At 39.8% G+C, this 144,179-nt stretch overlaps 5 long non-coding RNA genes across 10 annotated transcripts; 1 reads left to right on the top strand and 4 right to left on the bottom strand.

Annotated features, from left to right (window-relative positions):
* The first annotated feature begins 25,897 nt into the window (after positions 1–25,897).
* On the top strand, positions 25,898–84,642 carry LOC135186259 (uncharacterized). Of its 5 annotated transcripts, XR_010306796.1 has the most exons (7): positions 25,898–26,018; positions 27,293–27,357; positions 29,257–29,361; positions 47,043–47,143; positions 51,660–51,810; positions 62,933–63,006; positions 83,959–84,642. It is a non-coding gene; the product is annotated as an uncharacterized LOC135186259 (long non-coding RNA). The 5 variants fall into 5 exon arrangements; XR_010306792.1 differs by lacking the exons at positions 62,933–63,006; positions 83,959–84,642 and adding an exon at positions 53,125–55,231; XR_010306794.1 differs by lacking the exons at positions 27,293–27,357; positions 62,933–63,006; positions 83,959–84,642 and adding an exon at positions 53,125–55,231.
* Positions 26,763–42,366, bottom strand: LOC135186263 (uncharacterized). The gene is made up of 3 exons (XR_010306801.1): positions 41,429–42,366; positions 39,316–39,494; positions 26,763–26,927 (listed from the first exon to the last, which is right to left on the bottom strand). It is a non-coding gene; the product is annotated as an uncharacterized LOC135186263 (long non-coding RNA).
* On the bottom strand, positions 43,421–52,486 carry LOC135186261 (uncharacterized). The gene is made up of 2 exons (XR_010306799.1): positions 52,402–52,486; positions 43,421–44,320 (listed from the first exon to the last, which is right to left on the bottom strand). It is a non-coding gene; the product is annotated as an uncharacterized LOC135186261 (long non-coding RNA).
* Positions 57,528–70,891, bottom strand: LOC135186262 (uncharacterized). Its single transcript, XR_010306800.1, has 3 exons — positions 70,809–70,891; positions 68,953–70,250; positions 57,528–57,712 (listed from the first exon to the last, which is right to left on the bottom strand). It is a non-coding gene; the product is annotated as an uncharacterized LOC135186262 (long non-coding RNA).
* Positions 75,987–140,107, bottom strand: LOC135186260 (uncharacterized). 2 transcript variants are annotated; one of them, XR_010306797.1, is made up of 4 exons: positions 139,848–140,107; positions 87,174–87,329; positions 86,708–86,785; positions 75,987–76,028 (listed from the first exon to the last, which is right to left on the bottom strand). It is a non-coding gene; the product is annotated as an uncharacterized LOC135186260 (long non-coding RNA). The 2 variants fall into 2 exon arrangements; XR_010306798.1 differs by having other exon boundaries at positions 87,189–87,329.
* Between the last annotated feature and the right edge of the window lie 4,072 nt (positions 140,108–144,179).

The raw sequence follows: 144,179 nt of genomic DNA, 5'->3' as shown, positions 1-144,179 counted from the left end.
CAACGTGAAGAAAAACATAACTGAATAAAAGCATTTCTAGCCTGTGCTAGAATTTCTACCATTTCCTAATGGCATTTGCTCTGTGCCACTTCAAATCCATTTTCTCTAAAGAATTGTGAAAAAAAAAAACTCTGAGGTACACAGGACAAAGTAATATTGCAAAACAGAAACTTTCAGAAACATGGCAAACGTTGCCTATCTCCATTAATAGACCTTTTCACTGCCAGTTTCCCAAAATAGCAGGCAACTTAAATTCAGTTATTATTATTTCTGCCCTTTGCAGAATTCTATGGTCTTCACAACATGCAACAGGAAAACATTGCCATGTTCCCCCTGGTGGCTTAGAACGCTAGTGTGCAAATTACTCGCCTGTGTCTTGAGGGAATTTTGATGCAAGCCATGAAATAGAGGGTGAACCTGCATGTGTTTCTTTCCTCTAAGAGTGGATGTTTTACTTGATTAGCATTTGTATTTAGAGAGAGTATATGCGTGCATGGAAGATACTGCTTCATTTAATTAGCTCAGAAGAGTTACCCTAAAGGCAACAAGGAGTTATATCAGAGTCTGTCTTTGAATTTCACTATTAGATTTTTATGACAGTTTGTTCATGTGAAGCTTTCAGTTCAAATATCAGAGAAGCTGAAATGAGTGAAATGTAGACCTAGTCCAGGGTCCTCTCTTCTCAGGTTGTTGAAAGAAGTGTGAGTGGCAAGGTAATTCTCCTCTTATAGGTATGGGAAACTGTCCTTACTTACTTAAAGAGAGACAAAAGCACCCCAACCCCAAAATGATAAGCCAGAAAGCATCTGGGGCAAAATCATTTTCCTGAGAAAACGTTGCCCTGTGATAATTGTGATCTTTTGAGAATGGGGATTTGTAAAAGAATTGTTGACAGATCTTTTGTAGTTGGGTACTTCAGTTCTTCCTTTTATTCTGTTCCTAGATGTGAAAAGTATCTGTTTCAAGAACTTAATTCACAAATTGGCCTGCTTTGAAATGCTGAAATCTCAAAAAAAGAGATGCTATCACAAACTCTCCTTTGTTTGTAGAATCAGATAAGGAGTGTTAATAATAGAGTGGCTTCAAACTCCACATTAAACACAAATCAGAAGCTATAAACTCCTTTTCTCAGACATTTGTTTGTTTTTTTTTGGGGAGGGGGGGGGGGTTGAGTGTGTGGTACTTTCTTGTGAAAAAGGGTTATCCTAAAAAAGACTCTGTATGTATATACATTGAGCCAGCAGTGTGCCCAGGTGGCCAATAGAGCCAGTGCCATCCTGGCCTGCATCAAGAATGGTGTGGTCAGCAGGAGCAGGGAGGTCATTCTGCCCCTGTGCTCTGCACTGGTTAGACCACACCTTGAGTACTGTGTCCAGTTCTGGGACCCCCAGTTTAGGAAGGACATTGAGATGCTTGAGCGTGTCCAGAGAAGGGCAACGAGGCTGGGGAGAGGCCTTGAGCACAGCCCTACGAGGAGAGGCTGAGGGAGCTGGGATTGGTTAGCCTGGAGAAGAGGAGGCTCAGGGGTGACCTTATTGCTGTCTGCAACTACCTGAGGGGTGGTTGTAGCCAGGAGGAGGTTGCTCTCTTCTCTCAGGTGGCCAGCACCAGAACAAGAGGACGCAGCCTCAGGCTGCGCCAGGGGAAATTTAGGCTGGAGGTGAGGAGAAAGTTCTTCCCTGAGAGAGTCATTGGACACTGGAATGGGCTGCCCGGGGAGGTGGTGGAGTCGCCGTCCCTGGGACAGTTCAAGGCAGGATTGGACGTGGCACTTGGTGCCATGGTCTGGCCTTGAGCTCTGTGGTAAAGGGTTGGACTTGATGATCTGTGAGGTCTCTTCCAACCCTGATGATACTGTGATACTGTGATACATTTAGATGACTTCAAAAGAAATACTTTCTTTTTTAAATGGTTTTTTAGTAGCTCTAGGTATTGCAAACAATATTTTGAACAAAAAAAAAATCTCAGAAGTGAATAAAATTTGTAATAAGTAAAATGTATAATGGATAAAAATCTTGTTTGGGTTTTGTTTATAACACTGGATTTTCTGTGTGTCGTAAGACTCGTCAATATTTGCTGTGATTCTGCATGTTATAAATGGCCTTTAACCAGTGGTTGTGTCAAAAGACAATATGGCAGTTGATCCAAAATTCACATGGAGCTGCGGGGGGGGGGGGGGGGGGGGAACAATCCTGCTTCATAGGAGATTTGCTGTAGATGGGTATGTATGGAGCTGCTCTTCACCATGGTATGGAACAGGCAGAACACAGCTGCTATCTTGGTGCTGTATGCTGTGGAAAGACTTTCTGTCCGTAGTTGCTGTCCTGATTTTAACTCCCTCCCTCCCTCCCTCCCTCCCTTCCTTCCTTCCTTCCTTCCTTCCTTCCTTCCTTCCTTCCTTCCTTCCTTCCTTCCTTCCTTCCTTCCTTCCTTCCTTCCTTCCTTCCTTCCTTCCTTTCTCTTCTTTCTTTCTTTCTTTCTTTCTTTCTTTCTTTCTTTCTTTCTTTCTTTCTTTCTTTCTTTCTTTCTTTCTTTCTTTCTTTCTTTCTTTCTTTCTTTCTTTCTTTCTTTCTTTCTTTCTTTCTTTCTTTCTTTCTTTCTTTCTTTCTTTCTTTCTTTCTTTCTTTCTTTCTTTCTTTCTTTCTTTCTTTCTTTCTTTCTTTCTTTCTTTCTTTCTTTCTTTCTTTCTTTCTTTCTTTCTTTCTTTCTTTCTTTCTTTCTTTCTTTCTTTCTTTTCTTTCTTTCTTTCTTTCTTTCTTTCTTTCTTTCTTTCTTTCTTTCTTTCTTTCTTTCTTTCTTTCTTTCTTTCTTTCTTTCTTTCTTTCTTTCTTTCCTTCCTTCCTTCCTTCCTTCCTTCCTTCCTTCCTTCCTTCCTTCCTTTCTCTTCTTTCTTTCTTTCTTTCTTTCTTTCTTTCTTTCTTTCTTTCTTTCTTTCTTTCTTTCTTTCTTTCTTTCTTTCTTTCTTTCTTTCTTTCTTTCTTTCTTTCTTTCTTTCTTTCTTCCTTTCTTCCTTTCTTCCTTTCTTCCTTCCTTCCTTCCTTCCTTCCTTCCTTCCTTCCTTCCTTCCTTCCTTCCTTCCTTCCTTCCTTCCTTCCTTCCTTCCTTCCTTCCTTCCTTCCTTCCTTCCTTCCTTCCTTCCTTTCTTTCTTTCTTTCTTTCTTTCTTTCTTTCTTTCTTTCTTTCTTTCTTTCTTTCTTTCTTTCTTTCTTTCTTTCTTTCTTCCTTCCTTCCTTCCTTCCTTCCTTCCTTCCTTCCTTCCTTCCTTCCTTCCTTCCTTCCTTCCTTCCTTCCTTCTTCCTTCCTTCCTTCCTTCCTTTCTTTCTTTCTTTCTTTCTTTCTTTCTTTCTTTCTTTCTTTCTTTCTTTCTTTCTTTCTTTCTTTCTTTCTTTCTTTCTTTCTTTCTTTCTTTCTTTCTTTCTTCCTTTCTTCCTTTCTTTCTTTCTTCCTTTCTTCCTTTCTTCCTTTCTTCCTTTCTTCCTTTCTTTCTTCCTTTCTTTCTTCCGTTCTTCCTTTCTTTCTTTCTTTCTTTCCCCATGCATGTATATATATACACTTATATCCGTGTAGCTGAGACTTCTAAACTTGAAAGTAGTATTCTTTCTTTTGTTATCTTAACTTCTCAGCATTTAATGGTTTGATTCCCCTCTCTCCATTACTCAAGGTGAGCCTCATCAGGGCTCTGGGTAACCTGATCTAATTGAGGATATGCCTGCTTACTGCAGAGAGGGTTGGACTGGATGACCTTTGGAGATCCCCTCTGATCCTAGACCATTGTATGAAGAGAGACAGTTGCTTGCAAGTAATTATTAGAAAATCATACATTTTAATTCCAAATTTAAGATTTTTCCACTTGAAATCTGTTTCTAAAAGTTCTGTATCTCAAAACATTCTCTCTCAGTACTGGAAAGCTTTTGGAATAACTTTTCTTACTCGCTGTGCTATGAAATTCATCATATTGTTCAATGTTCTTCAATGTCCCAAGCCTCAGCACTTCAAAAGGTTTTGCCACCTTTCCCCAGTATTTCATAGAATTCTTGTTGTTAGTTAACATAACACAAGGAGATGTGAACTGTGCTGCTGAGCAGAATTCCTGGAAAAATATGACTGAGTGGCTGAAGAATTTAATTTATGAAAGGGAAAAAAAAACCTTCTATCCTGCTAGCAATGAGTAAGCAGCAAGCCTGTAGTTGAAGAGATATGGATTGGAATAGGATTTATTAAAATTTATTTTCTGTATCTCAAGCAAGTCCCTGCTTTTCTTTGTAGGTCAGCTTCTTGGGAGGTCTTTACATTTATATAGAAGCAGCTGTAATTGGAGACTCTGTGCTCTCAGGCTCTGTGTTTCTGGAGGCAAAACATTGCTTAAAAGCAGGAAATTTAGCTGTCCTAGTCTCTGGAATCTTGCATCATTTTTAAGTGTCTGCTCCACTTGCATGATGATTTTAGTGATGAATTTAGTGTGAAGTCCATTCTTTGTAGTCTGGCAGTAGATGCAGTTAAAAGCAAAATAGGTGATGTTCTGAAAGAGCTAAATATTCAATCTGCCTGAGCAGAAACAATTGAATTAGTGTAGAGAGGCAATAGAGGAGCTGCAGATAGCTTAATAGATGTCATCCATCAGGGAAGCAAGCACTGTACAAGAAACGTGGCATGGTGTTTGTGATTTGTCTGCATTGAAAGAGAGATTAAGAGCTCCATCCAGGACACTAGCATATTTGCAGCTGCAGGCAAAGACATAATCACCTTGGCTTTTTCCACGTGCCTCCTTGAGAAGACAGATTGTAATACTATTGTTATTTGGAAATTAAAGTTGCCTTACAATAATCTGTTTTGAAACAATCAGGTTTATATGGGGAAGAAATAGCCTTCACCCATTTGTAAATGTGTGCTTTCAAATTCAATCCTCCTACTTGCTCCATGCACGTTTCTAATAGTGCCAGCACATTTGTAGCTTCTGCCTCAGTGTGAGGAGATTTTGAAAGTGTGATGGAAGATTAATATTTTCAGGCACACAGCTACTGATATATTGTATAAGAATTTTCATATATCCCATTAAAAAATAAATACAATTAAACCAAAGTGAAATAACCTCATGGGGTTGAGGGTAGAAGACAAAAATGAAACAAACTTAAGTGCCTGAGCTGTATTGATGTTACTAAAAGCTGTTAGAATATAGAATATCACAGAATCAACCAGGTTGGAAGGGACCTCCAAGCTCATCCAGTCCAACCTAGCACCCAGCCCTATCCAGTCAACCAGACCATGGCACTAAGTGCCTCATCCAGGCTTTTCTTGAACACCTCCAGCTATGGTTACTCCACCACCTCCCTGGGCAGCCCATTCCAATGCCAATCACTCTCTCTGCCAACAACTTCCTCCTAACATCCAGCCTGTACTTCCCCCACCACAACTTGAGACTGTGTCCCCTTGTTCTATTGCTGGTTGCCTGGGAGAAGAGCCCAACCTCACCTGGCTACAACCTCCTTCAGGTAGTTGTAGACAGCAATGAGATCATCCCTGAGCCTCCTCTTCTGCAGGCTGCACACCCCCAGCTCCCTCAGCCTCTCCTCATAGGGTTTGTGTTCCAGGTCTTTCACCAGCTTCGTCGCCCTTCTCTGGACACCTTCCAGCACCTCAACATCTCTCTTGAGTTGAATGGCCCAGAACTAGACACAGCACTCAAGGTGTGGCCTGACCAGTGTTGAGGTGTCTCTCTGTCAAACCAGAAATCTCGTGTAACAAAAACTGTCTTCAAATAGGTAAATTTTATGTTAACCATTATAGACTTCATGTGTGAAATACCTCAAGAATATGGTCAGGCAGTATTGGACTCTGACAAATCAGCACTCTACATGGTGTTTAAAAATTTCCATCTAACTTGTGCAATGTGTGATGCTAATGATGACATTCATGGATGGATGTCCATGTGAATAATCATTGCAGATATTACTAAGATAGCTTTGTGATAGCCAGAGTACATTTTCCACAGAATTTCCTGGGAAAAAAAAAAAAGAGGAATTTAGAAAACTGTATGATTTCAATCTTAGGACTTCATATTGAATTTCAGTAGGATGCAAGACTTACAGTTTTAGAAGTTACTGACTTAGATAGTTGAGAGTTTCTTGGGATTTTGTGACTTGGTATAGCCAAGATTTACTTGAAGCTGAGTTGATGTTTACCCCATTTAATATTATATAGTTGGTGTTTGAAATACTTTGTGACCTGTAAATGAATTGCAGTTGGAAAGAGAGATGATTCATTTAGAGATTCCTACATAATATTTTGCACTCTTATTTCTGTGTAGTGTTGCCATGCAGGTGTAATTCCAAACTGATGTGTTATAAGTGACCTGCTCTACTTTTCCATGGAAGAGTTTACTAAGAATAAAGTAGGCTTCTAACTGGATAGGACTTATCTGAGGACAGTACTGTGGCAGGGTACTAAAATTGACCTTGTTCAAGAATGTGCATTCAAGGGAAGGTGTTTTAGGCCAATGCTTCATGATCTTTCAAAAATGATGGGGACTTCTTTATTTCAACACAATCTATTGTTAGTTGAGGTAATGAAATACTGATATAAGAGTTTGATGACAGTTAAAGACAAATAAGGGGTTAAAAATAGTGAGTTGTGCCTGTTTGTATTCTTACATTGAGCAATATGGCTTGCATTGAGAGGTTGAAAATCCAGTTAAGGTTCCTGACTTTCCTCTGGTTTAAAAGAAAATGTCTGCATCATCTTTTTCCAAAGAGATTCTGAATTAAAATTGAGAAATGCTTAGCTTTAAAGGGCCATTTTCGTGCCTGAAATGGACATCAAAGTGCAGCTGCAGCACTGCAGTGTTCACTCTAGGGCAGGAAAAGCCTTTTTTGGCCCCCAAAAGAGCTCTGTCTGTATGTGTGACAGAAGAATATTTCCAGGCTCCCTCCTTATGTCTTCTCATCAGTCTGGTCACAAACTGTAAAATATTTGCTTCTGAGTCTGTGTGGCAGGACTGGAGTTTGAATACCATCTGCAATTCTATATAAGCCATACAATGAGGAGTCATTCCAGGATCAAGTAAAACCTGGTTGGCACTGTTTCCTCATATGAAAGAAGAGAATTCAATTCAGATCTACAGCATTTTGAAAGCAGGTAGAAGCTTTTCAGAGAACACATTCTGCAGTAACCTCCAGCCTGAAAGGTAGGAATGGTCTAAGTAAAGAATGTGGTGGCTAAGAGGAAATTGAAAGTATATTGCTGCTCTCATTCTGCCTAAGGCTTTTTTGTCAAAACATAGTTCTATTTGACTAACAGAAATACCTTTTGGCAGTTGAAGACTTACAAAAACAGTGCATGTATATATTAAGAAGTGGAAGAGTAAGGATATCTAGTAGTCAAACTGAGTATGCTTGTGAAGGGGACCTTTGGAGACCCCCTTGTGAAAACTGGCTTATTGGATTGTACTGTTTAGATTTTGGTGATGACTAACTCTGGACATGAGTTTCCACTTGGTTTTTATTTTAACTTGATTAAACACTTGCCAACTTGTGTGCTCTTTTCCTATGTTGGATTATAATTTCAGTAATCTACTTCTGCATTTCAAACTAGCTGGTTGTGGCTCTCAGTACATAATGCCTAGTTTGGCTCTTGGGACAGTGGTCCATTCTGCTCCACATAACGACAATAATCCATTTATCCTATGGTGACTTTTATTTTAGATTGGTGTGAATCAAAATATTAAAGCCAGACAGTTAATTAAAAACTTGCCCTATTGCAGTCTGATACCCACAGTTACGCCCCACATCTGTGTATAACCTGGATATAAGGTAGAGGATTCTTCACTACAAAGGGTGAAGGCACTAAGGAGAGTGTACTTAAATTTAACAGGCAACTCTCCGGGACACCGATATTGTTAGATGAGAGAAGTGAAGTAAAAATAGGACTGGAAGAGCTGACGCACACAAATGCTGAGGTCAGAATGAAAACTGGTTTGTCTGAAGACGGCATAAAGCTGAAGGAACTGAGACTTTTTTGAAGCTGTGGTTGCATTCTTATGTTTCAGTGGCTGTGTTACTTTTTTTTTTTTTTTTTTTTGATTTTAGGTTGCTGTTTATGGTGTCCTATTGAGGGGAAAAAAACCCAAACCAAAACAAAACCCAACAAAACCCAAAAGAGTTCAGCCTCTAGATATGCACATAATCCAGAGGAATTGCTCTAATGTACTTTCTTACATAACAGCTGCACATTTATTCTCCCTGAAGAATGAGCTGTTCAGTCTAGGACCACAGATATATCCTGCTAGGGTTTTTTAGGTACATGCATTATCTTGGAGAATCTGGTTTAAATTTTATCTCCTTTCATCATGGCAACTTTGTTAATAGCAGATTTTTCTGGAAAGTAGGAACAATTCAGGGGTTGAGAACCTTAGGCAGTATGATGCAGTGCATTTGACACCCTTTAAGCAAACATGGTTTTAATTGCAATGCTGAAATGAGAATTCCCTTTTGAAGACTTTCTACCCTTTTGAAGAGCAGTACTTTTAAGCTATATTCAGCTACTGTGAATGCATAGCAGTGAGGCAAATCAGGATGCGATTCCTGCACGCACTGCAGTAGTGAGATACAGAATTCACTATTTATCCAGACAGATGGTACCTCTACTTAGCATCTAGCATCTGTTGGCATAAACTATCTACAGATTATCTAGTAGTTGTTGTTGCAGACTTTTAGAGGTAAAAGGGGTTTTGTTTGTTTGTTTTCTTTACCCATGTTTTCATGTTTGTGGGAGGATAGGAATATGATGGAATAGTCTTGGTAAAGACACAAACTCTTGGTAATGAGGTAGATTAAGACTGACAGATGATATAGCTCTTTATCTAAATTAAAGAACTAAATTAACAAATCTGGGCTCAGTATTTGACCATTAGAAATGTTTAATATTTACACTCTAAAGGAATCAAGAGAAAAGATAGGCAGTGAGCAACAGGTTGCTTTTTTGACATCATTTGTTCAGATCTCTTAGACCTTTTCAAACAAATGAACCTGTAAATCTGACTTTGTTTTACTGATAGTAGAGTGAAAGAGCACCTGGGATGTGAGGAGTGAGGACCTGTGAGCACCTCACAGGTATGCTAGGTTCTGTCTTTTTCATTCACCAAGTAATGGATTGCTTTCATTTAAGATTAGAAGTCTTGCTACAAAGTGAGAACCTGCTTTGATACCAACATGAAAAAGCACTTCTATACCTAAAGAAGAGTTATCTATAAATAGATAGCAGTGATGCTACTGCAGTTGAGGAAACTTCACTCCATTAAAAACATCAGTGAAGAACTAGAGTAATGCTTAATAATTGATGGCTATGATTTAAGCCCATTTTAAAGCAGTGACACATTTTAACAGTCCTGTAATATTTATAAGCAACTCTTACCTCCCGTAATGTTAATGAATGAATTTTCCTGACCCTTACTGAAAGTTACACCTGTAAAACAGTTTTTCAGCTTCCTACTAAAGGGCCTTTTGTTCAAATCACCACTCACATACATAATTTTGGTGATGTCTTCTGGCTCTGTAAATTCACCTATTTCGTTTGGCATAATTACTATTAGCTGACACTTCAAGGATTGAAAGTCCCATACATAGAATCATACAATGATTGGAAGGAACACCTAAAATCATTTAGTTTCAGCCCCACTGCCACAGCAAGGATACCTTCCACTACATCAGAATTCCTTCCAGTAGATCAGTTTTATCCACAAATCACATTTTGCTAAAATGAATATTGTTTTCATAAAGAAACTCTAGTCTGTGTCAAAAAAAAAGATCTCTAAAGACAAAACTATATGCAGAAGACTTGCATTTCATTACAGGTACCAACATTTTTCCACATTCCCCTGATGTGATAGTGGGAGTGCTATGGCCTAGTTGACTGGATAGGGCTGGGTGCTAGGTTGGACTGGATGATCTTGGAGGTCTCTTCCAACCTGGTTGATTCTATGATTCTATGGGACCTTAACAGTAAGAGCATTTTGTCTGACTTTAGTGCAGCTGCTGTCCCTATTTTGATGATAAGGTCACTTCTTTTAGAAAGATTTGCACCATGCAATTTTGTTCATATTTCCTTTAGAGAATATTTGGAGCCAAGTTCTACTGTCTTAGAAAAAAACCTCCATTATATCAATGAAGACAATGGATTTTAAGATTCAGTCCATGTATGAAGTTTTCTGCTGAATTCTAGCCTATGTACCAAGCCTATCCTCAGTACTGGACATTTAGCAACTTCTAAAAGTTCTGTGGGATTTTTAGGAGGTAATTTGAAGCATCTTGAAGTCTCTTACTGAAATATTTTTTTAATGTTGGACTAAACTATAAAACTATCTTTTATTTCTTCCACTTAAACATTACAGTCTGAGCTGGGGTAGTTGCCTCTGGATGGTTAATTGTTATGCATCTTGAAGTGAATTGAAAATTGGTGTTCCGGGAGATGTGAGTAAGGCAATGGAAAACACAAGTCAGGAAGACAGGAATTGTAAATTGAACCGTGCAAAATGCTCACAAAATAGGAAGCAGCATAACACTCTGGTAGGATATTGTTACAGTCTTGAAACACAGCCCAGGTTTGCTTCTAATCAGACAAATTCAGCATATCTTTCAAATCAGCCAAAAAATGGTCAGCATTTGTAGAAGTGCTGCTTGCTGAGGCTTGGAGTGTTAGATACTCTGTAAAGTTCTGCAAATAAAAAAACAGGAAGCAAAGCAACCGAAGGATAAAGTTCAAGGAGTCTAAACTATGGCAGATCAAAACAAAAGCAAATGTCTGCATAAACCCCCACAGTATGAAACTGCTTTGTTTGTAATGGTTTCATTCCTAACAGATGTTTGAGATGAGCTGACCTTTTGCCAGGAATGTCATTATCACCTATTGCATTATCCACCTAATACCAGCCATTTGTTGGCAATTTCTTTTGCATACTTTTCAAACAGTGGCAATACCTGATTTATTGAGTCTGCTTCCATTTTTACCATCCTGAGTGTGTATGTGGTAGTAATTGGTGAGTTTGGGACAGAGTTTTCATGATTTTAAGTGATGTAAAATTCAGTGCTCTGTGGTAGTCTAAAAAATCCCAGGTTAACTATTGCAAAAAGCAAAGCTTAACTGTGGAAAAAGACTGTGGTGGTTTTTTTTTGTTTGTGGGTTTGTTGCTGTTGGGGGTGGGGGGTATTTTGTTCTATTTTCTTTTGGTTTTGGTTGTTTGGTTGGTTTTTTTTTCTCTTTGGGAATTTCTTAGATTTCAGGGAAATATTTTATAAACTCTAGAGTGATTCATGGTGTTTTAAAAAAAATGAGATACTGCACAATGTGAGGTAAAATTATTCTATGGATGCTGGAGACAAAGGCCAAATTCTTTCTTCTCTTTAGCACTGATGTCTCTTTAAATGTGAAGAAGATGAGGAGGTGAGTATGAAACAGTTACACTACTTGCTCTAGAAATTTCTGGAGGTATCCAAAACCCAGATGGACACAGGTCTGGACAGCCTTATGCAGCTGATCTTGTTTGATCAGGGAGATTGGACTAAATGATCTCAAGAGGTCTCTTCCAACCTAAATGATTCTGTGATTCTTAATTTGCTTGATGATAGACTCTTAAGTTTGCTTTTATATTTTTCATATTGCTTTGATGTGTCACTTGAAATGAAAAAAAAAAGTCTCCAATCATGAACAGGAAGCATTAACAACATGTTAAGAGAAACAAATGCTAACAAGTTCTCAAATTAATGTGTTACATTAGAAACAGAGGGGCATAAAAGATGAATCAGCTCCTGATGTTAATGTACAACCCAACCGGGGGAGGGAATGGAGTATTAAAAGTGCTATACCAGTAAATTCTACCAGCTCTTGTGTTATAAATCTTTTGTTATAGATCTATGGTACTTGTACCTATAATTCTTTCACAGACATGCAATATATACTGAAAACATTAGTCATCATAACAGAGCACGTTAATAGCTATACTAAGGAACTCATCCCTAGCACTGAGAGAGAAGTTTTGATTATTTTGTTACAGATCTTCATTACTGGGTTTGAATTTTCACTTCTGCATTAAACCCCCAAAGTACTGAACCTCTTTACAGCGAGGCTAAGTTTTCTTGTGCCAGCTAGAAGCAGTATGAGTAATGAATGCTGGATTCTGTTATTGAAGGTCCAGATCTTCAGTTGCTGTGGGTATTTAGTCCACCCAAATGGTGATTACCTTAGAGTGCAATGTCCATCCCTCTTGATCTTCCCACCTGGGTAGGTTTTGAATTACATAACATGCACAGTGTACTCTATGTCACTCTTAGTTTGTGAAGATCTGAAAATGTGTTTTGTGTAAAAGGTTGGTAGGTACATGGATCCCAAGTTCCTTGAGATTTGTTTGAGCACAGTTCTACAGCTGAAGATGAAGAGAAACTGTAGAAACTAACCAGAACCGACTGCAAGGAAGGAACAGAGAGCTTGGCTAGGTGGGAGAACATATAAGGGAATAAAGCTGCAAAAGAAATATTCTTTAATCTGTGTAACTAAAGTTTTCTTCCGCATTTTCAATGATGGATTTAAACTCCTGTAAATTACTAAGAGCTTTAGACTCAGTAGCAGGAGCAGCTGGTAATGCTTAAACAGGCTTTACCTGTTTTGAGTCCATGTTTCAGAACTCTGGACAGGGACATGATCCTAACCTGTGGGTCGTGCACTGGGAGGACTCTGAAGTAGCTGGGTCAGGGTGTCTTGCATGTAGGGACAACTGTACTTACTCTGCTAAATGTCTGGCAGAAGCAAGGTGGCTAGGATTAAGTAGATGAATATGGAAGGACTGTAGCTATAAATTACCCCAGAGTCTGGGTCAAGTGCCTAGTGGTGCATAAGAGTACATAGCCTAGTTCTAAACTGTTGAATAGATTTATGTTCTAAACTTTGAGCAATATTGCCTCCATTACTCTCTCTCTTCCTTCTTTAGTATACAGATTCTTCCCTTATTCCTGACAAAGCCTGTTTTATCTAGTTAAAGAAACAGGAGTATCTCCAGAGGAAAAGTTCATTGCATGGAAGGGTCTTGTATAAAGGTGAACTGTATAAAATTAAAAAGCCATTCAGAAAACCTCTTTCCATTCTGAAAATGTTATATCAAATGAGGGTAGGAATTGAGTATTATAAGAGTATCAGATCTGTTGTAACAGATCATAAAATGCTTTCAGTCTGTAAAGGCAAGAATCCAAACTATTTCCTCTGTCTCCTGGCTGTAAGAATAATCATTTTGAAGTGATTTTTTTCCTGCCAGAATTATGGTGCTTTCTACTTACTTAGCATGTTTTATCACGAGGAGACAACTGTTATTTTCCGGCAATAGAGCTGTAATCTGATGTCATCAACTTCAGTTGGGTATTCATCGTACAAGTTGTTGTCAATAAATTCATCATAGAACAAGCTAGTTCTGCATCAAACAGGGCTTGGGACCAGATGACCTTCTGAGGTGTCTTCAAACTGCGTTTATTCTCTGACTCTGTTTTCACCATCTGCTTCTCCAGCTACTCTCTGGAAGGTGCCAACCTTCAACCTCCATTTACAACCTTTTGAAGAACCAGACAGATAACTATCTAGTCACACTGTTACCCAAACCAATGAATGAAAAGGCTTCTGTATTTAAATGGTGCCCATGCTTGACCTGAAATAGGAACCTGCTTTGAATATTTAGTTTCTTTGGGCAGGAATGGACTTTTTCTTTCTGTTTCTTAACTCATTGCTGATGTTGCCAGATGCATAACAACCCTTTTCAGATGGGCTGAGAGAAAGAAAGCCTAACATCTGTATAAAAGATAGGTGATGAGAGAAAAAGCAGTGGTTGGGAGAAAAGCTGTGGAAGAGCTGTTGGTTTCACTCAAATAGAAAAGTATGATCCAAATCAATGATTTGAAAAGATTTCATGGTATGGAAGTAGTTCTTCAATACTCTGATGATGGAAGGGAAGAGGAGGTGGAAGGGAGGAGGGAAATAATGATGTGAAGTATGAACTTTAAAGAATGATTCAGGAAGTCTGTGTCTCCTCTTTGATAGATTTTTGTCTGTAACTGACATGGGGGGAAAAAAAAAGAAAAAGCTCCCAGAGACCAAAAAGGGAAATTACAAGGGAGTTATTTGGATTGCTTTCTCCTGGTAACAGGGCTGTAATCAGTGGGAGGTTTTCTATTAATTTCTTTGCAAGAGGGACTATATCCTAAAGGACTCCTACAAGCACATTTTGAAACGTTTGCATGGAATGGTAAAAACAAGATATAAAACTCCACAAATAGTAACTGTCGACTCAGAATAAGGGATATATCCTAGCAAGGCATCTATACCATGTGCCAGGCTGCCTATTTCTGGCAATTAAGTCATTGCACCCAGACAAATGGTGGTAATAGCCAAATGCAAGAATAATGACTAATACAAAATCTAAAGTGAGCATCCTCTAGTTTTTCCATATGGCTCTGGACAGGATTAGGTTGCTTCCAGAAATCTCCAAACTATATTAAATATTCCTTGAGCTACAGCAGTGTATAAAATGTTGAGCTGTGTTGTACAAGAAAAACTACTGATGGGGTGTGTAAAGAAGAATTCAATTACTTCTTCTTTTTTAGGTCTCAGGTAATCTAATCAGATGAAATGAATAAGAGCAATACAAAGCTTAGATAAAATTTTATCTAAAATATAAGCTACACAATTTTGTAAAATTATGTTTCTGTAGGAGCACAGGATATAGTAACTAAACAACTTTTGTGATTGACAGCTTTATAAAATTTAAGCCAACTGTGCCAGACAGATGGACATTATGAATGATCCTTAGTTTTAAAAGACTTATTTTTATTCAAAACTGCATTTCTCTTATACTCCTCAAAAGCATGTGGGGTTGTAAAGTCTCACAAAGAGGCTGGAGGCTGTGAGGACAGTAGAAAGAGTAACCTCACTCCTTGCTCTATGCATATATACATATAATTACAAATGACTACAGCCACAGTCACCACAGAAATCTTTGGTCAGACTCAGTGCGATGGTTTGGGCTCTTACCCGCCCCCCCCACACTTTTGAATTTGCCCCAGCTGACTCAGACAGCCTCTGGGAATATAAATGAAGCTATTTATTTTACAGCAGCAAATATGCAAGCAGCTATTTACAATATATACAGTTATATACAGAAATATACAAAGAATAAACAATACAAAAGCACAACTCCCCTCCCAGAAACCTGAGTCCCCAGGAGGGCCTCTCAAACCACCCCAACACCTCCCCTTGCCTTCTCAACCTTACCCCAGTTCTCAGGAAGAAGAGAGGTGCAGCCAAGAGGTTAGGGAACAAGGTTAGTAAGAGCAAAGTTAATGAGATGTGACCAGGTCTGAAGGCAAAAGCAGAATGAAAGACAAAATGGAGAATGTTTTTCTTCTTCCCAGAACTCTCAGTGGGACTATGAGAGAAGGAGACACAATTGTTTTTCATTTCACTGCCCGTTATCTAGTTCTTTTACCCAAACATTCTAGCTTGCTTCACACTAGCACACTCAGTGCACTCATTTGTATATTCTCCATCAGTTTTGTCAAGCTGCCAGGCAGCTCTGAAAAACCCATCTAGAGGAAGTTCCATACCAAGTTTGTTATCTTTAAATAAATGGAGGGCTTCAAAATGCTAACCTGTTTACCTTAAAACAATATACAATGATAAGTACTTAATTTGTTGTCATTCTATTTCATGGAGACTTTCTAATGGCTGCAGAGTTATGTAAAGAGTGATGGCTTCATGTTTGTTCTTTTTGACTCCATGGTTGCACATTGGTCATTTTAAAAGATGACATGTTTAAGTAACATGCTGTCAAATATCTATAGTAAATCATAAGTTTGGACAGGGCTGGGTGCTAGGTTGGGCTGGATGATCTTGGAAGTCTCTTCCAACCTGGTTGATTCTATGATTCTATGAAAACATTAAATTGGCATTTATTTCTGAATGGCTCAGAGGTGGTTTATTGTAAGAGAATGTCAGGCAAATAAAAGGAAAGGTCAAAGGGAGATCTTTCCTTTTAACAGCTAAAGAAGAGTAAATGTCTTAGTAAATCTTAATAAACTTATGGAACTCTCTGATGCTTCTAAATTTAAGCCACTATGTGAGCCCTATGGATATAACATTTTCACTGTTTTTGATAGCATTCCTCACATATTATTTGGAGCATATGAAATTATTTCAATAGTGTTATTTGTTTCAGACTCTTAGATATGGAATGTAAGCAATATGTGGGCTGGCTTGTGGGAGAGAGAAGGCTTTTTCTGCCATCTCTCATCTCCTGGCCATGGTAAATAAACTAAGACTTGCTTTCCAGTCTTGGCCACAGTACTTGTGTATTATCTTTGCTGGTATTGTACTAGTAGAGCACAAGGTTAGAAAAAATAGATTTAGGAAAAAAATTGCCATGTAAATCTCTCCTACCTGCACATCAGTCAAAAGAATGAAGTGGTCAACCAGGAGGTAAAAGCTCTGTGTACTGGCTGTTCTCACTCATAGAGAAACAATGTTCCCTGAGGCCAGTCTACCCAAGACCTTAGTTCTTATGACCTCAATTCTACACTTTATCCTGAAGACACTTGAGCTTGCAGCTACATGTTCTTTTGTGACCTTGCTTGCTTCTGATTTGCACTGAAGTGAAATAATCACTTCACTGAAATTGTTGTAGCATACAGCAAATGTTGTAACAGAAAAAAAAAAAACGTATTTTGATTCTCATCACATTGGTCAATAGTCTAATTCTAAATCAAAATGGAGTAATTGTTTTATTCAGGTTAATACAGTTATGTAGCTGTCATTCCACCTGGGAAAAAATCACTTTGGCATGCACAGAATCTTGAATACTATAGCAACAAAGCAAATGGATATACAGTAAGTTGTCCATTGGAGAACTGGAGGAGAGGCCAAAAAAAAAAATCACATTCTTCAAATGTTTGGGTGTAGGAATGACTGAGTTGACCTGAGGAAAGTCTAAACAGGCTGTTTGACTTGTAAGCTGATAGAATGCAGGATGAGTTATGAGGAGAAGGCATTTTGTTATGTGTTAGTAAACATCTAAAATTTGGAACTATTCAGACAGAAGGAAACTGAATCACCACAGATTATTAATGCCAGTAATTCATACATACCAAAACCCTTTTTTTTTCCCAGTCATACCTCTTCTTTTTAAGTATCCTTTTATAGCATTGTGGAAAGGGCTTCTTTGGTGCTAAATGGTCATAAATTTTGCAATAATTTGAGTTCAATCTTAACACTCTGAGCATGTCAATGAAGGTGTTACCATCTCTAATGAGCTAAATAAAACCTGTAGAACTAGGTAAACAGAATTAGAGAAAATTAGAAACTGTTTCCCCCTCCTATTTAAATACTTCCCTACCTCAAGAGTTAAAAAATTCTGTTAGACTATGTTAATATTGGTGCATCAGAAAGTTTTAGCATTCAGGTATATTGAAAGCTATACTTTAGACTCCAATTTGTTCTTAGGTAGGAAGATTAAATTTACATGCTGATTCATTTTCTGGGCTGGTTGTCTTCCTCTGCCTTTGTCATATGTATCACTTGTTAGTAATCGATTTTCTTTAACCTCTGTACACCCATTCTGATGGTACAGGGACTTGTTTGTTTGCTTTATGCCCTTCATTTGTAACACTAACTGATATCTATATTCTGTCACAGAACCTGATCCTGCAAAATGCCTGAATGATCCTACTTTTTGGTGTGAAGTGCTGAACACTTAGCAACAGGGCAGTTAGGAAAAACATATTCCCATTTGAACTGTTTGACTAAGTTAAATGCCATTAAACAAGGGCTTATTTTTAAAATAAAAGCCTGAATATTCATGCAGCTACTGGTCCATCTACTTCACTTGAAGCAGAAATTAAATTAGTAGCCTTGTGGTATGGGTCTTCCCATATGGATTTTTGTTTTCATTTTGCAAGGAACATCCTGGTTTTCATGTGGCTGATAGATGAAAATATCACAGTATCACACAGCATCACAGTATCACCAAGGTTGGAAGAGACCTCATAGATCCTCAAGTTCAACTCTTTACCACAGAGCTCAAGGCTAGACCATGGCACCAAGTGCCATGTCCAAATATCTAACCACCTAGAGGAAAATATCAAGCCACTAAGGGTATCATGTTTCCTTCCTCCCTTATTAGTATGAATGCAATTTAAAATAGCTAACATGGATGTTAGATTTGATTTTTTTTTCCCCAATCTAGCAAAAGGAATAAAGGAAAGATCTGTGTGAACTACATCAAGCTACAAGAATCCCAAAGTTCTTGACTCTGCTGTGGTGTGTGCTTATTTGCTAATCTGGATCATGCCACCGTATATAGGACTCCCTTATAAAAATGTGGAGCATCAGCTGATTATCCTTTTTGAGGGACAGAGAGAAAAGATAAAAGAAGGCCAGTGGGTTACACTGCACTCCAGAAATTGAAGTGCACACCAGAAAATTCTCAGAGTACTTTTCTGAAGATAACATACTCATCATAGCTGCCTTATGCCTGTTAAGACTTTGTGTGAAATATTTTGTGAGGAAGTATGTAAATATTTTGACTGCCTGTGCCTTTATTTTCAGAGTGCATTGCAGATGACACATGACTGTATAAGGATGAAGCTGTGGCAGCAGAGGCATGTAAGAGGTTGAAAAATTATTTTTTTGTTATTAATGAAAACCCCACCATTAGGCAAATGGACTAAAGCAGAGAGACACCTACCTAGCATAGTTGTATTCAGGCTAACAAGACTGTGGTAGGGATATCTGAGAGACAAAATTTATAATGTGAAGAGAGATAGGTATGGTCCCTTCTGATTTGAAAACAAGTTGTTACATTTTGTGCTTTATTCACCCTGCTGGGCAGATGTGGTGGATTGTTTTTTAACAAAAGTAATCATGAAGGCTCACAGACATGAGATGCTTGCCAAGGAAAATGGTATGTGTGGGGTTGTGTAGTTTTTCATCTAAGTTTCTTTTAGAGACACAAATTAAAATGTGATTTAATCAAATTAGTCCTTCTGTATGTTTGTCAATGTAAAGTAGTATACAAAGAAATAAAAGTGGTCAAGTAGCACATAATAAATGGATGTAAGTATGCTTAAAGATTTTAAATGTCCACAAATCAGGTCACATCCAATAGATGATGGAAACTGTAAAGAAACCGCAAGTCTTCTAACTGCTTTAAAATGATAAATGTTAGCTTTGGTATCTTGAAACATAAAATAGGAATTGGACATATTGCAATACAGTGTTTCCTCAGAATTGCAGACACAATAGCTAGGGAAATAATTTCTGAAGACTGGTGAGATCATTTGTAGATTTAGACTTCATGTAATATGTAATGCAACTATGACCACTCAACCACCATGAAATCCATAGATTGTTCCTTGTGTGTTTCCTTTAGCCGTGATATTAGAACCTTCAATGAAGAAAAGGTCTCAGCTGTGTTTGGCTGGCCTGCTGTTTAAAATCTTGCAGCTTGTTTTTAATCAAAGTATATCTACAATTGGCTTCACATCTTGGGTTTGCACTAATGGGGAGGGGAAGCAGAACAAAATTGCAACACCACAAAACAGATATATATGATCATCTGTTTACAGTGTCATAGAATCACAGAATGTTAGGAGTTGGAAAGGACTTCAATAAAATCATCTACTTCAACCACCCTGCCAGAGCAGGACCAACTAGAGCAGGTCGTACAGGAAGGCATCCAGGCATCCTTTACCTTTTTGGCTCTGGGGGGGAGGAAAGTTTAACTTTTAATTTTATGCAGCATGTAATTTTCTAGACCTAACACTATTTTCATAACTTCCTTCTGAATCCTCTCCAGTTTGTCAGAAACCTTTCTGAATCACAGAGAAATGAATCAGTAGAGGCCTCACTAATGCCAGATGTTACCATTAAATCATTTCCCCACTCCTGCTTGTTGTTTCCCAGATTATGTATCCAGGGTCCAAGTTAGCCCATTTAGAGGACTGCAGTGTAAGAATACATTTATTTCTTGAACTCCTTGTTAGAGTTTTCCTCTTTTGTCTATCAGATTTAGAATGGGAATAGTTAAGCTAAATAACACAGAACACTTAAGCACATGCTTACTTTTCTGTTCACACACAAGAGATCTGGATGTCCCCTTAAACTGCATGCTTACCTATTGTTCTGAATACCTAATTGCTGGCCTGAATTTTGAGGTCAGCAGAATAATATTTGTATCATAAGATTTGCATTGTGATATGGCAATGAATTACCAAGACAAGGCAATATAAATTATAATGACTTCCCTCCATCCCCCAAATTATGTGCATTTTTAAATGCTCTTTTGAATTGTCTGCATTTAAAACCCTTATCAAACTCCTTTACATGTTGAACCTTATTAGTTGTGTGGCAAAACTGTAAGGAAGGAGCAGCAAACAGCATTTCTGTCTGCAGCAGACAGCATGTGATCTTTCTTCATCTAAAATTCTCCTCAGGCACTATCAGGCAAATTCACAAGTCATATTATTCAACATGACCTTAGTGAAAGTTCTTTATGTTACTTCTGAATTTCTGTTGTCTTTTTGTAGTGTTTGCAGGTGCATCTGTAAAATAGCAGGTGTTCAGAAAGAGGTTTTTCTGTATTTTGAGATGACTGCCTGAATACTTAAGGGTGATAAATATTGTTGTTTTGGTCCAGCCCTCACTCAAGGAAAGGAAAGGCCTTTTTACTGATGGAGTCTCCTCTATGCCTGGAAATGCTCTTCTGAAAACAGATGTTTTATTCTTACTTGCTTAAAATAATGTGTTAATGGCTTGTTTTTACTGAATGAAGGAGGAGAATGAAGTAGTACTCATCTGGCATTGGAGGAGAGGTTTGTGTACAGCTTGTGCCTATGGGGAAGGCAAGGGGCTTATATTTATATACATATAAATAAAAGATTGAAAAGAAATTATAAAATCCCCAGCCTGAATCCCAAAATGTAAGAAAGAAAGACTGAAGTTATGAATCATTATGAATCTATAGGTGTCTTTTGCAACGTGTCAGAGAATTAACAGTAGTCTACCATTACAAATGTATAACTAGGATGTCAGTGAGGTTTTTTTTCCTCCTCCCACTGCATGCCCATGTTTCCTTTTTCCTTGTTTTACAACCTGATTTATATCTTTTGTCAGTTACATCTTTACTGCACACAGCCTCTGGACACATGGAGTAACTTACTTAGTGTTTAATAATCTCTAACAAATATTTTTCTTGTGTGTACCTAAATTTCTCAAATAAGATTTTTTTTCTCCCCTCACTTCTACCCATTTCAGAGGGAAATATGTGATTAAAGGCTCTGAGCTTCTTTTTCATTATTATTTTTTGGGTCCTTTTCATGGAAAACAGTTCATTATCTCCTCTGAGGAAATAAAGAACATTTAAATGTGCTGCACTTCGAGCATCTTTTTCACAGTAAGTTTGGTCCTTACAGATCACCTTTTTCTTTCACAAGAGTACCAAATTATGCTCTGAAATTAACTGCAAAGGAAGAAAAATGACAGTATACTGTCTGAGTGTAACTTAGTATGATGAATTCAGGAACTGCAAGAGTGGTTGTAGTATGGGTTTGTAATTTCTCAAGTGTGTGTTTCGCTACTTCCTACTCAAAGTTGTTTCAGCAATGCATGGATTTAGGTGGTGAAAATCTAAGTTTTTCTGAGTCTGCTGATGTATACAGGCTTGTGTAGCTTCTTCACTGAGTAAAGGGCTCTTGGTGCCTTAATCTAGACAAACCCAATAGATTTCTGTTTCCTGTTGTCCACCATTCAGATCCCTGTCTGTAAATATGACAACAGTAACTTTTCTGCTGATTTTAGGTTGCATTGGTGGACTACAGCTTAGTTAACTGTCTGTGCAGTGGCTCTGAGGACTGAACTCAGATCTGTAATATCTCTCATGTATATAACACTATTATAAGAAGTTTATTACTAGTAAGGGATTATTAGTAGTGCTTCAATAAAATAGGATTTCAGACTAAGGAAAATGAGGGATTTGCTGTTTTCTGTTTTGTACAAGTGGACAGTGTCCCAAAAGTAGCGTCAGCTCTACACTCTGTGCGTATGTATGTATGAGATGTACACATGAGATATGCAAACAGATTTCTACCAGCCTTTTATAAGGCCATTCTTTGTTTTCCTTTCCTGTGTAATCAGAAGCATTTGTAACAGCTCTGGTGGAAACTGACATTAAGCCACATGGCAGTTGATGTGGATCTATAGTAAAATAAGTGTGTTCCAAGATGTAAAGTGTGAGGAAACTTGGGAGGCCTTGATTATTTATCTGAGGTTCTACATGACTGAGCTGTACTGTAGAAATAACATGTGGAATGAGGTTAAAGTGTTGGTTGGCTACTTTAGGGATCTGGACAGACTAATTTACCCCTGAACAACTGATTTCTAGGCTGAAGGAGAAACCATTGCACTAAGTTGTGCTATGTGTGCAAGAACAAAAAGATGGTTCTTGCACCGTACACAGAGGAAGCCTGGATGAGGGAGGGGCATACATTTTAGCCAAGCCTGCCTTTGTGTGAGTTTGTCACCATCACACAAGATGCATGACCTGGCCAAGATTAATGGGGATGGGACTAAGTGATCCTTTTGTGGTGAGCATTAATTTCAACTCACTGTGGCTTAAGCAAAAGGAATTATTTTCCCCATCTTTTGAAGATGCCAAGCAAATGCTCTAAAGTTCACATACGATCATGCAAAATGCAGTTATTATTTCCTTTTTGTTTACTACAGATGTGTTCCTTGGGGGTTCTTACTTTATAAATCACCACTGTTGAATTTGTAGCCCTCTTAAACACATTTTGCAAGTGAGATATGGTGAAAATATTTGTGACCCTTCTTTTTAAATGTAAGCTTAGAAGTTTTCTGCTCACAGACGCTATTTGGTTTCCTTTGATCCTTGCTGTAAAATGTGTTGTGTGTACACTTGTCAGATGGAATTTCTGAGATAGGACTGAATAACACTGAAATGGTGTTGGAGAAAAAATTTAATTAGTAGGAATGTGCTACAGTATCTGCAGAGGGTGAAAATATAAAAATCTTAGGGAACAATTAGTAATTGCCTCTGATAGGAGCTGAGAAGCAGCAATAAAGCTTGGTGGCAGACTCTTCTCTATTGTCTCTGCACTGTTTTATCCTGTTCTGGGATAAGCTAGAGGTGATATTCACTAATTAATTTTTCTGTTTAAATACTTCCAGTAATTAGAGAATTCTCCATACTCTTTGGAGTTTTTCAGCTGTACTAATGGTTAAAAATGTTGAGTCTGTATTTGTTCGGATCCGTGTTCCAGCCACTGGTATTTGTTAAAAGAGATTGAAGAACTCCCTTTTATTACATTACTAATCCCCATGCAGCTACTTAACATATTAGATCAAATCACCCCTTAACCTTTTCTTTGCTAAGATAAATAGATTTAAATCCTGGAACCTCTCTCTAATCGGTCTTGTGGCTCTTCTCCAAACCTCTTCTTATTCCTCAGAAGCTTTCTTTTCTTGGAATATTGAGGAAAGACATCATCTTTTTGATTGTATTCTTATAGCTGCCATCAGATACTAGCTTTCCCCTCTTGTTTCTGGTTTTGACCACAGCTTTATATTGTAGTTGATGATATTAATGAATTGTCCAAAACGTTTTCAGCTGTTGCTTCCCCTGAAATTATCTGACTATAAGGAGAGGCTGAGGGAGCTGGGGGTGTGCAGCTTGGAGAAGAGGAGGTTCAGGGGTGACCTCATTGCTGTCTACAACTACCTGAAGGGAGGCTGTAGCCAAGTGGGGTTTGGTCTCTTCTGCCAGGCAAGCAGCACCAGAACAAGGGGACACAGTCTCAAGTTGTGCCAGGGGAAGTGCAGGCTGGTTGTTAGCAGGAAGTTCTTCCCAGAGAGAGTGATTGGCATTGGAATGGGCTGCCCAGGGAGGTGGTGGAGGCACCGTCCCTGGAGGTCTTCAAGAAAAGACTGGCTGAGGCACTTAGTGCCATGGTCTGATTGACTGCATATGGCTGGGTGTTAGGTTGGACTGGAAGACCTTGGAGGTCTCTTCCAACCTGGTTGGTTCTATGATTTGATGATCATCGCTTTTCCCCCTTCCTTGAATGTGCCTGAGCTCCAAGATTGCTCTTCATTGTTCTTCTGTATTAACTGCTTCCTAAAGCTTTGTTTCACCTTTATGATTCCTGATTTTTTTTGTTTCTCCCCCCTCAAGCCATCAATAAAAATGCTAAAGACCAGATCCACATGAACACTTTTGTAGATGTACAACCCATTTAGCACTAATTATGCTTTAAGATTTGAGACTTTTCTACTTAAACACATTGTTATAAATAAATGTGCCTTTTTTGTTATTCTAGTAGATAATAATGAAATTATTGGAGAGCAGTGTCTAATAAACATCAGTCAAGATCCATTTTCGTAAGCTCTAAGAGGCAGTAATTATACTACCCTTTGACTCTTCTAATTTTTTGTTTGTGACCAGTGCCAGGCTAGCAGTCTTATAGATCTATTATTCAACATTTCTCATTTATCCATTGAATCTTCATAAATTCTCCTCTCACTTCTAACTCTGTTAATGCTTTATTGTCCCATTAGGTGTGGTGTAGCACATCTACGTCTGGGACATCTTCTTTCCTATATAATGTCTCCTAAGACTAGCATAGGAAAGGAAATACTCATATTTATACTAACCTTCCAAAATTTCTGGAAATAATGCCAAATTGGATAATTCCTGAACTTTCAGTGGTCCTTTTTCCTTCTGTATTTATTTTTCATTTCAGAACAGAGTGATACTGATTTAATCCATCCCTTTCTCTTTGCTGTGCCTTTTATCTCTCAAGTTCAGCTAATTTTAGTTAAAACATTTTCCACCAACAGCCCAATACAGCTGTATAGAATCATAGAATCAACCAGGTTGGAAGAGACCTCATAGATCATCAAGTCCAACCCTTTACCACAGAGCTCAAGGCCAGACCATGGCACCAAGTGCCACATCCAATCCTGTCCTGAACAGCTCCAGGGACAGCGACTCCACCACCTCCCCGGGCAGCCCATTCCAGTGTCCAATGACTCTCTCAGGGAAGAACTTTCTCCTCACCTCCAGCCTAAATCTCCCCTGGCGCAGCCTGAGGCTGTGTCCTCTTGTTCTGGTGCTGACCACCTGAGAGAAGAGAGCAACCTCCTCCTGGCCACAACCTCCCCTCAGGTAGTTGTAGACAGCAATAAGGTCACCCCTGAGCCTCCTCTTCTCCAGGCTAAATAATCCCAGCTCCCTCAGCTGGAGGCAAAGATCAAAGCACACAGGGCTCATGTGCTTAAAAGCAAGCATCAAAACCTGTGTATTTTGAAGCCTGTTAATAAATCGACATATGCAAAATGTCATCATGCCAAGTTATGTGTTTCTGAGTTAAGGATTTACTTACTTTGGCCATCCTAATACACCCACATGTGGTGAACAGTCCCAAAGGGCATAAAATGGGCTTGAGCATGTCCTGTCCTATGTACCTGCCTGTCTGCACTGCAGCCAGAGGCAGGAAAGCAGAACAAAGGAACCCAGGCAGCCCAGTCCGGTTCAATCCGGTCGCCTGAGAGGGGGTTCATGGGGCCCACACCCCTGTCACACACAAGGCCTATGTGCCCCCATTTTTGGAAGGCAGCACCTGTGAGTTCTGCCGTTTTTGGGTCTCCTTGGGTGATTGCCAGAGGTGGTTGGGTGTTTGTGTGGCCAATGAGACCATCAGCCTCGGCCATTACCCTGTAACTGGGGTGAACAGGTGCAGAAGGAGCTTGCCTGCTCGTTCGCTCCTCGCTCACCTGCCGCTCGCCCGCCCCTCGCCTCAGCCGCCTCAAACCGCCTCCAGCCACCTCAGGCAGCAGCTGATTGCACTTTGCAGCCCAGGGGGAACTCGCCACAGGACTTCTGTTGAATATTTTCCTGCCTATGTTTTGGGGCACAGACATCAGGACCAGTGAGTATCCTTAACTCTTTGCTCAAGTTGCTAAAGGATTTTAATCAGCCTCACAAGCAGTGAATGAAGCTGCCAGAGTCTCTATCAAAGACATCTCTAAAACCTTCAAAATTCCCTTGTACAGAGGCATTCTGTAACATAGTTCTGCTAACTGCATCCAAGAACCTGTGTGGGGAGTTGGAAATAAGTCTGGGGGAATTATTTTGTGTAGATTAATAAATTATTTAATAACTTTTAAATCAGCCACATTGCATTTTACCCCAAACTCAGATTTCAACTTGTCCCTTCATAACACCGCAGCATCACCTAAACAGAAGGTTTTGTCATAATGGATTCTCTCCCACCATACACTTTAGATAGATACAAATTCTTTACCAGGGAAACAAATTCAATACCAATTAAGATCTCACTCCTGATTTATCTTCCAGCCTGTCGATCCTAGAATATCCAAGGTTCCTTTTATTTTTCACCTGGAGACAAGTAAGAAACATATGTAGAGCCCATGCTGGTTTTTATTTTACTCAATCATTTGGTCTTAAAACAGATTAAAAAAAATAATTCTAGTTGAATCAGAAAAGTCTTTCCCACAAGGCTTAACTTTAATTAAGAAGCAATTATTTTATAACATGCTTACAGATGGGAATGATGTATCCTGTATTTCTTAGTTATGTGTAACATAACCACAAAGACATAGTTTACAAAATGGGAACACCTCTGTCACAGCTTTCTCCTCTATGTTGCTACTTTGAAGTCTTCCTGAATAGCCCAGCCAGATTTCCATGAATCTGTTACTTGTCCCAGTTTATGTACAGGTCTTAAATCAATTGCAGTTTGTCTGTTGGGCTTGATTGAAGAATTCACAGGTCTGTGTCATTACATTTCACAGTCCAGAGAGTATGTAGGTTTCATCTAAATGCATTTAATTGCAAGAGAAAAAAATGTTACATGGATTCTCCTCTGAAGCCTGATGAAATTGCTCATGGTTTGTGTGTGAGTGACACTGACACTGCCCAGTTTCCCTGAGGTGATTTATCATACAGAAGACAGATACAGGTATGGGCAGTATTTTGAAACAGGCATCACTGTGACTTTGTGTAACAGAAATTCAGTGACAGGTTCTTAGTGCTGCTATGACATCAACAGAAGTTTCTAGGAATGCTATGTGATGGGCTCCAGACTGACTAAATGACAGTGAAGTATTTTACTGTGTATGGCAACACAGCATGATTAAAGTGAGATTAAATAATTTAGGATGTGTGTTTGTGGTTTTCTAGGGCTGTTATGTAATCCCCCCCCCTCTTCCTCAGCACCTGGAGAGCATGGAAATGTATCAAATGAGGTAATGAAACACAAGGCCTCTTCTAAAGGTACCTGGGGCTTTTTCACATTCCAGCCAAGTGCATGTTCAATAAGCAACAGATGTAGATGATATCATCAAACGGGATATTGATTGAGATTGAATGTTCACAGAAGAGTTTATTGTTTCAGGGACATTTCCCCTGGTCTGCTATGCATCTCCTTTTTAACTGAGAGTAGGTATCTGGAGTTTTGTACCTTTTCACAACATCATATTGCAAGCACACTTATGGCAACTTTAAATTCTCTTTATTTTCTCCTTAAAGTTCACTTTTCACTGACAATTTCCAAATCTCCTACTGTTAAAGAGTTTAGAGAATGTGTAGGTGCTTTTCATTTGAGGAGCTGTCTTTAATTCTGCGGTCACAGAGTCTGCATGACATAATAGAATGAATTTTGAGACTGCAAAAATTGGTGTAGGCACTTTAATTGTGTAGCAGCTGAAGCCCTGGTTCAGGTGTCTAAATAGACAGAATTGTTTGAAAACACTAAAGGAAAGGTTTCATAGCTTTTTATTTCCATGGAAACTGTGTCTGATGTTACATCTTTCTTTTCCCTTGCCTTTAATTACACTGTGGGGTTTTTTCCCTCCTTTCTCCCTGGTTTTCATTGTAATCATGGGTAAGTCTATGGCAAATTCTCATGCAATTAATAGTATTATGATAAACATCAGTAAATAAGTAAAGAATTAAAAAGAGAGTGAGAAGCCAAATATGGCAGTTATCTATATGCTGCATTATGCTGCAGCAGGTGAAGAATATACCCATTTCATTTTTCTTTCATCTCAACAAACCTCTCTGGAAGAAGAGGAGGTAGTATTCAACTACTGCTTAAAAAAACAACAACAAGACACATTAAAAAAGGTTTAGAGAAGCAGAAAAGGACATGATTGTAGTTAGACCAACAGAATTGATGTAGAAACCATAACCTTAACTGTAACACCAGTGACCCTAACTCTAACCCCTATCCCTTAATCTTAACCTCTAACCCTAACCTTAGCCCTAACCCCATAAGCCTAACACTAAGCCAAATGGCAGCGCTTGGAAATGAACAGTTAGGGTTTAGGAGAATGTATTCTCTTCTGGAGGCAGGGAACTATTGATAAGCCTGAGAAATATTTCAAGATGAGACCTATTTCTGAATGAGATCTGAAGTGAACTGTCATCTTAGTGACAGTGCAGACCTTTGGCTGAAATACCTTAGCTGTTAAAAGCACAATATGGAAAGGGTTTCCTTAAGAAAAGGGGCAAAATAATAAAGAAGCAGTTACTTGCCTAGAGATAAGGAATACATGCACCAAGGAATTATGTTTGTTAGAATGGTCTGACCTCTTGCCCCTCAAAAAGAATTAATGTTTCATTGAGGCTAGTAATTGCTAAATATGTTGAAGAAAGTTTCTAATGCTGAAGCATTTCTGGATAATTTAGCTGTTGGTGTGTATGTTTCATTAAGAATCAAGGCATGTCTAGCTCAGACATTTGAGCAGAGAACACAAACACAAACACTCTGCATTCCCAGGGCACAGTGACTAATACTTCCAGTGAGATCTCAGCATTCCCTTTATAGATCAGGTGTTAATGTACACTGACATTCCAACTTGCAGCACTGAAAATTAATATCAATATGGTGGGCTAAATAAAGTACAACTCTGGAGCTGCAAATACTTTTGGGATGAAGGACAAGCATTTCTACTAATGTTGAGTCAAAGTCATTGATGCTAAAAATAAGAGATTAAAAACCTTTATGAGACTGGAGATTATTTATCCCTCTTTAGATATGCTCAAGTGAACCAGTTCCCCATACTCCAGTAGCTGAATTACAAAAGTGAACCCATAAAACTAGATGGTGGACAGCAAGATTTATTCTAATTTCTCTCATTTAGGATATTTTCCACTGTGGTGTGTTTCTATGTGTGTGTCTCAAGCAGTAATGATATTCTACATTTCCAATAATCTTCCTAAGGATTAATTGATGGCAACATCTCTAAGTAAGTTGAATGTCATTATTTGGTTCTATTCTTTCACATAGAAACTATTTGAAAGCTTCACTTTATTGCAGTAGTATATATTGCTTATTAACAAGAATGCAAACTGTGCTGTGCTTCTGGTTCTCTCAGCTGTTTTCAAAGAAGCTGATCTTCAGGATTGGTCATTTTCAAAAAAGGAAATGGCTATAATTTTTATTGACTTGTTGAACATTATTCAACCACTTCGAGTGTCTTCAGAAGAGCTATTCCAGACTCCTGCAATGGTCAGTGCAAAACATGGCCGATTTTGTGCAAAGGAGCAGAAATCAGGATTGGTGGTATCAGTAAGGAGTGTAATTTGGCTGGTTTTGATTTCTCATCTGTCTGGATTTGAGGAAGTAGACAGGTGATGCTAATGCATCTTTCACTGCAACAACTCTCTTCTTCCACTGACATTGGCCTGTTGTGTGTGTGGGGGAATGTTCATGTAGCTATCAAACTTCGAATGTAGTGGAGCACTTTAGCACCTGAATTATGGCAGCTGACACGGTTATAAATCTGTTGACAACCACTGCATTTTAGTTGATGTCAAGAATGCTATAACATTTGATACCAGCTGCCTGTGTTGCCTTTCTGCATGTCCTTCCTTAGCACACCTCTGAAACAAAGAATTGGTCATTCAGTTCCATTTGCTTTTCATTGTTATCTTTCAAAACCTGGAGTAGTTCCTCTTCTGAAAAGCCTCCCAGATATGGTAATTAACAGGACTGTCTTCATTTTTTCCTCTTGCTCACCTCTGAGGTTTTCCTTCTATCTTTCTTTTCTATTATTTTTTTCTGATTAAATTCCTGATTTTTTTTCCTGGTTTTTAATAAACTAAGCTGTTGCAAGAGCTTCAGGATAAATGTGCAGGGGAATTAGTATGTTTATTTTGGTGCACACTCTCTGAGTGTACTAGCCTAAAGAAAAGAACCCTCTTGCTAGTTCCTCCACCTGTGTACTGACATACACCTTCTTGACAAGGAATTCCAACAATACATCTTCTTGGCATATACTGTATTTACAACAACAAACTAGGAGAGAAGCAAAGAATGAATCATTGACCAATTACTAAGTGAAACACCCCAAGGGTATAAAATGTGCCAGAGGCACCTGCCCAGGAAGCTGCATAAGTAGCCTTCTAAAACAATTGCTTGGTGGTGCAGACACAATCCTCCATTTATTATGGAAGATCTTAATATATTTTCTTTTTCATTTACTTACACCTCCTTTGAACAATGTGGGGGTTTGTTGTTGTTTTGGTTGGTTAGCTGGGTTTTGTTTGTTTGTTTTCCAACAGGCATTAAAAATAAATCTGGTAAACCTGGTTCTGATTTCACTGACAGTAGCACAACTCAGTTTGTGCCAGCTAAAGGCAATAGACCTCATTCTTCTCTCACTTCCATCAATTTTCGGCAAGCTATGCCCATTTGTCGTATTTTCCTCTCTTACACTGAAGTAAGTTTGAAAGGTCTGTACTGAGTAAAATAAGTTTTTTGAAGTTAACCTTTGAGGAAAACAAAAGATTTCCTTGCACTTGTGCACAAACACTCTAATATTGCCTCCTTGTTTACAAATAGATGATAGAAGAAAAGGCTGCTGCAATATTAGAACAATGTGTTGTGTTCAGACTGATCAAAGCCACTATCTGTACTGGCAAATTACCTTAATTGTAAAGCAAGGTAGAAATAGAGGGGCTCTTACTAAGCATAACATTACTTTTAGTCAGCTGAAACTGATATTTCTGTATTTGTTTTATTAGGTACCTAATTCTAACAAATCAAGATCCAGCAACTTTCCTTGTGAATTTGTCTCCTTACCTGCTTCTTTCTTACAGAGTTTTGTGATAAAGACACAGTATGGCAAGAAACTTTGAAAAATGCCCTACTTGGAGGAACTTTTATGTATTTCAGGGTGCTGACTTGAATTTTTGCCTTTGGAGCCAAACTACTTTTGAGCACCTGGGACTTTCTAAAAGATTTTTTTTTTCTTTTTCTCTATTTGTTTATATATTTACTGTTTGCAAAGTTGTGTTAGATCCTCATGTCTCACACTAAAAGACCTCTTTTATATCTATCTTCCTACTGGGGATGTCCTGTAATGATCTTAACGTTCACTTGCCTCTTCACTGCAAAGAAAAAAGCAAGCATTAACCAAAGGGCTTGTGTGTACAGCCTAGATGCTCTCATTTTTATTCTTGAAGGGATTCACATAGTAGCAATTTCATGTAGTTATCAAAATTCACAAGCATTTGTGAAGCAATGTTTGTGTTGGTAGCTGTCATTGTTACAGCCTGGGCAGTAAAACTACTGTCCAGGTTACATAGGGACTTGCATTACACTGTTTTCCTGTGGCCAGTGTCTTTCTGCCAACAAAGCTCAGCTGATCCAACAAGTATGTTCTGTGGGATGCTGTTGAGGGAAAAGCAACAGAGTTTGACTATTCCAGGTGGGGGAGGGGGGGGTTTGTTTCTCTGAGTAGCAGCCATCCCCAGTGCAGAAGCAGTAACTGTGGAGAAGCTTCTGGATCTGTCTAGAGGGGCTAAAAGGTGTTCGAGCTGGGAACAGAATGATTGGGTAGCAAATGTGATTGAATCAGGAGTTCAGGGGCTACCTGTTTGACAAATGGGGTTACCTGAAAGGAAAGTGGAACTTATTTGAAGCGTGTGGTTAAAAAAAACAACAACAAATTAGCCAAAAAAAAAAATAAATTCTAAAGTAGCAGTGGCTGGACCACAATGTCAAAATTGTTAGTTTCCTATCGTGCATGACTTGAAATCTCTTATTTTTTAAGCAAGAAGCATTGTTTGCCCCTTTCCCAAAAATATTAATTTTAACTGAGTTCAAAATTGCTGGTTTGTTTTTTTTCTTTTTTCTCTATGTGAAACTTGATCTACCAAGTCAGAAACCCTGTTATGAGCTGAAGCTAGAAAACAAATGATGCTAATCAATTTCTCTGTAAACTTGGAAGTATGAATCCAATTCTTAAATTTCATTTTGCTTTTCTTTTCCAAACATTTACTTAAGCTTGCACTATTTTTGTTTGCAAAAGTCAATGAGGATTTGTTATCTTCTTTCTTCCTCACAGCCCCACAGCTTAGCAGTTTGAAAGCCTTGGGGATGAACACACCATGAGCTTTCCCAAGATATTGTTAGCCTAACTGCTTAGATGGATTTCCTAATTTCTTGGCACTCTTTCTAATTACCCAAACAACTGTCTCAAAAAAACAAAAAAACAAAAAAACAAAAAAAAAAAAAAAAGTGGATATTAACACAGCCAAAAATGAATGTAAGTAAATTAAACATACAGAGCATATGAAAATATTGCAGATTATCAGTAACATAGCAGACTCTTGCATCTAACTGGTACATTCTAGGTGTCACTCGTTCTACTTACAACAGGCAGGCAGTCTCTGTACTCAGATATTTTACCTAAACTAAATTGTCTATTCCCAGAGAGCTTATGTGTCTTACCTATTAAGTCCTTCAAGCACTTACAGTGCCGAGAGCATCCTAGAAACACAAATGCCCGGAGCCAACTACAGAAAGGAAGCGTTTGGGTTTTTTTTTCCCCTAACACTACAAACTCGTTTGTGCAGGAAGAGAACCAAGCCCCCAGCCCGTGTCTGTGCGTGTAGCAGTGCCATCTAGCGAGCCTTGTCCTCACCATGAGCAGACCCGCAGCAGCTCTGGCTGACTGCTCTCCAACCTATCGCTACTCCGTCACAAGTCACCTATTAGGAAACATCACTACTTGGTGAGGTGTTCGTAATTTCCAGGTACTGCTTTTCTCACAGATATTCGCTCATGAGTATTGTATGTGCTTTTTGGGGTTCTAACACAAGGTGACTGCTTGGGCATTTTTAAACCTGGTGTATCTTTGTTACTTTTGCCTTACCTTGTCCAGATTTATTTTTGAATTGCAGAGTGATTTACTTCTGTCAGTAAGTGCTGTTTCTCCTAAAGTTAAGCACATGCAGGTTTTAAGCAAGCATGTTTTTGGAAGTGTGTTTCTTCCAGCAACAGAACAGTTGTGCTGGAAGTTTCAAGTTGTGCCAGGGGAAGTCTAGGCTGGATGTTAGGAAGAAGTTCTTCACAGAGAGAGTGATTGGCATTGGAATGGGCTGCCCAGGGAGGTGGTGGAGGCACTGTCCCTGGAGGTGTTCAAGAAAAGCCTGGATGAGGCACTTAGTGCCATGGTCTGGTTGACTGGATAGGGCTGGGTGCTAGGTTGGACTGGATGATCTTGGAGGTCTCTTCCAACCTGTTTGATTCTATGATTCCCCCATTCAAACTAAGAAAACATCAAATTACTTGAGTAAGATGACTGACACACAGAATAAAGAGTTAAGTGAATGCCTAAGTTCAAAACCAAGCAAGAAACTAACTGGACTCAGAGAGGGTGAGTGTCAAAGTCTGGATTTGTCTTTGATGGTCCAAATGCCCCTAACACACCCTTAGATTTGAGGAGGTCCGTGTTGGAACTTTTTAGCTTTGGCTTGCTTGATAGACTTCTTACTTTAGAGTGATCTCATTCCCATGCATTTTTTTTCTGCAAGGTAGTAGGCCAGATTTTTTTTGTTTGTTTTCTGTGATCAGCCTTTTAATCACTTCAGGGAAGATTTTCTGTATTTGATAACCCATTCACTCTATATGCCTACAGAAATGGCTTGTGCTAAAGATGTAAATAGCATTTATAAGCATAAAGTGCACTTCCTGTTATGTCAGGTTTTATTTCTAGATTTTAAATTGTCTTTTTATTCTGTAAGGTGAAGAGTTGTTTACTCTTTGTTCCCCATTACCTGCATTCAGTTTTACAGAAACCCAACTACTCCAGGTTTTGAAGGGTCATTTGCAGAGCTCTCGCAGCATGTCATTGTGAACCGAAGTTACCTTTGTGAAATGTTATGGCTTAGCACAGAAATGCAACCATGCCAACAGCAGGGTTGTAACAAGTTGCATGATTGTTGTATCTCTTCCATCTGCTGTGTTTACTGAAGGCCTAATTTACCCCCCTGACAGAAGGCTGAAACCAGTGGAGCTTGACCTGATAACTGCTTGCAAAGGGATCTGGCCCACCCTTGACACCTGAACTAGGCAAAGCCCCCCTTGACTTTGCTTCTCACTCCAGGATACCTGAAAAATCTGAGATCTCATGATACCTACGGCATTTTAGAGATACAAGTTCAGAGGAGAGGGGAAAAGAAATGGGGGCAACTTGTATGCTTACTTTCAGTGATTGTAAGGTATGACTTCACGTGGATCTTGGTAACAGGATGGAACCTACTTACTTTTGGACATATTCTGTTGAGATAAATCCATGTTGCTTCATGAATCCACAGATCCTGTGGGGTGGATGTTCTCTCCCACGACCACTTTATCAAGCCAGATAAGATTCTGTTCATTCTTCCAATAAAACTATAAGGCAATAGGTTTCGAGAAGTGATGCTGGCCAAGTGAGAATCTTGAAGACTAGCCTTTTGTTTTTCCTTTTACATTACAATTACTATTGATTCTGAGTCACAGTGATGTGACTCATCCTGAAAGTTAGATGTGTCCCCAAGATGTTGCTGCATCAGACACTTATATTGAAATTAGTTTTAGGGTTGCTTGGGTTTCAGGGGGGGTTAATGGTAGTGATGTTTGGGTTTGGTATTTTTTCCTCCTTCTCCTTCATAACAAAGCGAGAAATAAGTAGTAAGAAATTAGTATTTCAGTGTTTACAACAGAGGAATTGCCTCTTCCTTTATTCAAGTATTTGACATGTCAGCTGATAAACTAAATGTTATCTGGTGTGATGCTCTAGTTACTAATGCTCACTTCCACCTTTTTTTGGTTTTGAGTAAATACTTATTTACAGTATCTGGGCATATAGATTAGATTTCAAAGCATGTTATATTAATATACTTCAGGAGCTTCTACACCTGGTTTGTAGACTGGAAATGGTGGCAGAAAAAAAGTATTGTGGGAGATACCTAGTTTAGTTTTTGTTCATAGCATGTTAATGTTTCTCTGTGGTACTGTTCAAGAACTTACAATAATAGTAATGATGATGATGATGTTACTTTGTATTTCCTAATGTTCATAGAATCATAGAATCAACCAGGTTGGAAGAGACCTCCAAGGTCATCCAGTCCAAAATGGCACCCAGCCCTAGCCAGTCAACTAGACCATGGCACTAAGTGCCTCAGCCAGGCTTGGCTTCAACACCTCTAGGGACAGTGACTCCACCACCTCCCTGGGCAGCCCATTCCAATGCCAATCACTCTCTCTGGGAAGAACTTCCTCTTATCATCCAGCCTATTTGTGATTATTTAAGTAAAATGCTGTATCAGCACAAAGTGAGTAAAAAATGCCTACCTCTCAATTTCCATTCACACTCTTCACGTTTATTTTATTAGAGATATCTATGATTTGTTGATACCACTTGAATGTTTCATTTCTTAAGGGAGACAGAGTTTTAGACCAAGGCAGCTCTGGAGCCTGCAAGCAGGAGGCGGAAGTGAGTGGGCTGATATTGAGAAAAGCACTGCTGATTGACATGGTATATTGGTTTAGAGTATATTAACTTATCTCACACTTTGAAGAGTCAAAATTAACTCAGGAACGTGTTTAAAATCCTAACACCTCAACAGATGGAAAGCTCCCTTCCTTCCTCCTCCCCCAAAATCACCTGGCAAAGAGCGAGCCAAGGCTAAAAAGGTGTTTTAGAGAATTTTAGTTTGTTCTGCAAATGATATTTTTACACTTCTCGGAATAGTCTGCTGCTTTCCACAAAGCAGGATGTGCCTTCATAGCTTTTCTTGTTTCCTCATCAAAAAAAAAGTCAGGAGTAGAGTTTATGTTAATTACAGTGCGTACAGTATGCCATGGTCTAGTGCGTCAAGCGTTGCTATTTTGTGTCTGTGCTTAATTCCAACTTTAGACGGACATACATCATAACTGTAAGCACCTGCCTGGCTTCATTAAGGATAGCAAAAATATCCCTTTGTGGGAGGATCATAAGCTGTGTTTTAGTCAGTTTGTGTGTGATCTCTGACAAGAACATACCGTGCTTCATCTTTCTCTCTCTGTATTCTCCATCGGATGAGAAATCTGCACTTCTGCCTCTGTTTTTGGCCCCAGCGTGTGTGCACACATAGAGTACTGCAGCAGTACATACAAAGACTAATTTAAAATCATTTTGCAACGGTCAGAAGTTTTATAGAGAAATGAAACTAAATGTGAAACACCACAAGATTAGCCTAAGGCCTATACAAATAGCCTAGAGGTAGTTTATGATAATTATATTGCTGCCATGTGCTTAAGGAAGATTAATTAAATGAAAAATAGCTAGGGAAGTTCTGATTTCATGTTTTTATATGTATCTATATCTATCTATCTATCTATTAATTTAGTGCTTAAGACATTTCCTCATAGGGATCCAAACATGAGCAACAGCAAACGGTTCTATCATCTGTCAAACCAAGTACCACATCAAATTCAAAAATAGCAGCGTGGCAAAGGAAACTAGGAAAACCAAATTCTGCTTTAAGGCATCACAGAAATAGAAGTTTTTTTTAATTAAAGCTGAGCACTGCTAGTCAGATTATCGAACTTCTTTGCATGTTTGGAAGTGATTTGTTAGTTTTGTTTAATATTATTTTCCAGAATACTTTCCATCTATTGCAGTCATTCAAAAACAAATGAACTGAGGCAAAAATAGACCAAGGGGTTCTCCTTCTCTTTGCTTTCAAGGGAACATGAGCATGCTTCATGGTCTGTAATTCAGGAGCTGATGTAGTAGTCTGGTTTTCTCCTAGCCCACACTTTTATCTCCTTGAGGCTGAAAGAATTATGCTGTGTCTACAGTAGAATAATCTCAACACTCCTGGCTCTAATTACTAAATTGATGAACTACTGAGAGTTAAGATTAAAAATAAGTAAGGAAATTGACCAAACCAAAAAGCTGTCATTTGTTGGTTCCTGTGTTTTTTTCAATCACATTTAATACTCATAGTTCAGCTTGTCCTGAAGCTCCTAAAGTTGCTCATCGGCTTTTGTGCGATCTTGGTCACATAGGTCTTTGTTTCTAGCTCACATCTCCACCTACTCAGGATGCTGTTCCTGCTGCTAGAAAAGTCATAGCCCCTACTGGTTTCTACAGAAGAACCCTGACCATTTGAAATAGGATGACGTGGATGCTTGTAAGAGATGTATTGGAATAGCAGATGTGATAATTGGTATACACAGACTCTCAGCATCTCTGTCTTCCACTTGCTCCTTTCTAGAAGGGCATTAGAATCTTTCTGAAGTCTTATCCACAAAACAAGAAACACAGTGGTGGATACTTTAATTCCCCAAATTACATGGCAATTGTAATCTAAATTCCAATTTGAAGTTTGGTCGACATCTAGCATTTTCTCTGAGTGGTATAATTTCAAAGACAGTAATTTCCTTGCATTTAATCTGCAGTATTACTGTGCTAGTATACAGCTCTGGGAATTCTGCAGCATTTAAACTCCAGCATCATGTGTCTTTTCTGGCAGGAGATTTCTTGGTATTTGACAGATTAGAAGTTAGCTTTGGGCAGAGCGTGAGAGTTGGTTGTTGTTATTTAGCTTTTAAGTATTTCTCTGTGTGTGTGTGTGCATCTGTGTATACAAGTTTTATCCAACAGTTTAGAGAGATACATTGCTATGTATTGAAGCCTAATTACAAACCCTTCACCCTTCTATCTGCACTGGCAGATAGACCCTCAAGAAAGTAGATGACCCATGAGGAGCCCTATTCCAGCAATGTACAGGTTGGGTCATGTCTTCTGTATCACAGACAATGTTTCCTATTCAGAAAGCTGTATAGGTCCTTCTGACCTATACATTAATAGCTTCACACACTGTAGTGGAAATGGATTTTTTGCAGATGTTTCTCCTCTTTGGGAACATCTGAAGTGTTCCATTATGTTTCTGCATAAAAGCAACTTCTAAGCTATCCTCTTCTCTCCAGAACTATCACTTGAATGCTGTCACCTCCAACTGCAATAATACCTACAACTAAACTGAAGGTGCTGTTACATCTTTGCTGCATATAAGAGTTGGTTGATTTTAAATAACAGTGATTGCTCAGGAGTGTAAAACATGGTAGGCCCTCTAAGTCACAAAAAATATTAACTGAAATCAGGGCTGCCTGAAAGACTTTTCAAACAGTCCAGTGGCCCATTTGACATGGGCAGCAGTAGAGTAATACTGGAGGATTTACTTAGCTGTTTTTTCAGTGAGGGCTAGATAGGTACGGCTCAATAGGGAATTGTGTTGAGTGAATTTACACCAAGAAAAGTCCTTGGACTTTGAAAAAGAACCTGAAGACTTTCTGAGACCTTTTCAGGTCTGTAGGTAAATAACCAAGGCTTTTTTAATTTTTTTTTCTTTTTCCCTTTTTCTTTGCATTTTGTTTCCGCAGAGAATTTTTTTTATTGTTTGTTTAGTGTTTAAGTTTTGGGGTTTTTTTCATTTTCCGTTGTGTCAAAAGATGTTCATAGACTGATATATAGTAGCAATATTCAGTATTGGATTAATATTGAATTAATATTCTAGGATCTAAGCTGCTTCACTTCTTGCTGAAGCTAACAAGGGATGAGAACACTCACTTTTTTAATAGGATCTGTCTTTAACTTATTTTAATGTTCTTTGCTCAGCCCCCATTTGCTTTATCATGTGAGTCATACTCTGAAAAGTATGCTTATAATACTGTTGATTTCCACCTCAACCTCTCTTTTCAGGCTGCCAGTTAAAAACTGGAGGCTAAATAAACTTTGTCTTCAGCAGTCAGTAAATCTATAAAGTCAAAGAAATAAAAAGAGAGCTCTAGGGACATATTATGTGTTCTAGGTATCTAATCCTAATTTTTCCTTGAGGGCTAAAACCACTGAAGTCCTATCAAAATGTGTTTTCATTCTTACCTTTGTACACTGGTAAATGCCTTCTGGGAGCAGGAGGAATCACGAAGACCTGAGAAATGGAGGTAGCTGTCATGTTTGATTTAGTTTGTGATTAGCAGCTTAGTTGACGTGGGGAGTTCCAGTAACAAGAAACATGATTTCAGACCACACGGCAACCACTTCTCCATAAACAGATCTCTCTAAAAGGCAGAAGAAAGATGAGATGATACGAAGATGTTACAGGTTTTTTTTCTTGCAATGATACTTTGAGACAAGATAAAGTAGGTGATGATTCTTGGTCTCTTATTACTGAGTGAGATGTTCTTTATGCAGCTTGTTATGCTTTAGGCTGCCTGTCGATAGCTTCCTCTTGCAAAACTGTTTTATGAGCTGTGTGTCTTGTTTTGGAGGTGTCTTAGTTTGTTGGGTGCAAGGGGATGGGGATGAAGATTGTTGATTATTTAATTTGGTTTGGTTTTGCCCAAGTCACATAGAGGTTCTGAGTTACTTTCTCTTATATCTTATATCAGAAATGAAACAGAAAAGGTGATCAGAGGGCTAGAGCATCTCCCCTGAGGGAACAGGCTGTGAGGGGTGAGCCATTCAGCCTGGAGAAGAGAAGGCTCCAGGGAGACCTCATAGCAGCCTCCCAGTACCTGATGTAATTGCACTTGTGAACTACAGTTTAAAATTTAAATTCTATAAGAGGGCCTAGAAGAAAGCTGCAAAGGGACCTTTTACAAGAGCTTGTGATACAATGAGGGGCAATGGTTTTAAGCTGAAAGATGGGAGATTTAGACTGGCTACTAGGACAAAATTCTTCACAGTGGAAGTGGCAAAACACTGAAACAGGTTGCCCCTTAGAGGTTGTGAATGCCCTCTCCCTGGAAGTGTTCTAGGCCAGGTTGAATGAGGCCTTGAGTGACTTGGTCTAGTGGAAAGAAACCTTTTCCATGGCAGAGGTGGAGGGGAGTAGGGTAGGAAGGGGCAATGTTTGGAACTAGATGATCTTTGCCAAACCATTCTTTGATTCAATGGTGAAAGATAACGTGCAGTTGCTGTTAACCTCATGTTCCTCATGCTCACTGATGCAAGATTTTGAGTCTTGCTAATTCGATATCTAGATCTTGAATGAGATTTATTCCTCAGAAGCTACCTGCAAATCCTGAGCTGTTAAGCAGAACTAATAAAATGCTCTTATTAAGATTCCTTTCTTAAGGCTATTAAAACTATGCAGCAAGTATATTGTTTTTGTCTTGCATTATTTGATTTCTTGTATTACTTGCTTTAGTATTTTAACACCAATCCTTTGAGGAAATTGATTTCTCTAAAGCAAATTCCTTTAATTATTGTTTTACAGTTCACATACAGAAGTCAGCAATACAGAACTCCACTGTAAGAATGTCATATAACATTTTCTCTCTCCTTTTGGATTGTAGTGTATTTTGTTCATCAGATTATAGATTCTTTAATTGTTTTGTTAAAATGTTCTCTTTTTATTTTCTTCCCTTTTAGAATCTGAAAACAAGCATTTAAGGTATTAGGGCAAGCTTGAGCAAAGAGGCAGGAATAAGTTTATTCATATTTAACAATACTTTTTCACACTAATATTGTTCTACATTAAAAAAAATTACAAACACTTTCTGTATATGAAATAATCTTGCCAAAATGGAATACTATAATCATAAGTGGATTTTTCAGTGCCAGGAGAGTAGCCAAAGCATAAGGGAAAACAATCAGTAGAGTTTATTGAGAAGCTGAAGAAAAACATTCTCAAACTATTATTGCACTTAAAATGAGAAGATAATGCTGTTGTCCTGCCCAGTCTCAGGTAGTGTGCTGTGTTTGGCAAAGGAAAGCAATGAATTTGCTCTTCACTTATGCTGATGTAACTGAGACTATTTTATATGAAGTGTCTCTGAGAAATAATTTACATTATGATAACAATTAGAAATGTTTTGCCTGTCATTTGGTGTTGAAAGTGGTTTGTCTTGGATTTTGGTTACAGTAAAGAGCACTTAACTCCAGAGGGTTAAACTGCATCTTTTAAGAGAAATTACATTAAGAGAAAGTGGAAAATGAATTGAAGATGGTCTCTGAATTGTGTTCTGTGGTTTTGGAACTCAAGTCTTACCTTTTTCAGTGTGAGCTATCTTGCTGCACTACAACCAAAACAGGACAAGGAACAGCTTACGCTGATCCTTGACGGGCTTATCTTGTTTGGATGTAGAGGGCCCTCCTGGCATCAGGGAGCAGCTGCAGTTTGTGGTACAGGCACCATGTGGGTTCCCAGTGGATCCCCAAGTCTAGAACCTTCAGTTTGCACAATGTATGCAGCCAGTAGCTGGTCTTTTAGCAAGCTGGGACGACGACATATCTGATAAAAGAACTACAAACTGATGTTTAGTTGTTTGCTGGGGTTTTTTTTTGTGTGTGTTTTTCTTTTTTTAATTTAGCTATATGAAAGTAAGCTTTTTTTCCCATGTTACCAGAAAAGTGTAGCTTAGCACAATTCCTTGCAAAGTCCATATCCCATTTTAAAGCTGAATTTCAGAGCAGTCTGTGATAGTAAGCAGATGGCGTTATAGACGGCATGTCTTTTGCTCTCATATATGTACTTTGGTTACTATTTATAACAGATGAGAACTTTGGGTTTTAATGAAGTGAATGACATTATTAACTACCCCATGACTAGTTCAAAGTACATCAGCATAGTCTGAAAAAAAGAAATTAATCTACAAAGATGTTTGTCTTCTGTAAATCATCTAACGCCACCTACCTCAGATTGGCGTTTCAGGAACCATTAGCAGGGATTTTTTGCTCTGTGACATGGCACAGCGATGGCAGATAAGTTCAATTAGTACTTTTCCCAGTAGGCAAGGTATTCTAATTATTTTTAAGGAATAGAAAAGGGATGTCTGGTAAAGAATCATAAGAAAGATCTCTTGAATTTCTCCCTCTCCTCTACATACAAAGATATAGTTATGAACTATTTGTCTAAAACAGAAAATAGAAGGAAAACACACATCTATAAAGCCTGATTAAAGCTGATTCTGAAGTATGAAAAAAGGCTTCTATTTATAAAGAGAAAAAAACCAACCCTCTGTTAAAAGGAAAACTTCATCTTTCAAACAAATATCTTAAAGATATTTTAAGATCTAAAGATCTTAATTTAGGAGGATAATTTTTGTGATGCTCGACTCCGGCAGGTATGAAAATTAGCATCTGTTGAATATAAATATTTACTGTGTGACATATTTTACTGTTAAAATATATATTTAGGAAATATATTAGTGATCTGTTATTTAGTGCAGTTGCATTTCCATGAAGACATGATTGCCCCTAAGTAGGCACAGTGCTGAAATTTACCATCACAGTGCAAGGAGTTTGACTGAAATTTGGTTTTCAAGAGACCACATCCTCTGTCCATTTGGCTACTTGTACTTGCTCTCTCCTGGTAATTTTCTACTTCCCCTCCATCTAGGAGACAATCGTCTAGAAAGCCTTTCAGGTAACATGATCAATGATCAAATGGTTTGGTTTAAAGAGTTGTTTTGGCAAGGTCATTAACCACAATGTATTTAGTTTTGCGACTTGCAACTGCATTCCATTAAGAGTTTTGTCAGCTGAGGAGAAGGGATAAAAGGAGCAGCTGCTAAATGTGGTGGCAAGGACTCCTTAAGCTGAGTTGATTGCCAGAATCCAAGTATATGTAACTGTGGACATAATAAGGTATGCAAAATTCAGTAGGGGCTGGGAAACTCCTGCTAGACTGTGCATGCAGCTGTATGTAAAAGCAGGCATATAGACCATGAACACATTCTTCATATTCAAATAAAGGGTGGGCTTGTCCCACCAGCCAGCAGCATGAAGTGCTTCCTGTTTTATTTTTGCAAAGGTGTTCTTGCTACTTCCTTTCCCCATCTCCTTTTTGCAGATGAGCTTTCCCTCTCTCCACCCTTCTTTCTTTTGTGATTGCTTGCAGGTCTGTTGTTTGGGATTGGTTTTAAACTAGCTACCTGTCAGCAGCTGATAAAAAACCCACTTGTTTTCCCTGGTGTTGGTAGGGTTTGCAGATCCTCTTCTACCAGGTAGGACTGAAATAATTTTTATATACTTATACTGGTTTATTTTGAGGCAAAATCTGTGTGTTTAATTCTTAAGAGAAACTTCCAGCCTCTATAAAACTTTCCCAAAGCTTTATGTTTTTGCTCTACTTAACACATACCAAATCTCTAGAAGAGAGAACACTGGCAGCTTTAACCAGAAAAAAACCCCATCATGACGCAGTCACTACATCATTCTATCATCATCTTTTGGCTGCAAGATATTGTCCGTGGTTTGTTCATTTTCAGAACTTAAAGTTCCTCCTACACTTCAGAAACACATTTTAAGGTGATGCTGTATGCTCAAGATCCATTTCCAGCTTAAGAGAAAGGTGCAAGCAAATGCTGAAGCTTTGGCAACAGATATGGAGATACTTACTACAGCAGAAACTACAGGCTGAAATCTACTCAGATTCTTGGAAATGAGATAAATTCAACATGATTGAATCCTGTACTTTTTCCCATAAGAGGGAAAAGGATACTACAGTTGTTACTGTAAAACCTAGCAGTATGATTCAGAACTAGAAAATGTGACTCCAGCTCTGTGTGATGAGCTCCTCAGCTCCAACTGAAGGTATGAGAAAGAACTCTAGGAGCTTTATTTTGCACACGTGTTTGTGAGAAGTGTAGCAAAGAGGGAAAAAGAAACTAGGTTTAAATAGGTTGAGATTTATGCAATAGTTTTGGAGAACTAACTGGGCCTGGAAAAAGAGACCAGTGAACAAGATTCCTTTTACCTTTAAAGAAGCATTTTAAAAGCATTTTCACATTTTGATCATTTGCAAAGAGTCCTCAGCAATGAGTCCAGAAGAATATTTGAAGCAATATGAGATGGAGAATTGTATCTTTCTCTTGGCTTGTTCACTGATGAGTTGTATCCTGATTCATACTATCTTGGGAGCTGACTCTCACTTCTTCACCTAGTACGGTACACAGAAACAACACAGAAGGGAAAAAAATTATCTTTCTGAGTTCATAGGACTCTATAAAAACATGCATTGGAGAGTACCTGGGATTGCATTTTGACTCCTGCACCTTGTCTAACACCCAGACAGGTTAAATCTATGGTGAAAATTAGAGACAGGGAGCAGGCTGGAACTCATCTCTTCTCTATCTTGGTCTTTGGAAAAGCGAGAAGAGAGAATGATTGTTTGGGGATTCTTGTGCAGTGGCAGAACCACAATAAACTAAACCTTGGATCTACAGTTAGATTGGGAAAAACATGAACTACTTTTCTGCCTTCTCTCTTTGCTCTGCATAGCCTGGCATAAAAAAAGTTGAGTCTTTAATGTTAGGTTTGCAGCTGGAAGTTTAAAGTCAGAGCACCGGAATGCAATTCTTGTCTCGTGTTCTCTCTCTCTACCTCTGGTACGTGCTAGGTAATCACTTCACCTGCCTTAAGACCCACTTTTGTGATCAAGGTGATCTGCATTAACTTGTAATCAATAAATTGCCAATCATTCTAGCCATTTGAATATCCCATTTTGAATAGTACATTATTCTTTCTTTGGATGGTTGGGTATATGTATGAGATCATAAAGCACAGAATCGAGTTCCATAGTAACAGCAGGCTCTCAGGGAATCCTCTAATTGCAAACTAGAAGAATTGCAAGTTACAAAGTTGTAGTTCATTATTGCACATTAACCTTAAATTTGCCACAACTTGGATAATTCCACAGCCACCACATTATTTTCTGGTTTGTTTAAAATTTTATCTTTCTAATCTTTGGGAGAGAACTATAGAATTATAGCTTGGCTTTATTTCCTCTCTTTAGTAGGATTTTTGCTTTGGATCTCAGCTGGACTGCAAATTGTTTGAGACTTTGCATGCAAAACTGCCTCTTTACTGGGGTCTCATAGAAATTGAACAGCATGCATATTTTCGAAGGGCCTCACTCTAATCTCACACAAAATCACTGTAAATCACTTGTGATTCAGTGAGCTTCTTCACTGTCATGCATACAGAAAGTCCCTGGTGTACCAAGACAGCCACCTGTCATGCTGAAGAGCTTTGTTTCACTCTTCCCTCTCCTCTTTCTTTCACTCTGTTTAATTACTTTGTTTCTCATTAAAATAGAAATATTAAAACCAAAAGAAAACACAAAAAAAACAACCCCCAACCGAACACACATCCCCCTCCCCCCAGCAAAACAACAACCAACTAATGAAAAAACTCCTCCCTATTGTGTTTAATATTTAGCAAAATGATCTCTTCACTTCCTGGCCTAGGTACAGTGACAGTAAGAATGACAAATCATTGGTTAATAACATGGAGAATAAAATTTATACTAATAGCCATTGAATTATTGGTAGGGTTTGTTAATGAAATCCTGGTCAATCCCCAGTCCTGCCTTGTTCCATTTGAGGACAGTCCTTTGTGTCTCCTGCATAAGACTGCACATGCATAGAAAAAGCTGTGTGGAATGTGTGTTCTTTAAAATGCTTGGATGTAAGAAATGTGAAAATATAGAAAATAAGTCATTCAACTTTGCCTCCAAAATCCTTAGGAAATAGCCATGGTCTAGTTGATTAGCTAGGGCTGGGGGATAGGTTGGACTGGATAATCTTCGAGGTCTCTTCCAACCTGCTTGATTCTATGGTTATCAAACTGACCTCAATACCGAGTAATAGCCTTGAGATCATTCTAATTGACTAAGGACAACTTTCATATTAGAGATTTTAAATGTGAAGCTCATTAATATTTACCTTCAGAGTCCATGTATGAGACACCATAGATGCTAACACAGAAGCCTGGGAAAGATGAATCTGTTCACATATTCCTATCTTTCCCTAAAAGCTAGTGTTCTTCTCTCCATGCTTGTTAAATCAGTCATTACTGCTGTGAGATCACTGAAATGGAATCCTTGTATGCCTGTTACTAGTAGAACAAGAAGTAAGAGAGAGAACACTATCTTCAGATTGTCAGGCAGAGAGCTGAGGCAATGTGGTTTCAATCTCAACATTTACTTCATTTTGTGCAAATAAAAGAGGTGCAGAGGGGTGGATAAGCAGAACTTCAGACTTTTGCCTTGTCTCTTGGTTTCTTCAACAAAAAGCTCTATGAAACTGTTTTGGCAGACTCTAAGCCACATTTATTATTTGTCCTTCTGTGTAGCTCAAGAGGTTCTACTCCTCTTGAGTGTGAAGAGGAGAGGTCATGTTTGTTCCTTTGAAGTCATTGGTGAAGAATGACAGAATAGATTGGAGAAGCTACAGAGAGTGGAAGAAGAAAACAGTACCAGAATCATATTAATTCTGTTTTGGTTTTGTTTGGGGTTTTGTTTGTTTGTTGGGTTGTTTTGGTTGGTTGGGGTTTTTCTGTTGGTTGTTTTTTTGTTTTCTGGGTGTGTGTTTGTTTGTTTGTTTTTTAATAAGTAGATTATTCATATGTCCTGTCACTGTACAGTGATGGTTTATATTTCTAGGGGGAAAAATGTGAAGCCAAGCTCTCTATGGAAGCACATAGGCTTAAAAAAAAAGAACCAGAAGCTATTCAAAGACCTCTATATAGCTGAAAACTCAAGTTTATCTTTGGCTTCTATTTGATTTTAGGGACACTGCTGCACTCTCCTTTCACTATCATGTTATCCAGCCAGTCCAATTGACTCATATATTCATTAACCTGCTGCTTCCCATCTACAGGATGACAGAAAGATTCCCCATCACAGAACTATTGTGAAACCAAATTACAAGAGAAAGATCAGCTTCATCGTTCAACTGAAGATGCACTTTGGGTAATTCAGGTAGGGCTCTCTGGTAGGTTATAACATCCAAACCCCTTGTCATGAAACCTCATCATGGTTGAGACAGAGTTTTCTTGAAATAAAAAAACGTTAACATACTCATATGAGCTTACTTGGAAAATCATAGATGCTTGTCAAATTTACTGATGATCTGGACGATGGGACTGAGTCCATCATCAGTAAGTTTGCAGATGACACCAAGCTAGGAGCAGGTGTTGACCTGTTGGAACGTAAGAGAGCACTGCAGAGGGACCTTGACAGGCTGGATGGGTGGGCAGAGGCCAATGGGAGGAGATTTACAAGACCAAGTGCAGGGTTTTATACTTTAGGCACAACACCCCCAAGCAGTGCTGCAGGCTGGTGACAGAGTCCCTTTGAACCTGGCAGTGCTGGTAGATAGTAGCTGAAGATGAGCCAGCAGTGCACCCAGTTGGGCAGGAGAGCTAAGTGGGGATGATCTTGGAGGTCTCTTCCAACCTGTTTCATTCTATGATTCTGTGATTCTCTTCACAGGTAAATACATTCAGTATAAGAAAAGATGCATCACTAAACCACGTAATTTTGATATCAACTTTTTGTTTCCTCGATACTTGTGAAGTTTTAAGAATCAAAACTGATAACTGAAACTGTTGTCTTTTAATCCCCCCCCCCCCCCCCCAAGTCTTTCCTTTAAGAATAACATTATAGTAAATACAATGAAATTTTAGCCAACACTGTAGGTTTATTAAACTCTGATGGAGTGTTTTTGATTTTCAGACAATCTGTGGGGAAAAGGGAAAGAACAAAGTAGCCTAAGCAAAAGTTGAGGAAAGATTGGTTAAAATATAAGGAAAAAAATAAATAATAATGTTCTGAATTGAAAACTAGCTCTGAGTCTCATTAAAACCTTAACTGCTTTAGGCTTTCCCTTCTCTCACCTGCCACCCACTGATGACCTATGAGTCACCAACTATTCCAACTTCATCTGAAATCTTTATTAAATTATTTTAAACCCCAAAGCCCTGTGTGATAGGAATAAACAACAGATCTGCTTTTATACTTTCAAATTATAACATTATGGGCAAGTAACAGAAATGATGGTTCTCCATGCATGTATCTACATGTATATATGTATTAACAGCTACAGGATGCATAATTGCTTAAAGAGCAAATGATGAAAAATGATGATGTTTAAGCTCATTACAGCTCACTGATCATAAACCATCCCTTTCAGAAAATCATTACAGGGCTTCCAGATTTACTCAGGGCATCATCAGCTTCTGGGCAGCAAACAAAGTGTGAATCAGGAAACATGTTTCTTTTCAACTTGTTTTTTTCCTTCTTTTTCTTTTTGGTGGTGCAACTCAAAATGGCCATTGATTGAAAATTGGTTTTATTCAATAACATAAAATTATACTAATGTGATTCTTTTGACAGTGTTTTTCTCTGTTAACAAGAACTTGGCCTTAGTCATTGCTAAGATGTTTCTCAACAATTACTTGTGCAAGTAACTGCCTGCTGTTTGTCTCACCGAGGCACAGATAACATCTCTGTAAATAATTGCAAGGTCATTGCAGCCAAAAGACCTGATAGAACTGCTGACCAATGGCAGCTGCACCTGTGTGTGGCCAATTGATGGTGAGGCTCCTAACGATTATACTATCAGAAAAATGTACAGGTGCATTGCAATGCTGCTTGGTTTCTGTGCTGTGTCCATACAAATAGTCATTGTTAGTACCTACCTCCAGCAGGGGTGAAGTAAAATAACCCCAAACCTTAACCAAAAACCATCGTGAGATACATACGCCTTGGGTAGTGATGTAGATTCTTACTCCCTCCAAATATACTCTGCACAACAGCCTCAGTAAGAGGAGGCTGTCGACAACTACCTGAAGGGAAGTAATGGAGAATCTGGTGCTGGTCTCTTCTCACAGGTAACTGGAGACAGAACAAGGCAGAATGGCCTCAAGCTGAGGCTGGGCAGGTTTAGATTGGATGTTAGGAAAAGGTTTTTCACAGAGAGAGTGGTTAGGGACTGGAGTGAGCTGCCCAGGGAGGTGGTGGACACACCCAGCCTAGATGTGTTTAAGGGTGGTTTGGATGTGGTGCTTAGGGCTATGGTTTAAGGTGAATCTTGTAGAGTAGGATTCTAGGCTGGGCTTGGTTGTCCTGAGGGGCTTTGCCAACTTGCATGTTTCTGTGATTCCTAGTGCATGGCTTAGGGCTCTCCTCATCCATCATTTCAGATCTCACTAATTTTCCTAACATTGTTAATTCTTCTCATATACAGTCTAGGAAGTAATTTTGGTATACTTTCATTACCCTACCATGTAGCAAAGTGTCAAATAGGCAAAGGATGCAGTATTTCCTTCAAGTTGTACTGTGAGGTTGTGATGGAACACAAAGATTCAAATAAGCAATAGCAAAGCGGCCAATGCTTTGCAGCATGCACAGAGCGATGTGAGGCAGAGTACCACAGAGGGGTTTAAGCTTTTCTGAGGTGAAGCACTTGCTGAAGTTCAAGCACATTAATAATCTTACAGAAATTATTTGAGATTTGTTAACTTTCATTGAAGCATGTGACTAATAACTCTCCTAGGTCAGGACATTAATCACGTCTGAATGCCTTCATCAGTGGGAACGGTGATCATTCAGACACGGTCACTTTGCAAATATGTTTTTCTAACTCCTTTAGAATACAGATATGTCACTGATGACTCATGTGATGGAAAGTTGAGAAGATCAGTGCTAGCACCAAAATATAACCTTTTTGCTGCATGAAGTAGACACACTGACATAGCAGTATAACTTCTCTCTCTTGCTTAGTCTGAAATGGAATTGTCATCATAGGCACTTTATTTTTTAGTCTTTTTTTTTTCTTCTGTAATTAGGTGGACCCAAAAGTGATTCAGCTTTGCTTTTTAACATAACCTTTACTCAGAAAACTCTCCTGTCCAGTCAGCTGTAAGGCTGCTTTCACTATGTTGATTAAGATAATCAATCCACATATTGTGAGGTTTTTTTCCTCTTTGTGCTTCTTTTCCAAGCTGTTTTCCTCTCTCCAGTCTTTGTACATCTGTGTACCTTCTCCTTACTTGTTTTTATGTTAACTTCTGGTTTATAGTCTTATTTTTGTGGCATTTTAAGATACATAGACAGTTGGCCATTTCTCTCTCCTTTGTATTCTCTCCACTTGAACTATTTCCTCCTAGCCTTTTGCAGAAAAGAAAATCTATCACATTCACATGTAGAAGCCTTCAGAGACTTTATGCTTATTTCTGGGTCCCATTCCAGAATCTCTGCCCCAACCCTATTTTGTATTTTATCATGTTTGCTTCTTACTCTAAAAGCTAAACAAATTTTAAAAGTGTCTGTCATAATAACATTTTCATGGATGCCCCAACCTTGAGAGTAGTTGCTTTGATAAAGCTTGAGGCTGGTCTTTTTGGTTTTTGTTCTTGCTTTGGATTTAGATTTCTTTGTCTTTTTTTTTTTTTTTTGGTGTGTATTTTTGTTTGATTGGGTTTTTATTAAGAAAATATCACCACAGAACTGCCTTATCTGTAAAGGCAGACATTTTTAAGGGAAAAAAACCCCAAACACTTAGATTTTTTTTCTTATATACCTGTGTCAGAGAAATATCTTTTAAGCAAATTATTACATACCTGCTTTAAGAGCTTATTTGGGAAAAGTTATTTCCCTCTCAATGTACACTTAAAAATGATTAGAATACAGTGAGTTATGGCTGCAGCCTAGTGCTGAATCATTGGCCTCTTTTTCTTTGAGGTAGATCACCAAAACATATAGTGCTTTAAAATTAATTATTTGTAAAGGTCAACAAAATAATTGATGGGACATTTTATGCAGATCAAAGAACTTTTGGTCCTTCTCTAAACTTGTAATAATGTAGATCATCTCAACTACTGACCTTCAAAAGCCCATATTTGACGTCATCAAGTTCTGCTGAAATGACTGCCTGCTCATTATGTTCATAGCACAGCAAATTTTCTGAGCCTCACACCTAAGCAGATTACGTTGTTGTCTGGTAGATGCTGCCCTTTCCTTTTTATAAGCATCTTGTCAGACTCTAAGTGTTACTGGAGTAGAAAGGTCTTTTACAGTTCTTCTGAAAGCCTACTAGAACTTTTCCATGGGAAGTAGTAAAAGGGATTGAAAAAAACAAAACAAACAACCTACAAGATTCTTTTGAGTAGAAAATGCAGAGGAAGGAAGGGAAGGATGTTCTTCCCACAGGAAGATGAGCATGCAGATGAATGACCTAAAATGAGGAGCAGTATTTAGTTGCCTGCCTTTGTTCCTGGAAGAAAGTAACCTACTGCTGGGCTCTTTTTTTAAACAGCCTCTATTTTCTACCTCTGTGGTTGAAATATGATTTGAAACAATAATCCTCTGTAATTCTCCCTTTCCTATTCTTCTGCTTCATTGTTCCACAATAGCAGAGAAGCTCCTTGTGTTTCTTAGTACAAAATCTGGCTCAGTTACCTGAATGATCTGTTGGCTTTTACTCTGTTGCCAGGAAATAAGGAATTCCATCTAAACACGAGAAGGAACTTTGTTTTGAAGATGTTAGAGCACTGAAACAAGCTGCCCAGAGAGGTGACAGATTCTTCATCTCTGGAGTGATTAGAAACCCAACTAGATGCTGCTCCATGACCCTGCTCTGGAAGGTGAGTCTCCCAACCCCTACCATTCTGTGATTCTATGTCTATGTAACAAAATTAGATCTTATTCTGCAAAGCTCCTTCATTTAGGCTGAGTTTATTCCAATTTAAATAACTCATGGATCACAGAATCAATCAAGCTGGAAAAGACCTCCAAGATTATCCAGTCCAATATGTCCTCATAACCATAATTAGGGATTCTTTTTTGGCCTAGTATATCGTGCTTTGTAATATAGCCCATTAACCACGTTGAAATTATCTATACAGCTATTTAGATATGAAAATAACAAACTAAATGGGCCTACAGTGATAAATCTGGCTTGTGCTTCTCAAACTAGCTGTGCTTGTCTGTCTTGAAGAAAAAAAAAAAGCTTAAAAAGCAACACATCTTTTAAAATGACAATGAGAAGCAATGCAGTATTTAAACTCAGGCAGTCTGAATGACAAGTAATGCAACATTTCCTTAACTATAGTAAAGCTAAACTAGCGACAGCCCACAGATATGGACAGTTGGTGAGTGGGTAGCACTCCAGTACAGTCATGCCTGAGGAGTAATTGCACTGTAATTGGCAATTTCTTGCTTTTGCTCTCACTTACCCAGCTTCCAGCGAGTGGATGCTCCTCTTCTCCCCCACACTCGTCTCACCTGACATGGTCTGGGGTAGTGCAGACAGCTGAGAGAGATTCTAAAATGCTCCAAAGAAAATGAAACTTTTATTTGTAGCAGGAAGACAAATCTGTGTTGTTGTTTTAAAGGTGAGCTGTCCCAGTGTGAAGCCCTTATGAATTGTCCACAATGCACAGTGGCACACCAAGTTCTCTACAGCCTTCTCTTTCAGATTACTTCTACCTCACAGTAATTGCTTCCTTATTTCTCAGTAAGTTTGTACCACAGGACACTGAAAATAGCTGCTCCTGCTCTAGGAGTTAGTTAACAATCTCAGGTCCTTCTCATATGTATATTGGAGTATATTGTTTCAAATGAGGTTATGTATTTTTATGAAAACATCCTACTCACCAGGCCCTAGGGTGATGTTCACAGGCTTACTCAACTGTTACACAGCAGGTAGGAAGAGTCATATGGAACACATTATAGTTTTTATTTGGAAAGGCTTGTCTTAGTGGCAGGGAACACAGTGAAAATTTGAGGTGGGAATCTTTTTTGATGCTTTCCACATCTTTCCTTGAACTCCCCATAAAACTTATTTTTCTCACCCATGGATCTCTCCATTCTGCTGTCAAATCAATTAATCTACCTGGCTGATACTCTGCAGGGTAAAAGTCCAGGCTAAAATGTGTCTTCTTCTGGCTTTGTTACAGCTTGCTTTCAAGGCTCTGAAAACCAAACTTACATCCAACATCAGTTGGCCCAGTGTTGTGGAAGTCACTACTCTGAACTTAGACTGGATTTAGTTTTGTTCACCTCTGCAAATTTAAGACTGAATCTATCCACACAAGCCTGGTTGCCTGTAGTGGTAAATCTTTTTGTTTGTTTGGGGTTTTTTGTGTGTGTGTGTGTTTGTAACACAGGCATATTGGTTAACTTGTAGGTTCAGACCAGGAATTTCCCAACATTTAAATATTTACCTATGCTTTCTGCCAGCTTTTACTGGCACCCTTGCAGAAAATGGGAGTGGCAGTCAAGGCCACCTGTTTAGCACTGCTGTTTTGTGCACCTGCACCTATATTTGATGGGATCAGAGTTTGCAATGCACAAGTTAGTTAAAACACCACCAAAAAAACACATCAATAGCATAGATTGACAATAACCAGGGAACACGTCAGCTCCTTTTTGAATGGAACAATGCAGTTAGGCTACCAATCACAAAGGTTGTGTGACTAAAGGGAAAAAGTTGCTGCAGAAGATACAGCCTTGCTTTAATGCAGTAGAAAACAGAGACGTTAAGAGTAGTGTTGCTCCCAAGGCACATACGTGCAGTACTCTATTAGTAGAAGCTGGCAACAGTGTAAAGAGTGCTACAGAAAGTCGACAGGACTGTTATTCTTGGGTTTGCCTTTTCAGAATGAAATCCTAGTGAAACCTGCTTTAGTGACACTTAGAAATCCAGTAATTACTAATGAAACCAGTTACATATGTTTTACATGCATAGGGCAAATGAAAGTGACCAGAAATATGTAAAACTGCAGGAAAAGCAATAGAAAGACTGCTTTGACTAGCACAAGACACTGATTGGAAAAATAGAAAAACAGGAGAGAATGTGAATAGACCAAAGATCTTATGAGGATGTATTATCATAGAATATCAGGTTGGAAAGGACCTTGCTGGGCAAAAGCACAGTTTGGACAAGATGGCTCAAAGTGTCCATCTGAATCTTAGATGTCCAACACTGACAAATGTACCACTTCCCTGGGGAGATTACTCCAATGGCTGACCTCATTGTGATAATGTTTTCTCATGCTCCAAAACCAAGTTTCCCCAGGAATAAGTTGTACCCATTCCCACTTACTGTTTCCGTGCGACTCCTTGTTAAAAGGGAGCCTTCATCTTCTTTGCAGCCACTCTTTAAACACTGAAACGGTGATAGCATCTCCCCTGTGCCATCTTTTCTCAAGGCTGAAGAAACTCAATTCTCTCAGCTTTTCCTCATGTGGCAGGCTTCCCAGCTCTTTATATAAACTGTATTTATAGTTATATTTTATAGCTGTCAGTCAAGTTTTCTAGGAAAGACCATGGTGCCAACTATGTCCACAGTCAGTTGTTAAGAGATGTGCATGCAACCTTTCCTAGCAACTGTGCTGTCACTGCTGTAGATGGTGGTTCAAAATTCAGTATGCATATTTAAAGAACAGTAAAAAAAACAAACAAAAAACCTCCATAAATATATTCTTCCTCTCCAGCTCTTAAAAAAACCCTAAAAATTAAGACACAAAATAAATCAGTTTATGAGGTGGTTTTATTTGACATCAGACACCGATTGCTGCTGGGAATATTCTTTGACAAAGGATTGATTATAGAAGAAATGAAAGATAGATCTTGAAAACTAATGATATATTTAGAAGTCAGCCTTGCCTTAATTAAGAATTAGAAGAGTGAGGATTATTTCAGTATCCATGAAGCAGAGAAGGAAAACTAGCTATAGTATGAATAAAAAAATATGTGCCAGCTGCAGTGTGGTCACTAGATTATGAGTTTTCTATTAAATTGTTTTTATTAGATTTCTCTGAAGTATTCAGTGTTGGAAAGCTCTGATCCCATCAGTTTCAAGAATACAGTGAGGCCAATACCCTCTTCTTTAGAACTGCATGCATGCAAGTTTTCTCTGTGCATGTTTCTCCCATTGTTAGGAAAGCTCAGGCTTTATCTCAAGGTCTCATGACAGAAGAGTTTGTGGCTCTACCCAGTTTGTAAATATTTTACAGCAAAAGTACTGCCACCACCAACAGAAAGCCTCCACTTGTGCTATTGTGAGTGCCATCCAAATTTGAAATAGGTAGCAGGAACAGAAACCTGTTACATCACCAAAACCCTTAAAATAGGATTTAAGTTCCCTGTTGAATGATAAGTGCAAACATCCACAAAGGAAGCGCAAGAAGCTGGCAATGTAAGCTGCAGGTTGCAGCCTCACAGCCATCACCAAGGGTTGTACTCAGGCTAATATTTTCAGTTAATTAGCAGTGTGAGCATCTCCCACAAAACACTCTCTAAAATCAACTCCCTTTGTTGGAGAGATGATGATTACTTCCTTCAAAAGCTGAGCCTTTCATAAGCAGTCTAGGAATCCAATTTACACACAGTCCAATGGTCTTTTGAGAGACTGGCTGGGCACCTAGGAAGACTCCAGAGCTGGTGAGCTGTGGACAATTTGGTGTCTTATTAAACTAATAAGCTGATGTCTAAATCGACTCAGAAGCTAATTATGAAGTGAAAACCACACTTGTTAGATCACTTGCCACCAAACTAAGAGCAATTATATTAATCAAATTTAATCAAAACTTGTAATCAGTGAGCAGCAATCAATTGACACTGAAAACGGAGCTTTGGTGTTTGAGTGACTCATGCAGTAACTTTAGCATTTTGCTCTGTGCTTTAGGAGCTAATGACATAATCGTATATAATTATTTTAAATGTTTTATAAACTGAGTGAGTTTCCTAATGCTGTTTGCTAATTGTGCAATGTGATTTTAGGAAGATTTCATGGATGTTGTAGTATAGCTGGGATGAGACATCTGTCACGACAAGCTCGTAGAGAAACCCTCACTCCTATAAATAGCAGCTACAGGCATTATGTATATACTTTTCATTCAGCTTGGATTTAAAACACCTGTATCTAGTCACTATTATGCTACTAAATGTGGCAAGAGCAGATGTTAGGAGGAAGTTCTTCACAGAGAGAGTGATTTCCCATTGGAATGGGCTGCCCAGGAAGGTGGTGGAGGCACCATCCCTGGAGGTCTTCAAGAGAAGACTGGCTGAGGCACTCAGTGCCATGGTCTAGTTGACTGGATAGGTCTGGGTGATAGGTTGGACTGGATGATCTCGTAGGTCTCTTCCAACCTGGTTGATTCTATTCTATTCTATCTGCATATTAAAGAATACTGCCAGCAGTGGGAAACATTGTGTGAGCTACAGCAGATCAGTGACTCTTCTAAAACGTTGTGGCTGGATTATTTTGGGAAGATATCTAAAGCACCCACTCCTAGGTAGTATAAAAGTATGGAATGAAAGATTTCTCCATTTAAATAGACTAGATCAAAGAACAGGGAATGAGAAAATATGTGAGAAGATTGGAAATTTTTATGCAGAAAGTCAATGGTAGTACTGAGAATAGAATTCTTAGAAGCCTTATATTATTACAAAATGTTACAACTACCAACTATAGCACTGACTAAGAGCTTTGGCTTGGATTAAATTATCATTGATTACAAGATCAGCAGACAGAAAAGATTTTCTGAAATGATTCTGAGTATTTTCTATCTCTAAGGAAAGACACAGGTTATTGGGAAGAGCTACAGGTGGGGCAATATGGGAAAAGCCATGAACACAGAAGATAGACTAGGCTACTTACTATCATCTTGGCTAGATCTTATTAATAGGCTTCATTCTATACAAGGTGCAAAACAAAGTTCCTATTCAGAATGCTTTCATTCTATGCTAATAGGAAATGTGTCAAATGCCTGCCTGACTCTGTACTCCCTGTGTTCATCCTTAGACACCTGAACAACTTTGTTCTTTAAAGTGTTGAGCTTTCAATTGCATAACTGCAGTTCAAAAGTAATCTGCTGGTTTTGTTTTGAAGGTTTGTTCTGTTTGTGGTGTCTCCATCCATGCTGTTTTTAAAGATAGGTTTTGGACATGGTCTCAGCACCCACATTTCCCATGAGTGAGAGCCATGAATATATTCTCCTCAACAAGGGAGGATGCATCTCTTCAGAGTACTATCCTCCCCCTGAGACTACTTCTCTCTGTCTCTCTTAATCCAGACCGACAGAATGTTCTCTAGGGAATCTCCTGAAAAGCATTTTTAACACAAAAGTGTCTTTGGAAAAGGTGGACAAAAGCCAGTTACCTTTGCAGGTATCTTGTATTTATGTGATGTGGCCAAAGTCATAAATAAGAAAGGCCCTTAAGAGTTCTGAGTAATTTGCAGGGAGCTCGACCGTGCTGACATCTGGATGTGGCATGAGAGCTGCTTTGTACTGACAACAAAATAAGATATGGTGACACATACCTGGTTCACACTTGTTTCTATGTACATGCAGCAGCTTCCAAGACCTTCCATTCCCTTTTTGCATACAATTTCCCGAGGGAGAAATGGCCATGGACAAGGACTTGCAAGCACTCATGAGCTATTCACCTGCATCCTCCTCTGCCCTCCTGTGCTTCTTCAGTAAGACATTGTGCATGTCCCATGGATTTGACTCGTAGGCTATTAATGCAGGTACTCTACTAAGATATTTTAGACAGAATAGTTAAGTTGAAAAGGCTCCTCACAGGTATCAAAGGAGAAGCTGCCAAAAGTTACAGAGTCTTCATCTGGAGCTTGAGCTAAATATCACAGCTCTTTCAGGCAGGTAATTGAAGTACAGGGAAGAACTTTGACTCATCATTCAGGTAGAATACTTTGAGATACTTCACAAAAGAAAGATCAACTTGATTATCCCTGACAGCTTAACAAATGAGTCATGCCACCTGTTTTTAACATCTAAATTTCTGTAAATCAACTTCAGCAAAATATTTCCTAAGAAATTTCCCATTGTTATGCTGCCTGCTCGTGCCTACTAATTCTTCAGCAATCCTGCACTGGCTAAATACCTGTATGCTAATTCTCTGTTCTTTAACAATTACCACTGTCATAATCACTAGTTGGCATGGGACAACAGAGGAATTCCTACTGTAGAATTAACTATGCAGACAGCCATCTGAAGGAATATTTACAGACCTACAGGTTTCTGTTTTGTGTAAAGAAATCAAAGGCATCACAATTAAGCATTTTCTAAGCCCTGGCTAAAAAAACAAACCCAAAATCAAATCCAAAAGAGCTTCCAGGTAGAAATGAAGAATGTTGTGTAAAGTTATTCTATATTTTTTTTCTAATGTAACAGTTTCTTCCTTAGTGGCTGAGAAGCTAACAGTAGCAAGCCTGTTTGTATATCCTAATAGCATGCTCTGAAACATGGATTTCTCATTTTCATCTTTTGATACTTGCTTGAGAAATGTATGAAGTGAACAATTATGGCAAATAGTTTGAATGGAGTGAGGCCACATAGATTAGTGCACTAAAAAATGTCATGTGCTAATCACTGACAGGGACTACTGAGATAGTAATGAGAAAAGGAATCTGGGAATGCTTTTGAAAATTACTTCATTCACAGGCAGCAATTGCAAAAAAAACAAACACCAAAAATAATGAGGAAGTTATTTGAATAACTAACACCCAGGGATGATAAAGAATAGTGGATAAGACTTGGATGCAAACAAGACTTCTGAAAACAAAATGCAAAAGTAACCTTGCATGGAATAGCTTTTAAATGTAGATGTGACTAAAATCACTAAATTAGGTGGTTGTAAAATCTTTTAAACGTAGTTGTCACTGAATTCACTAAATAAGGTGGTTATAAAATATTTTAAATGTAGATGTCACTAAATTCACTAAAGTGGTTATCAGCACATTTGGTCAGAAAAATTAGCCTTTGACTAATTTGCAGACTTTTCTAGCAAAACCAACAAAAAACAGTTGTAAAAATAACTACAAGTTCAGCAGTGTCAGAGTTTCTTGAGGGTCAAATATCTAAAATGTTTACTGGCTTGTGTCTCCTGGTTTAGTTTTACTTTGCATGCCCTACCATTGCCCTCCTGCACAAACCACAAAGGGTGCAGTTGTAAGAACTCCATAGAAAAGAGAGGAAAAAAAACCTTCCAGGTTTCATCTCCATCAGTTTTTTAGTTTGAGGCACAATTCCAGACCTGATAGAAGGTTATCCACTAAGACCCTCACTAAGCCAGTGTACTCTGACCATTGCATGAGTGGGAAGATGATGCTGAGGTAACTTTTCCATTGACTGCACATGTAGTATGCGTTTTAGGCTGCTTTATGAGGTTATACCATCAAGAAAAATGGCAATTTAAATTTGTCAGTTAATTTCCTTTGGATAGACTGAACCACATGTTTTCATAGAATCAAGTAGGTTGGAAGAGACCTCCAAGATCATCCAGCCCAACCTAGCACCCAGCCCTATCCAGTCAACCAGACCATGGCACCAAGAGCCTCATACAGTCTTTTCCTGAACACCTCCAGGGATGGTGACTCCACCACCTCCCTGGGCAGCCCATCCCAATGCCAATCACTCTCTCTGGGAAGAACTTCCTAATATCCAGCCTAGACCTCCCCCAGTGCAACTTGAGACTGTGTCCCCTGTTCTGTTGCTGGTTGCCTGGGAGAAGAGACCAACCCCACCTGGCTACAATGTCCCTTCAGGCAGTTGTAGACAGCAATGAGATCCCCCCTGAACCTCCTCTTCTCCAGGCTGCACACCCCCAGCTCCCTCAGCCTCTCCTCATAGGGTTTGTGTTCCAGGCCTTTCACCAGCTTCACCGCCCTTCTCTGGACACCTTCCAGCACCTCAACATCTCTCTTGAATTGAGGAGCCCAGAACTGGACATAGTACTCAAGGTGTGGCCTGACCAGTGCTGAGTACAGGGGAATAACCTCCCTTGTCCTACTGACCACACTGTCCCTGATACATGCCAGGATGCCATTTGGGATAACTTCCTTAAAATCCCTCAGGTGAAATCTTTTCTGTTAGGACTCAGAAGGTAGAGAGAAATCCTAAATTTGCAAGCATCTCCAGCAAGAAGCAGAACTTCTTCTCTTTTCCTTTGTAGGTATTGTTTTTGTGCTACAGAAGCATACTCCATCAAGTGCGTGTTTGTTTGGGTTCGTTTCCGTGTTTGTTGCATCAGTAAAATCTGCACCTGTTCGTTTTGGCACCAGGAACAGTTGTCTAGCCGCTGTAAGCATTTCCCACCTGCCCTGAAGATCTCTACAAATACCCACTATGCTGGCTGTGGCTAATTAGCAGGCCAGTTAATCCAGGAGAGGCAAAGAGATCCTTTTTGACTTCTGCAAAGAGTTTTGGGGTTTGTTTTCTACAAGCACTTTTGTCTTAGAAATTGAGAGGGAATTAAAAAAAATAATTAAGATAGACAGGGGAAAAAAGAGAAAGCATTTCTAGATGATGTGTTGTTATGATGAACAGGCATTAATAATTGACATCCGTGGTGAGAGAGAAGGCAGCAGGCGCTCTGAGGGATTGTGATGATATCATGGTAACCATGAGAGCAAAGCCCGAGTGGTCTGTGATGACGGCAGATCTGTGCCTTGCTTTATACAGGCTGTTCCTCTGCTGGATGCTTCAGATTTGATGGAAATCCGTTTATTAAATTCCTACGTAAGATATCCACACATCCTCCTGAAAGTTTGCTGGGGACAGGATTAGGTCAGCTCTGCTGCACAAACGTAGAAAGAACAAACTGCTACTAACTTCAAGCATGACTCCAGTGAGGTGAAGCAGAGTTTCCGTCCTTGTGTTACAAGGGAAATAGCTGTGCTGTGAGGGAGGAACCTGCAGATGGGTGAGCCAGCTTCCCAGGAGCGACCAGTGAGATTTCCATCCTGTGTGCCGAGGGCACAGGCTGCTTTATCAGGGATTAAAGCTAGCTCCTAGGAATTGTTGTAGTTGCAATTTCCTTTGGTAATCTCCTCTGTATTTCTAACTCAAGCTCTCCACATAAAGCACAAAGATGGCTCCTCTGTGATTATGGACACGCATCCTATTGCTTTTGCATAACTTAAGAACTAGGTGATCACACAAAGGGCTGCTATAGCTTATCTTCTTCACAGCCTCACAATCCATTTTACAGTAATTCTTGAAAGATTCTTTTGTGATATGTTCTTTTGCCTTGATAATTAATACACTCATCATCATCCAAATAGTTATTATTGTCACTCCAGTCATTCAGCAACTAAGTTAACTCGGTGCCAACCATTTCAAAGGGCAACTTTTTGCTGCCAAAGCATAATGTGGGAGGACATTCTCTGGTCCATTTCAGAGTGGTAAAAGCAAGCAGTTTCCAAGCTAATGCTGGTAGAAGTCAGTGGGCCTCCAACCCACTTCTAGATGAGGTTTTATGACCTCATTTTTTTGCTGCCTTTCCTTTTCCCAAGGGAAAAGGATGCTAACAATGATACCAATCATGATACAGACCTCCTGCTTGTGTCAACACACTAATCTAAGTGCGGCTGTTTTCAGCCATCCTGTTCAGCTGCATGAACTGGCAAAAAACCTGAGTTTTGACATTAGAGAATCTCTGGTATGAGAATTTCTTTGCTGGCAGACAGCTCTCTGCCTTCACAACACCAATGGTGACAAGGGACCAGCCATCATTAGGTACAGTTATGTTGTAGTCGTTAAACATGTGTCCCTGGGAAAATACAGATGTAGCTTGTAGCTGCAGTGCACTTGGTGTATAATGTGTTCTTGATCTTCTCAGCATTCAACTCTGCTGCACAAACCCCTCTTTCAGGTATTACTTGTTTGGCAGTAGTATTGCTGCAGGCTAAGTATGAGCAGGTATGCCTGGTTGTCTTGTGCTCTGTGTAAGGCATGATAAAATTGGAAAAACTACAAAACTTCAAGTTCATAGTCTCATCCTCAGCCTTCCAAGATAGGAACTGGGGTCTCACAAGCTGCTCTTCATTGAATGAGTTTGTTTACTTGTTTGTCATTTACTGTTTTGCTTGAATACACTGATTGGACAGGTTTAAAAGTCTTTTTCTTTCCCCCTGGTTTACTTTATGGAAATGCACTCACATAACCATCACTGCATGCAGTGGTTGTAAGATGTATTTACTCTAAACTCAGACAAGTATCTGCTGACATTTAGAAATGAAGAAATAAGGGCTGGAAAAAATAAATCTCCCCAGTGCTGCAGTTTCAGTTACCATTGTAATGTAAGAGGCCTTAATCATGCCACATCTAGGTAGCACTTTGTATTAACACACGGTCAGTGTAGCATAGCTTGTGGCATCTCAGCCATTACTTCCTTTCAGAATGGTTTTTCAAGGCTGCAGGAGTGTCCATGAAATTCTGTCTTAAGGGAGGACTAAGTTCTCTGGCATTTAGTTATACCCTTATTGGATGCTTAAATATATTTGTTAGAAATTAGAGCTGAATTCAAAAATGTGCTCTTTATCACTCCTCACTGTCCAGAAGCACATGTAAGGATCACAGAGTTCCTTTCTTTTTCCCATGCCATTTCTGTAGCCCAGTTAACCAGATTATCTCCAATGCTCTTCCTATTCTCAGCTATACATGTAGAACTTAAAATAGGTTTCATTTCACCTATCCATTGCAATACCAGGAATGTTTTTATTAGTCCTGGTGATGTGATTTTTTTTAAATACCAGTAAGTATTCTGTCAATAGAGCTCCAAACATTTCTCAGTATAAATTATGGCAGTTGTGGATCACTGCTTACAGGAGGCCCTTTACAGTTTGCCATGTTTAGTGTGTAGACACAACATTTTTAAAGAATGCCTTTAGAAAAGGATAAGGAACAAGAAAACAACACAAATAAACCTCATTTGTTTTTCTCTCTCACTTTGAAGCGGAAAACAAGAGAAATACACAAACATTCCATGTTGAACACCCTGGGGAAGGAGGGAAGGATTTTCAGCAACAGGTAATTTTATGATCCTCTGTGAATTACAAACCCATTTGAGATAAGCACACACTTTTCTGGGGTCTGTCTGAAGGATCTATGTTGCTTATTGATTACACATTTTCAGTTTTGATTACTCCTCAGACTTCCATTGCAATCAGGTAGGTTAATAGATGAGTTTCTACATGTTTTGAGGATCAGCCACCAGGGTTGACTAATTTCCATTGTATTTGCAGCTTGTCTCTTCCCCTCAGGGTTGAAGAAATAACAGGAGTGTGGTTTAGCAACCAAAATGAACCTGTCTTGTTCTTATTAACATTCAGATTTAGCTCAGCAAAAAGTATGCATCCATTTCAAAGATCCACTTTGTGCCAGACCAGCTGATTACAGACATGGAAGGTTCATTGCCCCATTGAATAAAGTGGAAAATATAGAGTATTGTCACAAAGCCAAAATTTCCTCCTTTAGAGCAAAAGACATAAACATACACAACATTTGAAATCTGATCAATGAGATAGCTTCCAAAGAGGCTGAACTAAAGGGCTTTTCCTGTTTGCTTTGCATGAGAACTGTTCACTGAGAGAAGAGCATGAGATCTGACTGGCACATGAAACATTTTCCTGTTTAGGCTACATTTTCACCTGTTTCAGTAAGAGTGCCAGGCCACATTCCTGCCACATTGCTGATAGTTCGTTCCTGTCCTGTGTAGGTATTTTCTGCAGGCTTATTTTTAGGCTAAATGAGTTCCCTGATGCAGTTTACATGACTTCATCAGCAGATGCATGAGAATAATGTGAGGGCAAACTAGAAGAGAAGAGTACACAGGAAAAGATGCTTCTGAGCTAAGGGGAATGTCTGCAGCAGAATTATGACTTCCAAACTGTCCTTGCTAGATCTTTCTGCCTCCTATTTCAGTCTCACAATGTGCCTGAGTCACAGTGTGCTTTGTCTTGGAATTCAGCTCAGGTGTTTTGATACACATAGGCTCTATGGTCTCTGTCTGACAGCCTATGTTCAATATTGACTTCTCATCTCACTTAAATTCCTAGGATTTCTTTAGGCTGCCCTTTCAGACTTTTGATGGTTGCACTGATTTGTTTTGCTTTATAGACATTTCAGATTATTCTTTAATCTACTTCAGTGTATTGATTTTCTTGTCCAATGTTTCAGGTTTTAGTTTCAGGAAGAGTATTGCTCAGATATTTGTCCATCACTTTCCATACTAGACTGTGGCCCATTGCATATATTCCCAGGCTACCTGACCTAGCTATAATGTATATGCACATACTATATGTAGCTTTTTATATATGAGACATATTTCTTTGTAAAATATAGAATATATACATATATATATGTATAAATCTTTTACATAGATACTATGTATTTTCTAACTGATTTCACCTGCCAAAGCCAGATACAAACACATTTAATGGCTCTGTTTTTCTTTGATTTATTAGCATTTTAGAATTACTTATGGCTAGCCAATCTACTTCTTTGACAATAAAAGAAGTTAATTTTAGATGGGAATTATGAATTGAGGCTAAGAATCTCTCTTTCCACAACCAAGCAATACAACAGAATTCTTAATGTGAGATAGTTTCACAAATCATATTGTATTAGCAGAGCATGAACTAGAAATTTGACTTCAGTTCCAGAGAAGTCTATGGAAGTCACTGCATTGGTACTCAGGAGGGATAGACACTGGCTAATTATAGCCTAGGCTAAATTTCCCTAACTTCTCACTGTAGCCATTGAACAGAGAGGAACTTCTCCAAGGGACAGTTTAAAGCAGAAGCCAAGCCTAGCTGCTGCTGTTCTTCATGCCCTGGAGGATCACATGGCAAAGTCCTTCTCAGTCTCTAATTATCTGCACAACCTGAGGTTTCTATAGCATCCAAAGCTATAGCAGCTAATCCTTTCCATGGAAATCAGATCAGTACTATGGCATAAGATGACAATATTCATTTCCCGTTTGCATAGAGTAGGAAAGTGCCATGTTGGTAGGTTTTATGAAAACGTCTGTTACGAAGTGATGTAGAGCACATGATTTGCTATGGACACACATAAAGACAAGAACATTAGCAGCAGAATGGTTAAGTTTTCTTTCAGGCAGATTTCTGGAGGGTTGAATGGAAGAAGAATGTTTCCCATTATTTAGTATCTAGTAGACATCTCTACTTGCTAACCCTGATTAGTAAAAGTGTGCATTTTGGTCCAGGCATTCACACTACACATGTACAATTTCATAGGGAAAAAAATATCTGCAAGCTTTATTGCATTTTGCCTTTGAGATTTAAAAGGAAAAAGATTAAGAAATGCAATAATTCCAGGTTGAGGCATTTCCCATAAAATCCATTTCTTGAGTTTTCTATGTTTATTTAACCTCAAAAATCTAATTGAATAAATCCACAGCATATTTCTCTACAGGTTTTGGGTTGCCATAACTCAAGTGACAATAGATTTTATGGCAAGGGTAGGAAATGCTGGCGAGGGTGAAGAAGGATACATAAAATGCAGGAGTATATTTTGCCTGGTAGTTGTGGTTAACTCAATGCTTCTGATAAAGTCCTGCTTTTCTTGAGGAGATTAAAATTTAAACTCATGTTGTGAAAGTCAGAGGAAAAACAACAACAACAAAAAAGGAGTTTTGTGATGATTGGTTCTCTTTTTGGTTCTCTTCAGCACTACAGGCCTCTAGTTGCACACTTATTTTATTCCTGTTACTTTTGTTGCATCATAACCGAAAGGCCCTCTTGGGGTTACTTCTTCCCTCTCTCCAATTTCTTTAACTCTTTCTCATTGTTACTATCTGGGAAAGTTTGTTTCTTTGGTACCAATGGCCTGAGTCACAATTTCTATTACCTCATTTGGTCTTTCCACGCTATAGCGTTCTGTGTCCAAAAGAATTATTTCTTGTGAACCAAAATTATGTGTTCAAATTGCAAAGCTGCCATTGGATGGGCTCCTTTTTCAACTATTAAGTAGCTAAATGAATGTGGAGATCAGTGAGCATTTTGCAATTTGATGTAAACATGAGCTAGGCTGAGAGTTCTGGAGCAGAGTGCTCCTATTAGAGACAAATGTGGTGATGTGTCCTCAGTTTTACTTTAATATAAGAGTACATACTGAGCTTCTTGTTAGGTACAAAAGAAACACAGAGGCCTGGTGCTTTGATTGGAACCCTGGGAAATCAAGGGCTCTCAAGCATCTTTGCAAATCATATGCCTCAAGCTGTTGACAAAAACTGGTGCTCCCTGAATGGAACTCCAGAATGCATTTCACATACTGTGAAATCTCCACTGAAAATACTCTGCTGTGTGGTATTAAAACCAACTGCAAGTTAGATGAAACGAAAAGAGAGTAGGACCAAAATGGACAACCCTAAATCTTCTGACTCATTACCCAAACTGTGTATATCCTTCAGCAGATACTAAAATACTTGGCATTAATCTATTGTTATGAATGTCACTGTTCTCCACAATTTGCTTAAGATTATATTTTTTGGATTATTTTAATTGGCAATTTGGCAGAGAATAAACTATGAGCTAATGAGTTGAAAGAACAGCCTGTACTTGTAAAGTCAAAGCATTTACATATGAACTCTCTGCAGCTTCTTCTGCAAATTTGTATTCTGACTATCAGGTTCTGACCTCACTTGGAACTCCATCACCCCACATTCCACATACAGAGCAGCATTTTGCCTGTGCAAAGAACTCTCTTATTTTGAGTATGTAATCAAACACAACCTTTAATTGGTGCTGTACAACTGTCTCAGCAGCACCCATGACAGTTAAAGACAAACACACCCCTTTGCTTTCTACTTTGATCTTCATACATCCAACACTAAACACTTCCTAAAAAGTTCAGGGCCATTACTTCAGCTCTGCTTTCCTGCTGGGGACTGCTGAAAAGTTCCCCTGCATGCAGCCATTCAGATTCTATGGTTACAGACAACAAAGTAAAAGCCTAAAGAGATGTAGTCAAATGAGCAATGGAGGTGGTGAGGAGCCTAGAGCACAAGTCTTCTGAGGAGCAGCTGAGTGAACCAGGGTTGTTTAGCCTAGAGAAAATGAGGTGCTAGAGGAGACTTCCTCATTCTTTACAACTACCTGAAAGGAGGTTGGAGCAAGGCAGCTGTCAGTCTCTTCTTCTAAGTGACAAGAGAAAATGGCCTCAAGTTGTGTTAGGATAGGTCTAGGTTGGACATGAGGAAAAAATTTCTTCACCAAAATGGTTGCCAAGGCCTGGAACAGGCTGCTCCAAGAAGTGCTGAAGTCACTGTCCCTGGAAGCACTTAAAAGATGTGAAGATGTGGTACTGAGTGACAAGATTTAATGGTGACCTGCCAGTGCTGGGTTTCAGTTGGGCTTGATGATCTTAAAGATCTTTTCCAACCTACATAGAATCAACCAGGTTGGAAGACACCACTAAACCATGGCACTAAGTGCCTCATCCAGTCTTTTCTTGAACACCTTTAGGGACAGTGACTCCACCACCTCCCTGGGCAGCCCATTCCAATGCAAATCACTCTCTTTGGCAAGAACTTCCTCCTAACATCCAGCCTAGACTTCCCCTGGCACAACTTGAGACTGTTCTCTTGTTCTGTTGCTGGTTATCTGGGAGAAGAGACCAGCCCCACCTGGCAACAGCCCTGGGCCCCAGACAGCCTCCAACCACCACACCTCCCACCAGCCCCTCTCTATTTATGAACAGCAGGTCAAGCAGGGCTGCATCCCTGGTAGGCTCATGTAACAGCTGAGATAGGAAGTTGTCCTCCATACACTCTAGGAACCTTCTATCCTGCCTCTTCTTTGCAATGTTAAAGTCCTAGTAGATATCTGGCACAGGAACACGGGCAGGTGATCTTGAGGCAGCCTCCAGCTGCTTAAAGAATAACAAATCAACCTCTTCTTCCTGGTTGGGTGGTCTATAATAGGATGTCAGCCTTGTTGGCCTTTTCCCCTAATTCTTACTCATAGGGACTCAACCTGATCATCCTTAATCTCTACTTCCATGATGTCCAGAGTATCCCTAATATACAGGGCCACTCCTCCACCCCTTCTGCCTCACCTGTCTCCCCTGAAGAGTCTGTAGCCATTGATTATAGCACTCCAGTTGTGTGAGTCATCCCACCACTTTTCTGTGACAGTGACAACATCATAGTTTTCCTTTTGTACCAAGGCTTCCAGCTCCTCTTGTTTGTTACCCATACTGCATGCATCAGTGTGCATACACTTCAGCTGGGCTGCTGGGTTTACCCCTATCTCTGGTCTACCACCCTCAGCCCCCTTTTGTTTGTCTGTTGTGTTTAATCCACTCCCCCTTCCAGCCTAGTTTAAAGCCCTTACAACAAACCCTGCCAGCTCATGTGCCAGGATATTTCTCCCCCTCTGAGACAGATGTACCCTATCTATCGATATCAGACTTGGGGCCACATAAAGTTTCCATGATCAAAGGACCCAAACTCACGATCCTATGGATGTGCTCTTTATGTCAAAAGTAACAGCTCTCCCTTCCTGAGATCAGGGAAATTTCCCTGTAGCTTGCAGTCCACCTTCTAACTTCTTGTGTGATTTTTATACATCATTTACCTATGCTTCAAAACATGGAAGTCAAACCTATGAGAAACACAAGTAGACTTTACACTTGAATTAATTAAATACCTCTGCATTATCCTTGGCTCTCAAAGTGCTGAAGTAGTCTCAGTTTCAAGTTTGTCTCCATAGCAGCAAATGAAGGAATTTCTGTGAGATCCCTCTTCCCAGTCCCCTAGTGCAGCCAGCAGCTGTGTTCAGTCTGTTATATGCCCTGCTCCAGCAGCTAAGCTATGGCAGTTGTTCTTGCACCCAGTGAACCCTCCTCAGCTAAGGCGAGAGATCAGAAAAGGAGACTCACAGGTTCAAATGAAAACAAATGTAATGAAATGACAAAATTAACATCTATACCAATCAACAGTATAGTACTCACCCCAGTGAGTGTAGAGTGGTCACAAGAAATGGGGAAGCAGTCCTCTGAAGCAGCTGGGTGAGCAAGTCCTTACAAAGGTGGCAGCCCTTGAGAGAACAAGCCCTCGTCCTCACCACACTTCCTGGTCTATAGGGAGCACGGTTGTGCAATAGGAGACACCTGTAGCCAGCTTGGGTCAGCTGCCTTGGCTTTTGCCCCTCCCAGCTGAAGCTCATGGATGACTTCAAACTGCCAACAGCCTGCAGCCCATGGCTGGCCTGTAAGTCTACCCCAGCCAAACCGGTACCGTTCAAACATTCTTCCTCAGGTTTGGAGTATGTCTAATATCGCCAATTACTGCTGTAATAAAAGCACTTTATTTCACTTCATCACTAAAAAGTGACCTTGTAGATATTAAACTAGCTGAAACTTTAGAAGATTAAACCAGCAAACAATAAAATGGGGACTGTGAAGAGGTGGGGAGCGTTGCTTCATGCTTTTCAGTATTGTCTTTGCAAGAAATCATGGCATGCAAAGAACTCAGTTTTAACCTCAGAATTTTAAATGCCACACTTGTATTATGCAGTTATGTAGCTGAGCTGATTAACTTGCTGAATGCCTGTTGTAATTATAACTACAGAAAAAATTCATCACAGGACCATTTTTAGCACAGAAAGTATTTACCTACCAGTTTGCAGAGGTAACCTTCAAATGGCACTGAGGTAGAAGAGGAGCAGAAATAGTGTGTTTGGATATTAACAGTAAAAATAAGTGCAAAATACTGCACATACGAAGAAACAGAAAATCTCAGGTGTCGTTGATAGATGATGGCTGTGAAAGGGTACAATGGTGGTATAGAAAACAGTGAAGGACACAAAGATTCACAACTTTCACCCAAGTCATTTTTTAACTCAAGCAGAAGGACTCATCTCCTTATATGATTAGTATTGATGTAATAACATGTGGTTATATTTTAGCTGGTAAGCCTCTCTAGAGGCCTGTATGGAGGCTAAACAGCCTCTATACTGCTGGAAGTTAACACATCAAGCTGTCAGCTTCTTAATGGGTAAGTAGACCACCTATTTTTTTCTTATTTTTAACTACATGAGAGGCTTTGAATTGCTCTACAAAGGCAAAGTGATTCACAGAAGGCTAAGAACAGAACTTGTTATAAGCCAGCAACAGTATGTTAACTCCCTGAATAAAGAAAGACAGTGCTTAATACATCACAGCAAAAAATGATACATTAATAAAGTAGCTTGCTTAACCACTTTGCTGTAGCTTAGTCCACATTAATTTCCCTCGAAGTCCTGGAATTCCTAGAGAGAAGAAAAATGATAAAAATAGTGTAAATCTCTTACAGTGCAGGACAGGTTTCTCAGATGTTGGTGATTATGAAATTGTACCTGGCACATGATAAATAGGGTACAATTTGGTAGTCTTTGTGTTCCTCAAGCTAGCCTTGTCCTAGAAGCTTTAATAAGCTACTACCCTTGCCCTGATGCTGCTGGCATCTATACAAATGCTCTTTTTCCTCCAGCCCTTCTCAAGATAAGGCATTATTTGGTATTTTCTGCTCATATGTTTTCTGATAGTGTTATAACCTGCAGCTTTTCTTACTTTCTACCAGTTTCACTTTTTCAAGGAGCTAATGCAAATTCCTCTATAACAGTATGAGTCTTATGCACAGTTGTGATTTCATGGGATAGATTCCTGATCAGCCAAAACTAACGGACTGCAGCCACGTTCTGAATATTGCTTACAGGTGTAAAGAGTAAGGAAGCCTTTAGGAACTTTAGTTCACTAAAAGTTTGAGGATAGTACCTTTAAATTTATGTTAACATTGCTTTCCAATGTACTAGAAAGAGGAAACTTACACAGACAAGGAGACAATGTTATGGGGGTGGAAAATATACATGATCCAATCAATGAAGCCGGAGGCGGGAGGAACAGCTGCTCCTTAAGTAATGACATATAAGTAATATTAGTCCCATTGGCTTAATTACATTGTAACCTTAAACAACAAACATCTGTTTTCCATGTTTTCTTCCCAAAGGCCCTGACATTTCCAACATAACCAAACCTTCTTACATTTTTCATGGTAAAATAGTTTGAAGCAGTCAATAGTACGAATGTCTTTAGTGTTTTTAAAGAAAACTCTACATCCAAACCCAAATCCAAGATCCACAGCAAAAGTATTGCAGTTCTCATGGTTCTCTTGTCTCTAGTACTTCAGTGTACATTACAGAATGCAGAGATGAAGGACAAGGGGGAATAGTAGGTTAAGATGTCAGCATTTTTTCCCCTTTGTCCTCAGGAATGTTTGTAGAGAACACATACCTGTGATCTATGAGACATGCTTAATTTTCAGATCAGTTCTGTTTCCAATATAAAAATAACTGGTGAATCACTGGGCAGATCTTACGCATGTTTTTAAATTCCCTTGTGTTTTCCTTTCTCTCTTTGGTACATCTACAACAACAATCCATTTTTAGGTCTTGTATAGTCAGGCTATGATGTACTGCTGTGATAAAGGCTGAGGGATTCTGCTTATCCCTGTGCCATACAGGAGGTTCAGGTGAATCACAGAAAAGGGGAAAAATCCTAGAGGGGCAAAGACTTAATTTGTAGTGAAATTCAACATCTTGAACAGTTGTGTTAGCAAGTAGATGTTTCTAGATACCAAGTGATGGGTCCCTAGAAATAACTGAAGTGAGACAGCCAAGTGGGAAGGTCAGCAGGAAAGGCAAGCAGGCTGGATGATCTTGCAAATACGGTTGTGTGTTTGTCCTTCAGGGAAACTAACCTAAAATCAGGACCTGGCTAATCTTCAGTGGGATTTTTCTATGATGTTAGAAATAGTTTTTGAAGAATTACAAATGCAGAAATGTAGGCAGAACTAACTGTTTCAGGCTGCTGTAAGTTGAGTTATACTCATGTGTTTTAAGAAAGGTAGAATATGTAGTAAAGATGGAGCTCAGATTTAGAATGCATTTTAATAACTAATGGCAAAATCATTGCACAGAATCAGAGAATCACAGAATGGCAAGATTTGGAAAGGGCTCATGGAGATCATCCAGTCCAAACCCTCTGCTTAAGCAGGTTCACCTGGAGCAGGTTGCCCTAAACCGTTCCCTTGTGGGTATTGAAAGTCTCCAGAGAAGGAGACATACAACCTCTCTGGGCAGCCTGTGCCAGAGCTCTGCCACCTTCATAGAGTAGAATCAAGCAGGTTGGAAGAGACCTCCAAGATCATCCAGTCCAACCTAGCACCCAGCCCTAGCCAGTCAACTAGACCATGGCACCAAGTGCCTCATCCAGTCTTTTCTTGAACACCTCCAGGGATGGTGACTCCACCACCTCCCTGGGCAGCTTCTCTTTATGTTTATATGGAGCTTCCTGTGTTCAAATTTAAGCCTACTGCCCCTTGTCCTGTCACTGGAAAGAGTCTGGCCCCATCTTTTTGACACTCACCCTTTAGATATTGACAAGCATTAAGAAGGTCTCCTCTCAGCCTTCTGCACTTTTCAATTGAACAAGGACCGTCAACATCAAATGCAGTACTTGGCTAACCTCACAAGACACTACATCACCTACTCTAATAGTTTGTCTTCATATTATGAATGCCAGCATTAGGTGAGATGTCTTAGCAAACCATCACTTCAGTAGCACAGCCCCAGAACCTCAGGGGTCTGTGGGTACAGGCTCACATCTTGTTAAGATAACTGCTTGCATTCTGTGAATAAGGTGCATGGCAGCAGCTCCTGTGTACATCCTCTTGTATGTAGTTAAACAGCCATGGAACTTTTCCATTTTCAGTTGGGCTAGCAGGGTAAACACTGAAATGAAATCACTTGCCTTCACTGGAAAATACTCCAATTAATAAATGTCCTCGTTACTACCATTGCATGCAATCTGTTAGCATCCTCTGGTCTATATTGAGTTTTCCATACATATTCCTCACTGCTAAATGAAATGCCCCAAATCTGAATTTCTTATGTGAGCAACAAACTTGTCTGCTCAAAATTTCCGTATTTAGCTCCCCCAAAAAACTGGAACTGATTTGCAGTGCTCCTATTTTTGTGGTTCTGTCCCCATTTTTTTTGTCTTGTGTATCTATTTCTATATTTTCCGTGAGCCTGATTCAAAGCTGTTGCTCTTAATGCTGCAATATTTTGTTGGTGTTAGATATTCTCATGGTGTATGCTAAGGATATAAATAGGAAGTAAGAATTGGTGCACTAAGGTTGATAGATGTGTTTTAGACTTCTTTGCACAGGGCATATCTAAAATGCTAATGATGGACAGAAAGCAGGCTCAAGCCTTGGACCCCTTCATCAGCAACTCAATTCCTTGGTTTACTTTGGATGATTCCAAAGCTGGAATTGGAGTGCTCCCAAAAAAACAGAGTGAATCAAATCAGTACATCAAATTTAGCTTCCTCTTCCCACACACTCTGTTTTAAAAACTGTCTCAGAGTGCTTAGAGCCCTCAAATGCACCCTCATGCCACTCCCTTGCTCCTTTCTGTCACCTCAGCTTTGTGCTATAAAATCAGCCTCTCTGGTAGGCTGCAGTGAAGCCACTGCATCATTACAGACACTGAAAAGTTTAAAATGATAACAGGTTGAGGCAGCAGAGCACCCTGTGAGGACCAGAAGTGAGATCCAAAGGTTAGATAGCCTGGATGTGGGTAATCTACCCTAGAAGAGGATACTCTTAGGCGGTGTGGCTACTGATCAGTCCACTTCACTTGGTGTGGGAGTTGCTTAGGTATTTGAAAACAGGTAGTGTTGAGAATGTGAGAGGAAAAAAGCCATTAAAGAGCGGTTTTCTGCTCTGCCTAAATGGTTTTGCATGGAAGGAGGTAGTTTAAATTAGAAATTTAGTTTTTGGTATGATTTCTAGTTAAAAGAAAAACAAACAAGAAAAAAAAAAAAAACAAAACCACAACAAAACACAACCTCATAGCATAAAGCTCTTGGGAAGAAAAAGAAGCTTCTGTGTCATTTCTGCACCAGGTCAGTAAAGTGACAGTTGGCATTGCACTAAGACAGCGTGAACGTCTTCCTTTTTGGGATCTAAAAGGTGTGTGTGAGCTGTCATTTCTGGTGTCATTAACTTAGAAAACCCCACATGTAATTGCAGGTTTCAGAGAGAAAGAATATTTTTTGGCTTGTCTGGATATTCTTTCTTCACTTCAGCACTGGAAGTCAAATGCATAACGTTAAATCAGCCCTTCTTGCACTGAGTTGGCAATGTCTTCTGAGTTGTAAAAGGTGACTATTTGTTAACTTTTCACAGGATCTTGTTCTTTATGCAGTTTTTATCTCTGATGTATCTTGGTGTTAAGCTGCTACAGTCAGGAATTAAGGACTGGGAAATAAACTCCTGAATTGCAGGAAAACCATACATGTCCCAAATTAATGGGTATTTTTCATGGGCAAAGTGCTGAGTTGTTGCTGTATAACGAAATCTCTTGAAAAATAGAAGAGTTTTCTTCCACTATATCCAGTAATGTCAGTGCATGGACAGGAATAATTCTAGTATCTTGTTTGTGTCACTGATGCTGTATGTTGGACACATTTGAGCCTCATTATCATCATTTCTGTACCCAGCTTGAACCCACACTTCCATCCACACTAGCTCTTGTGAATAATGAATCTTCCCATCAAACTCAAAAAGTGTGAAAGGGACTTCATCATCTCACATAGCTGCTATGTTGTGGGTCTTTAGATGCAAAAGTTGTTACTGGAGGATATGTGTCAATCTATCTGCTAAGGCTGGGAGGAAATAATGATGGAAATAAACAGTGACTGGATCTAGTGCATATGGATGACCTTTGAGGAGCAGGGCTCTGAAGGAGCCACACTCAGAGAACTCACTGGCACACCTGCAAAACTGTTGTCATAGATAATAGCCTCTCCTTGGTCTTCAGATTTTGAAAGCCTTTCCATTGGTGAGTTCCAATTTAAAAATAAAATAAACCTAAGAATTCCAAAATAATATAAGCTTTGCAGAAGACCATATACAACACCTCAGTCCAGCAAATAATGCAACACAGCCTACATTTGTCCTATTTACTGAAATGAACTCACTCACAGTGCTGGAATCCTTACTCTAAATCACATATTCACAGAGAGAGTGATTTGCCATTGGAATGGGCTGCCCAGGGAGGTGGTTGAGTCACTGTCCCTGGAGGTGTTCAAGAAAAAACTGGATGAGGCACTTAGTGCCATGGTTTAGTTGACTGGATAGGGCTGGGGGATAGGTTGGACTGGATGATCTTGGAGGCCTCTTCCAACCTGGTCGATTCTACAATTCTATGATCTAAATGTTTTATAGGAGAACAGTAGCAGAGGGCCCAGAGGGAGGTCATGTGCTTCACCCCTTATTGCTGAGGTGTGACCCATCCTCTATTCATTCAGTTGATACTTGAATGTGCATAAAAATCAGTGATTTTCTCACTGAGAATTTTCTGTAGGGCCTTGGGACTGGAGCAGAGAGCTTGCCTGTTGGCTTATCCTAGGGTAATCTATGCATTTCCAAAGGACTTAACTCTCTTGATTATATAATGCCAAACATTCAGACAACAGAAGAGAAACCTGTTGTCAAATCGCATTTCCAATTGACATTCTGTGAGACATTAGAAGTCACTACATATATCTTCAGTGCATGTGGGAGTCATGACATTAAAAGTGACATAAAACTTATTATGCAGACAGAAAATAAACATTTTCTTCCCTTAAAGAATTTGAGATTGATGGGTAATTACTTCGCTTGCCAAGGAAAGACCTCCATAATCAGTATAAATCATAAGGTCATTAAATTGGTAGGGCCACAAGAAATAAATCAGTGCCCTGAAGATGACTTCTAATTGCTTGTTGCAGGTTACATAGCTGAATGATATTTTGTAAAGACCATAGTGTGCATCTATCTAATTGGGTGGGATGCGTTTGAGAATCTATAACAGAGCAAGCCAAATAACTCAAAGACCACCCACATGTGAACCAAACGACTTAGGTGTCTGTGGGACACTTGGGAAATTCTGTACTTACCGCTCGTGTCTCAAGTCTACCAGGAAACTCCTAAGCTGTCTCTAGGAAAAAAAAGAACAGAGAAAGAAACAAAAGGTTGATGCGATTCACTTGGTGTGATGTTTCTAAAAGCAACGGTAAGGAGCCAAAAGTGACATGCAGTCATAGCGACAGCGATGCTATTTTGGACTGTTCTGCGTGTATGTATTTCATAATTGGATTCAAATGGCCAGAAAATGACACTTCTCCCACAAGCAGCCAGCTCGCTCTCCTAGCCAAGTCTGATAAACAGCTCGGCATCAAAATCTCAAGAAACGAAGGCTTTGCAGTCCGTGACCTTCTACTACTGTGGGTTTATAAATAATATATTCATCAAAACCAACTTAATTAACACGTGCATCTGCAGAAAGGCAGCAAATGATTATTTTCCAATGGAAGTAAATTGTAGTACAGGATTATCAGCAGGCTTTGCATGCTACAGAACTGCCTTGAGTCTGTTTCACAATCTGGGCAAAATAAGTGTTCATCTCTAAAACCTATTTATCTACTGTTTTCCCTGCGGATTCTGAACTTCTTCTATTCTCTGTTAACATCTGCATCAGTAGGGATATCACAGTATCACCAAGGTTGGAAGAGACCTCACAGATCATCAAGTCCAACCTTTTACCATAGAGCTCAAGGCTAGACCATGGCACCAAGTGCCACGTCCAACCTTGCCTTGAACTGCCCCAGGGACGACGACTCCACCACCTCCCCGGGCAGCCCATTCCAGTGTCCAATGACTCTCTCAGGGAAGAACTTTCTCCTCGCCTCCAGCCTAAATCTCCCCTGGTGCAGCCTGAGGCTGCGTCCTCTTGTTCTGGTGCTGGCCACCTGAGAGAAGAGAGCAACCTCCTCCTGGCCACAACCTCCCCTCAGGTAGTTGTAGACAGCAATAAGATCTCCCCTGAGCCTCCTCTTCTCCAGGCTAACCAATCCCAGCTCCCTCAGCCTCTCCTCGTAGGGCTGTGCTTGAGGCCTCTCACCAGCCTCGTCGCCCTTCTCTGGACACACTCAAGCATCTCAGTGTCCTTCCTAAACTGGGGGCCCAGAACTGAACACAGTACTCAAGGTGTGGTCTAACCAGTGTAGAGTACAGGGGCAGAATGACCTCCCTGCTCCTGCTGACCACACCATTCCTGATGCAGGCCATATGCTCCACTAAAAGGAATGGGATGGCTCCAGATTAGCGTCGGAGTCATTTTGGTTTAACATGGCTGTTCGTAGTGAAGTAAAAGACAGGGATTTATTGCATGCTGCTGCATATTTAACATGCAGGCAAATGTACTTATTTAGTGTGGATGACAATGATAAAGTTGTTATATGACATTAGGGTTTAATCAGTGTCTAATTGCTGTTGTGCTGGGAGCTGTACAGATACAGAAGGACGCATGTTCCTTATCTCCAGATGTTTAGAAATTATGAATGCAGCAACAGGCTTGGCAAACAGATAACAAAAGTACAATCAGCACAGTTTTGTTAGCTACCATAGCTGTCAGATTACAGATTGATCTCTTTAGCTGGCTTAGAATCAAGTGCTTGGCTATCTTGAAGAGATTCCATGGCTTACCTGAATGATGCTGAAGAAGATAATCCAAATGTTTTGAATTAGAAAATACACTGAAGTGTCAACCATGATCAGTTTTAACATGAATAATTCAGTGGCCACAATCTTCTAGTAAAATTAGCTTGCTGAACATAATAGAATAATGGTATTCATTTTATTGCTTGATTATATTCCACTTCCACTTTCATCCCCTCTCAAACCTTTTCTGAATCATGACAATTTCTTTGTTCTAGTGAGATTTAAAGAATTGCCCTTTTCTCTTATCTGTGAGTACCAATGAGAGATAGACAGTTCAAACTTCTCTGAAAAGATGAAGCTGATATGCTCCTCCAGTGGTGTCTTAGAGAAGATGTTGGGACAGATTTTTAGGTGCAACTATTCAGTACTGTTCTATCAACACTAGTTCTTTTAGTACAAGCAAAGTATGCAGTCAGGAAAGCAGTACACATGAGAGGTGAACAGAATAAGCCTCTGAGCCTTGTGAAACTTGAACTTTGCTGAATGGCTAAAAATAAATTTATGACAAACCAGATTTGGTTGGATAAAGCAGAGCCATACTATCTGCTGCTGTTTCTTGCCTGTTACCACATCTCTGTACAGTGAAGGGATAAGAAGTCCTTGAAGCCTTTTCCAAACAGAGGTCTTGATGTAATCATTTCCTTGGGCTTGAACATTCTCAAAGAAGTTTATGTCTTGGGAGCACGTTCTTTTTTCAGCACTACCAGGGGACATTTTTATTTCCACCAACATTATCTGAATGTAGATGGTGAAGACCACAGGGCACTAAATTGCCACAGACTAGCAGATGTACTCAGCCTTCTTTGACTATGCTTCACATGTATGACAAAGAGGAGCTGGTTTTCCTGTTAAGCATCTGAACTTAGGTACTTAGGTGCACTGGTTAGACCACACCTTGAGTACTGCATTCAGTTCTGGGCCCCTCAATTTAAGAAGGACATTGAGATGCTTGAACATGTCCAGAGAAGGGCGACGAGGCTGGGGAGAGGCCTTGAGGACAGCCCTACGAGGAGAGGCTGAGGGAGCTGGGATTGGTTAGCCTGGAGAGGAGGAGGCTCAGGGGAGACCTTATTGCTGTCTACAACTACCTGAGGGGAGGTTGTAGCCAGGAGGAGGTTGCTCTCTTCTCTCAGGTGGCCAGCACCAGAACAAGAGGACACAGCCTCAAGCTACACCAGGGGAAATTTAGGCTGGAGGTGAGGAGAAAGTTCTTCCCTGAGAGAGTCATTGGACACTGGAATGGGCTGCCCGGGGAGGTGGTGGAGTCGCCGTCCCTGGAGCTGTTCAAGGCAGGACTGGACGTGGCACTTGGTGCCATGGTCTGGCCTTGAGCTCTGTGGTAACAGGTTGGACATGATGATCTATGAGGTCTCTTCCAGCCTTGGTGATACTGTGTGATACTGTAAAGGGCACAGAAGATTAGGTCACATTTTTTGAGTCTCCGTGAGCAATGCCATTGAGAACAAAGCAGACAAACGTTTAGGTGGGGAAGTAGACTAAAATACCTTTGCAGCCCTTGCTTTCTAGTCCTGTAATAGCTGCATGCCATTCCTTTCTGTTTTCCCTGTGCTGGCACTATCACCTGATCACAGAATTACAAACATGCAGATGCAATTTCAATATTACCTGGAAAAGCGGTTGGAAGAAGAGAAGCCAAAACCATTTCTAATTTTATACTGGGAATTAAAATAGAGGATAAGAGGTGTTTTCCCTTGGCCAGGCAGGCAGAGAGAAAGGAGGGATAATGCCAGCTGCTCGGTTACACACAAAAGCAAGCTCTCACTAATTCGATGTTCTTATCCACCTACATACAGAGAATAATCATCTCCTAAAAATATTTATACACCCATACCGATTTCAAACACAACACATGCTTCCAAAAATGCAATAAAGAGATGTATGCTCCAATAATGAAGGTTATAAAATATTTAAATGCTTCCTCCGCTTCTTTCAAGGGGAAATGCCAAATAGAAAAGAGGAAGGAGATTCCAACTTCTCTTGTTTTCAGTGTGAAGTTCTCGTTCCCCTTTGCTTTATCACTCTTCTCCCAGAATAAAAACCTATTACTATTTTGTGATGCATAGCCTGATCCAAACTTCATACATATGCATTGCCATATGTTTCACACATCATATGCTTTCCTTAGCTTCATTTCAGGTTCAACATCAACACTCTTTACCCATCACGCTTACATACACATACTTTGTTCATTTCACACATCTTCCTATGTTTGCGGAATTGAACAGAGGAAGAAATGGAATTGATTGTGTATCTTATGGGGAAGAAGAGGCTCCAGCCCATATCTAGGCCCTTCTATGTCGTCATTACTCACTGCTTATTTAAAAGGAACAGGCATAACGCATTCACTGACTGTACAAATCCAATCAGACTCCTGCTTGTGCAGGAATAGAACTTAAGGAAAACTAAGAGAGACAATTAGCTTATGTAAAGCATGAAGAGGAGAAACTGCAAGCAGGTCTGGGTATCTCTTGGCAGCATTGCAAAACTGAATCATAGATTCCCTGGCACCAAGTGTAATCCTTTGCCTGGTTTAAGGCTCAGCCTTTTTTCCTTGATGACAAGAGACAAGACTAGAGGAAATGGTTACAAGCTGCACCAAGGAGGATTAGGCTGGGTGCTAGAAAGTAAATCTTCACTAAGAGGTTTCTCAGACACTGGAATGGTCTGCCCAGGGCAGTGTGTGGACCTAGTACTTAAGGACATAGTCTAGTGTTGACCCTTCAGTACTGGCTTGAAGGTTCAAGGTCTCTTCCAACCAGATCCTGCAGATGCGTAGCTGCCTGAACAGGGATCCTTAGAGACTACCTTCCTGGCACAACCTAGAGCAAAGATTTAGTTCACTACCTGAAGGCTGCAGGGAGAACCCTGCTGCAACTCAGCACACTCAAGACAAGAGATCTAAATGGAAGGTTTATACTTCAAAGTGGGTATCACGGTTTTCCAGGCAACGAAGTCCCTGCAATATGAAAGGAATCTTACTTCTAGTGAGCAAATGGCAATGAAAATAGGACAGAAAGAAAAATGTTGAGGTGATTCTTACCAGCTCTAAATCTCCTAAAGAACTACTAAGGAACTACCTATAGAAGACTTTTCAGGTCTGAAGCATTCTTCTAGGACATGACAAGTGATAGGTGAAATGACTGCTATGAGGGAACATGACCGGTGTGGAAGCATATTGTGATTTACCTGTCAGGTGGCTGATAGCTGAGGAAGGAATTGTTAGGAAATGTTTTGACTTTTTTTTTTCCCTTCCCCATCAACTCTTTTCCCCAAATTATTCTTTGTTTCTATCATTACAGTATGCTAATGTACTTGAAACAGGTGTTGTACTACAGAATTTCTTATTATGTTTAAATTTTGCAGTCTGCACTTAGAGTGTGTAAGAGAATCAGCTTTTGGAATTGTGAATCTCAACATTTCCAGGTTTGCTGTAATGGTAGGCATTCCACAAATGATTTTATGCTCTTACATGGGAGTACTACTTGCATTTCTAGACAAGGATCCTTTTGATTTGTTTTCTACTTAGCATTTTATTGATGTGGATATTTAGATGTCAATGTTACCTGAAATATCAGCTCAGGTTATCATAGAATCAACCAGGTTGGAAGAGACCTCCAAGATCATACAGTCCAACCTAGCACCCAGCCCTAGACAATCAATTAGACCATGGCACTAAATGCCCCAGCCAGGCTTGGCTTCAGCACCTCCAGGCACAGCCACTCCACCACCTACCTGGGCAGCCCATTCCAATGGCAAATCAATCTCTCTGTGAAGAACTTCCTCCTAACATCCAGATACTAGAGGTCATGGTTACATTTGCAGTCCATCAATCTCATAAAACCAACCTCCTACCTGACTTGGTGCTGCAGCATCATGAAGCAGTACCTGATGGAATTCATGTCCCTCCAATAAAGAATCAAATGCACTTTTAAGTCACTGTGGGCAAGTTTGCATTTCAGGTTACTGCCATTCACTCTCTGAACAGGATTCAGGTTTTGTAAAATTTTTGCATCAAATTCAGGTTCTCTCCCTCATGCTTTGTTCTGTCTCTCTGTATTACTTTGGTTTTTCTCCCAGAAGAAATGTATCAGTAAACTGAACGTTTTCAGTGTCTGAAATAGAATGTAATTGCAGGAATTTCCTAAGTTTAGCCTCTCTGCAGTTACCTCTGGGAAAGATCTGCCAGTCAGGGTTGAGAGAGGAGGCAGCAGAGCTCTCTGTGAGTGAGAAGGGAGCAGAAAGTTCAGCTCCTTGGGAAGACTTTTTCCTGCAGGGTCCCTTTAGTACTTCTGTGCCTTTCATTTCCAACCCTTAAATGAATGCAGCCATGATGAGAGTGCTCGGCACGAGAAGGCCCTCCAGTGATGCAGACAGGACAGAGTAAGGGCAAATAGCTCTGAGACAGGAAGGGTTGTAAAGCTGTTGTGTAATTCACTGTGGAGCACAAGGCAGGGCAAGAACAACCAGAAAAACCAAACCAGAGTAAAACTGGAAAATGTCACTAAGAGTATACACTTAGAGGAAGTCTCAGCTGCAAGGCAGGCATATTAGAACAAGGGCTGTATGCACAACGGGGAAGAAGAGCAAGGAGGTAGTAAATTTTAAAGTTTCAGTGTGTTATGTGGCTTTTTCCTTTGGCTGAAGCTGGTGGGATTTTTTCTTTAGTGCACTGAACATATGAGTGAAATACCTGTGTACTGTCTCATCTGCTGCTTCTCTCAAAACAGTAGTTTAAGATGAATCCCATTAAAAACCCTCTTTTTGAGCAGATAAACCAAGCAGTAATGTATTTTTAATGAGGTAAGGTGATTTCTTGCTGTGCAAATGTGCCTAGACCTGTCGAAACAGCATTTTCTTTCTACCCAGTGAGGATAATGATGAGTTTATCAATGCATCATTGTCCTATTTACTGCTAAGACTGACCTAGTGAGCTATATATAAGAGTTAAGGACTCCTCTGCCAATAAAACCGCTCAGGATTGCTGTTCTGAAATTACATTCTTTCATTGTTTGGATTGTTATAATGTCATTGTCATAAACTTTGACAGTCTTGCTTGAATTATAGCTTTGGCTTCCATTCATCATGGGCTCCCTCCCCCACTTTAGGCTTCCCTATTACTGCTGCTGATCACATTGAGAAGGGCACCCATCAGAACTGCCAGGGATTCCCCTGCGTTTTCCTATGCTCCAAGTAGTTTTTCATGGTCAGAATAAAATCAGATTCTCCCTTCCTGAAATGGATTCACTGACATGTTCAAGATTGGTTTTTCATTAGGAATTACAGAACCGTGGCAGTTTCAATTTGCCTTAGATTTTGAGGGTAGTATGGAGAAGTCTGGGGAAAAAAAGAACAAGAAAGATGTTCTCAAAGCACAACACAAGATATTCTAGAAGAAAACAGCTAGAACAAAGCCTGGAAAAATACCTGAAATGCAGCTTTTGAGCTACAGAATTTTCCCCACCACAGATTCACAAAAAAGCAAATTCCCCACACCTGAGAGTCAGTTGTAAACTTTAGGCAAACCCATCTGAACCTCTTGGGTTCTGCTCAACACCTTTGGATACCTTTGGAAATGTCCATTATCAGACACTTCAGATGATATTGGAATAAGGTGATGACTAAACCTGCATGATTTTATGTGTTTTTACATTATGAGGGGTTATTTTTTTTCTTCCTTAGTGTTATGGAAATTAATTTCTGCCATTTACATATTCTAATGTCAATGATTATTGCTGTTTTGCATTTTGTTTCCTTTTTACATTTTATTGATGACAGGAGGCAGAAGTTCCAATGTGGATCACATGCTGAAAATTTACTTTCTAATGTTTCTGCAGTGCCTGTAGTGTATTTACATTAAAGAAACCTTCCTGATTTTTAATTTATATTGCTGATGGGAGTATTGTTCATACCTAAATTTAGCAAAACCCTAAAGTACAGACTAATCTAATTTGATGTAAGGCGTTCAGATCTGTGTATAAACTCTGCTTTTGGGTACAGGCATAATGTAAGCAGAACCTTTCAAGGAACAGGCATACTTTGATCAGCAGGCGTTGGAATGAACAGTGAAACAGTTACAGGATCACACAGTTGTCAGGGTTAGAAAGGACTTCAAGGATCCAACCTCCCTGCCATGGACAAGGACACTTCCCACTAGATCAGGTTAATGTATATTGCAGGCGAAAAGGATCTGAGAGGATCTTGGCAACTATTTACCTTTCATTTCTTATTTGTTGAAAAGCTGCTTCAATGCAATAATGATTAATTCCAAACTGGACTCCAAGAGGTTTTGAGCACCACTAAATTTGCAGACAAGTTTTGTCAGCTATTGGCACTTAATTTTTTTCCAGTTGGAACCTCTTGTGGAAATATAGATGGAAGGGTTTGCACATCTAAGACTAGTCAGTAACAACACCCATCTCAGTACGCTGATTCTAGACGAAGACGAGGGAACGGTTTCAGGAGGGTTTCATTTCGATGAATGGACATTGGAGGTTTGAAGAAAACTGAGCACTGCCATCTTTTGTTGGAAGAGACTAACTACAGCCGCCAGGCGTCGGGGTGGATCAATTCTGATTTGCACACACTGCTTCACCTTTACCACTAAAAAGACAGATGTTGGCTTCTAGCTAACACAAGAAAAACAATCTCCTGTGCTGAGTATTTGCTGAGGAAGAAGACTTCATGCATGAACACAGTTATCAACAAGAGTCAGGACCCACCATTCTACTGTATCTTTATGGATGAAAACACTTCAGTCCAAGTCCATAGCAACAGTTATGGTCTTGTCTTATGGGAATGACGATTTATTCAAGTTTGATTTGTTAACACAGATGATGGTTTTAAGAAATAAAAGTGAAATAAAAAATACCTACTTGTAAGCTACTGATGCAGCTCAGTCACAGCTTATTTTCTGAAAAGAGACACCAAGTCTAAGGTGTCAGAAGGTCTTTGTTTCCTGTTGTGTAGTTGAGGGAGTAAAGGGAGAAATGCACAATGGCAGGTCATGTACATGAAAATACAGGATCCTACACAGCCCTGCTTTTACTCATTATGTGTTCTGGCAGCTCAACTAGGACTGGTGCTTCAGGATCCAAGGAGTTTCCAAGAAACACCATCAAGAAATTCTGCAGTCTTTCAAATCTGGGGTTTTGTGGCTTTGCAACACTTCTCAGTTCTTCATTTTCCTAAGTGGGAGGACGTGGTGGATACATATCTACCATTGCATAATTTGCTTGGTAAGATCTATTACTTTTTCTTTGAGTTTTTTTCCTGACACTTGTAACTGGTCAAGACTCTTAAAGCTGTATTTAACTGCCAAACCTCTGCTGCTGGTGTACAGTAGATTACCTGTGGGCAATTGTAATTTGATGCCAGTACCTGAGCAGGAGTTAGAAAAAACCTCAATGGAAAACAAAAATGAAGTTGGGTATTTATGCAATAAATGGGCTTATATTATATTCACTGTATTCCTGTTCTTCCTTCCCACCACCCACCATACAATAGATTTCCTCCTGGAAGCTCAAGGTGATGAAAAAATGCTTCTGGCAGAGGGAAAGGATGATGGAAGATATGCTATATGCCAGATGATGGAAGAACCCTGATCAATGTGAGTGCTGGGCCATTCTTTTACCTGAATATCTCTGCTACAAAGATGTCCTGAGCATGTAAATCTGCCACTAGCCATCAAAAACTGCAGTAGGGAGTGTGAAACCTGGATTCTTCCCCAGAACTGTGTTTTTCTTTATGTTCACCATCCAGGTGAGAATGAACAGACCTATACTTGAAATGTGTCAGTTTACAACCAAAATGGTTTTCTAAACTACTATCAATACTGTAAGATCAAATGTCTTCTCCTTTGGCATCTCTAAATGTAACCTCTAACTTACTGTGCTTGACCAGACATCTGGGGATCTGATTTATGTAGTTCTTAAGTTTCAGATACTCCATTTCCTCTAAAAAGGACTGAAACAAAACATTATTTTGCTTTCTGTGTGCTTTACATCTTCAGGAAATTAACCAGCTTGTACAAGGCAAGTAACAAACACTATCAGATCTTACTATTTTTAACCTGTCAAGAGCCCAAATTTAGTAATATCCCAGTAGCTTGTATGAAGGAGCTTGGAAAGTGCATTAATTGCCACACAGCTCATCATTTACAAAAAGTCAAGTGGGAAAGTAGCCCACTCAGGATGGAGAAAAGACATAACCCTCTCCTTACCAGGACCTTTGCATTTCAGTGTCATCTGTGGCATTTGTACCTTCCACAAATCAGAAGCTAAACAGATCAGTATCGCTGACAGCTTTGGCAAGTCTCTGAGTAAGCAGACTAATTATATGACCTCGAGTTTAAATTTGGATGTGTAGGGCATGACTGGTATGAGCATGAACTCAGGGAAAAAGAGACCTGCAGCTTCCTGTTACTCATCTATAGAATGGCCTGTAGACCTCTGCCTTGCCCTGAATGCTATCCTAACATCTGAGATGTAATATTTAGATAAAATATTCTCATAACCTTTGAATTATAGCAGCCTCACTCTTTGCAAAATCCAAAATCCAAATTGTGAAATAAAAGCTTTATATCCAGCACATTCATGTATTCAATCAAGGGGCTTGTCATGCAATTTTCAGTCTTTGTTTTCCAACAGGCCTGGTAATGACTGCAAAGATCTTGTTTGGCTCCATGAGTCAAAACTATTTGTTTAAATAACAAAATCATAGAATCAACCAGGTTGGAAGAGACCTCCAAGATCACCCAGTCCAACCTATCACCCAGCCCTGTCCAATCAGCTAGACCATGGCACTAAGTGTCTCATCCAGTCTATTTTTTCAGCACCTCCAGGGACAGCAACTCCACCACCTCCCCGGGCAGCCCATTCCAATGGCAAATCACTCTGTGTTACTGAGTTATTGAGTATGTCCTTAATAATCTCTATGTCTTTTGTTGGTACAACTTTTTCACAAGACTTTGCATGGAAATTATTGAGCAGTTCCATTCTATACCCTTAAGTTTCCCTGGATATGGAAGCACTGAATTTTAAAAGACATAAATGATACTTAATTAAGTATTTTTGTAACCTCTCAGAGGTTTGGCCATACCAATGGTTTTATGAAAGGTTTGTGGTCTGACATCACTCTTGGCTGCCAGTACAGATCAGGAAGGGTTACTTTTCATTCCTGTAAAAGAATAAAAGTTCTAGAAAAAACAAACAAACATAAGAGCAGCTTCTCCAAAGTAATGCACACATTATTTTCTTTTTTTAAACCCATGCTTTTTGGAAGCTGAATGTGGTGAGCTACTCACGAGCAACACAAAAAGCTCTTCATAATGACAAATACATAAGCAATACAAATCAGCTGCTCAACAACTATTGTTTCTTTCCCTGACTGGCATTCACAAACTCTTGAGTTGCAGAATAGCAATAAGGCAGCTACTTGCTGCTGCAGGAAGGGAAATTACTAGACCTGAGAAGTCAGGCATCTTAGAGTGCTTCTAGTTCATTCATGGTCTTACATTTTCCTTACTAAGTTCTGCTTCCCTAGTAATTAGGCAGTGTCTACTTACATGCAGTAGACTAACCTCTGTCTCATACATTGGTGCCTCATTTCCTCATTTAATGCTCTTTTCAGTCTTGTTATTTATTTTCTTTAATATTACACTTCCAGTTCTATAGCCAGATGAGTCACACTCGTTGCCATCCACAACAGCACTCTCCAAGGCCTGTGAAACAATAAAGTCATTTATAAAAGCTTTTCCACTGAAGTTGTACACAGTCAGAGGAGCTAACCTTTATTTTAGTGGTGCTTGAATTAGGATGAAGTTCTGCTCTGAAAAAGATTATTCATAATAAAATACAGAACATAATGTGGTTTATATCATTAAAAAATAAAGTAACTCACAACACTATAACCACAACATGCCAGGCCAGTGGTATGAGGAGCAATGACCTACACTCACAGGTTTCTTTCCATTCAGAAACATCAAAAATGAAAATGGCCTGGAAATTTCACAGCACTCTTCCTCCTAACCATAGAAAAGGAGAGATCAAGTTCTCAGAGTACAGAATGGCTGGTTTATTTTCTTCCCAAGAGAAGAGTAATTTCTCATTTCCAAATATTGTTTCCCCTGAGTTGGATGTTGTTCCCAGTTCAGCTATCATTATCCACCCACAGTCATTAAGCTTTACAATTAGAATTTGGGATAAGAAAGTAATAGTTACTTTCCTGAGGGTGACATTGACAGAGACACAATACAATGCCTATGAGAAAAAAGGGAGGTAAGCCCTCCCAACACTGAAAAAAGTCTTCTTGCCAGCCAAGCATGAAGATAGCCAGAATCCAAACAGAGCAATCTATCTACCTACAGCAGCAGAAGGGAACTCCTATACTTCTTCCATGAAGGAACCTACCATTGTTTCAATTACACCCAGAGGAGCGTGCTCTGTGAAAGTAAAGCACATTCCTTTTCCTGTCATTTTAACCATGTTTCAGCTGATTATGATAGCAAAATACTGAATGAGGAGATGGACAAACTGTTCCTATCGCTCTTGCTTTAGTGACTGCCGTTGGAATTAATCTGGGTACATCCAAACACAGGTACTTAAATCTCTCCTGCACTCATGGCACTCAAGCTGTTCTGTAAAATTTGAGCAGCTTTCAAGATTCTGGTGTCTTGTGGTAGAACACAAGAGTCACCTGCTGCAAACATTTAGTCCCATCTTCAGTGAAGTACATGCAAGTCAGAATAAGCACTGCTGATTTCAGTGTGACGGTGTCTGTGCTGCAGGCATCGTGGTCTGCTGTGGGAGAAATTTTTGTTAGCAGAGCACGTAAGAATTGATAAACATGAGTAACCCGTGCTGGGAATGTCCTTGAATCCATCTTGGGAGTTTAGATAGCAGGCACAGGGTAGCTTCCCCCCATATGCAGCTGCAGGGGGTGGAGTGCAGCTGCAGGTGGGCAGAGTTTAGCCAGCCCCAGAGGCTGACCCTCAGATTGTTATGGTATGCTGACCTACTGATGCCTTACATGTAACTCTGGACCCTCTGATTGTAACCAATCTTGGTCTCTGTGGTAAAGGGTTGGACTCGATGATCTGTGAAGTCTCTTCCAACCCTTATGATACTATGATACTATGATATGATAAGTGCATATAAGTCACTGCATCATGGAAATAAAGTGGATTTGACCATCTAACCATATTGGTGACCAAAGAGTCATCTTCCCATAGCGCTCCACCGAACGTTTCCACAGTCTGCCATGCTTACCTCTCTGAGTCTATAAAGCATGAGTTGTTCTACCTACAATTGCTGATGTGAGTGGGACATACCTAACAGCATCCCTATATTAAAAAAAAATATATATTTCATAGGTTGCTAGAGAAAGAAAAACCACTGAACTCTAGATGCATACAGAAGCTAACATTACGTGGCTTGTTCATTCTGTTAACTTGAGTTCCAATGGCAAATACAACCTTGAAGATGTTGCAGAAATTGAGAGAAATATTAGGTTTAGTTGGCTGGGGTAATAAATAATGCAAATGAACTGAAGAATCCAAACTCTGGCACTTCTAATCTGAAGTTCAGGAAATAGGTAAAGTGAAAGTATGTTGCCAGAACTAGAGAGACAACTACTCAGCCAACACAAAACAGAACTGCAAACTGGAATTTGCGTGGCTGTGAAGAGTATTCACTCCTGTTTAAGGAATGTTTATTTCCATCAAAATTAAACAAGTTCCACATGACACATTTTAGAAGAAACTCACCACGACAACTCACCTCAAGTGTCATTTTAGTACTGCTGCAAAGCCATTAAAAATCTGAGCATGAAATCTCATGCTTGCAGAAGAAGACAATCACATGGTTTTAGATCATCTTGAAAATCTCCTTGGCTGATAAATGGTGCCATGACACTATACAATGAAGTTGAATGGAGCTATGTTTTCATACCTGCATGCACCTGTAGACCATAGCATGACAGAGGTCTGTGTAAATGTCTCTCTCTCACACACACAGAGCTTGCAGTCTTCCTCTGTAGCAAATGCTGTACTTCCGCAGAAGTCTGTGAGACCCATAATTGTGTTTGGCTGCACACCGACACTGTTAGCAGAGTCCTTTGCAACAATAGAGTACATTCTGTAATTTTCCCTGGAGCTGCAAACTCTTTCAGATGAACATGAGTCAGGCAGCACTTTGGGAGTAACGCTGCAAAGCTGTAAATGCCGCTTACCGTTGCCACAGATGCTGCCCAGTGGAGGAAGTATAGCCAGCATCAGCCTCCATGTGAACTCTGGCTGGTTGAAGTACCTGTTCACACAGGAGACTTGCAGGCATTGCTGTATGTTGCCTTGCTGACTTTGAAGAGAAACAGCTACCTTGCACAACCTTTATGCAGCATATAGTAACACAGAAAGTGATTGTGTCCTGCTGATAGAGGTGCAGGTTCAAAGCTGGTTGGCAGTTTTGACCCAGGAGAACTTTGTATTAAATACTGACTATTCAAAATTCAACACCAACCTGTTTGTTGGAGATGTGCTAAAAATGAATAACTTGATTTTGAGCACTCTAATGGTCTCTGAGACCTCTTTTAAACTTAAAGGTATATGCTCAGCTCTTCTAACTTCTTCTAGGAGCATGTTCTATTATAATTGTGCCCTCTATATGATAGCCATAAGGTTAATGTGATTAGTAATTGAACTCTTGACAGAAACAGGAGAGAGCCCAAGGTGGCACAAAAATAGTTGAATTAATCCAAATTCAATGTATTCTACTATTTTCTGTAAATATTATTACCTTCCAGAAGAAGCTTTCTTCTTATTGATGATGCTATCATTGCTGCTTATTTCAGATCAGCTTTCCCAGGGCTTCTTGGAGTAGATGCTGTCTCAGATTTCTGATGCTTCTGCTAATTTTCTCGATATTCAACTTATTTTCTTTTTTTTTTAAAGGAAAAAAAATTGTGCAAAACTTAGCAGCTTTCATTTGTGGAGTATTCAGAGTATTGTGCTGTGTTTCAAGATTAACATTTCATGAAATGGGATTTCACTGATTGGGTGAATATATAGGGTCAACTTATTCTAACAGCTGCTCTAAGTAACAACAACTTGAGGTCTCTTCCAACCCTGATGATACTGTGATACCAAGTTGGGGTTTCCAAAGCTGTCTGTGGTCTTGTCCTGTATGTCCTCATGCCTTACTACTCTGTGCTTAATGCACGATACATGAAGGTCTGTTAGGAACTTTTGCCTTAAGGAGAGACTTTATTCTGAGTCATGACCAGTGCTGAAGTGTAGACTCATTAAGATGATTAAAAGTATGGCTCCTTATAGCCCAGCTGGTTATGCAAGTTTTAAAGAACACATAGTTTAGATTGGACATTAGGAAGAAATTAAAAATGAAACACAGATTATACATTAGGAATAAATTCTTGACTATGATGGTGGTGGAACACTGGAACAGGTTGCCCAGGGAGGTGGTGGATGCCCTATCCCTGGAGATGTTCAAGACCAGGCTAGACGGTGCTCTGAGCAACCTGATCTAGTTAGGGATGTCCCTACCTACTGCAGGCTGGCTTGGAGTAGATGACCCCTAAAGGTCCCTTCCAACCCAATGCATTCTGTGATTCTGTGCATCAATTTGCCTGAGATCTCCTTAATTGAACTTATCATATATTGTGGTTTTTTTCCCATGACTTTTTGATCTAAAGTATTGTATTATTATGCTGTTTACATTGTCAAATTTGCCACTGGCCATGTGCAGCCCCTGCATGTTTGCAGTATAATATTCCTAATGCTTACTAGATATTTAGTTTTCAGCTTTCTCATACAGTTTAGAACTACAAATCACTCCAACCAAGAATATGTTGCACAGCTTCTGAGCTTGGCACCCCCTCTGTGTCCATTTTGAGAAACAATCATATACCCCCAAAATACTACTAATAAAGAGGCTAATAACAGAAGTTAGACACTGTTTTGAAGAAGACATTTCCTCTTTTTTTTTAAAAAAAGTAAATCCACATAGGATACAGTGAATAATATTTACTGAAAACCTAGTCCTAGAACTGCTTTCATGCACACAGTTCACTTCCTCATGGACAAAGTTATTAAGGATACAACGATAAGATTATTCTTTCAATGAATTGCTCAGTGTTAAGTACCATGAGCAATCAGTAACAAATATTAGAATCATAGAATCAACCAGGTTGGAAGAGACCTCCAAGATCATCCAGTCCAACCTAGCACCCAGCCCTAGCCAGTCAACTAGACCATGGCACTAAGTGCCTCAGCCAGGCTTTTCTTGAACACCTCTAGGGATGGTGACTCCACCACCTCCCTGGGCAGCCCATTCCAATGCCAGTAACTCTCTCTGGCAACAACTTCCTCCTAACATCCAGCCTAGACCTACCCCGGCACAGCTTGAGACTGTGCCTTGTTCTGTTGCTGGTTGCCTGGGAGAAGAGGCCAACCCCCACCTGGCTACAACCTCCCTTCAGGTAGTTGTAGACAGCAATGAGGTCACCCCTGAGCCTCCTCTTCTCCAGGCTAAACCACCCCAGCTCCCTCAGCCTCTCCTCATAGGGTTTGTGTTCCAGGCCTTTCATCAGCTTTGCCATCCTTCTCTGGACAGCCAAATCAGTAGGCAGCAAATGTGCAGTAACACTTAATTAAAAAAGAAAAGAAAGTAAGGGGGGGAAGAGTGAAAGAAGTTCAGAGTAATTCTACAGAAACAAGAAAAGTGTTACTGCAAAGCCAACTCAGTTGAAAGCTTTGGTTTGTGTTACCCTTAGCTGAACTATCAATCCATTTTTTAGCAGGAGTATGGGATATTTTGAGTCATATCTAACACAGAAAGTTGATCTGTTAAAACAAAACAAAAAAAAAAGAAAACCCAGAAAAAGTCCTGGACTCTAAACTCCATGTGGAGAGAACAGTAATGAAAGATTTCCTCTAGAACCTAAGGTCTCTCATTTGTGGAGCCCTTGCTGACAGGTTTAGCTTTGATGTGACAAGTCTGGAAAGCTCCTAATTGCCTGGCTCTTGTGTAATGCACTCTGGTTCTGCAACAAACTGCTTCATAACTCAATTACAGCTCACTGGGAGTATCACAGTTACTAACAAGGAACTGTGGATGCCAGGCAAATTCCTAGAACTGGGGTGGGCTCTAGAGCTTTTGATCAGAATTGCCTGTGCTTCTCTCTCAGACAAACACATCCTTTTTAAAGATGGCAAATGCTGCTTCAAAGCTTGCCACTTTTCCCAGGCAATGGAAAGTCAAAGTCCCATCCTTGAAGTCAAAGAGGGAAAAAAGAAATTACTGAGATTTTCACATTCTAACAAGTTCTGAAAATGTCTACAGACAAAACTTCTACTAGTGCTGAGTAAGAACATGTAAAGCTAAGAACCCATATACTACCTAAGCCCAGAGGAGCTTAAGTAGAGAGTTACTATTGCTGGTAAGGGGGTTTGTTTTTTCTTCTGAACATTGAACTTCAGTGGATTAATCTAAAACATGCCAGAAAGGACTTCAGCAAAGGAAAAGTGGTTTACTGGGAAGTGGCTATTATGCTAGCTAAGAAGCTACCAGAACTGTTTGCCCAGGGCTTTCTTGTGAAACACAATAATCTCTTTTGTAGAAAAATCTAGGTATTCAGGTCTCAAAAATAGCACTACATGGAAGAGAGTGTTAATGAATTGTTCTGGGACCTTTCCTGGCATTCCAGGCTTTCTAGTCCACGGACACATTTTTCTACCTGAGCAGTGCTCAACTACACAGAGAACAAGGGAAGTCCTATCAAAAAACGTATGAGAAATTTGACACATGCCTTATTAAGTCAAAAATCTTCCTGAGATGCATCTGAAAAAGGACATGTGGTCATAGAATCATCTAAAGCAGAGAGCTGAAAATCATTTTGAGTGTAAGTTGGCATACAAATTAACACCCCCCTCTCCTGCCTCGCAGCAGGATGGTGAACTTTCATCCAAATTAACTTGCACCTTTCTTTGACATTGTCATGGTCCACTCATCTAAACAGTTTCTCTGTATTTTAACAAGATGCAATCTTGTCTTTAAATGAGGATAGGCTAAGCAGGCAAGGTTTGAAAAGATGCCTGCTCTTGGATCTGTGAGCTGACAAGCATGCAAAGTCACACACGGGGTTGACCAAGTAATTGGTATTTGAAAATGTTAGTGGTTTAGAAGTGTTCCAAATACACAACTATAAAACAGCTGGAGTCTCGGGACTATTGGCTGTTTTAATAAGAAGACAACACACACACACACAAAAAAAGCACCACAAAAACAAAGCTCCACAAAAAAAAAAAACCCAAACACAAAATAAACCCACTCCCCCAAAACAAAGCACCCCCAAAACAAAGCACCCCCAAAACAAAAAGCATCACAAAAAAAAGCCACCAGAAAAAAAGCACCACCAAAAAAAAGCACCCCAAACACCCCCAAAAAAAGCACCACCAAAAAAGCACCTCAAACACCCCAAAAAAAGTACCAACAAAAAAGCACCAAAAAAAAGCACCCCAAACACCCCCAAAAAAAGCACCACCAAAAAAGCACCACCAGAAAAAAAGCACCACCAAAAAAAAACCACCCCAACCACCCCCAAAAAAGCACCACCAAAAAAGCACCTCAAACACCCCAAAAAAGTACCAAAAAAAAGCACCATCAGAAAAAAAGCACCACAAAAAAAAAGCACCCCAAACACCCCCAAATAAAGCACCACCAAAAAAAACCTCAAACACCCCAAAAAAAGCACCCCCCAAAAAAGCACCCCCCAAAAAAGCACCCCCCAAAAAAAGCACCCCCCAAAAAAAGCACCCCCCAAAAAAAGCACCCCCAAAAAAAAGCACCCCCAAAAAAAAGCACCCCCAAAAAAAAGCACCCCCAAAAAAAAGCACCACCAAAAAAAAGCACCCCCAAAAAAAAGCACCACCAAAAAAAAGCACCCCAAACACCCCCAAAAAAGCACCACTAAAAAAGCACCTCAAACACCCCAAAAAAAGTACCACCAAAAAAAAGCACCACCAAGAAAAAGCACCACCAAAAAAAAGCACCCCAAACACCCCCAAAAAAAGCACCACTAAAAAAGCACCTCAAACACCCCAAAAAAAGCACCACCAAAAAAAAGCACCACCAAAAAAAAGCACCACCAAAAAAAAGCACCACCAAAAAAAAGCACCACCAAAAAAAAGCACCACCAAAAAAAAGCACCACCAAAAAAAAGCACCACCAAAAAAAAGCACCACCAAAAAAAAGCACCACCAAAGAAAAGCACCACCAAAGAAAAGCACCACCAAAAAAAAGCACCACCAAAAAAAGCACCACCAAAGAAAAGCACCACCAAAGAAAAGCACCACCAAAGAAAAGCACCACCAAAAAAAAGCACCACCAAAAAAAAGCACCACCAAAGAAAAGCACCACCAAAGAAAAGCACCACCAAAGAAAAGCACCACCAAAGAAAAGCACCACCAAAGAAAAGCACCACCAAAGAAAAGCACCACCAAAAAAAAGCACCACCAAAAAAAAGCACCACCAAAAAAAAGCACCACCAAAGAAAAGCACCACCAAAAAAAAGCACCACCAAAAAAAAGCACCACCAAAAAAAAGCACCACCAAAGAAAAGCACCACCAAAAAAAAGCACCACCAAAAAAAAGCACCACCAAAAAAAAGCACCACCAAAAAAAAGCACCACCAAAAAAAAGCACCACCAAAGAAAAGCACCACCAAAGAAAAGCACCACCAAAGAAAAGCACCACCAAAAAAAAGCACCACCAAAAAAAAGCACCACCAAAAAAAAGCACCACCAAAAAAAAGCACCACCAAAAAAAAGCACCACCAAAAAAAAGCACCACCAAAAAAAAGCACCACCAAAAAAAAGCACCACCAAAAAAAAGCACCACCAAAAAAAAGCACCACCAAAAAAAAGCACCACCAAAAAAAAGCACCACCAAAAAAAAGCACCACCAAAAAAAAGCACCACCAAAAAAAAGCACCACCAAAAAAAAGCACCACCAAAAAAAAGCACCACCAACACCCCAAAAAAAGTACCACCAAAAAAAAGCACCACCAAAAAGCACCACCAAGAAAAAGCACCACCAAGAAAAAGCACCACCAAGAAAAAGCACCACCAAGAAAAAGCACCCCAAACACCCCCCAAAAAAACACCACTAAAAAAAGCACCTCAAACATCCCCAAAAAAGTACCACCAAAAAAAAGCACCACCAAAAAAAAGCACCACCAAAAAAAAGCACCTCAAACACCCCAAAACAAGTACCACCAAAAAAAGCACCACCAAAAAAGCATCACCAAAAAAGCACCTCAAACACCCCAAAAAAAAGCACCACCAAAGAAAAGCACCACAAAAAAAGCACCCCAGACACCCCCAAAAAAAGCACCACTAAAAAAGCACCTCAAACACCCCAAAAAAAGCACCACAGAAAAAAAAAAACCCCAACCAGCAAACCCAACCAAAAAAGCCCCCAAAACACAACCAACCTCCTGAAAGAAACAAACAGACCAATTGTATTCTTTTGGGTTTTTTGCCCTTGCACTCACACGGTGATGTCTCCCTTACACACATGGTAATTAAGCAGCTTTATCTCAACCAGATACTGTCTATGGGTTGGTGAGTTATAATTCCACGGACTACGGAATGGATCAAGAGGGTTTCTCACTAGGATGCTCATTGTGGTTTTACACCTGTAATGCGTCATGAGTGATGTAAATATACTTCTTAGGAAGAAGTTCTTCAGCATGAGGGTGGTGAGACTCGAATAGGCTGCTCAGGAAGGTTGTAGATGCTTCCTCCCTGGTGATGTTCAAGGGCAGGTTGGATGATGCCTTGAGCAGCCAAGAGGTGTCCCTGCTCATGGTGAAGAGGTTGGAGTAGATGATTTCTAAGACCCTTCCAGCTTAAGCCATTCTGTGTCTTCTTTGAGAGTCTTCCCAGATGATGGCAGAATTTGCTTCTTGGTATCTAAGCATAATTCTATCAGTGCTTAGAAGACATTTATTGATGAGCATTCATAACTACAAGCAGTAGCTAACCAGCAATAGAACAAGGGGACACAGCCTCAAGTTGTGCAGGGGAAGTATAGGCTGGATGTTAGGAGGAAGTTCTTCACAGAGAGAGTGATTGGCATTGGAATGGGCTGCCCAGGGAGGTGGTGGAGTCACCGTCCCTGGAGGTGTTCAAGAAAAGACTGGATGAGGCACTTAGTGCCATGGTCTAGTTGACTGGATAGGGCTGGGTGCTGGGTTTGACTGGATGATCTTGGAGGTCTCTTCCAACCTGGTTGATTCTATGATTCTATGAAATGAGAATGTTCATATGTTCCTAGATGGGACATACAAACTTCTGGGAGCAACATAGACATTGGACAGCTTCTTTCTATGGAGCATAAGATAAATTGTAAAATCACTAAGTCATAAATAATACAAACATCTGTTATCTGTGCAGCATTTTTGTTTTCTTCCAGAGTATCTCTGATCTTTTCAATATTATCAGGCTCAACTTTTAGGCAAAAGAAGAACCTTGTAACCAAAGACACTAGAGAATTCTTACTTTCTGGGTACATGCAGAGCCTCTATTTAAAGTCTCATACAAAAGGTTTCTATAGAAACCTGAAGGACTCCGACAACCACTGCTAAAAAGCTCAACCCTGAGGCCTATATAAAACCCACAAAACCATCTATCTGTCCCATCAGCTCCTGAAGTCACTGATGTCTGTCATGCTTCAGCATGCCTGCCTAACATAGGATGTTATTCGTCACATCAGCATTCTCTGCCTTTGAAAACAACGTGCTGCTATCTGTAAAAGCCATGGCTTTAACTCAGGTCCTTAACTGATCCCAAAGCTAGTGAATTGCATGTTAACTCTGATCTCCTTTCTGGCATGCACTATCTCCTGGGATATGTAATATCAGTTTGGTGAGGTTTTTTTAAGGAGCTGTTTGTCCTATATATAGTTATGTTTCAAATTGTTACTCACTAAAAGAGCAAGTATTTTTGGTTCCTTCTGAAAGTCAGATTTCCATAGTGATGCCGAGCTGACAAAAATATGCAATACATCACGATAGCTGAAAATTAACTCAGATACCATTTGCAGCTCGGCCTGGAACATTATATTGGAGCAAACCTGATTTTTTCTAAACCTTATTTTAATGTATATTCAGTATACAACATTCACTCTTCTTAATCTTCAGCTTATTTCCTGTTTCTGGTTTGGTTTGTTTCAATTAACTATCCAGGACTGAAATAGAGGTAATGACTCATTCCAGGGTCCACTCCTAAACATCTTGGATTAGGCTGCACTAGGTTTAGCTTCCTCTTCCCTGTACAGGGAAACACTCTCCTAACACTACTTCATTACTGCACAGTCCTCCAGCCATCCTTGCAGAAAGCTGCCATCCCTAATCTCCACATCACTTCTCTTCATCGTGCTCATTTTCATTCTATGCAACCCCCAGGGTCACCATGCCTTAGACACTATTTCTCTGTGTTTGTTTCCTAGAGTGTTCATGTTCTGATAATTGTTAGGGCTATGCAGAAATCCAGAGAGACACATCCATTGGGTCACCAAAGGGGAAAATTTTCACTGAGCAGAGCATACAGCACAAAAACAAGGGAAGGCAGCTGAGCTCTGTTGCTGAGTGATGCTTGCAATGTGCCAGAGAGGACAGACCACGGATTTCTCCTCTCTGGTTAGTGGGAGGTTTTCCTTGTGCAGAAAATTTGTTCTCTTGACAGTAGTTTTAGAAATGCAGATTCCTTCTTCTTACTATTTCTGATATTTCGTTACGGCTCAGTTTCTGTTAAAATGAGTAGAACTTTAGTCTAAATATAGTAACATTCCTTTTAAGCTACACCAAGAAGAACCTTCAAGAATGACAGAACTCCAAAGCTCATCAGCATGCCAGTGCCCAACAAAGAAATGGCTTTCCAAGGGAAACGGAGCACTCAATTCCCTCAGAGTTTGCAAGCAGGACATACCACAGACACCAATTCCAAGGTTAATTATTCATACCATCTATGAACAACTCTCACAAATGTTATGGAGTTTGGGGCAAGTTTATCTTTATAAAGAATTCATGACATTCCTCCTTTCAATCATCTCACATCCACCCACACTGACATTTCACAAACCAAACTTATCCGTAATACCTCTCAGCACAAGGCATTTTCTACACATTTGTTCAGGTCAGCACGCAAATGTTCTCACTTTCCAGCCTTAAACAAAAATAAATAAATAAAGATAAGAAAAAGAAAGCAAGCAAGGGGGAAAAAAGGAGAAACCCAACATACTCCCACATCCTTGTACAAAAGACTGAGCGCTCAAGGTCAAGATCAAGGCCTAAAGTCCTTCTCTTTTCTCCTCCTCTTTGTTTGTGTAATATCTTCTTTCACACAGTGCATAATGCATTTCCAATCAGAACTCTGCAACTCTTCCAAGTTCTTTCTCCCAGGGATGAAACAAGATCAGACAGAAACAAAGTGACAAATATTAAACAGTTTTGTCTGTTTCCCATGGCAAAATAAGAAGTGAATGCCATAAAAGTTAATTCTGAAATGTTAAGTTATAGAAAACTAAACACTGCCTTCTGTTCCTCAGTAAATTCCTTGCTGTACTTTATTTATGCCAAGGACTATGTCATGATTTCTTCTCTATGGTAATTGGAAATGTCTGTTGAGGCACTTCACAGTGGACCTTCTTTTTCTATCTTAGTCACCTACTAAGTTGCCAAGACCAAACTGTGTCTTTTCAAAGACTGTTGAGCAGTTGGAATCACAGAATCTCAGAATAGCTTAGGTGGAAGGGATCTTAGAGACCATCTACTCCAACGTCCCTGCCACAGGCAGGGACACCTCTCAACCAGACTCAGCTGATCAAGACCTCATCCACCCTGGCCTTGAACCCCCCTCTAGGGAGGAGGCATCCACAGCCTGCCTGGGCATCTTATTCCAAAGTTCCACCACCCCCATACTGAAGAACTTCTTCCTAAAATCCAGTCTGAATCGACTTTCCCTCAGCTTAAAACCATTTCTTTCCCCAATTCTGAGGCAACAGTTGTGCTTTTTTCTTGAGTGGACCTCAGTGAGATCACTTACCAAAAAAAGACAAGAACACAGAGAGTTCTATGGCAAGGCAAGATACATCTCAGCTGAGGACACCATTCTGTGTATGATAGCTATTATGTTTGATGAACTGCATTAAGAGTTGGAGAACTACTTGCAAAGGAGTGGAGCACAATCATTAAACATACAAAAATTATCTGTACTACATATGACTTAAGTCCATATAAAGGCAGATGCTGTTCACTCCCATTTACTGGTCCATCCAGACAATTACTCTATGAAATTAAGTACTTAATGTTATTATTCTCTGATTTATGCATTTCTGTTGTGGAAATAAAGTCTCTTGCTCGAGTGGCACGGCCCTGGCTCTGTTAACATGACCCCAGATAGCTTAAATGAACTATTACACATGAATCAAGTAAGGAATCATTACTGCAGCTTCAAAGAAACATCATCAGTAGCTCCTGAATTTTATTACTGTAGCACTTCAGTGCTGTGCAGACTCACTCTTGAAAACAGCTTTCAAAAACCCATGTCAAAGGATGCTCTGAACAGATGTTTTCAGAGGCTTTTAATTAGTTTTTAGTCTTTGTACTCAAGTGTGGAGACAATGCCAATAAACTGGCCAGAAGATTTTAAGAAAGAGGCGTCAGGTTTTATGCCAGTATTGCTCTCAGGTATGGCTGAAATGTTTCATCTTAAATGCCCCAAAAATGTCACCTTCAGGCAACTCATCTCAGGTTTAAAATATCAGCTTTAGGACTGAACTACAACAAAGCAAATGAAAAGGGCCTGGCAGCTGGGAGTGTCAGTAAAGCTTAGCTGTAGCTGACACCGTCAGGTCCTTGTGCACTGCGGGCTATTGTAATGCATGTGCGGTAAGTGGTGCGTTTGTGAGCTGGATGCACTCCTTAATGATTCCCACCGCTTGGTAAATGTCAGCCATGTGATGTGAATTTCTGTTCACATTAGCACTTCGGTGTATAATCCTGAATAATCACTGTAACCTCTTCTTAGCATCTACGGTCATGATAGGAGATGTGCACCTCCCTCCTTAACATCAGAAGTCGTTGCCAGTTCCTCACTGCAAACTTCAAGAGTCAGGAAAAAGGGAATGAAACAAAAGAAAAAGCTTTATTCAAGATCCTGCAGTGCCAGGATGATTTGTGACCTCTTCTCACAAAGCCCTTGAAGACATGTATAATTAAAAACTTAATTAATTCCACTGAAGGAAATAAAGATGCTTTATATGCATCACTGTTTTCAAGGAGTACAGCATTGTTCTCAGAGCAGTAAGATTTGCTCTTGAAAATGATGAATTACATATTTTAATTAATATAGAATAAGACCTCAAAAAAAAAAAAAAAAAACCACAACCCAACCACAACAAAATTCAGAAATAGAGACATGAATAAAATGTACCTTTTTACAACTTGAATACTATTTCATATGTACAGAAATGGACCAAATTTAGCTCTCAGCTACATAAAATAGTCAGATCACAGAATCAGAATCACAGAATAAACCAGGTTGGAAAAGACCTCTAGGATCACCAAGTCCAACCTAACACCTAATTAACTAAACATTTTGTGTGCATTCCATGGTCTGGTTGACTGGCTAGGGCTGGGTGCTAGGTTGGACTGGATGATCTCAGAGGTCTCCTCCAACCTGCTTGATTCTATGACTCCATCAGGATTGCTTTGGGACACAGCACTCAGCAGCTGCAGAGATCTTGCTGCAAACCCAATGATGGGGAATAACATCCACATCTTTCAAGCTGTCTACCCCTGAAAGACTTTTTTTTCCATTAGGATGAAAGTGTGTAGGGATTTTCAGTGTAACAGGGAGTGAGGACCCCTCCAAGAGCCTGCCTGGCCTTGGTTGGGGCCCACGAATGATGAAGCGCTCCTGGATGGACAAGTTACAGCTTCAGATTACAGTTACAGATGTAAAGAATCTAGCCAGACTTCCCTGAAGTATCAAGATAGAGTTTGAGGAAAGGCACTTCCATGGATTCAGAGGAGACACTGCTCACATTTCTCTATGAAATATCAGCACAAGTACCACAGACTGCAGAATGACTGCTGCTGAGGGGAAAAAAAAAGAAAAAATCCAAAGGGGCCATAAAGGGAACAGGCAGCAGATTTGATTTTAAGGACAAAATGCCCTAAAAATAGCATGCCTGCACACAATATATCTGCAACACAGAAGCAGCATGCTGGCATAATTGGTGCAAATTTAGGTCCCCAAAAAGGAATATTACGAAGCATGAATTTGACATACTAGAAAAAAAGAACAGAAAGTCAAAAGCAACACCTGCCACCAGTATTTTAGAGTTCCCCTCTGAATATTCTACAAGAGATAGTAGTATTTATTAGCTCTCCTTATAAAAGGATGACTGAATTGATTAATGACATTATTTTCACAAGCAATCGATTTTAAAGGTATTTGTTTTAGAATCAGTTTGCTTGGCACAGATTAGACTGAAGTTAAAAGGCTTGCAATGGTTCGTGATTAAATTGGAGCTGGATCAATTTATTTCATATAAAACTTGATATTGTGTGGTCATTATACTCTATCATAAGAACCATTGTGGTCTTTAAAGTTCCTTAAAATTGAATACTTTGTCAATCACAGGCTCACAGGATGTTAGGGGATGGAAAGGACCCAAAGAGATCGAGTCCAAGCCCTCTGCCAGAGCAGGACCATACAATCTAGATCAGGTCACAGAGGAATGCATCCAGACAGGCCTTGAAAGGCTCCAGAGAAGGAGACTCCACAACCTCTCTGGGCAGCCTGTGCCAGTGCTCTGGGACCCTTACAGTAAAGAAGTTCCTCCTTGCATTGAGGTTGAACCTCCTGTGCTGCAACTTACATCCATTGCTCCTTGTTCTATCCCAGAGAGCAAGTGAGTAGATCCTGTCCTCCACTCCTGACCCCCAGCCCTCAGATAGTTATAAACATTTATTAGGTTCCCTCTCAGTTTTCTTTCTCCAGACTAAAAAGCCCCAGGTAGTGCTCTGGTCCCCTAATCATCCTCATAGCCCTCCATTGGACTCTCTCTCAAGCAGTAGACTAGAACCAGAATGTCCATCTTGACTGTGCTGGTAGAGGAGCTTATCAGGAGGCAGTTCTCAAGAAGGACCAACAAACTCCAGCCAAGTATGGTTTCTATGAAATATTGCTGGGGAAGAAGTTATTATTTCTGACAGAGGAGCAGCAGGTAGAAGGCTGAGACCAAAGCCAACTAGTTTTAGATGTAAAAAATTAATGATGGAGTTTTCTGATAGGATGGGACAACAGGGAAGGTAGTGTGATAAAAAAGCCTGAAGGTGAACTGCATAGTATATTGAGCCACCAAAAAGGAATTGTATGACAGAAAATAACATGATCCCCAGCTACTCTTTTCAAGTACTGATGGCAACATCTTCTAAAGGCAATTGACTGTTGTGATTTAATGAGCAGAAAATTGTTAATACATTACATTTACATTACAGGAAAGACTGAGTACTGTGTCAGTGAAGAATACAGGCAAAGCAGAAGTATCAAATGAGTAACTGTTGACTTTGACGCCATCCTTGCAATTAACTTTCTGTCTAATCCTTCAAAATTCACTTAAATCATCCATTCTCTTGACATTTGCTAAGCAGAACTGCTCACAAGTGAAAACTGTTGTCCTTATGCTCCTCTAACAAGCAGCATTCACTGCATGCCTGTGCCAGTCTGTTCCTCATGATTTTCTGCAGCTGACAGACCATATTCTCCAATGGCATCATAAAAGAGGGTTGAACCAGCAAACATTTGCTAACCTATACAAGCTGAGGTGCTAGTCTTTCTCTTTACCAGAATACATTATAACTAGATAAAGATGAAAATATTACTTCTGTGGCATATGACTTAAAGCAATATTTGTGGAAAGTGAGTTATTAAACTAAGCTGTATTTGACTAGGTTTGAAGGAAGCTCTTGAAAGATCTGTTGATCCCAAAAACATCAAAGGCTTAACAATGCCCTCTAAGTCAGAAATACTCATTAAGGAAGTGATAAATAAGGCATTAAGAAGCCTTACATTTCATTCCAGATAAAAATATTCTCCCTTAGCTAGCAAGTCACAGTTGATGACGTAGGTGCATGAACTTCAGGCAGACTTTTTTCTATTTTTGATGAGCCTCAGCTGTAATATGCAGCTACTGCCCTCACTTCGTGGAGGTACACAAGCATACCTGACTGCAGTCAGAAATATCCCAGAGAAAGGGAAATGTAATCGGCATGTCTAGACAGAGCAGGTAAAATTCACAGACAAAAGATCATTGTTTTCTAATGAAGCCTTGCAGGAGATGCTGCGTACAGCCATGTCCAAATGCTGTATTAGGCAAGAAGACAGCATTTGAGTTTCAGAGGACATGAATTATTTGGCTGTTAAATCATTTGCAGCAGTTTCAGCTGCAACATTAGTTTCCAAACTCTTCTGCATCAGACTTGCCTCAGGAAAAATAAAAGGCTAGCTTAAATCCTGACGTGTGACTGGCACTGCTCCCTCTACTCTCTTTTTAACTTCACTTTTGATGGAGCTACTCTAAGTTCAACATCTCCTTTTTGCCATTCCACTTCACAGTGCACTTTTGGAGTTCTCTCAGCACTGGCATCTAGGAAAGCAGGAGCCAGGTAAAGCTTTTTAAACAGGCTGAACTGCCCACTGTCAAACATCAGATTTTGCCCCTTTTAATGTTGTGAGTTAACTTCTAAAGTTTGTATAGCTCAAACTCATGCCCCTCCTTTCAGGCCATGCTGCTTTAACAACTGCATAGGGTTCTGGTTTCCAACTTATATAGAGGGAGAGATATTGTGTTGAGAAACTCCATCATACATCCTATCAGTATGAGATTCTCTCTTTCTTCATACAATCATTCTTGAGATGGACATGAATCAACAAAAAGTCTCGATGAGGCAAGGAAGAACATGATCTATTTTTAAGCTGTACTATTATGTCTGTAAAATAATTAGGGGAAAATACAACCCTTTATTTGAATTACAGCTTGTACACCATTCAAGTCTTGGAATCACCTGATCTAACTGGACTAACTCTCCTCTTGAACTACTTCAAATAGAAGCGTTTTACACATTGTTTTGAACTTGGTTTGCAGGAGAAATCTAGTCTGTCATTCTGGGCTATAATACTGTTTACATGCAGAATTTTTTGAAGGTGGCCAAGTATCAGGATCAAGACATTCCTCCTCAAGTAAGGACTTAAAGATATGCTTTGTTTTAGGCAGTGGAAATAGTTTTGACTACCAGCAAAGGATATCGTTATGTATGCCAATTTAAGCTTCAGTGTTTGCAAAAGCAGACCTTTTATTTGCTAAATATCCACTGATGTTTGCCTTAGACTCTGTGAAAATAAGGAGGAAATCAATTCCATATCATACCAGCACTGGATGAATTCTAAGTGTGTGATTCTTAAAAGACCAAGTTCTACCTGGAATACTCTTTGCATTTATCCATCCTTAATAATTATACCGGTGCAAAGAAAAAGAAGAATTGATAGAATAATACCAAAATGGTCTTGGCATAATTTATTCAACAGTATGAAAGGTTTAAGAAGAGGGGGAAGTGAAGGAATGGATACATTTGCTGCCTGGAAGCATAGCAGAGAACAGGAAGCAGTCAGGGAAAAGGCTGTGTGCAAGGTCAAAGCGTCAGCAAACAAGTGCACCGGAGGGATCTGTAAATAAATTCAAAGCAAGCCTCCTATACATTGAAGGAGTGAGGGTCTGCAAATGATCCTTGGTGGGACCAAAAAAATCTTTACTTTTAAGAGGGGGTTTGTTAAATTAATGGAATCAGATGCTGTAACTATCTACAATAAGAGTTATTTGGATTTGGTGGCCCAGACCTTTCAACATACTATGTTCCAGTTCTGGCCTTGGCATCAGAGTTCCTTCTCTTTGTCCGTCTCATGCTGGTTACCTTTAAGTGAAAATCTGGTACCCAACAGAAAGCTATTTCATTACAACACAGATACAGCCTCTAAGGTTGGATTGAAAATGAAATGTTTCCAGAAACAGTCAAAAAAAGAATCTCTATGATAGAAATAGGTGGCCAAGAAAGATGCTCTATGAATAAATCAATGAAGTGTTTTGCTTGTACTTTCCCAGCATTGCCTTTTCACTTCCATTCAGCTTACTGCATGATCAACAAGTACAAATCCGCTGGTCAGAACTAAATCTGATCAGGCAGAGGACTGAAGCTGAGGTAGGGCCAACGCACTTGATGCGGAATTCTATCAGCCTAACTGGCTCGCAAAGATTGCTCACCCCAGAGCACACCTCCCTGCTTCCCTGACACCAGTGATCTTCTGTTTGTAGAAGCTCCTGATTCAGCCTGCCAAAGGAAGTGCCTTTTGCACAGAGCAGGATGAGAAATGTACCCAAGGCAAAGAGAAATAGGTGCTGTGAAGTACTGACAGAACAAGAGTGTGCTGTTCTACAGCTCTGATGATGTGAGCTCCGTTTCTTCAGGGTTTCTTGAGGTGGATTATTTTGTGGTTTCTTTAGAATGCTGGGAGATGGATGGAGGGAAACTGTCTGCCACCTGTAAAGTCCAGTTTACACCCTTGCAGTGTCATTCCCAGGAGGAAATAACTAAAATCAGTGCTAAACTGAGGAAGATACCTGTAACACTAACTCATAAACATAATGAGAATTGAAAGAGAGATGTAGCTGGAAGGAGGGAAAAAAGAAAAACAGTTTCTGTTTTGCTTGATAAAAAACTCAATTGAAGAGTTCAATATATTTGAACACAATATTTATAACCACCAACCTCTCCCCACATCCCCAGGTTAGTGTTTTCCTTCACAACAAACTCTGGGAAATTGCCATGGACTTAAAATTCTCCATGCTCAAGGAAGGCCTAGAAATAGAAAGTCCTCCTTCCGTGTTAATAACTTGGCTAAATCTTATTTCTCTTAATATGAAACAACAACTCTCCCACCTATCAGCAAGCAGAAGGATATTTCCCAGAGGATAGAGAGCCCCAAAAGATAAGAATCAAATCTGAATTTCCATAACAAATGCCTACATAATTAAATGTCCCCTGTTTTGGAAGTTGGGTAGCGCAGTACAAACATGTACAAGTGTAGGAGGCTTCCTTTGGTTTTGAGATACAGATCTGAACTTTGCAATATGAAAAAATCTTAATGAGTTCAATTTCACCTTTATTACAAGGGCTGCTATACCTGACCAGAGCAGGTGGTTAACCATTTAGCAATATTTTTTGCACATTTATGTTTGAAACCCCCTGGTTTATGCTTTTAAATTTTCTTTTCTTACAATGAAAGCCACTTAAGAGTGTGGGAGGCATACAATAAATAAATAGATTTACCCTACCCCATGTCAGAAAGGCTACCAGATTATTGATCTGTAGACAGAAGGAAATTAAATAGGTGATCCTCTTCTCATTTAAAAGAAAATAACTGTAACAACTCTGCAAAAGTTCCCAGAAGAAAGAGATTTAAAATGTAGGCATAAATTCAGCTACTCTCTTGAATGTGTCTTCTGTGGTTTATTTACAGAACACCACAAGGGTAAGGATTTATCAGCAGAGCGTAAACTTGACTTTCTCTGCTGACCCTAACTCCTGTGTGTACACAGCCACAGAGACATTTCAGAGTTGTGACAGCCAAAATTATTACTTTATCTCTGAAAGCAGAATTGTTTTCAGTGACATATCATCTGAATATGTTTTCTTTGTGGACTATTTTTTTTATTCTTCATGGATTTCTTGAGAAGATCCCTGCCTTTTATCTGAAGTCAGTCTAATAGAAGGACAAAGATCAATCAATACTTTTCCCCTGGAGAGCTACAAAATCATTTTCACAACTCTGAGGCTTGAGTTGTATTAATCCTGCAGATTTTATCCCCATTAAATATTCATGAAAGGTCAATCCAAACTTGTTACTGAATTGTAAACTATTTATATCCATGTAGTTGTATCTTTACCTGCATTTAGTCTCAGTCCACATACAGCCTGGTATACGAAATAAAGAATGAGAGAGAAAAGTGCCTCATAGGTGTCAAAGTACCCAAGAAATTCAGAGGTAGGGACTTGAGATGTTAGATAAAGACTAACTTTGGTTTAACCCAGCATTCTCCATGTACAAGTCTCTGCCAGAAAGCAGGAACTCTTTCTTTCATTGACAGTAGATGGAACCAGAGATGACAATCCTTCAGCTAAAGTTTTTTTTCTTTCTAAATATTTAACATACAGTTCTCCTCTCCACCTTGATCACTGGCAAAGAAAATCAAAGCATAGAGAACTCTAAAAAAAAAAAAAAAAGAAACAGAAAGTAAAAAATTGAGTATAAAGACTTGCATCAATGCTGCCTCTGTTATCTATGACAGATATTTGGACAGAATCTTTTGTTAGTTGAACAGATTTATCACAGAATAATTTCTAGGCAAAGGCTAACATTTTCAAATGTCAGTACCAAAAAAATCAATCTCCAGGCACAAAATTAAACAAGCCATAATTTTCAACTGTTCATCTGTGTAATTTTTACTTTCCACTGAAAAAAAAAATCTCACAAGTCCCAAACAAGATTATGTTGTGTATGTGTGGAGTACCAAGGTTTGAGAGGCTTCAGATTTTGAGTGGAAGGATTCCAAGAGAACTTGCCTTCTCCAGACATATTCCCTGCTTGACTAGCTCTCAACTAGATCCATACCAGTTTACATCCTTCTGTGCTTTACAAGGAGGAAACAAACAACCTTTGGGAATTGCTAAGAAATAAATATGATAAAGAGATGATCAGAAAGTTTGGTTTCATGGATGATGGCTCAGCATACATAGAATATTTGCCTCAAACCATCTTTTCTTACACAAAGTGCTCAGCCTATGAGAAACTTTGCTCTTCCTTACTTCTACAGTAAGCAGATGTACTTGTTTTTCTTTTGTATCCATTCATGTGCATCCAGGTAGCACCAGAAATTATCATCCAGGCAATTGGAAGTGATGGTCTTGATGGTATTAAGCTGTTGTAGTTTGTACAATGCTGTTTTCGACAACACTGTTGGAATGCATCTTAGCAGCCACAGACAAATCCCCACTTTGACAAAAACAAAAGAAGAGAAATATTAAATGTACATCACAGATTTAGAAGCAAGCAGCTGGCTGACAAATCCTTCCTCTGCTGATTCTTGTCTTGTTAGCTTTTTTGGTAAGTCTCCCAAGACTTTCTTTAGCTGCACCGTGTGATATTTCACCACTGCTATTTTCTGCTCTTGCAGCTAAATCTACTATTTCGTCGTAAACAAATAGTGTTAACACTTCTGATGCTTAATGTTTTGTCAGTTTGCTCAGCAAGTGTGAAGAAAATGCAAACACTTCCAAGCCTCTTTTCATGCTGTCAGACTTCACTAAGTTGAGAGCTCCCAAATGGATGGTCTTGTGTGCTGCATTTAGATAGTTTGCTGAAAGATTAAGAGTTGAATTTCACACGATTCTTAGAACTGGCAATACCTGGTTAAGAAAATCTTCCTTTTCTTTTTATTTTCCCCCACCTGTAACAAGTAAATATTTTTCTTCACACAAAGCTTTCAGGCTAAGGGAGCATTTTTTAGCTATGGCAGGCTTGCTCCCCAGAAAGGCTTGTCTTCCTTGCACATCTGTGAGCAGCCTCTTGGGTAGTCTTGTGCATAATTTCCTATACAGATGCTTTATTTTGTATTTTGGTATAGACATTTGCATCTTATCCTCTCAAGTAGATATCCTTTTCAAGATCTAAATTTTTCATCAATATTTATGCATCTTTCACCACTTCATAAAATTAGCCCTTTTTTCAGAGTGGGAATAAAAAAAAAAAACTATATCAGAATAAAATGTTTTGCAAAATATGGTTTTTTTTTCCTTTCTTCTATTGTTTCTATTGATGCATCACTCTTAAGCTAAGAAAGAGCTAGCAGTGTCAGAGAAGTCATTAATAACACATACAGGCTGTCTGTCGTCTGTTTTAACTATAGATTAATACTGTTTGCATTTCACTTCATTAATTTAATTCACAACACATCACAAATGTTCTAATACTTTAACCTGCAACTGATAGAAATGGGCTTTGGAGGTGATGAGTCGCAGAGTGCTGGAGGGGACAGCACTCAATGCTCCATTATTAAGCTGCCAGTAGGGAGAGAGGTGGAGAGATAAATAAGTTGTTGTTGACACCAGTTAGCAAATAAACATTATTCTACCCAATGCAGAAAAGGCAAAAGATATGAAAGAAGTGAGGTTAAAAAAAGAAAAGTTGTTTCCATAAGCCACTTAATCTTACTTTGGATGCAATAGAGACATGACTAGAAAATTAAGAAAGGAGCTTTTGAGAGGAACCACCTTTGAAATTATCACAGAATTAACCAGGTTGGAAAAGGCCTTTGAGATCATGGAGTTCAACCTATCACCTAACACCTTCTGATTAACTAAAGCATGGCACCAAGTGCCACATCCAATCTGCTTTTAAACACCACCAGGGACAGCGACTCCACCACCTCCCTGGGCAGCCCATTTCAATGGCCAGTCCCTCCTTCGGTGACGAACCTCTTCCTAGTGCCCAGCCTAACCTTGGACGCAGGTTCTGTTACCTACATCACTACATGACACGGACGGTACGAACTACTTTGACAAAAAATGTCAATATCTTCCTTGCTGTTCACAGAGCAACACAGATTTTACCACGTGCCCATTAATCTAAAGAGCAGAGATGAAGAGCAATTGCAACTTCAGCTGGTGCTGGAGTTCATCATCCAGAATCCTTTCCTGAGGAGCAAGAAGAGCTCCAGCAGATACATTCTGTTTAGTCTTGGGGCGACGCTTTATAAATGGAGCAAAATAAAAACCTGTGAAGTTTAAAGGAAATATCTCATTCTAGTTACTTTCTTTTGAAAATGTTTCTGCCATTGCCATGGATGTTTTATATGTGACTAGATTTTTCATATCAATTTAGTTCTGCTTAAACTTTTGTGTTATTTGCATCACAAGGCTCAGCAGTCTAAAGGCAAGAGATGCAGTCTCTGTTAGACAGAGGGAGGAGAAAGAAATCAGCTGGGAGAAGTAACAATCAATGTCAGCTAAAACTCTGGAAAAACGAGGCCATTGCAACATGCTCTGGAACAAAGCTAGAATAAACTCCCATTAAAAAGTCTCAGTTACTTAGGGACACACAGAATTTTATTGAATTTACTTGAACTACACAATAAACTGCTGCTAATAACCTACTTGGCTTAGGAGAGACTAACCCAACAGTATAAAAGCATAGAAAGTGAGAAAGAGCATCAGAATCAAGCCTCCAAATCAAAAAGTACCTGAGGTAAACACCAATTCAGTCTTGTCTGAGGTTTCAAAACACTACTGTGACTTCATGATAAATATCTTTTCCTGGGGGGACCAATTCCAAAACTAAGAACCCATTGCCATCCTAAAACTCATATGAAATCCTTCAAGCACATACCAGAATAAGCTATTAGGGAGAGGGAAATAAGAAATATCTGTAGGAATCTACTTCCAGGTCATTTCCTGAGTTTGATGGCAGCTAAACTGGAAGCAGACTTCGTTATTTCTGTACAAAGAGAACATTCAGCAGCCTCTGACGCCACCAAAAGTTTCTAAACATCCATCTAAAGTTATCAACAGATAGAAAACATTGTAGGAGGAAAGCAATCATCCTAACTCGTTGTCATTAAAATGTTTTGTATTTATCATAAGTGGCTAGAGCAGTAGCTGCCCAGTTGTGTCAGGCACCTCGTTATGCAGAGTAGTTTTAAAACAAAGGAGTTTCTCCACCAAAAGTATCCATGCACAGGCAAATTTGATTTCTTGCCTCCTGATGGACTTTCAGTTTGTGTGTCTTTGTTCCGCTTCCAAACGATTTTTAAACAGACTTGGCCATCCCTTTACATAACATTGTCAGTCTGCACCAGATTGATTTGCCCAATGAAGTATGTTTTATCAGAACATTCATTACCCTTTTTGAACATAGAGGAGTCAAGGATCAGAAAGCAATTTTCCTTCTTTCCTGTTCTCAAAAGTATGAGGTTTTTTTTTAGTGAGGTTAAGCAGTGCTTTTTCAAATTCCCTGTGCTTGATGTGTCATCTGTCGATGAGTCAAGCCTGTTATGCTGGAACTCTGAATACAAGAATGGTCCCTTACTTTGAAAACTTTATAAAGGAATGCTTTATTGTTCCTATAGGGGGATCTGCAATATGCTCTCCTTTTATTTGCAGATGTCATGGCCGTACTCACTGATACAAAGCGTTGACACTGCACACAGGCTTTTCAAATATTCATACTTCCACCATGACTGCATTGCCTAAGCTGTTCTGTTTTGAAAGAGGAAAGCTGCTACGTCAACACGAACAGACTGGAATTTCTTTGCATTTTTAGAAACATCTGCTCTACATGACACTGTGAAATGTATCTATGTGTTTACTGTAAAAGAAATTAAGGTACTACTTCGCTGCCAAAAAACTTAAGTGTGTACAGGACATTACTAATTTTGACACACTGCAGATGGAGAGCTTTAAAAAGGACAGTTTAGCCTTTGCAGCAACATGTAATGGATGCTCCAGATAAAAACAGCTCTATGAAGTAAATGTTTAGTCTGCCTTTCTGCTTTACACTGAATTTTACTTCTAACATATGCTTTCTAGTTCATATAAAAATGCTACTGATAATCAAGATAAGAGCTTTTGCATCTAGAAGTTGACTTGTGTCTTTCTTCCTGTTCAGCCTCTCCCCTTTATTTAAGGGAGTTTGAATTTGCAGGTTCAGGCTGCTAGGAAAGACATTCGGATCGGATAATGACAGGCTGGACAGGGGCACCCTGGACAACTTTTACTATGAAACAGTGCCATTATGTAAAGAAATATATAAAAAGCAATGAGAGAGAAGAAAAAAACCAGGAGTATGAAACCTCTCATAGCGGCTACAGCATTTGTAAATTTGAATATCTTTTATGTGCATAAAAGAACAACAAGGAAAACTGGGAAGCCTATGGAAAATGCTTGTAGCACTGGCAGGTATTAGGAGACTTTGGTAGCATAGAAGAGCAAGAGGAAAAGTTTGGGTTTTTTTCTCCCAAGGTACCTGTTGGCTACAGGTGAAGAAGTGGTGAAAATTAGGTCTTTTTTATTCCTGCCTCTTCTCAGTGAACACTCTTTTCTGGATATTTTTGTTCTTGGAATACTCCAGTTGCCAAAGAAATCACTGGTCCCATTTAAATGTTTTGCTTTTGGTTTTAATTAGTCTATTAAACTAAATTGTCACTCAAAAGAACACATCTACTTTGTGTCACCTGAAAAAAAATTAATTGATTCAGGAGATAGTCCCCAATATTTAACAAAGCCTTAATCTCAAAGCTTCAGAATACATACGTAGCCTCCACAGTAAAGAACTTTACAGTAAGTAGATAAATACCTCCCTGACCTTTATGTGGAAGAGAATTTGTGAAAAAGAAAGGGCACTGTCTCAGCATGGAGATTCTCCTGTGCTCTTTTACTTTCATTTTTGCATGTAAAAGCCAAGGAGTGATCCAGTTTTAAGCATTCTTTTCCTAGAAGTGTTTTCTGCTGTGCTGAGGTTCACGTGCTGTGTCCAACACACAGGAAGCAAAAGTATAAGTCCATTAGTGTTTCAGCACAGGTTAGAAAAGTCCTTCTGAGGCAAGTCTCTGAGCATTCCCTTTTACTGTGCTTTGGTTCCCATTGTGGAGTGGTCTCGCTGACCATGACCTGGAGGATACACGGCAGGAGCTCACTTAGTGCTCTCCAGTTGCAGAGGGGCAGACAGCAGCCCATGGGACTGGCTTAGAGATAGGCTGCAATAAAAACACTTCAACACAGGCATAATAGGATGTTACATTCTCAACACCAGCTGTTTTACTCTGCAGATCCATTCCTATCTATCCACCTGCTGACACAGAAGTAGCTCAGCTGTCTGCCAACTGCATGTTAATCACCATGACTTAGAGTTGCTTGCATGTGCACAGCCTTTTAATATCTGTCACAAAATCAGGCAAAGAGGTTGCTGCTAAATAGCACCAGACATTCTTTTTAGTGCCTAAGCAATCTGCCTCTGCAGTTTTCTTAGCCTTTATGAGCCCAAAGATCTTGAAAATAAAACTATAAACTAAACCAAACTAAATCATATCAGACAGAACACTGTCTGGACTTCACCATTCAGACAGGCAATACTGTGCTTGTATCACTGGTATATGGAGAAAGAAATGCTTCTCTCAACTGACTTCTTTTCTTTTTAACTCTAATTTTTCTTTCAATAAATAATATTGAGTTAGTGCAGACTTTTTAAGATGGAGACAAACAAAGCAAACTGAAATGGTATTGAACATCAAAACATCACTTTTGCTAAGCAGCAGGATGTTTAGATCCTTGCTGAAAGATTATCTGAACTACTGGAAGCTCCTTGACTCCGCAAAATCATGCAGTAGATTTTAAAGCAGGTCAACTATTAGGCACTTCAGCTGTCAGGAATTTCCCATCAGCAAAAGAGAGACGATGGGGAGGAAAGAAGTTGTTCCATCATTTCAGAACTGGGAAAGGCTGGTGATGCAGTCAGGTGACAGTTAAGAGAACTGGATGGTGCTTGATCTAAATTTGCAATCTATCAAATTTTATTACATATCCTTTCCTTTTTTTTTTTTTTTTTAACCATAACTAGCATCTGTTCTTCTTTTAAACAGAACTTGTGTCTAGATCCAAAAGCATTCTGAAAATGCAATTTCATGCATGCTTATGAAAATCAGCATGGACAACTATGTGTACAGAACATTTAATTGCATGTCTGTGTGTGAGTAATTTCCACCATTTGCATGCACACACAGCAAAGTGTTTGCAAGAGCAATCACAATATTTGGATATCATCTATTAGCTGGACAGTTACACAAATTATACATTTGTATTTTAAATCAGTCCCTTGTTTTTAATATGCTCTGTGTAATATTTGACTAACTCATTAAGAAACACAAAGATTAAAATTCAGGAGTGTCTGGATGCATGCCTGTTTGACTTAATTACTGACTGCTGTAAAAAAAGGTCTGAGAAATTCACATACTGTATAGCAGCAACTTAGATACTCTGCACAATATTCTAATCTGATTCCCTGTCTTTGGTAAGTTTAAGCAAGTGAGGCAAAATAGAGTATTTTGCATTATGTCAGGGTTTGTGTTTAGTTTTACTTCCAAATGCTACAAGTCATTTAAAGACAGGAATAGCATTGTAGTAGGAAGGTGTAGTATTACTGATTTTTGTTTTACAGCCATGATGTAATGGCTTCAATGTACATTGAACATTTAAACATCTATACTATACAACCAAACATTGACAGAGCAGCAGAGGGTAAAAACACAGCACTTTTGCTGTAAAGATTTCAGATACAATACAGGGCATGAGAGCAAAGTAGCCAAGTAGGTGTGAATCATCCTGCTAAGATGCTGAAAATGTTCAAAGGGTTAAGGACAGCAAATCAGATTTTGTTGCTATGTGCAGCAAGGATAAAAATCTACTGGAACCCCCTTTAATAGGTGAAAGGTGGTCTGAGCCGAAACGCACACACTGACGTCCAACCCTTCCCCAGAGAATCAATGATGTTTTTTCGTGTGTGATCAATGTAATATTCCACAGCTAAATTTAGGGGCTCTGCATCCTATGAAAATGGCACCTCTCTCTGACTAATTAACAATTAAAAATTGTAGTTATCTGCAGGATTAATTATTTAATCTCAGAGGTTTTGATTAACTTAAATCTTTTTAGTAAGGACAAAGGACTATGGGGGAGGGAAGGGAGACTAAATAAATGCATTTCTAATGTGATTCAGAAGGATTCTGTAATTTTCCCTAGTCAGCTTGTAAGATTGCACCATCTTTGCTGTTAACTCCCCTAACCCAAGCAATATGCAGTGTGAGACAGACTGCTAATAAACCTGTTTCACTGTGTCTGTGTAGCATTAGGCTAAATCATAAACTATGCCTACGTAACTTCTCCTTTTTATTTTGGAACGATAAAGACTTTCAGGAATGCAGAGGTCACAAGATTCAGTGTTTGATTTTACTGTGCTAGAACAAAGCAGTAAAGCTAAAACCAGATGTCTTTAGCCACAGCAATGGCAACTGGTTTCAGGCGTGTTTTGTAAAGCAAACAAAACTTTACACCCAGGTTCATTCTCTTTTCAGTACTGGCACTGCATTTGTGTGTTTGCAAGTCATAGGGTGACACATGTTGGTCCATTGAAGTCAGAGAGAGTTTCATCTGATATCCACGTGGCCAGATTCCATTTTTAATAACTCATCTGGTACATAAGCTGAAGTATTTGCAAGTGATAGAGTAGATGGGTATTTTGCAAAGGATGAAATAGGAAAGAGACACTCTTGCCATAGAAATTATGGCAGGAGCTAGCACCATTATAAGTGCTGTTTTCTCCAAGCACTCCGGAGGTTCTTGCTTATATGCTCTTTCTACAACCAAAAGGACGTAACAAAATTGTTTAAAATAAGGTTTAAAGAAATAATCAGACCTGAAACTCAGAGGAAAAAAGCTCCGTTCTGAGCTCTGACACCTTCTTGCTACAGAACCACAAGCAAAACCATACTGCTCCATTTAGAAGCATCAATTGGATTTTTGAGAGGCTTCCAATTAATAAAAAATTACCTTGGAGGAATAATGCAGAGTGTATTTCCATTTTGTTCCCCTTAACCTCGTCCCCCACAAGAAAATAAATGTACTCTGTAAACGTTAATATTAAGAATTTTTCTTAGTACCATGAATATCCAATCTATTTCCATAGAATCACAGAATCAACCAGGTTGGAAGAGACCTCCAAGATCATCCAGTCCAACCTAGCACCCAGCCCTAGCCAGTCAACTAAACCATGGCACCAAGTGCCTCAGCCAGGCTTTTTTTTAACATTTCCAGGGATGATGACTCCACCACCTCCCTGGGCAGCCCATTCCAATGCCAATCACTCTCTCTGGGAAGAACTTCCTCCTAACATCCAGCCTATACCTTTCCTGGCAAGTAAAAGTTAGGGATAAAGTTCCTATGGTGTAGGCACTACTCCAAAATAGAATCATAGAATCAACCAGGTTGGAAGAGACCTCCAAGATCATCCAGTCCAACCTAGCACCCAGCCCTAGCCGGTCAACCAGACCACGGCACTAAGTGCCTCATCCAGGCTTTTGAACAACGCTGAAATAGTTGTCATGAACAACAGAAAATAGAAAAGAAAAAAAGAGACACTTTGTCCAAATACCTGTAGAGAAGTCCTAAGGATGTGATTTCAAGATGCCATCTACCCAGACAGATAACCTGTGCAGCATTATCTTTCCAACAACAAGAACACGTGGCCAAAAAAGGTCAGGCTCACAGTTTTCACTGTCAGCAGGTCAGCAACACATGCACAACCCATCTGGAAAATTCCATACCTTAAATGAGTCATTCCAAATAAATGCTAGGTTTTGACCAGCGATTGGAATAGCCTACATATGGATCCCTAGGCACACAGCACATCAGCTCTCCAATTCTGCTGCCAACAATACTTTCTGGTTCATCTACAGTTAAGGGCCAAGTTCTGATAGTAGCCTACAGTAGAACAGATCCATCCAGGCTCCTCCAGCTTTTACATGCGCTGCTTTACCCCCCACATTCTGTACCACAATACATTAGTACGTGTTCCTGGCTGACGCTACCAATATATAGATCAATCAGGGCATTGTAGTTTTGCCCTTCAAGGGTATCTGTGGCTGCCCTGTACACCCAGTGAAATGCAAAGGAAGAAAACCTAAACCAGTTTGTGAAAGACTGTTCCTAAGTGTTCCATTAGTACTCCTGGCACTGCAGGCAACCAGAGTGTGAAGCTGGTAAGAAGACAAGCCAGCTCTTGACGTCAGTAATTCCTCAGTTGGAATAATTTTAAACAATCTTTGACTTATGTTCATGTGCTGATCATTGATTAAACCACAGAGATGTTTCATCTGGTGTTTCTTTGCCTTTATTAATGTAAACAACATAGTACTTTTCCAAACCACTCAGATTTAGGCTCTGTGTATGGTCTATTAATAAACACAGCCTTGGATTTATTTTTTTTTGTTTTTCATTAATATCTAGAAGAAAACCAATCTTCTGACAAGCTCCAGATCTCTGAAATGCTCATAATTATCAGTGGTAAGTTATGTTTGTTTCTTAGTTTCACATGAACATCAGGATTTATGCACAAAGATTAGATCATTCCTCTAACAGAATGATCAATTTTTGTATTTCTCTGTGTAGTTACATGTTAGTCACTTGGCATTTTCAGTTAAATGAATATGTTCACTTAAATAGTAAGGGAAAAACAATAGCAGATATACAGACTTAATAGGCAAGCAACTTGCTTATTGCTGTAACTAAGGGACTTTTGATGTTACAAGAAGCCACTGATGCCTGCTTTCATTCACACAACACACACAGCAATTTCAGATGAAGTTAATTTCTTGCAGTGTCTTTGATTAAAAGCAAAGGCAGGCTCCACTGCACAGATGGATAACCTAGGAGTTACTATTTCAGCTGTGTTCAGTGACTACTGCATGTGTGTGCCTGGATTTCTGCTTCTTGATAGCATGGAATCCAGTAACATCCACTCCACAAGTTTCCTTTTCAGCCTTTTTCCATACCATCTTCAAAAGCTGTTGTTGTTTTCTTGCTACAATCCATTAAAAGCCTTAAGTTGCCTCACAACAACTATTTTTCAAGGCAGAGTCAGTAAAAGAGGTACTGCAACTCAACAGGTGAAGTCAGAGAGATTTTCCAGAGCTATGAACACTGCAATTACTACACACAATCAAGTCTGGTAGCTCAGCTGTGAATTGTCTTTGGCATGTCTTGTGCTGGGTGCTGAAGCTGAAGTGCAGGCCTCAGTTTGGTGAAGATGGGAAACCAATGCAATGACTGATAGGAAAGAACACCACACCAAGAAGTGCTGTGAACAGGAAAACCATTCCTTTCCTTGCTGTCTGCAGTTACAGTCAGGAATGGCTCATCATTCAGACTAGCATTACTCTGGAGAACAGCAGAGCAGAGGTGCTTGACTTCTGAGAGAAGGTGGGAAAAGGGGAGCATTCCAAAGAGGGATGTGAAAAGCAGAAAGCAAGTCTGAAATAGTAGGTGTGCTACAAGAGGATGGGTTTGTCCCTCTACAGGCTACTAGACTACTGCCATCAGTGTTCTCATTTCCAAATTATTACATGCTTTCTGTGAAGATAAATAATGGGAGGGTTTACATTTTTGGGGGGTTTGGTTTTATTTTTTGTGAGTAAATATAAATTTTGACTCATTTTTAGTTGAGAATAGTCCAGCAGAATAAACCAGTTATGAAAAATCTAAAGATCAAATGCCTGGCTCTGCCATTTCCACACACGGGGAAAAAAGAAACATTTGGGCCCTCTCTGTGTAAAATAACCCATTATTATTATTATTATTCAGCTACTAACTCTTAAGCTATCAGAAGCACCAATTGAGAGTGGTACAACAGAGAACAGTGCACACTAGCAGAGTAGTGGTTCTTATTCCTGTGGTCAGGTCGTACAGCAACACGATCAGCCTGCTGTTAGCTAGACCTGAGCCTTCCAGCAAGATAATGAATGTTTATGTTCAGTCATTGTCTGCTATTGTTTCTTGCTTCCCTTAGACCTGTTCAGAGCTGTGACAAGAAGGAAACCCCTTAAGCTTCTTCACACGTCTTTTTCTGTCTAAAAGGTGTTGAAGCGTGAAGGAATTACTCCTAGGATGGTTCAGGATAAGTATCTCTATGTACATGATGACAGCAATTATTCCTGGTTCTCAGTATTGCATTATGGTTCCATGTACAGCCTATTATTTCTCTCTCCTTCTGTTGGACATTTAGATTGTTGTAAGTAAATAGTTACAAATTGTCACTGTAATACATTTGCATGGCAAGGTTGGTAATGGGCTCCCCCCATGTCCACTGCAGCCAGTGCCAGCTGTCTCCAAGACAGAGTCAATGCTGGCCAAAGATCTGCCCATCAGCAATACTTGTAGCTCCTCTGGGAAAAGGTGTTTAATGAAAAACAAATAAACCAACCAACCCACCCCAAAAAATCCAACAGCTATAAAGCTGCAGGCAGAGAGAGGAATAGCTGAGAGAAGCAATCCTGCAGACATCAAGGTCAGGGAGGAGGAGTTGCTCTGAGCACCAGGAGAAAGATTCACCCACAGCCTGTGATGAAGCCCATGGTGAGAGACTCTGTTCTCCTGCAGCCTATGAAGATCAACAGTGGAGTAGGCAGTCACTTTCAGCCTGTGGAGGACCCCATGTCAGAGCAGGTGGATGAACCCAAAGGAGATTGTGTTCTCACGGAGAGCCTTCAATGGAGCAGGCTCTTGGCAGGACTTGTGACCCCATGGGGGTCATTTGAGAGCAGTTTCTGAAGAACTGTAGCCCATGGGAAGGACACATGTTGAAGTTTGTGGAGGACTGTCTCCCATAGGTGGGACCCTATGCTGGAGCAGGGGACAAAAATGAAGAGGAAGGAGCAGCAGAGACAACACAATGAACTGACAACAACCCTGTATAGCTTAGCGGCAGAGTGAAGTTGACTCCAGGAAGAAGGGACTGTTTATGCACCATCTCCCCCCTACCATCACCATTAAGGGTGAAACAAATGTCCTAAAAGGTCTAGAAGAACTGGAAGAATTAAAACAGAACTATGAGATATTCCCAGCAGAAAAACAAACATTCTGTATCTTTCTTTTGAGGAAGCCTGCTCTCTTCAACTCTTTTTGCACTACTCCTAAGACCATACAGTTATAGAATCACCAAATGGTAGGGGTTAAAAGGAACCACTGAGGTTCATCCAGTCCACAAAAGGCCATGGACAAGGAAAGGAAAAAGTCCGAGAAGGAAAGAAAATATCTGTTAAGAGCTGTAGATGGCTCTCACTCTACAGAGTGATGAGATGCCCATCTGCCTGCCTTCCTTAGTGCTTCTCCCTTCTGTTCCTCACCTCCTGATAATCATTAAAAATACTACTCTCTGAATATGCTGAGATTTTTCATGTGATATATATGGTGTACAAATTGCAACCTCCCAAACAGAAACATAAGAAAGTCCAAACTGACTTAGACCAGCACAGCTTTTTCCTGACAGACAGATTATTATTTGAACTCACAAAGCATGGAGGACTCGCAGTTACTATTCTAACAAGCACGTTAGAGTAATGACAGATGTTCCTGGACAACCTTGTAAGACAACCACAATCCTCTTCAAGATCACATAAATTCAAATTTATCTCAGATTAGTGTCAGGTGTCAGTGTCTGAACATGAGCCAGCAGTGTGCCCAGGTGGCCAAGAGAGCCAGTGGCATCCTGGCCTGCATCAGGAGTGGTGTGGCCAGCAGAAGCAGGGAGGTCATTCTGCCCCTGCACTGGTTAGACCACACCTTGAGTACTGTGTTCAGTTCTGGGCCCCCCCAGTTTAGGAGGGACATTGAGATGCTTGAGCATGTCCAGAGAAGGGCAATGAGGCTGGGGAGAGGCCTTGAGCACAGCCCTACGAGGAGAGGCTGAGGGAGCTGGGATTGGTTAGCCTGGAGAAGAGGAGGCTCAGGGGAGACCTCATTGCTGTCTACAACTGCCTGAGGGGTGGTTGTGGCCAGGAGGAGGTTGCTCTCTTCTCTCAGGTGGCCAGCACCAGAACAAGAGGACGCAGCCTCAAGCTGTGCCAGGGGAGATTTAGGCTGGAGGTGAGGAGAAAGTTCTTCACTGAGAGAGTCATTGGACACTGGAATGGGCTGCCCGGGGAGGTGGTGGAGTCGCCGTCCCTGGGGCAGTTCAAGGCAGGACTGGACGTGGCACTTGGTGCCATGGTCTAGCCTTGAGCTCTGTGGTAAAGGGTTGGACTTAATGATCTATGAGGTCTCTTCCAACCTTGGTGATACTGTGATACAGGTGTGGAAGTACCTGAAGGTTATTCTCTCTCTAACACCTCTCTGCCCAGTATGATCTCCAAAAATACTGCTGCATGTGAAGCTAAGCAAAGGCTCAGATTAAACTCACTGGAGACACTGACAGAGGTTAAAAGATAATTACTATCAGCATGCAGTGCTACTCCTACACCAACAGAAGATATGCCCTCAGAAAAGCATAAACAAACTAATTAGAAACAGAATAATCTTGAGCAACATGATGTCCATTCAGATGTTGTATCATCCTTTTTGATAAGCAAGGGGAAAAGGGAACCATGGCCACTGCACTTGCAAGCACATCACCTATTCACCAGGTCACATATCGAAGTAGCAGGGTACCTTTGTGGACTGGGTACCTTTAGGCTCACCAAGGAGACATTTAAAAGATGATCAGAGGTGGGGACTAGCACCAGAATTGGTAGAATTATTTAATGGTTGAACTCAATCTGAGAAATCTTTTCCAACCAAAATACTTCTGTGAAAGCCTCGTGGCGCTGTGGACATGCATGCCTGGCTATCCATTAACTGGGTACAAATCTTATCAACTTCTCTGCACAGCCTTTCATACAACTTTGCATTTGGAAGAGCTGCAGCAGTCTGAAAATTCCCAAAGGAAGGTGTGGGAGCTCAAGTTACCTGTGTAATAATACCCTGATTGTAAAGTTTTGAATATCTATAATGGAATACTGAAGACAAGGCATAGAAGTGAGAGGGCCTATTAAAATTTAATTACCATGTTTCTACTGCTGTTTCCAAACACCTGCAACACTGTCTACACTTCCTGGCATGCATGCAAAACTATGACTGAACTTTTAGCTAAAAGAAAATAGATTCTTAATGCATCAGACTGGGGAGAAGATGGTGAAAAGGAGAGAGAAGAATTTTACAAGATCTGAGAGGCAACTATTGCAAGATATCAGTTTTGTCAGCTACCACGCACATGGATGTCTGAACCTGTGCCTACCCTGTTGTGGTTATTAGAATAATTCTGTCTTGATGCATGTTAACTTTGCTCACCTAAGTTTCTTCCTTCCCCATTTCAGCGATTGTTCCATGACACAAAGATGGCAAAGCATCAAGAATTTCACTGGTCCTACCTAAGGCTTTTCACTAAGGTTACTAAGGCTTTGCATTCCTCTCCAAATAACACATTTCTTAGCCTTTTTTTGTGTGTGTGCACACACAAATTGTACAATCATACCCACAGAAGGTTTGGTTTTCAAAACAGGACACAATATTAAGGCATCCAGTAAGCAGGGCTGCTGGCTTCAGGAAAAGTAGAATCAGAACATAAATGCTGTAGGTTAGATCCTCTGCTGTTATACAGTGAGTTCGGTTTTAATCACCTTATTAGCAATGGCTTTATGTTAGGTGAGGGTTAGGAGGAAGTTGTTGGCAGAGAGAGTGATTGGCATTGGAATGGGCTGCCCAGGGAGGTGGTGGAGTCACCGTCCCTGGAGGTGTTCAAGAAAAGACTGGATGAGGCACTTAGTGCCATGGTCTAGTTGACTGGCTAGGGCTGGGTGATAGATTGGACTGGATGATCCTGGAAGTCTCTTCCAATCTGGTTGATTCTATGATCTCCTACACAGATTTCAATGACATATTAGAGGTACAGATAGCAGCACTAACAACAGATTTCCTAATGTTGGAAATGCGGAGCGTAGGAATCTACAGCAAGTGAGAAATACTCTAGAAGTGAATTTAGGTGCTGATGAAACAGCCAAGATTTTCCCTCAGCCCTAGGTTCTCCTATACTTAAAGGTCTGCAAAGTCATATCTGTACTTACAGAATGGTTTAGTTTGTTTGGAAGGAACCTCAATGCTCATCCAGTTCCAACCTCCCACCATAGGCAGGGACACCTCCCACTAGAACAGGTCACTCAAGGCCTTATCTAACCCAGCCTTGAGCATCTCCAGGGAGGGAGCAGCCACAACCTCCTAGGGCAACCTGTGCCAGTGTTTCACCACTCTCACTGCAAAGCATTTCTTCCCAACATCTAGTTTAAATCTCCCCTCTTCCAGTTTAAACCCACTACTCCTTGTCCTGCCATGGCAAGACTGTGTAAGTAGTCCCTCCTCAGACTTCCTGTAGGCCCTCTTCAGATACTAGAAGGCTACTATAAGTTCTCCTCCAAGCCTTTTTCTTCTCCAGGCTAAAGAGCCCCAACTTTTGTAGCCTGTTCTCATCGGAGAGGTGCTCCAGCCCCCTGAGCATCTTCGTGGCCTCCTCTGGACTCGCTCCAACAGTGAGCTCATTTATTAACTATCTTGTACATTTTCAGTGATTTGTAAAAGCTGCTTATGAATGCTTTGTAATTTTCCCACTGACTGTAGGGCACTGCCATTTTGCCACAATGCTAAAACCTGCATCATGCATTTTGCAAAGCTGCTTACTGCTCAGTGAAATGAAAGTACATGGAGGATTTTGAATTTCACAATACTTCATGCAGGCAGAATTTCAAATTAGAGAGAACTCTGAAGGCCTTGATGGGTCACATAAAAGAATACTACATGCAAGGGCTCTTTTCTTACGTACCATTAATGGCTACATATCCACACTGTGGAGGGAAATGAATTGCATTTATCTGTCTTCCACTGATGACATAAATCAGGGTACATCTGCCTACAGCAGGGGAAGAGCAGTGATTTACAACAAATATTGGATGACTCTTGATGGTCCATACAGGACCACTCACCCACTCTCAAGATATCAGGGTTTTGGATGTAGATGATCTTTGAGGTCCTTTCCAAACTAAACCATTCTATGATATGAGGCAGGACACATCCTCTAACACTTACTGGCATCACTTGGAACATTCCCTTCATCTTAAAAAACATCTTAGGCACCCACTACTGTAAGCTTTACGTTTATAGTAACCTGCCAGCTTTTGTGCTTATTTAAAGTCAATTCTAATAGTAAATGGGATTTTAGGTCTCAGTTGATATGCATAGCATGAAAGAGTATTCTCCTACAGATTCTTCAAGGAAAGTTGAGGAAAAAATGGTTTTGTAAGAACTCAAGTGAGGAAGGGGAAAAATCTTTTTTGTTTTGCTCATTTTTTCTGTTGTTCTTGGATTTTGGGGGTGTTTTTATGGGAGATTTTTTGTTTGTTTCTTTTTGGTGAGGTTTTGGGGTTTTTTTGTTTTTTTTTTTTTTTCTGTTGATGGTTTGTGTTTTTTGTTATTTGTTTGTTTTTAAATACTGGGAGAACACTAATTTACAACAAATAGAGCCAATTACATTCAGTACTTGAAAAGAGACATTTTCATTCACACATGTACTCTTGCTCCAACAAGTCAGAAATACAAAATTTGCCCCATGAGTTCCATCATTGAATTTTTATCATTCAGTACTTTATTTTCATATCAAAGGTTTCTACTAATACATAATTCCTATAGGAGCATTATAGGATTATTTGCATATGATTTATTTTTTTCCTTGAGTTTTCCATTCTAGGCAGGAAATTATCCTGCTAGTACTTGGATGGGCTCCAGGAAGAGGAGTAGACTAATAGCATATGTGCTGGATGAGAAAGGATTATAGACAATGCAATCCACTATATGCATATGCTTACTTCAAAAAAGATATCCTGCTCCTTCAAGACATGCATTTTTTACTGTTTCTCCCTGCTGCCCACTGTAATGAGCAAGCTATCATCTTCACCTTTATAGATCCTCTCTTGTAACAGAAACATGCAGAGAAAATATTAATTGCAGCAAGATGCCACACTAACAGAAGGATTTATTCATCCCCCTACTTACACTGTTACTCAGTGATTTAGCATGTCAGTGAATCTGTAGATTTAAATTAGTGCAGATTGCATGCCTTGTAAAAGAGAACATCAGATGTTTTCCTCATTCCAGCAGGCTATACTTGTCCTGCTAGCTCATGTGAGAACCTTGTAAACAACACACAATGCACCAGCAGTAGCTTATGTCTGTAGAGAACCCTAAAAAGTCCTAACTAAAGAAAGGAAATCCTGATTTCCATATAGCTGATGTACTCCAGTTTGAGGTAAACGAGTGGTTCCCTCTCTTCTTTTGCATTTCCTGCTCTTAAACAAAATCAGCTTGCATTTGTGCACTTCCACCTGGCTATGGAGCAGGAAGTCCGGGAGCTAAAGCCCAGCTCATAGTCAGGGTAAAAGGGAAACCATCTAAACCTTTAGAAGTAGAGATGCCTTTAAAGAAATTAAAATAACCCTAACAGCTTGAGGCGAGGGCAAGTCAGCTTCACATGCTGGGCAAAAAGCCCCTATCTTATCCTCCATTGCCATGGGATTCATGGATATGAGTTCTGCTCCTCACCCTTTTCTACATGATGAGAGCAGATGCCCAGAAAGTATCACATTGCCTTACGCCATAAGATGACCTGCCTAATGGGTGAGGGAAAGGCTGTGGATATTGTCTGCCTGGACTTCCATAAAGCCCTTGACACTCTTTCCCATGGAATTCTCATGAAAAAAATAACCTGTCTGGTGACAGCTTGGATGAGCACATGAGCTCCTAGATAAAACACTGGCTGGACAGCCAGGCTCAAAGAGTAGCAGTCAATGGAGTCACATCCATCTGGCAGATGGTCACTTTTTTGAGTTCCATTAGTAGATGTAGTACTCAAAGCTGAAGAGACTAAATCTCAATTTGAAGACCATGAAAAGATAGGAAAGAAAGATTGGGAAAGTTTAAGCCAATGGATGCATGAGTCATTATTATATAACAAGCAAAGCTGGGTTCTGATATTTTAAACTGAGGAAGGTTGAGAGGGGAAGAGAGCACAGAAGTGGGAGTCCACAGGAGAACTGAGGTAAAGCAAGTGGGCACATAAAAGTTCAGGAGCACTAATGGGAACTTACAAATTCTTTTAATTCTTGTTTTACTACATATTTTGAAATCTCAGGTAGAGCTCTTAAAGCTGTTAACTGTTTTCAGCCCAAGTGAGGAAGTATCCATGTAAAGCGTATCAATGTAATTAATTTCCACTAGGTAGGTATTAGGCAACTTCTAGGTAACTTTGACAAACTTCTTCCGTTCATAGAAGACACAGCTGGGTAGAAATTAGTCTCTAAAAATACTTTCACACAACCTGCTTGTTTTCTAGTCACTGTCTTCTTATGTTATGCTCATTCCATCTGTCAATAGATATGAGTCACACATTCGACCTTTCAGTTTCACTTGCGCACATAAATTTCTTCCAATTTCCTGTGAAACAAACACTTTTAACTCTTCAGGGGCTAGCAATTTGCACATATAGCATGCTAGAATAGTTAAGGAAGGAGCAAGCACTTGTTCTGATATTCTTAGCTCTCCAGTCTTCACTATCTTTGGAAAGCAGATTGTCTCTTCATTTTGCTGACCACCCTTCTGCCCACCCTACCGCTAACTTTCACTCAACAACTAGCAAATACGTGGAGCTCCACTTGAAAAACCACACTCTAATTATATTTTCAAAGGAAGCTAAACTGCAGAGAAGCAGATACAAGTCACTCCTGACATTAACAACCATGATCAGCAGATTCACTGAAGGAAAGCTATAATTTCACCAGTTTTAAATCTGCAGCAGGCAACATTTGGTTCCAAAGTAACTTAAAAATAAAGACTCATGCTTGCCCAAATGCTGCCCACTGACATAAATCATGATGTCTTTACCAACAGATCCTATTTTTTTCCTCCTCAAACACAATAAACACCTCCAGTACAAGCAAAGAAGGAACATGGCCACAAAGAACACAGCAGAATGTGAAAGCTAGAGCATTATTCTTGTATTTGGGAGTATATTGCCTTACTCTTTCTTTCAGGCAGATTTAATTTAATCTTTCAGGGAGCTTTCAAGACAAAGTGAAAAAAAAAATTATCAGTTTTAATAAGAACCACAAAGCTGGACTACTGAAAAGGAGACTAAATTCTACCCAGTGATCTGGTAAAGGACAGAGACTTGACATGTACAATTTGTCAGCAGACCTCATTTGTGAGCTCATTCAACTCATTATTGTTGAAACAGCAGCTTAGTTGCGAGATGCTTTAGCAGAACAGTAGGCTTGCAGTCTGTTTCAATTAGGCATTACAACAGCATACAAGGGTCTGTGGTTTGGTTCCCTCCCAAAATGCACCAGAATCAGACCAAGTGGAAAATTATCTCATCAAAACTACTGGAACCATCTAAGTGAAGCCCCTTTTCCTCTAGCAACCAAGATTTCTCCACCTATATAATAAGAAGGCAGTTTTACTGGAGAAAATGGGATGCCAGACTTGAAATTCCAAACCCCTTGCTGTTGAATCAGATGAGTGGATGAGCTATGTCTGAGATGACATTGGGACTGCCCAGGTGTCTGTGCCTGTGCACCAGTGTGATGATCTAAAAGGACCAGGGAGCTTTTGACACTGTTGTATCAGAGAAATGCTTTAGATAGAACTGCAAAACATTGAAAAACATCCAGAAAATCTGCTATCAACATGGATGAGGACTGAATTTTTTGACCTTTGGTCCTGGATGTGTTACAACTGAAATAATAAATAATGGATACATGTTCCTAGTGACTAATTTGAGTACAAATTAACAACATTGTAGATGCACATGTGTGGTCTTTCTGTTAAAAATCTTTTTCTTTCCTTATAGATAACACATACTCCAGGGATTAATTCTACTTTTGGTGACTAACCCTCACTGCCAACTTCAGGAAATCAACACTTCGTGCTGTGGTCTGGTTGATTGGATAGGGCTGGGTGCTAGGTTGGACTGGATGAGCTTGGAGGTCTCTTCCAACCTGGTTGATTTTATGATTCTATGAGTGAAGAATATCAAAGTACGACGGAGGTCAGTAGAAGGCAGTGACTCGTATGTAGGTTCTTGGGATGAAGGGAGGAAAATGACCATATACAGACAGCACGAAAGCCAGAGCCTGAAATTAGCAATACACAATATTAGTCACTGAGGGCTTTTTGTTTGTGAAGTGGTTGTGGGAGGGCTTCTTGTTTGTGAAGTGGTGGAGTGGGAGCGTTGGTTTGGATTTCTGTTTGTGGGGTATTTTCGTTTGCTTTTGTAGCATCAAGAACCATACATGCTGCATTGCTATGCTAATGTTTTGGTCATTTAGTGCCTTTAGGCTGAATTAAACTTATCCTTCAAGTTCTTCATATTCATTAGCTCAGACAAATCCTTGCCATTGACACACAGCTGATAGTAACACCTATGGCATTAAAGAAAGAAATATTAAACAATGGCTCTGGAGCCCCCAACACAGAAGGATGTGGTACTGTTGGAGTGAGTCCAGAGAAGGCCACAAAGATGCCCAGAGGGCTGCAGCAGCTCTGCTATAAGGAGAGGCTACAAGAGCTGGGGCTCTTCTGCCTGGAGAAGAGAAGGCTTCAAGAAGACCTTATCTGAAGGGGGCTACAGGACAGCTGGGGAGGGACTATTTACACAGTCTTGCCATGACAGGGCAAGGAGCAGTGGGTTTAAACTAGAAGAGGGGAGATTTAAACTAGGTGTTGGGAAGAAGTGCTTTGCAGTGAGAGTGGTGAAACACTGGCACAGGTTGCTCTGGGAGGCTGTGGCTGCTCCCTCCCTGGAGGTGTTCAAGTCCAGGTTGGATGAGGCCTTGATTGACTTGTTCTAGTGGAAGGTGTCCCTGCCTATGGTGAGTGGTTAGAACTGGATTAGCTTTGAGGCTCCTTCCAAACTAAACCATTCTTTGATTCTATGATTTAAGAGGGAGAATTTTGTGTCAGACTTAGTCTTCCCAAAACATTGTTGATCCAGAGTCCATTTACAGATCTATATACCATGTTTTCTCTGACTTCCAAAAGCATAAGTGTTCATTATTGCTGCCACTTCTTCTTGCTGCTACAAATTACTCTCATTGAAATCAACTGAACTTGGAAGATGACTGCCAGGCTATGTGTGACAACACAGCAAGCCAGTCCTTCAGTATTTACTTACCTACTAAAACCTGATCTATTTTATTTCACAAATCAAGCAGACAAAAGAACAGAAGGACTTTCATAGTATAGATTTAGAAATGCTACAAAGGTTAATATGAAGATTTAAAGTAAATGGTTCACAGGAGACTGTCATTGTATGAATTTATTATTAATTATGGCACTATGGCCTAAAACACTGACTACAATTTAAGACTAATTTAAAACACAAATAAGTATTTTATGTTTTGACCTGACCCCAGATTAGTTGAATTCGGTCAGCTTTAGGTTAAAATTAGGCAAAAGGTATTTTAAGTGCCTAATTTAACTATTGTCTTTGGTTATTCATAAAACCCAAGATGATGGTGCAAGAAGAATGAAGAATCAAAGGTATTCTGCACTAAGTTTCTCTTCAGGGGTCCTTCACAAAACCCAAGCAAGTGGTTCATATATTGGTAAGAGTGAGTTTAGGAGTAAGAATGTCATATATTCAGGTTCTTTTCATCAGGTACCTTGACATATGATACACATTTTTCAACAAGTCTGTAGAGGCTCAGAGGCTGTGGCCCTCTTTTATTTCTATAAGATCATTTTGAACTAAGGAAGGCACCCCTTGTCAGTAGTCTTTTGGATTGAAATTCTTATCTGAAGCAACATTAATTACACAAACCTTTAACTCCACAATTGGGAGCTAGAAAACTATTTTGGTATTAAAGATGCAACATTCTACATTGTCATTTCTCAAGAAGTTCCTAAAAAAGTTTAAAAACAGGGCTGAGTGTGTTCATTATTTCCTGATATATATTTAACAGATAGAACTGATCCAAAACAATTAATAATTGACTCATTTTTCAGCAATATTTTTTCCAGCCACAGCTTCTAGGATACTTAGCAAGTGATTGCAAACCGACAGGAAGACAACAACTCTCACTTATTGTTCCCTTTCTGCAGGTTGTTCTGGAACTTTAAGTTTAACCAAACGATGCAGAATGGGAATAGACAGCTTATGGTTTAGCATACCAATATGCAGAGACACCTTCATCTGTATGCTGGCAGAATTTTACAGCTAGAAGCTGCATTAAAATTGATGAAAGATAACTAAGTCCTGCAGATGATTCTATGCATCTTTAACTTGACCACACAATGCAGCATTCCTAATTTCTGTTCACAAGAGTGTCTCCCAAATATTTTCTTTGCTCTTTTTTTTTTTTTGCTCTGAGTAACCTGATTTCCCCTTTTGATGCTGTCTCACTCTTAGCTTTTTGCATACTGCAGCCATAGAGCTAGCAAGTAACAAAATTACTTTTAGTAAATAATTTTGTGTCACTAAATAAAGGGCATAGGAGACATTTAAAATCCCTTGAATTGGATCATTGTAGATGTCCTCAAATCAATGAAAATTAATAAAATACTAATTCTACCTTACAATAAACAGATACCTTTAGTGATTAACTACTACATACACAAGACAACATCAGACTTGTGGGCTTGACATGTGTCTAGATGTGCAAAGTGGAGTAGGAGGGTAATATATACAATTGCATGGAATCCAGACAGGCTTTGGTTTAGGTTGGAGGGGGTTGTAACTGTTCCGGATGGCTTCATTACACAGCAAAGGCAGTTGTTCTGTTAGTGCTAATTAAGCCTTGGGGAACAATTTGTTGAGGCAGTTGGAGAAAATTTGGATGAGAGCAAAAGGGGGATTTTAATGTTTTCATTCCAAGCAGAAGTAGAAACTTTCAACTTCCAAACTTCTGAGATTCCATCATGGGAGCTAAATGACTGATCTGCAAAGACTGAGAAAGTCCAACTTTCCACTGAATCCTGAAGAGGTTTTCAGCACATTGCAGGATGAGTCCTCTTAATTCAAGTCCATCACTACATTAAAATATTTTTTAATTAAATGCATCCTTTTAGACAGTTGTGCTACCACAGAGCACTCCTCTCTCTGTTGGGGTCACAAATGAGGTTGTAGATGAGAAGCAGCCCAGACAGTGGGGTTTAATCACTGATGATTTTGCTTGTTAACAATGAAACTACCACCCTTGCAGCTAAGAAGTTTCTATAATGACTGTTTGATTTTGTTAATGACAGCCCTCCCAACAGCAGCACTGAAGGCTGTACTCTCATGCTGTCATGTAAACTTGTATCAAAGATGGACCACAAGCAGAGGTAATAAATCATCTTTGACCCAAGTGTGAATTTAGGTGATGCTTGCATTTTTTATCTTCTAGGTCATAACTTAGAGAACCAAAGACAGAGATAAAAAGCAAACAAGATAAAAGAGACTGTTTGTTTCTTGCTGACAAAAAAAAAGTTGCAAACTGGGAGGCTGTCTAGGGATCAAGTGAAAAAAAAACAAACACCCAAACAAAAACAAGGAACTAGCAACAGGTCCTTCCAAAGGCAAATAAATCAGCAAGAGGAGAGCTAGAATTCAGTAGTTCAAGCCTATATTAAGTCCTAGCATGTATGTCTTGTCTGTGCAATTAAAGAGGTGAAGTAAAAGTATTGCTTAGAGACCAAGTCTGAAAGAGAAGACAGTAAAGATGAAAACAAATGATTGGTGATTACACCTGCTGTAAAGGTTAGAGCACTGTCTCAAGCTGGAGGCAACAGAGCTTCAGTGCATCATGTTCTGCATATGTACCAGGGCCTAGAAAATCAGCAGTGAGGAATGAGTGAACCAGAATACAATTCCATGCCTAACACCAACTAGATTTCCTTGTTATCCTGACCTTAAATTTAGAGGCCTTGAAAGTGAAAAGTAGGTACCATCAGAAGTCATTTAAGAGAAGGGTCACAATCAGATGAAGGACTGTGTTTACAGCAAAACCTTTTGAACCACTGCAAGGCCACGTGCAGTAAACAAATGAGTTAAAATGTAGCCTAGTGATGGGTAAGAAGTATGGATATTTGCTTACAGGCCATGGGCATCCTATATAGTAGGAAAAGAGCATGGCTCATGGTATAGTCTGGCATTTGGAGGTGTTAAAAATCAAACTGCAGGCTGATTCAGAGTTAAGGGCACAAAGCAGCTTGATCCCCAAACTGAAGTGATTACTTCATCCTACAGGTATTTTAAGGAGATTGAAGGAATGGGATTGAAGTTTGTAAGCTTGAAATTAAAAAAAAGGGGAAAAATACATAGGCAAGAGCAATAATTAGTGCTTGGTCCTGCAGGGAAAGCAAAAGTAATAAGCAAATATTTAGAATGAAAGTTCACTTCACACATAGTTACAAACAAATTTCAGCAGTGTCAAGAGATTAGGATGAAGCCTTTGAATCATTTGGGATTCAGATTACATCCCATGTGAGCAGAAGTTCCAAGGTTTTTAGGCTCTATAGTTTAGGGTAGGAATAGAGATATGGTCATGAAATTCAGTGGTTAAGAGCTAGATTTATATTACACTGCTGAAAAGGGCACAGGTATAGGACAGGGATTTATACTAGCAGAGGCCAGGATTAAGTTTGAGATAGGTGGAAATCCCTGAGCTTGGCTAAGAGAAAGAGCAGCATCTTCCTTAAGAGATTTAAGGCACATACAAGGAAAAACCATAGCATAATAGATCTGAAAGTGTCTCAAGGACCAAACATTTTGGTGGAAGACTTAACAACAGTGTGGTACATCTCATTAGTCAGGGTTAATAAAAACCACCAACCAAAACAAAACAGATAACATTCAATAAAATTATGTAAGCACCTAAAATAATGGGAGTAAAAATGTTCATCCATTTAGCAATACTTATTCTGTAGATGGCCTAATTCCCCAAGATAGCACTTTGGAAGTGGAAAATAAACACAGAACTCATAAAAGCACCATATAAGTTATGACCAAAAAGCTCAATAAGTCTATTGTGCTTAAATCCCAGGTCTTGATTTCTGCACCCTGATGTTCCAGACCATGACCAGAAGCACTATAATGTGAAACATCTCCAGGAAACATTTATATTAAAATAAATATGGAAAATTGTATAGTATTATAGCTGAAAGCAATGAGACCACATTCACACTCTGTTTAGATTAGGAAACTGGAAATGATGCAAGCAAAAATGGTAAAAGGAAGCACTGGAGGTAAATTTACCTGTTCACTTCAAGGTTTGTTTGGCCTTTAACTCTGGGACATAAAAACCATGTGCATCATACTTTCTTTCTGCTGAAAGAAGGTATGGATACTTCCCACATTTCCCCTTGCATATTCCTATAGCACAACGGGTAACTGAGATGGGGGAAGGAATCAGGGGAGGAAACACAGAGAAATTTCATGTATTTTGTGAACTGTTTTACTATAGTCCAGGTGGAAGGAAAAAGAAATACATCAAATTTAACACTGCCTCTTCCATAGAAAAATCCCAAACCAACCAAATGAAAAACCAGTAAAGATATCAAGCTGACAGCTCAACAATTTTAAAAGCTAACACCATGCTGCTTCTGTTGAGCAGTTTCCTGAGGCAGACCTGCTTTTCAATGCCCATCCTAGAGCGCTGGTAGTTCACGACATTGCTCTATTAACATCTGACTGGTGGACAAGCCCCGAAATGAAAGCCAAGCTGTCTGACAAGCCCCACTGATACTTACTGGCTGCAGCCAATGTAGGGTGCCATTCCTCCTCAAATAAAGGCTAAGTCCCAGCAGACCGTTGATCTCTCCTCTTTTCTCCCCTTCCCCAGTCAACCATAGCCTTCTGTAAGCAGCAATTCAGAATGTTTTGCTATTTGAGGAGATGAAACATTATAGTTTGTGACTATGCAAACAAAAGACACTCCAGAAACTTTTGAACAGCAGGAGCTGCTCTGAAGTTTTGCTAGAAATAAGTACTTCAGCACTAGGTTAGGTGCTAGAAGCACAGCATGTGCTTGTCTGTGGTGAAACACTTACTGCTGGAGCTGATTAGAAGGGAACAAACTAGGTCTAAGAGGGTCAATAACTAAGTTCTCCAACACTGACTCATTCACACAGAGGGATTTCTTGCTGTCCTGCTGCTGGACTGGAAAACTGAGTAGTTATGACTGTCCACTATGTCTACAGCTGCATGAGAAAGAATTCTTTCTTTAAAGTTAGAAGATTAATAGGGCAATTTGGATACTAGGGGTAAGGTATGGGTTTGGGAGGATCAGATTTAAGCCAGCTTGGCATCTGCCTCACTTCAGAGGCAGATTTCTGTATGTTTTAATAGAGAGGCAGACAGAGTTTATGCCTCACCATTTTTCTCCTTTGACAATGATAAATACTGCCAACTCTATCCACTCCTATACTCCAGTTCATTAACAAGTCCGTGAACTTGCACTGTGTGGTCGTGTTCACAAGCACAGCAACTTCCTTTTGCATAGAACTGAATTTCATTTTAGTTGATTATAAGCAATGACTATTACTTAACCAAAATCTCAGACAAGACAGTCTAGAACAGTCCTTCAGGTAATGAATTGTTGGGCTGTTTATCATCCATGGCTTTGTTTCTATTTTCAAGGTGGGAGCCCCAAATTTGAAGATGCTACCACCCAAGCAAATTCATACTGCCAGAACTACAATGTTTATAGCACTCGATTATCCTCTTAAATGGAAACAAAAGGAGAAACAACAAGGTCACATATTGCCATAAAGCAGCAAAGAAAACTTATCAATCTGAAAAGACAGCCTAAGCCATCTGACCTCTTTTCTCCCAGAGCCAAACACCTCTCTTATTACTCTGTCTCTGAAGGAAGCATTGCAAGAGAGGCCAATTGACACCTGCAGAAATATCTTTGTTGAATAATGGGGTGGGTAAAAGCATAAAGTATTTTTATTACTCCAGTTCCCTCATAGAACCAGTATCTGGCTGCAGGGCACTTCCACCTACAGATCACCATAAAAAAGATCCTGCTGTATATATGCTGTCCTCCCCCACCAGGCAGGAGTAATGGGAGAGGGGAATTCTTTAGTTACTACTCTGCCTAACTGAAGACAGACATTCTCGTAAAACTGTGTGTGGGAGCATTTCAGAGTGAAACCAAAACACTGTTAAAAGTAAATTCAGGGAACTACTTCTGATGCAGTGCTGCTATATGAAGAGATAAGGATATTTTATTGCAAGCACTCAAAGCACCAGACACCAGCACCGCTGCAGTGCTGGGTTGCCACCAGAGCCAGCACTCTTTTTGGCTATATGATCCCATACTGAAGTCGTGGACCAAGTCACACCTTGACATGCCAGTCCCAGCCTACTCCTTATCAACCCAAGGAGCTGAAGGCAACACATTCTGTGTTGCTTCAGGGTTTATACAAGTGGTTTGCCCAAGCTCTTGAAGACATGAAGGGTGGGGGGGCTACAGGAAGGCTGGAGAGGGACTGCTTGCAAGGTCTTGTAATGACAGGACAAGGGGTAATGGGTTTAAACTGGATGAGGGGAGATTTAGACTGAATGTCAGGAAGTTCTTGACAGTGAGAGTGGTGAAACACTGGCACAGGTTGCTCAGAGAGGTTGGGGATGCTCTCTCCTTGGAGGTGTTCAACACCAGGTTGGATGAGGCCTTGAGCAACCTGTTCTAGTGGGAGGTGTCTCTGCCTATGGCGGGAGGTTGGAACTGGATGAACTTTGAGGTCCCTTCCAACTTAAACCGTTCTATGATTACACAATCAGCTAGTACAAATCAACATAGCACCCCCAGATTTCAAATTATGACATATTTATGTTGCTAAAAAAATCAGCATGGGTTGGCTTTAAACATCACCATACAACTGATGAACTTCTGTGCTGAATCTGTTTAATGAGAAAAAAAATAGTTTCAGCTACTTGATCAATGCAGTAGCATTCTAAGGACATACTGAAATAATAAAGAGAAAAGGTCTTACCACAACTATGAGGCACTGTGTTTTTAAAAGAGAACCAAACAGAATCATAGAGTAGTAGGGGTAGGAAGGGACCTCAGGAGATCATATAGTTCACCCTTCCTACTAACACAAGTTCACCAAGACATGTCAAGGTCAGCTTTAAAAGCCTTCAGACTAGAAGACTCCACAGCCATTCTGGGCAGCTTGTTCCGCTGCTCTGCCACTATCCAAGTAAAGAAGTTTCTCCTTAAGTTCAAGTGAAACCTCCTCTGTTCTAGTTTGTACCTATTGTCCCCGGGTCCTATCACCCTGAAAAAAGCCCAGACACATTCTTATGACCTCTACCTTTCAGATATTCACACAGCCCCTCACAGTCTTCTCTTTTCCAGATGTCTCAACTCATCTTTGTAAGGATGCTCTAGTCCCCAGGTCATCTTCATGGCCTCCATTGGACTCTCCCCAAGCAGCTCCCTGTCTCTCAAACTTGTTATGATGGTTAGGTACTTCAGTATGGTGTTGTTTTGTTTTACAAGTGTTATCCTCAATACAACAAAATCACAACCCTTGACCCTTTGCTTTATTCCCAGACCAAGCTGACAAAATTGAAATACTTGATGTCTAATATAATTGATTTTCCACCCACCAAGAGCAATAGTTAACACCAAAAATCAATATTGATCTCTAATGTCCTACCTTTTTTGACCACATTTGACTGTTGTGTAACAAGTTATATTGAAGAGCATCCCAGTGAAGGGAAAAAAGTTTGCAAAGGAAATAATGTGGTTGAGGCCATCACACATTTGATAATACTTAGAGCATTAAAATATTAACGACAAAAGAATTCTGTTTGGCATTGAAACTTAGGTTGGGTATTTAGGATGCTGATATCTTGGAGCTGTCCTATATTCCTACTTCGTACCAAACAAAAGAAAAAATACAACTTTGTCATACTGTGAATGTCAAAGGGGAGGGATTTAAGCTTCATACATGGCTAGAGCAAGCCTATCTACTGCTAACCTGTAATTTCTAGAGCAGCTACCCCTTACAACATACTCTTCCACTAAGCCCCAAGGTGACTTTGTGTCTCAAACATTTGTAGCTACTCCCACTCAGATTACTGCATCCTTGAAGACAAACAGGTGAAGATATGCAGAAAATATTGAAATAAGTCTGAGTTTGTTTCATACTAGTGCCATTAGTACACCATATTCTTAGAGAGAATGACAACATTGTGCATTACTTAGGCAGTCAAGTATTGCTTATATGGCTTTTCTAAGAGCAAGTGCTGCCTGACCAACCTAGTGGCTTTCTGCAATGGAGTGACAACCTCGGTTGACAAAAGAAGAGCAATAGATGTCATCTATCTGGACTTCTGCAAGGCCTTTGACATGGTCCTCCACAACACCCTCCAAAGTTGGAGAGATATGGATTTGCTGGGTGGACTCTTTAGTGGATAGGGATTTGGCTGGATGATTGCATCCAGAGGGTAGAGCTCATTGGCTCGATGTTGTCATGACCTGCTATCCTGAGCCTACCCTGGGCAATGGGGGAGATTGTGCTAAGATTTAAAAATTGCTCCAAAGGAAAAAAAAAAAAACCAACAAACATTTAAGTGCTGCAGAGGTCCTACCATTCTATACCGTATTAAATAGGTTTAATTGATGCCATAATGAAATTTGTGGCATCATCTCTAGCACTGAGCACCTTCATCACAAAGGTCTAACCATGATGGCAAGAGCACAGCCTGATCTGTCATTTCCTCTATGCTAAGGCCTCCAAAGTCAGATCTCTCCACTGTTCTAGTGAAAACTAGAAACAAAAGCACTCTTTGAGCCTGAGAGCAGCACTGCCATTAATCGATACAGGGAACTAGGTCAAAGAAGCCCCAAGGCCTCCCTCAACTGCATAAGCAAGCAGAGGCCCATAAAGGGATATTCTGCAGCTGAGAGTCCCTTGTGCAAAATAACAGCCAATTAATAGTTGCTTTTCAAGACACACCCATGTACTGGATGACAGGAGAAAGGACAATGTCCAACTTACTCCTTAGGTCAAGAAACATCCTGTTGGCTTGCTAAGCCAGTTTGGGGTGGCGGGGAGGACACTACACAAAAAAAGATCCCAGTGGATACAAGAAGAAAGCCCGAGGCTACACTTTTCTGCCAGCTGTAGCAACACACAAGCATTTTACCCGCTGGAGACTGAAAGGAAACTAAACTAATCTCTCAGAACAGGCCACTTCTGGTTTGGTTACAATATACTACATCAAATTTTAAACCTCAGCTTGCAGTTAGAAAGTCTATAACCCACTGTCAGTCATGAGCCAGATAGTAATTTCCAACTATGTTTCCTTAGGAATTCTGTTGGTTTATCAGAGAAAAAGAGGATGATGTTTATTTTAAATGCCACTTAGAATCCACTTGCTCAAATACTATTACTAGTAAGAGTGCATATGTGTATGAAAATAACTAAGAAGGAAAACAAAATCCAGACTGGCACAGAGAAAGAAATAAGTTTTTCAGGGCTCAGCATCTGGCAGTATTTCAGCCAGGAACAAATGTTGGAAGAAAACAAGACCACAACTTGAACATAGCCTATACTTATGGATATAATACAGAGGTGCTTGAATTCCTAACCATTTCCTCCTATTCCACATATGAACAGAGCCTAGCACAAGGGACTCTAGTCTGGTATAATCTCTGTGTTCTACTAAATATCATATGTTAAATGGGTTAAATCAATGAGGAAGCTTCCTTACAGAATAATAGCTCAGTATAATAAAATGAGTGAGAGCAACATCAGTTGAACAATCCTACCCTGATCACCCTGGAGTATACTGGTAGGCAATTGAATTTATTTCCATATAAAAGAGGTGGGGTTTGAGGACAGAAGAATAACACATTTATGGAGCTTTCATGGGCAGTTTCTAAAAGTAAGTGTTATTTGTAGACTACTCATCAAGAGGGAAGTAAGATATTCCAAACTGAGATCTGGTGAATAAAGGTGTATATATATAAAGGAGATGATTTGTCCAGATCTTTAGGAATTACAATAGCCAGAAAACTCCCCAGCCACTGAAGAAATCAGGACTTCTCCCGTTAGTCACATAAGTCTTATATGGATACAAGAATGAGTGACTTACTGCAGTTTATTTCTAGGTATAACTTGAACAGTAACTCCAAACATATGGGAATAAATCATGCTACAATGAGCTCCTATGTACCTGCAGAGTGTAAACCATGAGAGCAAGGACTTTCCTAGCATGTTACACATAGAAACCAGTAGGAGAGATAACTTGGATGAAGATACATTAGACATTGTATGCTTGCAATGAGCCATATAGGAACTAGAGTAATAATCCTCAGGATCTAAAATACACAAACTCCAACTACAAAGGCAAACGTAGCAATGGATTACTCACTCTGGTATTTCAGCTGCTCAGTTTCCATTTTCTCAGCTTCTTCTACCTTCAGCAGGTACATGCCACAAAACAGACCTCCAGACACCATGAAGTCCAAGTTTCTCAAGAAGCAAAGATGTGCAAATTAAAGAGCACTGCCTCAATTTCTAATTTATACAACATCAAGGAAAAATCACATCTGTTAAGAGTGAACTCAGAGTTACACAAAACAAGGAAAGAGAAGGGGGAAAGAAAAAAAAGAGCTGCTTGTGCTCACAGTTTCTGTAACCTGATCCAGGAGGTAAATTGGTCACAGGAGACACTCATAGAGAGACAGGAATCAAAGGAACCTGCTGAGCTTCACAGATGTCTCTTGTTTTCTGCATTAGAGGTGAAGCAAGTATCTCTTCTGACTTCCCTATTTTTGCTGTCGAAAATGCAAGGTTCTACTTTTGTCCTACTTAATGTTGGCATCAAAAAAGTTTGAGGTTTAAAACATAGTTTACTAAATTTAGATTACAGAACATAGAAAATTAAAACCAATGGCATGTACTTAGAGATACATGAAAACTCAGAAGAAGAAGTAGTTTGGATGATGTTTTGTGTGTGTGGGAGGGGTGTGTGTGTGTTTTTGTTGATGTTATTTTTCTTTTTAACATTATAACCTCTATCTGTGACTACTGGCAACATTCGCCTATCCCACCCAATAAAGACATGCAGACCCCACACACACTCAAACTCCCTTGCTTCAACTTACAAATAGATAAAGAGCTTGATAAAGTCAATAGATTTAGTCCCTGGTCATAATTCTTCTGAAGTAATGCCTAAACTTTTTTGCAGATAGTATCTCAATAGTCTGCCTGTTTAGACTTTCTGTACTCTTAGCACAGATTAAACACTCCACATCTAGCTACTCCAGCTCTGCACTTGCAAAACTGATGCCAAGGAGTGGTAATTATACTTCAATGACCTTATTGACTGCAAGTGATTAAGCCAAGCATGACTGACAAAGGTTTACTGACCACTTCTATTTTTGACACAGTACTATTCCATACCCATTCAGAGTTAGCTACACACAGTTCTTGCATGAAAGAATACTTCACTGCCTCTTAAGTCTCAGGGGCTCTCACAAGAAGGGGGAGTTATCCTTTTGTAACTGTTCATAATGCTTTATGGAAACTTCTCATAGCTTCTTGGATCTGGGGGGAGTGCAACAGAAGTCTGTTGTTAAAAAACCATCATTTATTGGGCTTTTTTATTTTTATTGGTTTGGATTAACATATACTGCCATCATGTGGGCAGAAATAAGAAGAAAAAATAATTATTCAGTGAAAGCTTCTCACCTTGAAAACCTTCCCTTAACGTGAAAACATTCTTCTTACTAATAATATGAGCACAAATTCAAGATTATTGAAAGAGAAGGAAGAAAAACCTCATATTTTTATTTGGTTTTGTTGTCACACCACAGAAATTGTGCCAGTGCTTGAGGACTCAGTGGAAGAATCATAAAGCTGTGCTGCAGCTGGGCAGTTACTGACCAGCACAAGTGGTTAAGTATTTTAGCTTCAGCTGCTTTGTCTTACTCCCTTACTGCATATCTCAACACAAGCCATACAGGGTTGGAGATCAGAGTGACTAGAAAAAGACAGAAAAAAGCCCAAAAGGTAGGCAATGATGCAGTAGTGCAAAAGCCCAGTTTGTATGGAGTACCAACATTGCCAATCTTTCAGTCCATGTATAAGACTCAAGAAATCCAACAGGCAAACAACCAGTTCCTTTCTACTTATCAGTCCCACTGCCTGTGGGGTTATCCCCTTCCCCAGGCCTTGCAAGAATGTATTTACTTCACTCAGTATTAAGAACTTTAACTGCAGTGCTGTTGTGAGAGAGCCAGACAAGGAGAAAAACAATGTCCCACAAGCATAAGTGTTCTTTTTTGTACAAGCATTATCTTGAAAGAAAATCACTACAAAGTTTAAACATCTCATAAATGTCTTAATATTTTGAGGAGCCTTTTCATTGGGGAAAACAAATTAAAAGTTGTCAAATCTTGTGCATTTCTATGAACTAATGCTCCTAAAAAGAGTCTTTTATAAGACCTGCACAGTTTAAGAGAATAATATAAGCATCTGATACTGCCAAGAACCCCAACACTCCACAATGAAATAGGAATATGCTTAAATTCAATAAATTACTCTTGAAGTACCAGCACTTTTAAAGTACACAGTAGAAAAAAAAGAGAAGGGTGTGTGTTTAAAGCTGTATATTAAATTTAGTTTATCAAAAACTAGTACTTAAGCTTTCACTACAGTACTAAAATGTCAAAGTTAAGGCTGACTTTGCCAGCTTCAAGGTCTCTTTCTGCATAGCCTTTCTAAGCTGCTTTCCAAGGTCCATCACGTGGAACCAATTAGCGGCTTCCACTTTGACAATGAGTAGCACTGTATTCCAGAAGGGTCTCACTGAGTAACTCACTACTCATACTGAGCTCAGTACATCAGGAGCTAACAATTAGACAGTAAAAAATAAATAATACACTGATTCCCCTCATGTAGCAGTTTGCCAAGAAGAACACTTAAAAAAAACTCCTATGAAATACAATTCTTATTCAAGAATCTTACCTATTGCAGAAATAATATTTAACACAAGAAAACCGCATCCAGCCTGCACAGGATCTGGGCTGTATGCTCTGACTACTGCATAAACAAACTTGTACTGTCTAATGTAAGCAAGTTACACAAGGTCATGTTTGTAGCATCATTTGAGAAGTCAATATTCACCAGCAAGACTGAAAGAGTATCCCCCTACAACGAGCAAGGTAGAATGATTAACACTAGAGATTTTTTTTTCTCTACAATAACAATTCATAACTACTTGTTCAGGAAATACAGATTCTAAAAACTTGGTCTGTAGAGCAGTCCAAGTAGTAAATTTTCTAATGGTTTAGTATATTGAAGTAACTTTTCATTTGTTCATTCTCCAGGTGCTCTTCTCATCTTGTGTTCAAATCAGATCTGTTCCATTAGCAGCCTTTTAATACAGTTATTTAGGTGCTTCACAAGCCATAGCTTGCTAATTTACACCAGGTGTAACTGTTAATGTTACAATAATTGTTTTAGTTTAATAGCATTAATTTAGATTAAGGACAGTTTACTTCTTTTCACTAAAAGCTACAACACTGTTCTCTCATTTGCCTTTAGACACAAGCCTGGCAAAACAGACTAATGGAAGAAGAATTTTAAACAGATTAACATTAAAAAAAAAGGGCAGAAGTCACAAAAGTTTAAGAGAATGAAATAAGAGAAAGGTACAAACTCTAAAGCAAGAGTTCCATCAAATACACTGACAAACTAGCTGTCCAGTACATAACAATGTGTCACAACATTTATGTCATGAAGACCAAGGCTTAAGTTTGCCAGAAAATTCAGGGCTCCTCCTAACTCATGGGTCAAGCTTATATACAGTACAATAACAAAAATTAATAATGATTATAAAATTAATAACAAGCAGCATTTATTTCTGCTATTCACTTCAAAGTCACTTAACATACTTCATCAACATCCTCATAGTCTCCAACAGAAAATATCTTGATAAAAAGCAGTTTGAACAATGATGCTGGAGGGAGCTCAACACATGTTACTCATTTACCAGTAAAAAGTCCACCAGCTTCCATTGCAGCTCCTCATCTTTCTCACCATTTCTACTGTAAGCGAAAGCAATTCTCATAAAACAGCATATGAAGTTCAAAGAAATCAAATGCAAAGCCAAAATCATAGAATCATAGAATCAACCAGGTTGGAAGAGACCTCCAAGATCATCCAGTCCAATCTATCCCCCAGCCCTACCCAGTCAACCTTGAACACCTCCAGGGGTGGTGACTCCACCACCTCCCTGGGCAGCCCATTCCAATGCCAATCACTCTCTCTGACAACAACTTCCTCCTAACATCCAGCCTAGACTTCCCCTGGCACAACTTGAGACTGTGTCCCCTTGTTCCATTGCTGGTTGTCTGGGAGAAGAGGCCACCCCCACCTGGCTACAACTTCCCTTCAGGTAGTTGTAGACAGCAATGAGGTTTGCCCTGAGCCTCCTCTTCTGCAGGCTGCACACCCCCTGCTCCCTCAGCCTCTCCTCATAGGGTTTCTGTTCCAGGCCCCTCACCAGCTTTCTTGCCCTTCTCTGGACAACTTCCAGCATCTCAACATCTCTCTTGAATCAAGGAGCCCAGAACTGGACACAGTACCCAAAGTGTGGCCTGACCAGTGTTGAGTACAGGGGAAGAATTACCTCCCTCATCCTACTGGCCACACTGTTCCTGATCCAGGCCAGGATGCCATTGGCTCTCTTGGCCAC

Source organism: Pogoniulus pusillus, chromosome 24 (assembly GCF_015220805.1).
Source record: "Pogoniulus pusillus isolate bPogPus1 chromosome 24, bPogPus1.pri, whole genome shotgun sequence".
Taxonomy (NCBI): Eukaryota; Metazoa; Chordata; class Aves; order Piciformes; family Lybiidae; genus Pogoniulus; species Pogoniulus pusillus.
The sequence above is the reverse complement of the archived record's forward strand: the minus strand, read 5'-3'. Positions and strand labels throughout refer to the sequence as shown.